Source organism: Thrips palmi, unplaced genomic scaffold (genome assembly GCF_012932325.1).
Source record: "Thrips palmi isolate BJ-2018 unplaced genomic scaffold, TpBJ-2018v1 HiC_scaffold_17, whole genome shotgun sequence".
Taxonomy (NCBI): Eukaryota; Metazoa; Arthropoda; class Insecta; order Thysanoptera; family Thripidae; genus Thrips; species Thrips palmi.
Genome location: NW_023144626.1, coordinates 7,176,108 through 7,283,050, shown reverse-complemented (window position 1 = coordinate 7,283,050; position 106,943 = coordinate 7,176,108). Strand labels below are relative to the sequence as shown.

General features: G+C 60.0%; 1 protein-coding gene across 1 annotated transcript; it reads right to left on the bottom strand.

Moving 5' to 3' along the window:
- Nucleotides 1–6,117: 6,117 nt before the first annotated feature.
- LOC117643982 (nephrin-like) lies at nt 6,118–75,115 on the bottom strand. Its single transcript, XM_034383168.1, has 13 exons — nt 75,106–75,115; nt 74,499–74,631; nt 73,369–73,631; nt 63,085–63,198; nt 61,756–61,959; nt 44,244–44,395; nt 35,141–35,285; nt 34,619–34,749; nt 29,999–30,158; nt 16,748–17,041; nt 15,160–15,459; nt 6,523–6,677; nt 6,118–6,141 (listed from the first exon to the last, which is right to left on the bottom strand). Exons 1-13 carry the CDS (start codon nt 75,113–75,115, stop codon nt 6,118–6,120), a joined length of 2,085 nt encoding a protein of 694 aa, XP_034239059.1.
- Nucleotides 75,116–106,943: the final 31,828 nt, after the last annotated feature.

The following is a 106,943-nucleotide window of genomic DNA, read 5'->3' as shown; positions in this document are numbered from 1 at the left end:
TGAATCTAAATGAAGCCGCCCAGGCCTGGGCCAGGGGCCAGGCCGCGGTCCCAGCCAGTGGGAATGCCGTTACATTCTGCCGGCGCAGCTCGCGTAGCGGCACACTGGTATAATAAATTTGAATGGAATTACTAGGAGTCGTATGTGGGCGACTGAACTTTATCACCGGATAGTTTCATGGGAGTTCCATTGTGGGGGTCAAGCACACGTCCCAACGAACAGTCTTGCGAAAAACTAGAGCTGTATGAGCATGCGCCAGAAAGTTAGGCAACCCATCCAGGCTCTTTACCGCACCAGAGCTCAACTCGCATCGCTGGCGACTGACTCTACTAGACTCGGAGTACGTACTACGTAATGAAATTATCCTGCCAAAAATAATTATCAAAACTCATCAATTTTTTTTTAAGTGTGCATTGAAATTCTAAGTCATTTTATTCCTCTTGGTCGTGGCAGTTCTAGGGCCGGGATTCACTTAGCGATCGCAGCCAAGTGCGCCCGGCCCGCCATAGTTTTTAATTAAATTAAGGTTTCCTTTTATGGGGCATCGTGCTCGGCCGTGCCGTGGCGTGCCGTGGCCGTGCCGGGGCCGTGCCCTGCCCTGCCGCTCCACCAGTCCCTACGGTCCCTACGGTATCCAGGGCGGTGCGGCAGGGCAGACTGCCCCACAAAGACCGGAAGTGGAGCTTTAGTCTTCAGTGTCGCGGTGAGGGAAAGGCAGTGACAAAAAATCAACACTCCACATATGCAAAAAACAATCAAGATTTCTGTATTTTTTCAAAGTAGAAAGTAGTGTACCGGTAGTAGACGCTGCCCCGTTCATACAGATACAAACAAACGAGGTGGTTGAGGAAAATGTAAACAAGCAAGGATGATATTAAGGTTTCAAACGGAAAATATTGGATTACTAACTAATACTAACAGTCACGCTCATGATAAAGATCACGCTAGAATGGTTTCAATCAGGATGAACGGGGTAATTAGAAAGCTCACATTTAGCCACAAGTCTGTAATCTCTTGTGCAGTCAACGACGTACGAACATTTACACAATACATACAGCGTATATAAAATAGAACAAACACACAGCTCCATTAACATTTAAAGGAAAAGAAAACAATCAGGTAATAAATAGAGAAATGAAACACGAAACACATGAATTTTGAGCATTTACACCATTCAGAGCGACATCAAAACGTACGTAGATTAATTAGACAAAAAATATTTGAATGATATTCAAACACGCTAGAATGAAATAATTCATGTTTTCGCATATCTGGATGGACAATTTCTTTTCAGTTTGAGAAAAGTTCAAAACGCATATTTAACATCACGCACTGCTTTTCAAAACACCTAAGGTCACTTTATTCTTTCTCTCATCACTTTAGTCACTTCTTCCACAAAATATCGTCACACACTTTTAGTCCGCATCGGAGAGACGCCCTGCTCCACACACTTGGCTCTGGGCGAGGGGGAGGGGGGCAAAGGGGAAGGGGGGCACTCGCTAGGTCGTGCTTCAGCAGGCCGAAGAAGTACGGCGCGGCGAAGGCGGCGTCTGCAGGAGTCGAGCCCCGTTTCGGTGTTTGGACCGCCGCTCAGCGCCGCTTAGCACCGCTTAGCGGCCCGCTTAGCCGCGCTCAGTGTCTGCTTACCCGCCGGAACCGCCAGCGCCGGCTAAAGCGGCGGCTAAAGCGGCAGCTCAAGCGCCAGCGCGTCCCCCGGCAACAAGTTTCGTCGGCGGCCATGTTTGCCAACAAGAGAAACTTGGGCCGGAGCGACTAGCGAGCACTGCCTGCCTCGCAGTACTGTCTGGCACGGCTCGGCGGCGGTGCTGGCGGCACCTTGAGACAACAACGGCCATCGGTCTGGCCGCCGACGGGGCGCGCGAGGCCGTGTCACCGCCAGCGAGGCGCTCACGCTCACAGGGCTTCGTCGCCCTCCTCCGCCACGTCGCAGAGGCCGTGTCCGTAGCCGAGGCTTTGGCTGAAAGTCCTGAGCGGCAGCGTGCTCGGGGCCAGGCCGGTCGGCGGCGGCGGCGGTGGCGGCAGCGAGCCGCCCTCGTGGTCCGACTCGTACTCGGGCGGCGGCGGCAGCAGCGGCGTGGCGCCGGCGGAGCCGCCCACGTCGAGCGGCGGGCTGAGGTCCAGCTGCAGGTGCAGGCGGTCGTCGGGGAGGGTGTGCTGTCAGAACCGCGTGGCCGTGACGGCGGGCAGGGGCTGCAGCGGCTTGCCGTGCATGCCGCCAGACATGCCCGACATGGCCGACAAGGCCGCCAGCCCCTTGCCGTGTCCGCCAATCGTGTTGCAGCGCGTCTCCAGCAGCGGCTGCAGCGACGATATCTGCAACAGGGGTCACGCTTTGCAAACGCGCTGGAGGCACACTGGAAGTCCACCGTGGACAGAGCGAGAGCGCACAGTGGGCCGGAAGACCGGCGCCGGCGGAGAAACTCTAGACGCGTTTAGAGCTCCTGAGTCGCTGAACAGAACTCGAGCCGAGCGTGTGACCCCACCAATGGATTCCTCGTTCAGAGAGCAACCCATTTGTGGGGATCACACGTTTGGTCCGAGTCGCATTTAGCGACTCTGAAGCTCAAAACGCGTCCGGCATTTTGACCGCCTCCTCCGACGGCGAGCGCGGAGGAAGCGGAGCCCCTGCAATCGGGAGGGTAGGCAACGCCAAGGCAGGCGTGCGCGCCGCGCCAGTGCGCTGCCTACCCTGCAGGCTGATGTCTTCGCTCGGTCTCCCTCGCACTCGTGGGGCGTTCCGCCATTGCGTTGCGAGGGTGCGAGAGAGACGGAGCTTCTGGACTCCAGGCGTCGACCTCGCGTTCGGCTCGCTGCGCCGCGGGCTTGGCTTGGACAGGCGGGGTGCGGCGGTGCGGTGCTAGAGTCTCCACGTGCTCGTGACTTTCAAACACACACACACACACATATACACTCTCTGGGCTGGAGCACGTGTCCGACCTATCGGCCCGTGGCGGAGCTTTATTCTCCATAATCGCCGTACACTGTACACAGCGATGCGTTTGATCCGCGTGTCGTGGGGGCGGCCTTCTCAGCGGGGCGGCGTAGCTTGTGATTCGTGTACAGTAGACTGCTCACTGCGTGTGTAAGTGCGCGCGCGTGTGTGTGTGTGTGTGTGTGTGTATTGTGTCGGGATCGGCCGGAGTGATGTTATGCAAAGCACGAGTGCGGGGCGGTGCGGGGCTGCGGGACAAACAGGTGGAAAGGGCGCATCAGGCGGCGAGGGAGCCGGGGGGGGGGGGGAAGCGGGTTATCTCTTGTTCACAAGGTAAGCAACTGACTCCGCCGTGCCCGTGTGTACACTACACGACAAAACGACGACGCGGCGGTTAGTTCATCACTTTTCTTGCGAATCGGAATTACGGCAGAGGGGAGGGGGAAAGGGGGGGGGGGGCTAGTACGCGAGCAGGCAGCAGCTGCTGCAGACTGGAGTCGTTTTCGTCGCTCTGTCTCTCTCGCACTCACGGGGGCGTCCCGCGCAGGTGCGAGCGAGACACGGCGGCACAGCGACGAGGTGTCGCTGCCGCGGACGGCTGCGACGGGCGGCTCTCCTTCGCGGCCGCCAACTTTTTCAAGAGCACAGCGACGCTAAGCACGCGGCTGAGGCTGGAGCGATAATTATCCCGCACTCATCCTCGGCGCGCCGCCTGTCCGCCTGTCTGTCCGTCCGTCCGGGGATCAAACTGGAGCAAAGCCCCGCCAAACGAAGCTGAAGCACCGCGAGCGGCGGCGGAGCGATTCGGGAGATCGGTTTTTCGCAGTCTCTCTCCTTCTCCCATATTTAAGAAATGAGGGATTCACTTGAATGGAAAAAGAAAAAGGTGATCGATTAAACCACGCGATTCGACTCCATATCACTGTAAAACTCATCGACTCGCCGTTCGAGTCGAAGTAGCCCCCCTCCCCTCCGCGGCTCCACCAAACACTCATTAGCGGGCTGCCTGGTCCAGTCCTCTCCGCGCCGCCGCCGCTCCGTTGGGGCGCGTGGCCCTCGGCGTGGCCGCCCCGCCCGGGCTGTCATCAAGATAAAGAAGGCCTGCTTTGTCAAGTATCGATTGACCGAGGGGACGGGACGAGTTCCGAGGAATTCTGCGCGCCACTCCGCGCGAGCGGCGGGGCAGCGGGGCAGCGCCAGCCGGGAGTTGGGCTCCGCGATCAACTAGTTGAGGAAGAGTTGACCCTCCTGGCCCGGCTCGGCCCGGCTCGGCTCGGCTCGGCGCGATAGGCCCACACAGTCTCGCTCGCCCGCATCCATCCAGGCCATCCAGACCAAGCCGTCCACCCAGCCTGCCGGCAGCCGGGCTTTAAGGGTCTCGCTACTGAATCTGCTTTCTGCCTCATTCCCTGGCCCCGCCTGGCCCCTAGTCCAGGGCTGCGTGGGCCTCCACTGGACACGACTCAGTCCGGCCGGGCCAGATGGACCCTGTTTGTACGGGGGTAATGGCGCAGCCCAATTTGCGGGCTTTGCTTGCCTATCCGCTCTCCCGCCCCACCCCGCCCCGCCCCGCCCCGCCCCACCCCGCCCCGCCCCACCCCGCCCCGCCCCGCCCCGCCCCGCCCCGCCCCACCCCGCCCCGCCCCGCCCGCGCTCGCCCGTCCGTCCTCCTACCTGCTTCGCACTATATATATAGGGGAGCATAGCAAACGACGGGAAACTTTTGGTGCAGTCGGTCCGCACTTTTCCGCGAAGAACAAGAAGGCCAAGTTCTGATTGGCCGAGAAAGAGAGAAAGAGAGATTGGGAGAGGGGGGTGGGGCATCCGTTGAATATAGACTCCGTCAGACTGGGACGCGACGCGATTCGTATCCAGGGCCGAAAGGCAGCTCGTGCCGTCTGCGGGACGTGTTATGACGTCGTTTTCCACCATTTTGCCTTTCCATTCACCGTTGTTTCGTAGGAAATTGAAATTCTGATGTCGATTTTTGAACAGACGGCCGCCTGAAGAAGGTGGTGGTGGGGAGGTGCGTGTGTCCAACAAATATGTACAGTTTGATTTGTGAACAAAATAACTGTGCGTAGTGATTGGGGGTGCGGACAACCGGTGTGGTGTTTCCAAACAACGTGTTTCTCAGCCGGTGCGCAAAAAAGGGTGTTTCCCTCTCTGTCCTCGTCAGAGAGTCAGTTGGCTTACATGGAGCTCGCGTTCGAAGGTCAGTGCTTTTAGACCGCATATCTCGCCTGGAAACAACAATCGATTAATTGCTTTGCACCGTGTCTGAGTCGACACAAGGATGCGGTGCCGCTCCTCTCCAGCCCTCGCCGAGTGCAGTGTAGTAGTCAGACACACCGCCGCACCGCATTCACCTGGTCCGAGGCCAAGCCGCTGTAGAGGTGGTACAGGTGGCTTGGCTGCCTCCGCCCGCTGGGCCAGGGCTGCGTCCGAGGCCGTGGCCAAGGCTGCGCCCAGACACTCACTGAACTCTCCCGGTGCTCCGACGCCATGACGGGGGCCTCCGCGGCCTCGCCGACGACGTCCTCCACCAGACTGTTGTCCCGGCCTCGGCCTGGGCCCCCGGACGGCCCGCCGCGGCACATGGCGATCTGGGCGTACATGGTGGGCTCGTGGCCGAGGCCCTGGCCGTGGTGGGGGCCCGGAGGCCGCCGCAGACACGACACCAGGCCTCCGCGCTGGCCCGGGTGGGGCAGCGTCATGGACGATCCCGGGCCGCCGTACGGGCCTCGGCCCGGACCCATGGCGCCGTACATGGGGCCGCCCATGGGCCCCCCCATGGGACTGCCGAGAGGGCCCCCCAGAGGGCCCCCCATGGGGCCCCCCATGGGGCCGCCCAAGGACAGGGGCTGCGGCGAAGGCGACAGGCTGGCCCGCTGAAGGCAGGGGTCTCCGTGGGGGCGCTGCAGGGCGAGCTCGGCGTACGTCACTTCCCCGTCCTGGAACAAGCAGAACATTGATACAGCGCGGAAAATGAAAACAATCCGAAGCAATGTCGGCGCGGACAATACGCGCGTGATTCAACGTGAAGCTGACGCGACGCCTCCGCCTCGCGCACCATCCCCGCGGACACTACACTCGCTCAGTCTCAGTCCAAACAGAACCACCGCGCGCGCATTCAAAAGCAAACTTTTTTTTTTTGCTCGCACTCAGCATAGCAGAACAGTGCTGAGCTAGCCAACACACAACAGCGCAGTAAATCCCCCCGAACAAATGAAAAACGAAATAAATATACATAACAAGGCGAGCAAGGCCGCGCCGCGCCCCGCCACGCCATGGCGCCGTCCTCACGTAATTTAAAAGTGCGCCGCTTGATGTAAAGGAAACAACAACTGCGTTATCAGGCCAGTGTTCGTGTCCGCGTGTATTTGTGAGTGTGAGTGTGTGTGTGTGAGTGAGTGTGTGTGCGTGCGTCCCGAACCTCATCAAGCAGCGACAATGGCAGCGTGACCTGGCCGACCTCGCAGAGACAATCCCCGCGCAGAGCCACGAGATAGCTCCCTTCCTGGTTTGGGTTTGTTTCGTCCCATTCTCCGCGATCCGGTTGTGCTCACCATCTTCGGTCCGCCGGCCATGCTGCCCATGCTGGGACCCACGTGGTCGATGGTGGTGGGCGAGTAGAGTCCGAGGCGCGGGTTGAGCGTCGAGTAGAGCCGCCGGTCGTTGAGGTACTCGAAGGCCTTCTCCTCCGGGTCCACGAAGTCGTCCGCTGGGGGCAAAGACAGAGGCGGGTGAGGGAGTGTAGAGACATTGGCAATTTCCAGGGACTTCCTGGTAAAACCAGGAACCGATTTAACGGTGCAGCCAGGACAGGCCAGCACCAGGCAGGCAGGATCATGCAGGACGAGAAAGGACAAGGTAGAACAAGCCAGGACCATCCAGGACCAGCTAGGACAATCCAGGTCCGTCCAGGACCAGCGAGGACCAGCCAGGACAAGCCTTAACAAAAAGACCGCGCCGGCAATCCCAATACAGTGGCGTCGCATTGTCCGGCAAGCGGCGCAATCAATTTTACACGTTTTTATGATCGCGCCTGCACAATGAGAGCCACCGCACTGGAAGCCGAGCGATTCCTGCGTTTTTTTTGGTCCCTCTGTTCGATTTTATTTTTATTATTTTGCCAGCAGCGAGTGCGCACGTGTTGCATTCATGTGCGTGGGCAATGCAAAGGAAACTGTCAAACATGCGCTAACCATATATTATTCATTGGGGTCGGATCAGCGCTGCCCTACTCAGTATTCAAAAAAGGGGGCCGCGGGTCTCGGATTGCCTCATCACTACACTTTCGAGCCAATCAGCTCGGGGGCAAATTTGACAGGCGAGCGTGTGCGTGTGTGTAGAGCTAATCATTCCGCTCCCATGCAGGTAATTACTGAGGATACAGGGGGGCAGGCACACGCACCCACCCACTAGCGAGTAATTGAAAACGAAAGGAAAAAAAACAAACGAAACGCACATAAAACAAGAAAAACGGCAACTTATCACTGGTTTGATGAGATCCATGGCCCCAGTGGTGTTGCGTGCCCGGAATGGGATAGGGGATGAGGAGTGGGGTGTCGCTACCAAAAATTAATTATAGGCCTCAGAGGGAAAATAGCTTCCCGTAGAGAGAGAGAGAGAGAGAGAGAGAGAGAGAGAGACAGAGAGAGAGACAGAGAGAGAGAGAGAGAGAGAGAGAGAGAGAGAGAGAGTGACGGGGACGCAGACACCGCAGCAGAGGCGCATCGCCGCCGCAGCAGGGGAGGCTGCGTGGCCTCGATGTGGTCAAGCAGCACGCGACAGCCTATCCAAAGAGTCGTCTGTCTCTCTCGCACTCCTACGGGGCGCGCCGTGGGTGCGACAGAGACAGGCAGCCTGCGGGGTCGCGAATCGCAGAAGCGCACGTGGGCACGGGGCGCAAGGACGGCCTGGATCGCCTGGCACCCCGGACAGCAGCTTCCTCTCTCTCTCTCTCTCTCTCTCTCTCTCTCTCTCTCTCTCTCTCTCTCTCTCTCTCTCTCTCTCTCTCTCGCACCACTACGGAACGCGGAACGCCCCATCAGTGCGGGAAAGAGAGAGAAAAGAGCGCCTGCAGGGGAGGCCAGCGTGACGTATATTCACACACAGGCTGCGTCCGAGCGGTCCGAGTGGGGCAGGCGGGCAGGCGGCCGCGTGACGAGGTCACTTTGTGTGCGCCGCCTCGCCTCCTCGCCCCCGGACACAGCCCCCCTCCCCAGACCCTCCCCCCGCCGCGGCTCTGCGCGTCGAACCGTCATCAAACGAGAGCAATCGAGATAATCGCTCGAGTTGTGGGTCCCCTGGCAGCGAGGCAGCGCGTCAAAGGCGAGGGGGAGGGGGAGGGGGCAACGGCACGCACGAGTGCTCTCCGGGGTCAAACATGTCGTGTGGGCCCTGCAGCCCGTGCCGCAGTGCGCCTCGCAGTGTGCCCGGCCCTGTAGGCTCATTTTCAAACAGCGTTCCTGTCTCGGTCTCTCTCGCACCCTTGCGGGACGCCCCACGGGTGCGAGAGAGACAGAGAGACTGCACCGACGTGAGGAATCGCTCGGGTGGCGCGGCCAGGAAGCTTCCCTTCGGCGTCCAACAAGAGCGCGTACTGGATGGACGCGAGGTGGGCCAGCAGACTGATTCCGAGAGTCGTTTTGGAAGCTCTGTCTCTCTCTCACCCATGCGCAACGCCCAGTGAGTACCAGAGAGAGGCAGAGCGACGAAGACGACTCTCGGAATCAGTCTTGAGGCTCAGGTGGACAGTGCGCGATGGACGGCCACGCGTCCCCCGTTCCTCCGCGACACCGCCGCCAGGCTGCTGACCAGCAGCTTGCTTCCCAGTGCCGTCGCTCTGTCTCTCTCGCACTCACGCGAGAGCCGTGAGGGTGCGAGAGAGACAGAGCGACGAGGGACGGTCAGCCTGCAGGACGGCGCCCCCCGCAGACGTGCGTACAGGAGGGGTCCCCAGTTTACGATCGACTCCGTGTGATACATTGTCCGGGCGAAAGGCCGCCGCCGTCCCCTCCGAGCGAGCAGAGCGAGCAGAGCAAAGCCCGGCCGGGCGGCGCGGGGCGGGGCGGAGTGGGGTGAGGCGAGGCGGCGTGGACCTGAGGTTCTGGGAGGAGGAGTGTTTGATGGAACACTTAGGCTGCGGGGGGCAGTGCCGGCAGTGTCGGAGCGCGGACCTAGAGGGACCCTGGACAGTGCCTCCAACTTTGGGGCATTAAGGAAACTATGTATGGGCTGTCCCGCGCGCCACTCCAGTAGGCGGCGACCCCCTTTCCACTCTCTGGAGGCGTCCTCCACTGGACGGAAAGATCTCCAGCACCTCAGGAGGCCCGAGACGCCCATCGACCCATCGAGGAATTTCGACCCCAGGGAGGGACAACATTTCGGTGAGACATGCAAGGACACTGTGGACCTATCGCGGAGTTTGACCAGAGACAACATTTCGTTATGGAACTATGCAACGCTGCAGCCCTCTGGGAGGTAGCATCTTAACTCGTGCACCGGTACCGACCGCAGCGTCAAGTTTCGGACAAGACGCAGACAGCCCCCCCCCCTCCCTTTTCCCTCCCCGGGTCGCTCTTTCAGGCTTTTGCTAAGGCCAGGGACCTATTTGAGAAGTTGGGTGCTTTATCACGCCGGCCGTGCCGGCACTTCACCTGCCTCTCTCGCACTCACATTAACTCACGTAGCGGCGGCCCGCGCCGGTACTTCACCTGTCTCTCTCGCACTCCACCGCGCGCTCCCGCCGAAAAAAAGCACCGATAGCATCAAGAACAAACCACTGCAACAAGCTGGAGCCAACTAACAACAACAAGGAAAATCGGTGCGTTTGAACCGCGGGCCGCGGCGCGCTCCTCTCCGGCGCCGCGAGCAAAGGCAGCCGTTTGATTCAATCCGGAGCGCTGTCGTCGCTCTGTCTCTCTCGCACTCACGAGGCGCGCCGGATGGGTGCGAGAGAGACAGAGCGAGGGAGGTGCTTCCCGGAACCAGCGCCTTCGGAGCCACGCGCGCACTTATGCGTGCCTCACGCGGAGCAACGCGGAGGGGTCCTTTGAGGCGCCGGGATCCAAAGAGCGCTCCCTCAGACGCAGGAGGCACACTCGTGGCGGGCGGAACCTGGCGGCCGGAGCCTTGGCGGGGGGCCCTGTCGCCTGTTTCTCTCTCTCTCGCACTCGTGGAGCGTCCTGTATGGGCGCGAGAGAGACAGCCTGCCGGCGGCTGCGACGGCCTTCTCGGCGTCGCGGTACCAGTTTGTTGAGGTAAACGACCCGGCCGCACAACCGCCAAGGACCCCCCGGGGACGGCCCCTACACTGCTTGCCTGCCTTGCGTGCCTGTCGGTGCGCCTTTCGGTACGCCTTTCGGTACGCCTTTCGGTACGCCTTTCGGTACGCCTTTCGGTACGCCTTTCGGTACGCCTTTCGGTACGTCTCTCGGTACGCCTTTCGGTACGCCTCTAGGTACGCCTTTCGGTACGCCTCTAGGTACGCCTTTCGGTACGCCTCTAGGTACGCCATGGGGAGCGCAATCCCCACGTCATCAGGCCCAAGCAGATGACGACCAAACACGTGCCTGGCTGTTGGGGACGGGCAGAGAGAAGGAGAGAGAAAGAGACAGAGAGGGGGAGAGGGAGACTGTGCAAACGCGCGCGCTGCTCGGCGTGGTCCAACTCAAAGAGAACTCGAGGAAGAGGGGATTGTTTTGCTCCTACGCGGCGTGGCGCGGCGTGGCGCGGCGCGGCGTGGCGTGGCGTGGCGGCGTAGTAGCTGGCACGGCGTTGCTGGTGAATAGTAGTTTAGTGGGGTTGAAAAGGGAGCCGAAGGGGTGGGGTGCGAGGGGGTGGGGGTGGGGGTGGGGTAGGGGCTGAGGGGCGGTGAAACAGTGTACCAAAGTCGGGCTCCAAGAGTGCCGCGGGCAACGACACATTGTGCACAGGCTGGAGCCTCACAGACCCACAGGCAGACGGCCGGGTACGTGCACCTCTCTGGCTCGCTTCGAATTCATCGCGCTTGTCTACCCGCGAGGGGAAACAAAAACGCAAAAAGAGAGACACAACGGCGAAATCGTTTAGCCGGGTACGTCGTTGGCGTTTGGCGCGCCCCGCGGCCGGTCTGCGCCGGCCCGGTCTGCGCACTGCAGCAGACTAGAGCGAGATGAACTCGATGAGCGAGAGCACCATTAAAAAAGCTGCCGCTGACGAAGCTCATTAAGGCCGTTAGCCTGGCATGCTGCATTGGCCTGCAGCGCGCCGCGCCCCGCCGCGCCCCGCCGCGCCCCGCCGCGCCCCGCCGCGCCCCGCCGCGCCCCGCCGCCCCGCCTTGCCGCGCAACAGCTTGCGCACATTATGGCCATGCTCGATACCCATTCGCGCGCCAATTTGGGGTGTCCGGAGCTTCGATTTAATTTTGCCGTCGCCGTTGGCCGGCTCGGCCCGCGCTCGGCCCGCGCTCGCCCAGCCGGGCGCTTTATGGTCGGCATAAATAACCGAAAATAGGGCGGCGAGTGCAGCGCGCACCGCGGCGCATTAAAGAAGTCTCTCTCGCACCCTGACGGAGCGGCCCGTGAGTGCGACAGAGACGGCGTGACCGAACGACGCGGTGGGTCAGCCGGGAACGAAACTGAACCCTCGGACCCGACCCCTCTTGAGCCGCGTAGCCGCGTTTGGCGCGTGTGGCCCATTCAGCCCCAGGGAACCGGGACCGCCTCCTCCACAATCACTTGTGACAGGCTGTTATACGGTATGGCCCTACGCAGGAAACGCCCACGCACCTTACATGAAAAGTTACCCCGTGTGTGTGTGCGTGTGTGTGTGTGCGTGTGAGTGTGCGTGTCCGTGTGGCTGTGCCAAACTTGGCCGTAGTCGCACTTCTCCGGGTGCCGGATCTTCACGACGCTCTGAATGGGGCGGCCCGGGTCCACGTCGGCCCGGGGCCTTGCAGCGTGGCGGGGCGTGGCGGGGCGTGGCGGGGCAGGCCACGGCGTACATGAACACCGAGGGGTTACAAACTCGGTCGGGGTGAAACTCGCCGGAGAAAGTCCCCGCGGCCGATGGCCCCGATGGCTCATGGCGGTCGCATGGCGGTGGCCCCCCGCTGCTGGTACCCGCGGCGGTCGCCCCGCTGCGCGTCGCCGGGCTGCCTCCGAAAGCAGTCGCTCCGTCTCTCTCGCACCCGCACGGCACGCCCCCACGAGTGCGAGAGGGACGGAGCAGCGCCGTGCGGCATCAGCCTACGCCGTCCTCGCCGCGGATCAACACAAATGCTCGTTTAATCACGGCACGGCGATGGCCCGCCTTGGCCTGACTGCCTGCGGAGAGGGAGAAGGGGGGGGAGGGGGGGAGGGGAGGGGGGGGGGGCGGGTCGGGCCGGGGATCCCCTTGCCTCGCTTCCGAGCGAGAAACTTTCCGCGGAGGTGGAGTTGTTTCATCAGAATGACATTAAGGGGATACAAGATGGAAAAAAAAGTGTCACCGGCGGCCTGCGGGAGGGAGCGAGAGGGAGCGAGAGGGAGGAGAGAGAGATAGAGGGTCGCGTTGATGGAGTGACGATCCAGCAAAGGGCCCTACCCGGCCGGCCCTCTCTGCAAAGTCCTGCCCCTCCCGCGGCTGCTCAGGCTGGCCTAAAGGCAGGCCTGGAGGCAGGCCCCCATGCCCCTGCCTGATTGAGTCACCTCTCTCGGCCAGCTCCAAGGCGCGGGCTCGCGCGGGCTGCGGGTTCGAGTCCCCCTCGCGGCGACACTTCTTGTTAATTCCCACCGGTACACTGTATTCGGGGCGTGGTTGGCGCCAGCCGCGACAGCCCGAAACGCTCCCCGTTTTCCGCGCGTTCCGTCGCCGCAAATGTGCACCGCACACACAGCCGCCTCCAGCTCCGTCCGTCTCTGTCGCACTCGCAGGGCGCCGCGCAGGGCAGCGAGAGAGACAGAGCGACGGAAGGGGGCCTCGGACGCAGGCGGCTGAACCAGAACGCACAGGGCACCTAATACGCCTGGCTCGCCTCCAAAGGGGTGGCAGCGGCCGAGCCGCCGAGCTGGCACGGCGGCAGCACGGTGCTGTGGCCGACAGGGCAGGAAGGCAGGAAGCGTGCCGCCCGGCGCAGCCCGGCGTCCCTGGAGCAGCCAGCACACTGAGAGTCGCTTTCCTCGCCCTGTCTCTCTCGCACCCACTCGGAACGCCCCGTGAGTGCGAGAGAGACAGAGCGACGAAGACGACTCTCGGAATCAGTCTGCTGCTCCCCTTCGTACAAGTGGCTGTCCCCGTCTCGCTGCGCTGTGTACGGTGTACAGTGTACAGTGCACTGAGCGCGGCTCAGCCACGGCGTCCACGGCGTCACGGCGGCAGGCCGATTCCGAACAAGTGTCTATCTCTCTCTCACTCGCTCTCGCAAGTCGAAGGGCCTCGCGTGGGGGTGCGAGAGAGAGAGAGAGAGACAGCGGCGGAGCGCTGCCCGCGGCGCGGCCCCCGTTATGGCGGGAATGGCGGATTGAATCGCAGCTTTACGAGGCGGCGTTTAAAACACCGCGATGGTGGCGGGACGGCCCGCGGGATGGAACCGCGGCCCTGGCACGGGGACACAAAGTCCCGCCGGATTATACGGCCGTGCCCCGAGTTAAAATTACAAAATAAAGTGATATAACGGACCAAGCACGCGTGCGCGCACTTTCGGGCACTGCACACTGATTCCGAGAGTCGTTTTCGTCGCTCTGTCTCTCTCGCACTCATGAGGGCGCTCCGTACAGGTGCGAGAGAGACAGAGCGACGACTCTCGGAATCAGTCTACTGCCGCAGATGTGACTAGAGTGCGCACGCAGCACGGCGGCGGCGGCCGTGCGCGCTGCAGAACGAACCAAACGAATTTGTGACGGTGACAAATCTGTCAATCTCGACGAGATTCGCCGCGCGAGCGCCATTAGAGAGAGAGAGAGAGAGAGAGAGAGAGAGAGAGAGAGAGAGAGAGAGAGAGAGAGAGAGAGAGAGAGGGGGGGGGGGAAGGGTAGGGGGAAAGCAAAGGGGCGAAACCATGACTCGACCAGTTCCCGCTAGCTCGGCTGCGGATCGCTGGCGGGCCAACATCACATCGCCAATCTGGCGTTGGATTGGGGCGATTTAAAGCGGCCTTGACGCCACGACCAGTGCCTCACCCCGCCCCGTCCCGCCCTGCCCCGCCCCGCCCCGCCCCGCCCCGCTCAGTGACAGTCGTTATGAAAGCGCGATAGTGTCTCGCGGGACGACCGGGACGGCACTGCGCGGGGAGTGGCCGCTGTGATCTGGGTGTGCAGGCCCTGTAATTGTGGGATCACCTGTCGAGGGGGGAGGGGAGAGGGGAAGGGGTTGAGCACCCAGGGGAAATTACTGCCAATAATTATCCGCATGTTTTTCCCATCGGCTGCGTTTTGCTTACCGTTCTCGTTTTGGGGGGCGGCCGTCGCACAGTGTAGTCTCGTGGTTCGTGGGAAGAAGCAAACTAGGCGTGCAATATGGCTAAATAAGGCTCGACTCCGATATCACGGAGTACGAGTCGTAAACTACGAAAACAAAAACAATAAGGGAGAAATAATAAAGAGAAAAAAACGACAACAAACGAAAAATAAAGGGGGCGAGCTCTCACCACTCTTGTCCGGGATGAGGTCCGGGTTGTTCTCGTCGCCGAGGCCGGCGCCCGGGCCGCCCTGCTCGGCGTCCGCCTTGGCGGTGGAGATGGTGGCGTTCTTGTCTCTGCGCGAGCCCTCCTCCGACTTCTCGTCGTTGGACTCGCCGCGGCCGCGCATCCGCAGCACCACCACGATGAGCACGGCGGCCAGCACCAGGGACGCCACCACGCCCACCAGCAGCCCCACCAGCGGCGTGATCTGCAGGGTGGCCTGGGTGGCGGCTGCAGAAACAAACAACGAAAACAATGGAATGAAATTGCACTTTTCGGCAGTTTCAGGTGGAAATGAACCCGGCGCACAGTGGGCCAGAAGACCGGCGGAGGCGGCTAACACCCTAGACGCGTTTTGAGCTCCAGAGCTAAATGAGACTCGAATCGCACGTGTGACCCCACCAGTGGATTGCCCTCCGAACCATTGGTGGGGTCACACGTTCGTGTCGAGTCCTATTTAGCGACTGGAGCTCAAAACGCGTCTAGAATTTTGGCCGCCCCCGCCGCCTTTCTGGCCCACTGAGCGGCGGCCGAGAGTTTTCGATGCCGGCCAACTCACCCAGCCGGCGTTCGGCGCCCTTGAGCGTGAAGGCGTGCATCTGCACGGCCTCGCTGCGGCCCTTGGTGTTGTAGGCGTACAGCTCGACGCGGAAGTCCAGGCCCGACTCCAGCCCGCCCAGGTTGAAGACGGGCGAGCGCGCCGTCACGTTGGACACCAGGGCCTGGGACGTCTCGTCGTACAGCTCCAGGACGAACTCCTGGCGGGGCACGCCGCCGTCGAAGCCCTCGGAGCAGGCCACGGAGAGCGACTCGGTGGTCTGGTTGGTCAGCGTGCAGTTGATCGGCGAGTTGGGTTTCCCTGCAACGGCCACCAAGAACGTCAACTGGCTGTACCAGGCGCAGATACGGTGAAGGTGGGGGAGAATAAGGGGTTTTTGCCCCTCATGCACTGCGCTGCACGCCGCGGGACAACAAGCTCGTTGCGACGCTTTGACAGTCCGTTCCCGTTTCACAGTGCGGCGTGCGCGGCGCGGCGCGGCATGGCGCGGCACGAGGCTAGATAATCCGGGCTGACTTACGACACCAGGCACCACGCGTCACGCGTTGGCGGCGGCGGAGGCACGCCACGGCCATGCCGAGCCGCGAGGAGCGCCGCAACAGCCGGCAGCCCGGCCCGCCCCGCCCCGCCACACCATAAAGCAGCTGGCGTGTGCGCACTCATTTACCAACCGCCATTACCGAGCGAGTTAGTTCCAGCTGCAGCCACGCGCGCATCGCGCCGAGCCGAGCCGTGCCGAGCCGAGCCGAGCCGAGCCGAGCCGAGCCGAGCCGAGCCGAGCCGAGCCGAGCCGAGCCGAGCCGAGCCGAGCCGAGCCGAGCCGAGCCGAGCCGAGCCGAGCCGTGCCGAGCCGAGCCGAGCCGAGCCGAGCCGAGCCGGGTCCGGGTCGCGCGACGGAGAGACTCATGATGGAGATGCAACGGTGCCTTTATTGAAAAAGTTGGCGCGTGGAATCCACCTTGCCGCGCTTGCATCCAACTTGAGCCCTGCCCGCGGCCCCGCGGCCCCGCGGCGCGGAGTTTTTTTTTTCTCCTTCCTCGCGGGGAGGGAATTGAATTCAATCACCCAGCCGGCCGGGCGGCTGCCGCTGCCTGCCGGCGACGCCGAATAAAAGCTCTGCACACGAGAACGGGGATCGGAACGCGAGACGCGGAACGGGGGCGGAACTGTCAGAACCTGTGCGCCGCCGCGCCGCCGCCCCGCGCTCGCAAAATGCAAATACAAAACACTCGCACACGACCGCACTGCACTGCACCGGGCCCTCCCCTCCTCCGTCACGGCGGCGTCCGCGTCCGTCAGCCTGTCATGCAGGCCTAGGCCGCCCGCCGTGCGCGCCGGTGCAACGGGCTTGCCTACCCGCCGGGCGCCCGTTACCATTACCATTACGGGCTAGACCACACATGATCGTATGCCACGGCCGCGCTCCGGGCGTGCCCACCGGGGGCCGCGAGCCCCAGTAGGGATGTAAAACTAAGGTGGCTAATCGCACTCCGTAACAAAGGTGTTCTAAGGGAAGGCCCAAAGACCACCCACCCGTTGGCGTGCACGTGCACGCTGACGCTGTTTCACGCTGCTTCGCGCTGCTTACCTGCGGGGATGACGAGGAAGGCGCAGGGCTGCTTCTGCTGGCCCAGGAAGTTGGTGCCCCAGCACAGCAGCGTGCCGTAGTCGCGCTCGCTCTGCGGCGTGTGCGTCAGCAGCGACTGCGCGCGGTCCGCCTTGTGGCGCGAGGCGGGCAACTCCACGCTGTCCGACGTCGTGTTGAGGCGCCACGTGAAGGTCACCTCGTCCGGGTTCGAGTCCACGTCGCAGGGGATGGTGATGGTCTCGCCGCGGCCCACGCCCCACACGGCCTGCTGCCCCGGCTTGCACACGGGCCGGTCTGCAACAACGAGAAGGACGATGGTGTCACTGCGTGCCCGGCGTCGCTCTGTCTCTCTCGCACCCCCAAGCAACGACGGTCGAGTGCGAGAGAGACAGAGCGGCAGGGCAGCCGGCTGCCGCCTCTACAGCAGAGCTGCCGGTGGCAAAGAGGAAATCGCGGCGCAATCAGCCAGTGGTGGCAGGCGCACAGATTCCGAGAGCCTGATGGCGTCCCTGGCGTCACTGCGACACGCTGCCCGGCCCTTTGAGCGCGTCGCGTCGATTCCATCAACCGCGATCAACCGGCGATCACTCCGGACGGCGGCAAGGCTGCCGTGATCGCCGGTTGATGCAAGGTTGATGGCCCACGAGGAAAAGTACACGCTGTAATGCGGGCAAATGATAGTCCTAAAAATAGATCGCTGTTTTTGATGCGTCGTTTTTGGTGTCGTTGTTTTTCGGACGCGCCACTGCGGTTCGACCGGACCGGGGCGCGTCCGTCCCGTCCGTCCGTCCGTCCCCGCGGGCCGTTCCGAGCGCGGCGTGTGTGTCGTGCTGGGCGCGCTGGATGACTCGTTCCAGAGATATGGATCGCTGACCGCGGACAACCCCGCCCCGCCCCGCCCCATCGGGTCTCGGCCTGCCATCATTACCGGCCAAAAGTGGGCCCCGGCCGGGGTCGTGGCAGGGTGGGGCGGGGCGGGGCGGCTTAGAGGCGGTCCCATTACCAATTGTAGTTCCGGCCTTCCGGCGTGGCCCACGCGTGGCGACCGCACCACGCGTGCCCCGTGCAGGCCGTGCAGGCCGTGCAGGCCGTGCAGGCCAACCGAGCAGCGGTCTGCCGGCACGCTGCGGGCCGCTCTCGAACACGGTCCTTTCGTCGCTCTGTCTCTCTCGCACGCATACGACGCGCACCACGAGTGCGAGAGAGACAGAGAGTGACCATCCGTCCACTGCTGCGACGAGCCCGCCGCGACGTACCCGTCAATGTGGGAGATTTACCGCGGCGGCCCTAAGCCGACTTGGAAGGGCTTAAGGGTCACGATGAAGTTGGAGTAGCTTTCACCATCGAGTTTGACTTTATCGACGGCTAGACCGGGAGGAGGGGGGCGGTCCGCGGAGGGCAGGGGGCCCGCAGTGCGGGGCCCACTAAATAGAATGCACCCCCTCCGCCCTCACCACCCCACGGCCTTGCCGGCCCCGCCGCAAGATGGACAAACAGAATGATGAAGACCGGAAACCGGCCGGCGGAAGCGGTTTAATTTCGGTCCGGAAGTACCGCCAAACAAAAACAAGCCTCGGAAGCGGAGCCGGAGCCGCGGGATGAAGGCCGTGAAGACGCTGCAGCAGCCGACCGATTCCGAGAGTTGTTTTCGTCGATCTCTCTCGCACCCACACGGGAGGCCACAGGAGTGCGAGGGGGACTGAGCGACGAAGACGACTCTCGCGGAATCAGTCTGCAGGTCTCGGCCCGGCCTGGAGGCAGCCTCGGCCGGCCTGCTCGGTGCCCTTGTTCGTCTTATTGCCGAGGGCAGCCGCCCTGGCTAGCCCTGGCTGCACAACCCATCGGCATATTCACCCCGCGGGGCCATGCATAAACCATGACTTGCTTGCTCCTGTCCTGGCGAGGCTATGGCGACAGTGCCGCGGACCGTCTTCGCCCCGCCCCGCCCCGCCCCGCGCTGCGGCTACGGACCCGTCCATGCGTATATTGGTGTCGGCGACACTATTTCGCTTGGCCGCAACGTCAAGGTCGACTTTTCTCATCTCTCTTCGTCCTTGTTCGGGCGCGCGCGTGGATCGCCCCCACCCCACCCCACCCCGCCCCGCCCCGCCCCGCCCCGCGTGGAGGCTGCAGGTACTCCCTGCGTCGGCACGCCCTCCGGGCTGGTCCGGACCGGCACGGCCCGCACGCACACCAGGGCACCGGGAGGCCGCGACGAGATGAAAGACACCACAACAAAGACGTGGCGATGGGCCGCACTTGAGAGCACTTATTGAGAAAGCTCCACACACGATCCGGTTACTTGGGTCGGCCACTTCACGAGGCGCGCCTCCGCCCCGCTCCGCCCCGCCACCGCCAGCCCCTTCGCACACATTTTGACTCACGCAGTTGTAAGTCTTCAGGAAATGGAAAATTCATATGACTCTCTCCCCTTCCACACACACACACACACAAACACATCCCGCTTTAACAGCAAGCTCTTAGGAGAAATCAGTTCCGAAAATTATTATTGACTGGTGAAATGTATGGCCGTTATATTATTCAGCCCACTATAAATCTTCCCCCGTTGTCGCTTCGCTTCGGAAAATAATTATCGTGTCGAAAATAATTCGTCCCCGGGTGTCATTTCAGGCGAGGCAGCGCGATTCTTTTTTTTTTTTACTTTTTTTTTGTCAGTGTAGGCCGAGGCGGCAGCACTTTGCTGCCCTCTCCACTCGATCTATCATTCCCTTATCACCTCTTTGCCGCCCCTCGTTCACGCCTTTCCCCCTCTCGCCGCTCTCGCCCCTCCCCCCTCCCCTCCACCCCCGCCAGCCAAATTGCGTCTACGAGTAATTATTGCTACCTTGTTGCGCCGCGTGCTCCCCGCACTGGGCCACGCCACGCCACGCCACGCCACGCCACGCCACGCCACGCCCACCGCGACAAAGGGCCTAATGCATTGGGCTTCAGTCAAAAGCAACCACAAACCCCTGCCACTTAACTTAACAACAAAATTTTTAATCTTTATTATTTTTTTTTCGCGTTTACACTGATACGTATTGCGAAGGCGGGAGGTCGCCGGCGGCGGGGCCACGGAGTTAGTGTTACTTGGAAATTGCACCGGGATAAACTATATTTCCAGACGGACTGCACGAAGAGCCATAAGTTTTCATTCCACTCCGTCTAATGCTCGCTGGCGGCGCTGGCGGGGCTGGCCTCGGCCTGGCCTCGGCCTGGCCGGCCGGGCCCTTGGTCCTTGGTCCGCCACAATTCAGCATCGCGCCGCCGCCGCTGCGTCCTCTCTCTGCTCGCCGGCGTCGCTCCGTCTCTCTCGCACTCGCGGCGCGTCGCGTGGCCGAGAGAGACGGAGCGACGTTGTTCGGAATCGGGCCGCGCTATGCCGCCCCAGCCGACCAGTTTCCGACGCCCGGGGGCTGGAGGGCGCGCGAGGCCGCGCCGCCCTGGACGCCCCGTCCTGGACGCCCCGCCCTGGACGCCCCGCCCTGGACGCCCCGCCCTGGACGCCCCGCCCTGGACGCCCCGCCCTGGACGCCCCGCCCTGGACGCCCCGCCCTGGACGCCCCGCCCTGGACGCCCCGCCCTGGACGCCCCGCCCTGGACGCCCCGCCCTGACGCCCCGCCCTGGACGCCCCGCCCTGGACGCCCGCCCTGGACGCCCGCCCTGGACGCCCCGCCCTGGACGCCCCGCCCTGGACGCCCCGCCCTGGACGCCCCGCCCTGGACGCCCCGCCCTGGACGCCCCGCCCTGGACGCCCCGCCCTGGACGCCCCGCCCTGGACGCCCCGCCCTGGACGCCCCGCCCTGGACGCCCCGCCCTGGACGCCCCGCCCTGGACGCCCCGCCCTGGACGCCCCGCCCTGGACGCCCCGCCCTGGACGCCCCGCCCTGGACGCCCCGTCCTGGACGCCCAGCCACAGGGCCGGCCCGCTAGGCCAGACAGCGCCAGCACAACAGACGTATAAAACGAATATGAGCTCGCACCAAAATATTGCTTTCATCAGGAAATTGGGCACGCTTTGCGGGGCTTTGCAGTGCAGGGGCAGGGCCCGCAGCGCGTCCTCGGGCACTCAGCCAGCCCCGCGCTTCACAACTCGTCCCTCGGCGTCCTTGTCAAATCCACCACCGCGGGGGCCCCTGGTCCCTGGTTCAAATACCGGCAAATGCGCCACAACGCTTGAATGTAGCCCCCCCCCCCTCTCTCTCTCCAATGTCAAGCAATTTCAATTTCTCTCTCACCCCGTCTCTCTCTCATCTTCCCTCTCCCTCCCCCCTCTCCCTCTCCCTCCCCCCTCTCCCTCCCCCCTCTCCCCCTCTCTCCCTCCCCTCCCCGCACGTGGTTGCTAGTGTATTGGATAGGCAGGCGGCCACCACTTTCGGCCACGTGGCGGTGAGGACGGCGAGGACGCGGGAAACTTGGGCGTAGCTCCGCGTAGCGCGGCGTAGCGCGGCCTGGACCGCCCGGGCAGCGGGGGGTGGGGATACGCACTGTTGTACGCACTGCAGGCCTCACCGACTTTCACTTGGGTGTGCGACTTGGCGTGCCCAGAGGGGCGGATAAAGAAAGAGAGAGAGAGAAGGGGGGAGAAAGAGAGAGAGGAGAGGAGAGGGGGAGGGTAAATAATAAGAGAAAGGGGCTCTGGGTTTAGCGGCCTGACGAAGACGGATGACGGCCGTTATGTTCACCGTTTGCTCATGTAAAGGTCAGCCCAAAGTTCCAAGGTCTGGGCTCGCCAAAGCGCGCGCGGCCGTTCGGATCGGCCCCAAGGGCCTTAAACACCCCAGTCGTGGAAGTCCACCGACACGGCCAAAGGTCGCGGCCCGGACTGCGTGGCTCGTTACCAGTGTGGGCCACAAGCGTGGGGTCACTTTACAAGCGTTTGGTACTTTACAAGTGTGGGACACTTTAAGTGTGCGAAGCTTTACAGGCCTGAGGCACTTTACAAGAGTGTGGTGAGTGGTACTTTAAGAGTCCGGAGCTTTACAGGCATGCGGTACTTCACAAGTACGTTGCGTATTACAAGTGTGTGGCACTCCATGTGTGGCATTCATTCACAAGCGTGCGGCACAAGTGTGTAATGTTACACGTGAGTGACTATACAAGTGAGCTTTAAAAGTGTCTTTTGAAAAGTGTGTAACGGCTTATGTCCCACTGCCGAGTGCACCCCCCTCCCCCCTCCCCCTCCCCGCCCGCTCCTCTCTCCGGGCCAACAAGTTTGTTTGATCGACACTGCGGGTGGCAGCAGCCCGAACGAGGGAGACGGAAAAAAAAGACAAGAATAAAATGGGAGCAGAAGGAAAAGGCAGGCAATCATCGTGAGACGGGGCCAAAGTAAAAGGAAGGAATGAATCGTGTAATAAAATCAGCCCCCAGTGCGGCCACCCCTTCGCCCCCTTCGGACGCTACATGCTCGACGTTTCCTCCGCGTCGCTCCGTCGTCACTCCGTCCCTCTCGCACACCGACGCGGCGCCCCGCGGGCGAGAGAGAGACAGAGCGGCGATTACACGGTCCAGAAGCAGCCTGCAGTGCCACACTCCCTGCCAAATTTGTCTGTCAGTCGCCCTCATCCGCGCAGCTGGCCGAACAACGCACTGCAATAAACTTGCCCGGGGAATTCACCAATTTTCGCGCGCGGGGAGTTCCGGTCCGCCTTAACTAGCCCGCCTCGCCGCGAGCGTCTCTCTCGCACTCATGGGGCGTCCCGTGTGCGTGCGAGAGAGACGGAGCGACGAGAGCAGCCAGCGTCGCCAGCGAGGCCCAGAGGCGAGGCCCCGGCCCCACAGGGCGTGGCGGCGCTGCATCTGATACGCTGCAGTTTTTCACGGCCGCTTGACGGCGTGGCGGGGCGGGGCGGGGCGGCAGGCCAGTCAACAGCGCAAAGACATAGTTTCACGTCGTTAAAGGGTAATGGGGTCGCACGGCGGGGGCGGCCGCACTGCCGCTGGAATCTCCTTACCAGAAATAAAGAAAAGTCTGCGCGCAAAAATAAAACAAAAATAAAAATAGCGGCGTAAACACAGAGAGAGGGAGAGAGAGAGAGAGGACACGCAGAGGATGAGGCAAAACATTGCAGATATTTTTCTCTCTCTGATGCTTTTACTTGACCTGGCTGGCGGGCGCGCGGGGATGGAAAATTCGGTCAGAAGGAGGAGAAGGTCATGGGCGCAGTGAGGGCTGAAGGGGGTTGAGGGGGGGGGAGGACTCCGGACGAGGAAGCCGGGCGGCGGAAGCTCGCGTCGTCCGCGATGTTTGATAAGAGACTCCAGACACTGATAAGTGGTTTGTACACGTTCTCCAGGGAGCGGTCCCACTGTACTCTCGCAGGGCCCCACCACTATGCATGAGGCGGGAGGTGTGTGTGTGTGTTGGTATGTGAGTGTGTGCAACCTCCCAAGGTGCAACTGTGTGTGTCAGAGAGGGAGAGCGAATGGAAGGGTGTGTTCGTGCACGTGTGTGTGTGTGTGTGTGTGTGTGTGTGTGTGTGAGAGAGAGAGAGAGAGAGAGAGAGAGAGAGAGAGAGAGAGAGAGAGAGAGAGAGAGGGAGGGAGGGAGAGTCGGCGCATGAATTAATCGCGGAGCCTTGAACTGGATACGAATGCACTTTCCGCCTCGCGTGCTTCCTCGCCCTGAAAGCCCTGAAAGCCCTGAAAGCCTGGCAAGCAGGCGGCCGGTGCATGGCTGCATCCATTTTTTATTTTGTTTTGCCCCCTTTGCCTGGGGAGGCAAAAGCTCGGGCAAAAGGCGGGGCGTTTCCCCGCGTCGCCGTCCCACTTAACGACCTGTTGGGCCGAGTTGGGCTCGGTTCGGCTGCCGGCGTAGCGGGCCGACGGGCCGACAGTGGAGTGGGCGTGGCCGCGCGCCGTTCCGTCGACTCGAGTAGTGTAGTGACGCAGGGAGCCGCGACTCGCCCGCGAATAAAGTTGGGGCCATCATTATCGACGCGCGGCAGCGAGACTGATTCCGAGAGTCGTCGCTCTGTCTCTCTCGCACGCGTGCGGCAGGCCCCGGGAGTGCGAGAGAGACAGAGCGACGACTCTGGGAATCGGTCTGCAGCGCAGCCCGGAGGGGGATGATGAGAGGGACTGGCATCGGTCGAGTGGCGGCCTGGAGGGCCGGAAGGGGCGCCCGAGGGGGCCAGTCGAAAACGGGGAGGGGGGGGGGAGGGGGGCACGTACCGCAGAGGCCAGACAGAAGTCGTGGCGCGGCCAGCACGATTGCGGGTGTACTCATTACGGGCCGGGAGGGTTAATGCGAAAAGTTTGGGTGGCGGCCTGGCGAGGAGGAAGGCGGCAAGAGGAACGTCTAGAGGAGCGGAGCACAGCGGAGCACAGCGGAGCACAGCGGAGCACAGCGGAGCACAGCGGAGCACAGCGGAGCACAGCGGAGCACAGCGGAGCACAGCGGAGCACAGCGGAGCACAGCGGAGCACAGCGGAGCACAGCGGAGCACAGCGGAGCACAGCGGAGCACAGCGGAGCACAGCGGAGCACAGCGGAGCACGCGGAGCACAGCGGAGCACAGCGGAGCACAGCGGAGCACAGCGGAGCACAGCGGAGCACAGCGGAGCGGCAAGACGGACGGACGGCCGAGCGAGGCGGCGCGAGGCGAGCCGACTAACGCCCAGGGAGAAAACTTATACGTGTCACTGGGCACGGTGGCGGGGCGGGGCGGGGCGGGGCGGGGCGGGGCGGGGCGGGGCGGGGCGGGGCCGCCTGCCGCGCGGCGGACCGGCGCGCGGAAAAATTGAAATGGATGGCACTGCGAGAGTGGCCGAGCGCGCCGCGTTCAAGATCATGCGTAAAACGAGGGGAGCGACAAAATCCTAAGCAGGGCGGAAACAAGATCTGGAAACTCCCGCGCGCGTCCCCGCTCACCCGCCCGCCCGGCACGCCGACACGCTAAACAAAAAGAAAATGTTTTTGAAAAGTTACCGGTGGCGTGCCGGGCGGGGGACGCCGCCGCGGGCACCGGACGACGGCCCGCGCCGCGGCGCGCCGCTCGCGGGGCTGACAGAAAGACGGAGTTGTTGTTTACCAAGGCAGGCCGGGGCAGGCCGAGGCAGGCCGCACCGCCGGGGAGAGTCCAAAAAGAAGCCGCCGGGATTTGTCAACGTCAGGCGTCGAAGCCTGCCCGGGAATTAGCCTCGGTCGAAAGCGCGAAAAAAAAGAAAAGAAAAAGACACGTACTTATCGCAAAAAAAAATCTCATTCAACGAACGTTAATGAAAGCAGATGATCCAACGCGTTTCACAACTGCTGTGACAGCCGAGAGGTTAGAGACGTGGGATCGAGTTACCGCAGGCCGGCGTTCGAATACCAGCGTCACAAAAGTTTTTTCGACTTGCTATCCTAAGGGTGGTGGTTCGAGGCCATCCGAGCGGAGCCGTGTGCAACAGGCCCACATGCCGGAGGTTCGACTCCTAACAAATATTTCCATTTAATTTTACTGCCTCACCCAGTGCGGTTCAAACCCGTAAACGTGAGCCCGCTCCGAGCATGGGACGTGGTGGTCCAGGGAGTAGAGGCGTCGGTTCCCAATGCAAGGGTCGGCGGTTCGACTCCCCCAACTTCTTGCGAAATTTTGACCGGGTCGGTCGAGTCCTGTTGCGTCAAGAACCTACCTCACGCCGATCCCCTCATCATGGGCCGTGGTGGCCGAGAGCGTTAAGTCGTGTGATCCCGGTGGCGGGGTCCGGGGATCGAATCCTATCATTTCATTTGGCTGAGCGTTAGCGAAGCCCTTGCCGTGTTTGGGCGCGCTGAAAAGTGACTGGTCGTGCGTCTGTCTGTCTGTCTGTGAGTCTGTTTGTACTCACCAACGATTCTCAGCAACTACAGTGGCTATAGTTTCAAGATTTCGTATTTAACGTCGCCTTAGTACCCCCCAACACGAGTTTGTTTCAAATCGTTGTTTAGTATCGTTTGAAATATTCAAAACATATTTTTGAATCAGGTCATTAGCGTGGTTAGGTTGGCAGCGCGGCAGCGCTTACCAATTTCTCATACCTGCGGGTCCGCGGCTCTCAAATACGGGACTTAAGCAAATAAGCAAATAAAACGAAATAAAGAGCAGAAGGGTTTAGAAATGAGATCGGCCTTAGTTTTTCAACATTCTAGAATGATTAAAACCATTTTGGAACACCAACACAGCGAAATATGGAAAAGGGATTCGAAAATGATTTACGTGTTTCGTTCCCCTCTCCCCCCTCCCCTGTCAGAGGGGAATCATCTTCAGGTCAGTGCACTTTGACAAAGCTTTGTAAAAAGGATGTTTTTATTTTGACCTTTTGTATTGTGTGCATCTTCTTATTTCATTCTAGTGTCATCCTCTTTTTAAAATTTTCAAACTAGAGGAAATTAGGGAAATGCATAAATAACTTGTGTTGAAATTGGCAGGCATACTTAGTTTGGACTCGAGAAATTCATTCTATTGCAATGCTGCAAGCTGACAAGAGTCCAAAAGTACTAACATGAGTTTATTAATAGAATCAATATATGGTTGTGTATATTTAATCCTAATGGAGTTTGAATTGATGTTGGTTTCAAAGAGACGACTCAGGTTTTGAGCGGTGAGTGAATTGGTGATTGGATTTAGTGAGACGATTCCTTTAACTTCACCGAAGTTAATGTAACTGGTACTACTCAGTAATGTTTACATGAGTAAGATAAATTATGTCGGTTCATTAAGCCTTGGGTAGCCTTGGCATTGGACTCTATGTGACGAATCACTGGATTTGACAATAATTTGTCCCCGTTAACTGGTTTAGATCAGCCTACCCTAAACTGACTCTCTTAATATTTACTGTGATAACATGTTCCAACCAATATTGTTTTATTCACTGGTTCACAATGAAAGAATAACAAAATGTTTCATAAATATAACTTATACAATTGTGAGTTCATTAGTTAAGGAAAAAGAGTTATCGAATAGTGACCCAAGCATACGAGTAGCCAATTAAGCGATTCCATGTTGGCAATTGAATTTTACTCGACTGAGGGATTTGCTTTGGTGTGGCATCAGGGAATTGGTGACGACAGAGTGTGCTTCATGAAGACAAATAGGAACAATATACAGAAATTGAGTTTTAAGTATTGTATGTAGTTTGCAGTGTACTGGTCACAAAAACTACATTTATTTCAATGCCAATCCTACATTTTCATCTAGAGCTACGCAATTTGGGGCAAAACTTTCCAAGTTGAGATTTATGTATTTCCCTGTAGTTTTCAGTGCGCTGACCTCAATATTGACATCTTAATTGTCCCCTAACCCAAAATTTAACCGATTTTTGGTTAAATTTTTTGAAATGAATTGTACAGTGATTCTTGCAGTTTTTTGAGTGCTGATAACGAAAATAACTCCCATTTTAACACCAGACCTTTATTTTCATCCCATATTAGATCATTTTGGACCAAAAATTTCAAGTCAAGTTTTATATTGTTTCCTGCAGTTTTTTGTGTGCTGAACTCGAAAATGACTTCCAAAATTTTTCCCAGACTCACACTTACCCGAATTTTGACCAATTTTGGACCAAAATTTTTAAATCGAGTTTGACATTGATTCCAGCAGTTTTTGGTGTGCTGATAACGAAAATCACTTTCATTTCGACTCCAGACTTATATTCTCATCGCAAATTAGATCATTTTGGACCAAAATTTTCATGTTGAGTTTTACATTGTTTTCTGCAGTTTTTGGTGTGCTGAGCTCAAAAATGACCTTCAAACTTTTCCCAGACTCATATTTAACCGAATTTTGACCAATTTTGGACCAAAATTTTTAAATCGAGTTTGACATTGATTCCAGCAGTTTTTGGTGTTCTGATGACGAAAATCACTTCCATTTGTACCCCTGGTCTAAAGTTCACTGAATATGAGCCCATAAGATGGACACTTCGTCTAATCAAGCAAAGTCCAAAGTGCACAAAAATGTCAATTCGCATCGCTCAGCCACACTACGCGCCCAGACTGAACGGCGCGTACCCCTAGTTACATTTTTCGAACGCATTCCTCCCAGTGCAACTCAAACCCGTCGTCCAACACGCTGCCAGACGTACAAGCGTGATAGCGTAGTGGTCAGAGTCACATTCACCTGGCCACTCCGCTGTGGGTGTCTAAAAAGCAATCCGCTTCGGCGGGTTGGCCTCGGCACTGGAGCGATGGAGTATTTGATCCATCAATCCAGACCATCCGGTGTGTGGTTGCGGGTGGTGCCTCCTTGACTCGTCGGGGAGGCGATGATAAGTCCTTTGAAGCTGGCCTAAAACGCTGTATGTTCGGTACGGGAGCGCCGGACAGTGGGGGTACCATGGGGTACACAACCAACCCTACGAAAACAAGAAGCTCCCACCAAACCTCTTCTCTGTCTGAGTCTCTCTCTGTCTCTCTGTCGTCTCACTCTACGTCCCGCCCCTCAAAGAGCTTCGTACTGGGTGCTCTCACCCAGCTGCCTGAGCTTTGGGGTCCTACTGGGTCCCCCGGCGAACGCTTGGGTCGCTGACGGGATTAACCCCAGGTACCTGATAGCACCGGTTCCCATCCCGAACACAAGTAAAGCAGGAGGCCTCCCCATTAAGACTGGGGAGGGGGTGTAGAGTTCAATTTTTTTTCTTTTCCCTTTCAAATTTCTCAGTCAATACTCGTTCGGTTTCCTTATACGGGGTAGTATGCGGGCTCATTCCAAAGATAGTAATTAAAATTGTGTATGAAAAAAAATATATAGACCCGAGCGAGGTGGCCGGTGTTGGTACTAGCCGTGCCGAGCTGTGGCCTGCACCGCCCGCCGCCGAGCCCGACTTGAAGCCTGACTTGAAGTTTTGTCAGGTTTAACCTGACGGTCACTATGCGGCTGGACAACTAAAAAGGCATTTCAATCTAACTCGAAAATGAGCTCAAAGGGTTCAAACCACGCCTCAAACCTCAAAGTGAAAAAAATTCACATGGCATCCAAACAACTTAAAATTTTGAAAATGTAATTTTTTTTTAAATGTGAAGTTTTTTTTTCTCAGATCCACCAACCACAATCCGAGCCGCGGCCAGATGCTGGATAAAAAAATGGCGGCGCAACGTTATTTCGAATGGTCGACTGAACATTGCGAGGGGGCGGTAAGCGGGGGAAATGGTTCCGGTTGACTTAGGACGGCGCAGGGCGGCGCAGGGCGGCGCAGCAGTCACCCTTTCCGGCCGCGTGGGCCCCGCCAATCAGATCCACCACTGTGGACAGTCCGTGCGAGTGAGAGTGAGAGAGAAGAGGAAATTGAGAAGAGGAAAAAAAATAAAGCCCTGGAAGTGTCCGGCCTTGAGATGGAAGCCGCGGGCGGGGAGAGGGGGGGAGAAGGCGGGCGGCGAACCACGCCGCAGCGCCGCGCGCTCTCGCCATGATACAGTTTTCTTCGTTACCTGCTAAGCCTCTGGGAATAGATATTTTCGGCGCCACTATATAAGATGGAAACCGTCCCCAGCCCCACCCCTCGCCCTAAAGTTGGTATTCCCTGCGGACCGGACTACTCCGCTACCCTGCGGCCCCGTCTCCCCCCCCCCCCCCCTCCCGCCCCGGCCCTGCTCTGTCCGCGCTGATTGGTCGGAAGTGCACCCGGGAAGCACACGAAACAAGAATGCCGTTCCGGGCCAACCTTCAGGAACCGGTCGACCGGCGGCCCATGTATACTTAAGGAGGGATGCCCTGAAACAGGGCAATTTCTCTTTTCCGTTCTTTTTCCTGTTTTGTTTGTTTGTGTTCGTCGGAAACAACGGCGGAGTGAAGGAGCAGGTGAAGCGTGGACTGCTCAATGAAACATAACGACCCTGGCGCCGCCCACACCACCCCGCCCCGCCCCGCCCCGCCCCGCCCCGCCCCGCCTGCCACGCGTAGCCCGAAAAAGGACAAAACTTGAGAATGGTTAAGAGGGCAGTGCAGGGAGCGAAGTTGGTAATGAGCTCCGCTCGGTTGCTGCGCGAGTAACGCCGAGACGCCACGTTGACCATTTGTCTCTCCAAAGGGCGAGGCGAGGCCTGGCCCGGCCTGGCGGAGCGAGCGCCATTTTCGAATGCCACCGGCCTGGCCCTCTTAACGCGCCACAGCGGCGCAACGGCGAAAACGAGGCAACGGCCACCGAAGCACGAGGAGGGTCGCCGCAGTCTCACTCGCACCCCTACAGCGAGTGCGACAGAGACGGAGCGACTCTCGTTCGGACTCCACCTGTACTGCAGAGTGGCACACTGTGAAACCAAGAGGGGAGAACTCTGCCTGGTACTCACACTTGACGTCCAGCCGCACGGGGTTGCTCTCGCCGTCGCCCTCCTGGTTGTACGCCACGCACGTGTACATGCCGGCGCGCGCGCGGCTCACGGACTGCAGCACCAGCGACTGGTTGCTGATGATGGTGCCCGCGGACGCGTTCTGGATCAGCGGCTGCCGCTGCAAAAGAGGAAAGCAACAAAAATCCGTCAGCAAACACAAATCAGGGCCGAGCAGGCGGAGTTTGTGCACACAGTCCGCGCGGCACCCAAATGGAGGCAAAAAGGTGCCACTGTTGATCCACGTCGCATGCGCTCGCCGTGACGTCATTTCATGTCAATATGACTTCTTTCCGGCGGAATTCCGAGTTTTTGTTGTACTTTTGTTGCACTATTCACACTTTTTCTTGCAGTGTACCCTCAACGGGCAGGGCGCAAAATAAGGCGCTTGGCCGCCGTGAAAGCCGCCGGAAACGTGCCCACTTTGTGGCCACTTATGCCCGACGAGGCGCTCAAGTGTCGGTCTCGTTCTGGCCGCGGCCTGGCCCGGGGCGGCCGCGGTGACAGGGGTCATCCATTAGCCATCGCCTTGCCTCAGCCTTGGCTCAGCCAGCCCAGCCCTGAGGTTTCAATTAAAACTGATGGCCGGGCCTGGCCGGTCCGTCCCGGTCCGTCCCGGTCCGTCCCGGCCCGTCGGCCGCGAGGACTGCTTTTCGGAGGAGCGGCGCGCTCTGCCACCTGGTAATTAATGGATGATCCTGGCCGCGCTCGGCGGCTGCGCGGCATCCGTCTTCACTCCGCAGCGCGGCCGCGTTGTCATCCTTGGCCGGGAATCAAAAGCGGGGAAAGACGGTGGCGGCCCGCTGCGGCGACCTGCCCTGCGGTGGCCCGGCCCCGTGGAGTTATCCCCTGATCCGGCTGAGCCCGCCGGGCCCGGCCGTGCCCGACCACATCTCAATACTCCCCCGGCACACCGGCCTCGTTTGGGCCTCCGCCCGCTGCCTGCACACTGAGAGTCGTTTCCGTCGCTCTGTCTCTCTCGCACTCACGGGCCTAAGTGCGAGGGAGACAGAGAGAACGGAAAGGACTCTCGGAATCAGTCTGCTGGTTTCGTCCGGGCCGGCTGCTCGTGTATTTCCCAGTGCCGTCGTCGCGGGCTGCGACGTCGTCCGTGTCAACAAGGAGCTCGGGTAGCGCCGCGCCGGCCTCGGCCACGGAGCCCCGGGGGGCAAAGGGACGACGCCACGGCCTCGCACAGTGGGCCAGAAGACCGGTGGAGGCGGCCAAAACTCTAGACCCGTTTTGAGCTGCAAAGTCGCTAAACAGGGCTCGAACCGAACGTGTGACCCCACCAATGGATTCCTCGTTCGGAGAGCAGTCCATTGGTGGGGTCACACGTTCGGTTCGAGTCCTGTTTACCGACTCTGGAGCTCAAAACGCGTCTAGAGTTTTGGCCGCCTCCACTGGTCTTCTGGCCCACTGTGCGGCGGCCCCTCTCGGAACAAGGGCCGCCTCATTTCACAGTACATAGCCTCTATGTCTCGGCCTCGGCCGTCCCTGCCTGGGCGCGCTCGCCGCGCTCGGCGCAGTGGACCGCCGCCGACATGAGCATGGCGCCGCGTCGCGCTATCCCGCGTTATCCCGGATCGGACCCGCACCCTTTGAAAACCAACGCCCCCGGTGCCTTGGTGTGCTGCTTGGCTGCAGCGGGGGGCCGTGGGGGCCGTGGGGGCCGTGGGGGGCGGAGGGGGGCGGCGGGGGGCGGCGGGGGCGAGCCAACCACGCGGACATCTGATCCCTTCCTTTGGACGAGGAAAAGCGGTGATCGGCACGCACGCCCGGAGTCGCGCTGTCTCTCTCGACTCTGGAGCGACTCTGGAGCTCGAGACGCGTCCAGAGGTTTTGCCGCCGCCACCGGTCTTCTGGCCCACTGTGCGTTGGTGCGGTCACCGCCCTAGACAGCGGAGTTTTCCGCCTCGTGAAAGGCTGGGGACTCGATTAGCTGAACCGCCATGGCGGCGCGGAGTGGAACGACCACACCATTTAACACGGTCTCTCAGCGTCGGTGCGCTCTAAGGGTTGCGAGAGAATGCTAGAGCGTTAGAACCTGTCGGTTTGACAGTGAGCTGGAAACAGACGACGAGCGTAGCCGCGCCACCGCGGTGCATCCTACTCCAAGGACCAAGGTGCTTCCGTGCGGACATGTGCGCCCTCGTGTGCGCCAATGTCTTCCAGTGGGCCAGCACCGAGGCCAGCACCGAGGGCAGCACGCCGACGGGCGGCTCATCGTGTAAGCACGCAGCCACGGCAGACGTCAACGGGGTTACGGGGCCTCAGACTCGAATGATAAATTCGCGTCACGAGCGCGGCCAGCCCCCCCTCCCCTCCCCTCCCCTCCCCCTCCCCTTGCCCTCCTTGCAGCGCAGCGAGCCTGGAGCGAGCTCTATACATTGTCGCCGGGCCTCACTGTGGTGAGCCACCCCCAGCCAGAAGTCCACTAACATTCCACCAGGGCGATGTATGGCCGAGCCTGACCTCCTTGTCTGTCGCCGCACCGCCGCACCGCCGCCACCCGCAGGGCCCGGAGGATCGTGATGGTGTCCGAGGCCGGGGACGCACAGTGGGCCAGAAGACCGGCGCAGCCGGCCAAAACTCTAGACGCGTTTTGAGCTCCAGAGTTGCCAAATGGGACTCGAACCGAACGTGTGACCCCACCAATGGATTGCTCTCCGAACGAGGAATTCATTGGTGCGGTCACACGTTCGGTTCGAGTCCCACTTAGCAACTCTGGAGCTCAAAACGCGTCTAGAGTTTTGGCCGCCTGCGCCGCTCTTCTGGCCCACTGTGCGCCGGCGTGGTACAGTCGCCTGCAAAAGTGGCGCGCATCACCGCCGCGCCGGCGACAGGGACAGACAGGGACTCATTGGGCTGCGTGCGGCACTGCGTGGCACTGCGCGGCACTGCGTGGGGGCCGCGGCTGGCTTGGCGCCGCGCGTCTGCCGGCACATCCATCGTGGCGGCGGCGCCTCGGCAAACGACGTCATATTCGCGCGGCGGGGACGGGGCGACGCCGACGACGGCGACGACGGGGAGCCGCAGCACCGCGCCCGACCGCGCAGCACCGCGCAGCACCGCGCAGCACGCCAAAGCGCCTCATCTGGACGGCGATGGCCGGGAAATCGTCCGACCGACCCTGTGCGCCGTGGGGACGTAAAAAGAACGCGACGCGTTGGGGCGGGCCTTGGGGCAGGCCGGGTTGCATCGAGGGAGCGAGTTCGGTTCTCGAAAGGCTCGTGCAGGTAATACGTGACGTCATTTAGGGGTGGGGGAGACCGTCAGGGGTACGGAACGGAGGCCTACGCAGTGATTGCAGGGAAGCTCCACACAAAACTCTATATTTAGCAATCTTCAAACAGTGAAGCTTCCAGGATAAAGCAACGTGAAAGAGTATCCAGTGTACCACACGTGTTCCTGCCATTGCACCACACATAACACGTCCGCGTGGGCAATGGTCCCGCCGGGGCTTCGTTTACCGTTGACCCGCGCGTTTTGGCGGGGCTCCAATGACAAAGGGCCTCGCTGCCTCCACTGCGAGTGAACGCAGGCAGTAAGGCAAGGCCCGCCTCACCTGAGCGCCTCGAGCGCCGTGAGCGTGGGGCGACTGCCGGAAGCTCGCTTACTTTGGCAAGGACACTGGAAGTGAGTGACACTCGAAGGGGAACGGGAATGAGGCGAAGACGGCGGTGCGAGAGAGCGCGCGACAGAGGGCGTGCGTGGGTGCGCCCTGCGCCCCCACTCTGCGCGCCAACCCGCGCCAGGCCGCCACTTCCCCGCGCGGTCCCCTGCGGAACTTAGGCCCGGTCTACCACGACATAACAATTTAACCCCGGCGCCTGCTTTGCTTGGGAACGGCCACCCAGGGGCCAATGCTTGCAATCCCGATACTGCGCGGGGAGGGGGCGGCCGAGGGCGGCACGGCGAGCACTGCCAGCGCCGCGGCAGACAGAGGGAGGTGTGGCGACGGCGCCACCCTCCTCGACGCCGTCCTCGGCGTAATCTCGGGTGGCCGCCGAAGTGGTCGCGGTGGTGGCGGCCGGGGACAGGACGCGGGCCCCTAAGGACCTCGATAACAACTTGAGCGCGGCGCGGACGAGAGCACTGAGCCTATCGGCCGCATGCAAAGTGCGCCTGATGGAACCAGCCGCCTGCACAGTGGGCCAGAAGACCGGCGCAGGCGGCCAAAACTCTAGACGCGTTTTGAGCTCCGAAGTCGCGAGTCGCTGCAGGGTGCCGGGCCGCCGGGCCGCCACCCCCGGCGACCTCGAGCAGCACCGAGCCAGGGCCAAGCCAGCGCCCCGCTGCCCCAGTCGCGCTGATGTGGCCGCTGTTATAAAAAGAGCTGTAAAACAACTGGAGCGGAGACGGTAAAGGCAAGGCGGTGCAGCAGCTGCAGCTCTGCGCCCCGCCCCGCCCCGCCCCGCCCCCCCCGCCCCGCCGCGCCTTGGCCCGCGACGCGGCGACCTGGAAGATGATCGCGGACGTCTTCACCCGGAGAATATGGAGTCGGCGCGCGGCGGAACGCCGAGCGCGGAATCGGGAACCGGAACTTTTGGGAAAGGTGACCGCACGCCGGTGACTTACCTCGTGCCGCCAGCCGACGCGGAAGATCCTGGGGTTGGCCTTGATGTGGCACTCGAAGAACACGTCCACGCCCTCCGTCATGGCGCTGGCGTTGAGCGGCCGGCCGAGCTGCAGCGTCACCACTGGCACGTCTGGGGCAGGCAATGGACGCCGTTACCGTCGTTGTCCTTCTGCGGGATGCCTCCCTCACAGTGGGCCAGATCGGCGCAGGCGGCCAAAACTCTAGACGCGTTTTGAGCGCCAGAGTCGCTAAACAGGCCTCGAACCGAACGTGTGACCCCACCAATGGATTTCTCAGTCGGAGAGCTATCCATTGGTGGGGTCACACGTTCGGTTCGAGTCACATTTAGCGACTCCAGAGCTCGAAAGCCGTCCGGGACTTTCACCGCCTGCACCGGTCTCTGGCACACTGTGCGGTGCTTACGTCGCTTGTCTCTCTCGCACTCACGGGGCGTCCCCTGGCCGTGCGAGAGAGACAGAGCGACGGAACCGGCTTGCTCAGATACAGCAGGTAGTACTCACGGTAGATGTCGAGCGTCCAGCTGTCCACGAGGGCCGAGTTGGGCAGCCGGGGGTTCTCGGCGCGGCAGCTCAGCACCATGCCGGAGTCGTCGACCTTGGGCGAGTACAGAAGCGTGCTGATGGTGGAGTTCTGGTCCTGCGACGTCTGCAACAGAGCCACAGTGGCGCCTTAACACGACGTGTGTATCGACAGGCTTATCTCCGGCGGCGCTATTCGGAGCGCCAGGGCTGCCTGCTGGGCCTGGCCCGGCCTGCTGCAGACTGATTCGTCGCTCTGTCTCTCTCGTACTCACGGGGTGTCCCGTATAGGGGCGAGAGAGACGGAGCGACGAAAACGGCTCTCGGAATCAGTCTGCTGGCGGGGCTGGCGGGTAGATGGAGCGTTTTCCACAGACGCCGCGAGGCGGCCTTACAGTGGGCCACACAGGCCGATTCCAAACAATGCCCCGCCTCTCTCGCACTCACGGCGCGGTCCCTAGGGGCGCGAGAAAGACAGAGCGACCACAGCACTGTTCGGGATCGGCCTGGGGGACGGATCGCGAGTCCTTGAATAGGTCACGAATCAAACACATGTGATGTAGATCGATGTAGATTTTTCCTCAAAGGGCGGCCTGTCCCCATTACCACACGGCCGCCTCGGCGTCGGGTCGGGCCTCGAAACGTGCCCAGTGCGGGTCCCTTGGCGCCGCCTCGGCGAGACCCACTAGCGCTGCCCCAAGGACACGCAAGGACACCGGCAGCAACACTCCAAACTTGTTAGCGCTGCGTTTCACGGAGTACACGGAGTGGCCAATCCACGAGCCGACAATTACGGACCCATATTCCCGGAAACGACGAAAGGAGTACGGCGCCTTATGAAAACCGTTTCTCTGGCAGCGCACAGTGGGCCAGAAGACCGGTGGAGGCGGCCAAAATTCTCGACGCGTTTCGAGCTCCAGAGTCACTAAATGAGACTCGAACCGGACTGTGACACCACCAATGGATTCCTCGTTCGGAGAGCAAACCATTGGTGGGGTCACACGTTCGGTTCGAGTCCCATTTAACGAATCTGCAGCTCAAAACGCGTCTGGAGTTTTGGCCGCCTCCGCCGGTCTTCTGGCCCACTGTGCAGCGTGCTGCTTTTACCTCCGTCTCGGCCTTGCCTTGCCTTGCCTCGGCTGCAGCGGCCAGGGACGAGGCCCGGGCAGAGGCCCGCCGCCCGCCCGCAGGGGCCAGTCCGGAAATGGAAATTTCTTGACACGACGGACAAAGCCGGGGCTTTGAGCAGCCCTGATGGCCATAAATGCATTACTTCAAACAGAAGGCGAAGATTGGATTCGGAGAATGAGTCCCCTCAGGGCCACCAGGGCCACCAGGGCCACTCCGGCCGGCCCCTTTGGCCGACGAAGGCCTGGCCTGGCGGGGTGAGCAAGGGCTTGACAAATAATAATTCTCCTTGAGTAGATTGTTTTGTCGCGTTCGGCCGGCCGGAGCAACGGGAGATAAAAGAACAAGTTGAGGGGATTTCGAACGCAAAGTGTGAATAAAAATAAAGAGAGTCCACTGTCGGGTCGGCGCCCTGCAGGCCCGAGAAGGCGAGGCCGAGCGAGGCGCAGCCTGAATGGAGTTTTGTTGCGGAACTGCAGGGACAGATTCAGGGCCGGAGGGAAGGGCTCCGGGCAGGCGGACGGAAGAGCAGAGAGGGTGAAGGGCGTGGCAGGGCGTGGCAGGGCGTGGCAGGGCGTGGCAGGGCGTGGCAGGGCGTGGCAGGGCGTGGCAGGGCGTGGCAGGGCGTGGCAGGGCGTGGCACGGCCTCACAGGGCATGCCTTAGCATAATTGGGGGCAATGAGTGACGCCCGCGTGTGGCTCGGGCCGGCACGAGAGACGAGAGGGACGAGAGGGGTCGAGGTTTCAGACTTTGACACTTACTTCTCAATGAGGATTTGGGGGCTTTGCAAAGGCGAGGTGCTCACGACGAGACACGGTTTATTGAACCGTCCCGAGCCTCCTCGCCTCAGGCCGCGCCGCCGCGCCCGAGCCGCGCCCCAACGGGGACCAGCAGTGATTCCGAGCAGTGCTTTCGTCGCTCTGTCTCTCTCGCACCCTAACCGAAGCGTGCGGGTCGCTCGAGCTGACCTGGCCGACCGTCTCAAAAAGTCGCATCGTAGGGTGCGAGAGAGACAGAGCGACTGTGCCGAACCGTACTGCATGGATATTGCAAACGGAGCGCGCGCGGACGAGTGCACGCGGCACTTCTGTGGACAGATCGAGAGGCTTCCGTGATGGGAGCCTTGTTGGAAACTTTGCATAGAAGGCAATCTCGCAAGTTTTGTGTTGTTCGAGGGCCCGGGCCTCTACGCCGCGTGTGGCGGAGGGAGAGAGAGAAGCGAAAGAGCAAGTCACTGGCGCGCAGCCCGCGTCGAGGCGACGCGCTGAATAACCCGCCGAAAACATAAACAAACAGGAAAACAGAACGTCTAATCGTTTTTCAGTGAAAGTCATCTCGGGATATTAAACCATAATTAGCCCGCCATTATGGAAACGACGGCGCGCTTCCGGTTTGGGGTTGGACGGGTTAGACGCGGCGAGCCAATCACACCCTGGCCTGTTGCTTTACACAGCCGATCGGTTCGAATATTTAAAATGCCCCTTCCCCCGCCTCCCCATCCCCCTGCCTGCCGCTGGATTGTTTTTGTCAGATATTCAATAACGCCCTGCCGTGCCAGCCTTCGGTGTCGCCTTCGCCACGGTCTTCGCCGCCGTCCCCGGGGTCGCTTTCCCGCCGCATTGATTGATTGTTGACTTATTCAGGGGTCAACGCCCCGGGCGACCTGCAAGGCCTGCAAGCTCTGCCAGGCCCAGAGGCCACGCCAAGCCAGGCGCGGGGAGGAGCCGCGGAGGTGCAGACGCCCACCGCCCAGGGTCGGCCGCCAAGTCGGCGGCAAGGGTCGACGGCAAGGGTCGACGGCAAGGGTCGACGGCAAGGGTCGCGGCAAGGGTCGACGGCAAGGGTCGACGGCAAGGGTCGACGGCAAGATTCGAAAGCAAGGGTCGACGGCAAGTCGACGGCAAGGGTCGACGGCAAGGGTCGACGACAAGGGTCGACGGCAAGGGTCGACGACAAGGGTCGCCGCAAGGGACGGCGGCCACACACCGCGGCTGCCACAATCGAGTCCAACTAATTTCACGTGTCGAGAAAGGGTCGACACGTCAACGACGCGAACCCCCGTCGAAACCAACAACGACTGCGGCTTGCGCCCTTTCGCGTCCGCCGCTCGGCCAGCTCGGCTGCGACGGGTGCCGAAGTGTTGAGGGTGGCGGCCCTGTGGGGTGACGTGCAGAGGCGCCGCGCACTGGCGGCGTATCGGCGGATCTCCCAGCGACAGGCAAGCGCGCGAGTTTGGCAGCGCACCGCTCTCAGCGGGCTGATGGCGAACAGCGGTCTCGTCGCTTGTCTCTCCAGTGGCGTGCCGTTAGGGCCGCAAGGGGAGAGAGAGAGAGAGAGAGAGAGAGAGAGAGAGAGAGAGAGAGAGAGAGAGAGAGAGAGAGAGAGAAGACGCTGCGGGGAGTCCACCCCCTCCCTCGCTTCCATTAGCACACGCGCCCCCTGGCGTCATCGCGGGAACCTTGTGAGGCAAAGTCCCTCGCTCCTTCTTCCAGATTGAAACGCAACTGTCTAATTCCATCCCGGCAGTGGCTGCTCAACCAATGCACTCGCATATTGCTCTTTCGTCTGTTTCCGTCTGTTGCCGGGCCGGGGGGGGGGGGGGTGACAGGCGCGGCGGACAGCCATGCCGCCCAGTGCCGTCCCGAGACGCGGAAAAACAAGAGCATCCCGAGAATACGAGCGGCAGAAAGCAGAAATCAGCGATCCGGCGAAATTGCAACAAAAACGGGAAAACGGGGGCAAGCGAAAGAATCACCGTGGAGCGCTTACCTTATTAGCGCCGAGTAATTCAATGAGTGGATCTTGCCGGCGGTGCAGTGGCTCGCGAAAGAAGAGGAAGGGGGCGGGGGCAGAATGAAAGTTAAATTTGTTGTGCACTTTTTTACTTTTCTCGTACCTTTTTCCACTACTGCCTCTCCCTGACGAGAATCGGCTTATTAATGGTCAAAGTGCGTCGTCATTTTCCTCCCTCCTGTAGCGGGAAAGTCTTTGACAACGAACCACACTAGTACGTTGCTTATAAGAAAAGGAAAAGAAAAGTACCGAGGCACTTGGCAGCAAAATGCTATGGTTTTTGTTTTCAACAAATTTCTGCAAGCCTGAGGAGATTTCAACTAAGAAAGTCCGGCTTGCTGAAAAATAGCTAAGATGCCTCTGTTTCGTGTGCTGCCATTAATTTTCTTAGGCTCGCGTTCGATCGTCTCGACGAATCGCCGCCGCCAGAACCTCTTTTCGAGTGGCGAAACATAACAACGGCGACCACACTCGCGTCCATCAGTGCAGCAATTACTGCAAATCCTTGTGAGGAATAATAGCGGAATCACGAGGCCGTTATTTCTTACGACTCCCCCCCCTTTCCCCCTTCCCCCTCCCCTTTTGCCCTTTTCCGCCAGGCAGAACTACCCCCGACCAATATCCCCGCGCCGCCCCACCCCGCCGTCCCGCGGGACCACCCGGCGGTGTGCTTGACTGCGCTGAGCTCCTCCAACACCGCCGCGCACCGCTACGTCACGAGGAGGTCGGTACCTTTCGGGGAACCGAACTCGATAGCTCAGGAGATTAATTAACGGCGCGGCTGCGGGGCGCCGAGGACGTGGAGGGCGCCGCGGGGCACCGAGGACGCCGATGAGGACTACGCCAATACAGCGAGGACGCCGTCGAGGACTACGCCGACCAGGAGGACGCCACCGAGGACGCCGTCGAGGACGCCGCCGAGGAAGCCGACGAAGACGCCGACGAGGACGCCTTCAAGGACGCCGCCGCCGTCGTCCCCGGAAGCCTGCTCACCTCTTCGACGTCAAGGAAAGCGCGCGTTCCACCCCGCGGCCTGCTCCACGGCCTTGGCCCATTCCGCTGATGGCATTCCCGTTCAACACCTTGTCTTCGACTTGTCTTTTTCTGGCTGGCTGCTTGTTTGCGACGTGTCGGCGGGGCGGCGCCGCGTCACAATGCCTTACAATGAGGACATGAAAAATACAGCAGCAAGCGGCAAGGCGTGGGGGCGTGGGGCGGGGCGAGGCGAGGCGGGGCGAGGCGGGGCGAGGCGGGGCGAGGCGGGGCGGAGCGGGGCGAGGCGGGGCGGGCACATTGTGCCTTTATGTCCCCTCGGCGCTCCCGTGCAAAGACGTTCAAACGGCGCGGTTCGTGGAACACAGGGCAGTCGCAGTCCACTACGAGAAACAACCGCAGCGTGGCGCATTTTGTTTTTCCGGTGGAGTGGAAGGTGAACGGGGGCGACGAAGCCGATAGGACGGCGGCGGTGTCGTCCGCTGCTTAGGACTCGTCAACTAATCATGGCGACTCCTCGCCTGCTTCCCGTTCCCCTCAGCACGCCACATCCGGCGAGTAATCCCGGGGGATCCCCGGCGGGGCGGTCCTTCGGAGCGGTCCTTCGGAGCGGTCCTTCGGAGCGATCCGAGAGGACTCGTTCCCGCTTTAATCACCGGGCATGAAATTAACAGTGAAGGTGAAAAGGACGCGCTTCCCGTCCTCCACCCACCCCTCCCCTCGTGCTCGGCCGCCAAGCAGCCATCTTCCCGGCCTCGGCGGCCTCGGCGGCCTCTCGACGCGGAGCGGCAGAGCGGCAGCGTGCTGAAAAGTCAAAAGCCCGCGTCGGGGAGAGCTTTTGAAGCACCCCTCGATGGCGAGGACCGCTGGCAAACTCTCTCCCCTGCGACCGCGGTGATGCGCCGCACCTCGCCACACACACACACACACACACACACACACACACACACACACACACACACACACACACACACGAGCCAATTTAGGACAAAATGAAAGGGACGCGGCCGACGCGGTTGCGGCTCTTTCGAGGGGGAAACGAATAGTAAATTTCATGTCGGCTGGATTCCGGATTATACCGCCGAAGTGCCCGCCGATTACCTCCGGGTTAAATAGCCTTTATTTTCCAGTATGATCCTTATTTCGCTGGATGACCACCGGATTACCCCAGATTACCAACGGATTACCTCAAAATTTCTGGTAATCCGGATCGTGGACAACTCGAGGTGGAAAAGCACTGACCAGGCATGCACCTACGCTATATCTCGCCCCGAAAATATCGGGATTTGGCTAAGGAAACCCAAAATTAGATAGAATTCGTCCACCGGCACGCGTACTGTTGTGTATGGAGCGACCCGACCGCGACGCGAGTGCACCAATTTGCGGGCAACTGGATTACCCAAGTCGCTACCCCCGCGGACACTTCGCTTTGATCAGGCGCGGCGCGACCGCGTCGGAAAATGATGTCGGCATGGGGCCGGCGCGGCTGGGCGGTGGCAATGTAGTCCTTTTTCGTGGCGGCGCCATGACTCCGGCGTGGCGCCGTGGTCAGCGGCCGTGGCTTGCGGTGGCGGGGACCAGACCGGCAGATCCACTGCAGACTGAATCCGAGAGTCGTTTTCGTCGCTCCGTCTCTCCCGCACCGACACGGGACGCCTCACGAGTGCGAGAGAGACAGAGCGACGAAAACGACTCTCGGAATCAGTCTGCAGGACTAGGAAAGCGCAGCAGCAGCACTGCAAACCAGGGCAGGGCGGGGTGGCCAATCAGCGCGGTTCGTCAATATTTAGCTGCTCGAGGTTGGGCGGGGCGGGGCGGGGCGGGGCGCCACTGGTTTCAACGCGGGGCCAAAGGGACTCTAATGAGTGAACCCCGCTGCGCCGCACCGCGCCGCGCGTTGACCGGGGAAGATGACCGAGCCGCGTTGGCGTTTGCGTCGGCCAGGCCCGGCCAGGCCGCAGGTCGCGCCACGCAGCGCCAGCTGGCACCGGCCCCGACGCTCTGTCTCTCTCGCACTCGAACGCCCCATGAGTGCGACAGAGACGGACCGACACTCAGAGGAATCAGTCTGCGACCGCAGCGCAGAGAGCGAGCCAGGACCACTTTTCTGGCGGACACATGCCCATGGACGCCCCACGGTCCCAAACAGAGCGCAAAGGATGGTACTAATAGATTCCTCGTACTGTACCAAGAGCAACCCGTTGGAACCATCACGCGTTCGATCGAGGCCCTCCTTTCTCAGAGCTGCAGAGCCCAAAAGGTACTTCTTTTCGCTCAGTTTGAAACCCACCTGGAGGACGCAAGTTTGGCCGTCGACGAGGTCACGACGTTGTTGTGGATTGAACAGTGCGCCTCGCGACCAAGCAAGCGTGGCCTACGCGCTGCTCAGGAAACCAGCAACACCACGCCGGAGTGTTGACTGACGAGACAACCGGCGCGCCACCCGGAGCGTGAATCCGACGGTGTGGTATACCTGCGCGCCCCGCCCCGCCCCGCCCCGCCCCGCCCCGCCCCCCCCCCCCCCGCCCCGCCCCGCCCCGCCCTTCTTGGTGACTGCAGGCGGAGCTGCAGCAGCTTCGGTTTCAAGGCGGCATGAAGTACATGAAAGTGGCCGGCAGCAGCGCCGGCTGGGCGGGGCGGGGCGGGGCGGGGCGGAGCTCATTCTGCGGCGCAGATAAATATTTGAACAGTCTTTTCCTTGAGGACGGCGAGGGGAGCGAGGGCCGCGGCGACCGGGAATGGGTCCCGTTCAAGAGGGCGGCAAAGTGCCCCCGAGGCCCTGCCAGGCCCTGCCAGGCCCTGCCAACACTCTCACTGCTGTCACACCCCACCGTGCGCGGCCGTGTGTGTGTGTGTGTGTGTGTGTTGTGTGTGTGTGTGTGTGTGTAGGTGTGTGTGTGTGTGTCTGTGTCTGTCTGTCTGTGTGTGGCTGTGTGGGTGCTTGTGTGTGTTTCCAGTGCCTTTCTTCCCAGCACACTTTCCTTATTCCATTTAGAAGGGGTGGACAGCTGGGCTCTTTAGCTAGTTGCTCCTGACCGTCTATAGGCGCACTGAAGTCTCATTGTATACGAGGAGCCCCCTCGGGGCACCGGCAAACATTTCTGTATTTAAAAGTTCAATCAGCTCCACGCGAAAAAAAAAACGCGCCCTTTTTGTTTGAGTGGGAGGGGGGAACGCTGCGCTCATTCGCAATATCCGATGCCGTCAGGTAGTTTTTCGGTAACGGAACGGCGGGGGAAAATATTCCGCCGTTCTCTCAAAGAACGAGACAACACTGGGGGCAAGCCGTGGCCGCGCAAATAAGAATTGGTCGGGAAATACGATTTGAATGTCATGTTTCTCAACCACCCCGATGTAATACACTCTGGAGCGCGCGCGCTGGGCGACTTCAAGGGCAGCGAGGCACACCATCGCCGGGCGGGCCGCTTCAAATTACCTTCCACACCCGCATTGGCTTACTTTGTTTAAGTCCGACTTAAACGCGCTTAACGGCCGGCTTAAGGTGCTTACGACTAGTGCCGTCCCGGGGAGGGGGGGGGGGCGCCCCGATTCGGCCGGGCCGTTCAGGTGCCATCATCGTTTCGCATGCCGTTTGCCTGTCGTGTGTCCCCGTCTCTCTCGCACCCCTCCGGCACGTCCCATGGGTGCGAGAGAGACAAAGCGCTCTGCGCGCAGAATCAGCCTGTTCTATCTAAGCGCTCGCGCACCTCGAGTAATTTAGCAGCGGCCGCTTCCGAAGACTCGTCGCTGTCTCTGTCGCGCGCGTGGAGCGTCTCGCCGGGGCGCGAGAGAGACAGAGCGACTCTTCGCCTGACAGTGGCCACGCCGTTTCGGCTGGAGTGCTGGAAAAGAGGCTCCACTCCTCGCTCTGACTGGACGGGCAGTCGGGAGAAGGTCACACGCACGGAAAGCACTCTTGGCGAGTAACGAAGTAGGATGGAGACGCGTCTAAAAGACTTCACCAGGCAGACCGTGATTCGAAGTAAAACTCGACGTACGCGTAAAACGTTTAGAGATAGAGAAAAAAAGTGCAGAAAAAGTACGGAACATGCAGGTCAACTTTTCACCTGGATATGTATTTCAGTTTACAACCAGGGGAGGTACGTACTTTTTTCGTACCCCACGTTTTGTGCATTGCCCGTACTGATCCTTCTTCGCAGTGTACTCACCACTTCCTTGTTGTTCTTGAGCTGCGTGTTGCCCTTCCACCAGGAGATCTGCGGCGAGGGCCGCGCCCCCACCACCTCACAGGACACCTCGTAGCTCTTCTCGGCGCTAAACGGCCTGTTTTCCCCGAGCAGCCGGACGGACAGCGGTCGCACTGCAACAGGGAGAGAGAGCGACGACGTTAGCAACTCGGCGACACAAACGCCACACAGTGGGCCAGCAGACCGGTGGAGGCGGTCCGACGGAGAATATTGACAAGGGGGCTACGGAGAATAACCACAAGCTGCTTTCAGAATTTTCCGTGGCTTTTTGCCACAGTGAAATGCAATCCAGTAGAACCATCATGCGTTCAATTCGGGCCCGTTCTAAGGACCGCAGAGCTCAAAACGCGTCCGGACCTCCATTTTTTTTCCCCTTCGCGAATCGTCGCTCGTTTGACGGGCTGGGGGCAGCCTCTGGGGCAGCCTCTGGGGCAGTCGGACGGCCGTCCGCTAATTTACGAGAGCGCTTTGCATTACGAGGAGGAACTGGAACAATGGCCCGCTGATTCGTAAACGCCTGAGGTATGCAAATGCGCGGACGGGCTGCCTGCCTGGTGGTTCGATGATTCCTTTAAGACGAAAGAGGACAAGGTGGCTCTGCAATTTAAATGGCGCGCTCCGGGGTGAGGCGGGGCGGGGCGGGGCGGGGCGGGGTGGACCTTGGCGTGGCGCGAGGGTCACTTCCGTGGATAATAGAAAGAACAGCAGCATTATCCGCGCTCCCCTCTCCGCCGGCCATTTTGTTTAGACTTGCAAGAACCCAAGGGGATTTTTTTTTCGCAGCGAAAAGCTCGGTCTACCTAACAGAGACCGCACCACTATTTGCGTCGGAAGGGACGAGTTGGGGGAAAAAAGCTGTGGTTTTGGTCAAAGATATATTTAAAAACACGCAAAAAAACAAAACACCTCAACTAAATTTAACAGGAAGCGGGTTACGAATTATGCGTGGCAACTTTACAACGATTCAAATGATATGAGGGGCAGCGGCTCGGTGGTGGTGGTGGTTAGGGGGCTACTGCTTTGCATCGCCCAGCAAATGGCGAGCAGCGCCGTCCATGGCGTGAAACACAGCCACCTCAAATTCACACACATATGTTCACGCTGCTAACCCCCATCTTCTTCTCCCCCCCACCAACTCTTTTTGCATTTTTAAATTTTTTCTTTTCCTGCTTTTACCCCAGTTTTTTCATTATTTTTTTCTCTCTTTTTACATCAAGACCTCACCTCGTGCACCGCCTCGGCGCGCTCAGCAGCCGGCATACGGAGTCACGCACGATATCGCTCCGCACTCACACACGTGCACACGTGGCAAGCGTGCGAACACACATACACGCCCAGAGTAATATTTCTCTGTCTACATTTTTTCACGAGCGATAGAAAAGAGCGCCACGCTTGGCTCAGCTCTCCCCTAACCCCTTCCCCCACACACAGACACACGCACACACACACACGCACACGCTTACTCACTCACACATACTCACACAATCACACCTATACACACAAACGTGTACCCACGTAAGCGCGCGCGTGGTCACAAATACGCGTGTCTGCGTGTGCATGTGACACGGGTGGCAATAACACATTCCAACGGGAGGCGAGAAATCCGCGGACCCAAACAAAATACTTATAATAAATACGTATCTGATACCCGTTATTCGGGCATGAAAAATAAAATACTGTAAAATAATGAGCGGATGAGTCGTGACGGGAACCACACCGTCGCCGCTTCCGCTTTGATGCAGTCGAAGCGCGGAGTGTTGCACAGACGCCACCGCACTGTGGCGCACGGCCACCACGCCACTGTCGAAAGCAACTTTCTCATCAAAACTTGGATTTCAATAACGCAAGCGAATGGGGGAGGAGGAGGGGGAAGGAAGGAGGGGAGGCGCCAGGTGGAGGTGTGTCGCGCCGCTGCCTCGCTTCAGTGTTCCCTTCGAGGGGACACTCACAATGAGATCCACCGGGGGGGGGGGGGGGGGGGGTAGGGAGTGGGAATGTTCACATGACGTAGCGCGCCCTGCGATGGGTTTTCCATCCCCCTCCCCCTCCCCCTTCCAGTGCTGCCACTAATGGCTGTTCCGGGAAGCCGAGTGCGCCGGCGCGGGGCCCAACATTGAATGAAAAGTCGTCCCGACACTATCAGGCCCCCGCTAACTTCACTTTGCTGAATTAATTACTGAATTAATTAATCCGACTACAATGATCTGCGGGGCGGCGCGGCGGAGGCGGCGGCGGCGCGGTGCCGCTCAAGGTGTTACAGTGCGTCGTCTTGCTTGGATCTGAGACCCGGGCTCTCCTCTCCCTCCGCCGTCGGCCGCCCGCGTCCTCCCGCCCGCCGACCTTGTTAAATCGCGCCGTCCCTCGCTGCACGAGTGTACGACGTACGACATTCAATTCTTGCTCAAGACTCGGAATGGAAATCAACAGTATGCATGGCGGGCCTCGTCGACGCCGTCCTCCTCCCCCCCCCTCCCTCCCTCCCTCCCTCCCTCCCTCCCTCCCTCCCTCCCCCCCACCCTCTCCCCTTCTGCTTTTCCCCTCAGCCGCCCCGCCCCGCCATCCAAAATGCGCATACCTATGGGACGCACAGCTCGGCGTCAAGGAGCATAAAGAAATTGGGCCAAGGCGAGCCGAGGGCAGAAAATCTCTGCGACACAGCGCGGTTGGTGGCAAGGGCAGAAAGTCCACATCTTGGCGGAAAGTAGAAATTTTGATTGACACTTTTGATGACAATTTGAAGGCCAAGTTTCCACCAAATCAGTTGATGACATTGCTGTCGCCCTTGACCTTTCATGAAAATGCCATCCACTGTATGGCTGCGAGAGAGACAGGGCGACGAAAGCGACTCTGGGAATCAGTCTGCAGCGCGACGCGACTTCAACAAATCCCAGTCGTTCCGAATGCACTTGGGCTGCCATCCCCAAACTGTCCACCCTGCAATCCTGTGCAGAGGACTCTCTAACTCGACGATCACGGCGATCCAAGAAAATGAGAAGACGGGGAGGGGGAAGGCGCGGCGCACGCATGGGGAGAACAAGTAAAAAAAAAATATTCAGATGACAGCGCGGCTAGGCGAAAGAGAGGGCTGCCGAGAGAAGAAGAAAAAAAACGACATGCAGAAAAAAAATCTGCGAAGGGCTCGGCGGGGAATGCAAAGCAGAATGGGAGGAGCTGCTTCGCTCCAGCGCGAAACGCGGCGTGTGAACAAGACGAGGCGGGGCGGGGCGGGGCGGCGCTGGCACGCCAGAGTGCCTGGCTTGCCCTCGCCATGATGTATGGCGCGCATTGACTATTATGTGGGTCAACGCATGCACGCACACGCAGGCACGCAACAAAAGGGGCTCAAAGTAACTCAATCCGCGCTCCATTTCGCTCGGTCGCCGCCGCGTGCTTGTGTGCGTGTGTGTGTGTGTGTGTGCGCGTGAGTGTGTGTGTGTGTGCGTGTGTGTGTGTGTGTGTGTGTGTGCAGCCGCGTGTCGCTGCGCGTGCGTGCGGACGAACACCGGCTGAGCCGTGTTATCTGTGATTCCACCTGAAACATCCCCCGGACGAGGCCGACGCCGACGAGGACGTGGCGTGCAAGGCCCCGCCGCCCCCCGCCACGGCGGCGTTCATGCAGCACGCACGGGGCAGTTTGAATTAAAAACAGGGAAAAGACAAATACACGCACGCACACTCACCCACACCTACACATTGGAGCGCTCTCTCTCTCTCTCTCTCTCTCTCTCTCTCTCTCTCTCTCTCCCACAAGGAAGCGCGCGCATAAAAAGGAGAGTGTTGCGTGGGAGCGCCTGGCGAGGCTGCAGTCCGCGCGCTTGGCCGTTCGGCGGGCGTGCCTACCCCGCATCTCGCAGGCGCTCTTTGAGTGAGTGAGCGACGCGCTATTTTCTCTCCGTTCGTTTCGTTTCTGGCGTCTGATTCCGCGAAGAAAGAATTCCTCGTCTCTCTCGCGCCGATACGGAACGCCCCATGAGTGCGAGGGAGGCAGAGCGACGAAAAGGACTGTCGGAATCAGTCTGCAGGGGCACTGCCGCGTGCATCGCCGCCGTCTAATCGTTCGTCTCGGCTTCCTCCGCGACAACGGAGTCCGATGCATCAGGCGGCCGGTCAGTCAGTGCTGGCAGCCGGCTGCTGCGCCTCGCCGCCCCGCCGGGGCTGGCAGCCAGGTGCGGCCTCCCGTCCAGGTGCACCCCTGCCAGGGCCTTCCAGGGCCTTCCGGGCCATCCAGGCTCCGGCCTTCCACACGCGCCGGGCAAAGTTTGCAAACTAATAATGGGTGTTTGGGATGAATAATGGAGCAGCATAAGGCCGGCAAGGGCGGCGCGGCGCAGCGCAACCGAATTATCATTATTGTCTCGAAAGCCTCATTGAAATTTTCACGCAGTCACGCTTGCCGAGGGATTAGTTTGCAGTGGCCGGCGGAGGAGCAGGGCCGCGTCATCGGAGCCATCACGCCGCGCAGCGGGCTGCCTTCGAACGCTGTCTCTCTCGCACGCACGGAACGCGCCATTGGTGCGAGGGAGACAGAGCGAGGAAAGCGACTTTCGCCGCATCAGCCTGCGGGGTGCTTCTCTCTCTCTCTCTCTCTCTCTCTCTCTCTCTCTCTCTCTCTCTCTCTCTCTCTCTCTCTCTCTCTCTCCGTCGGGAAGTGAGGCTGTTGACCCGACGATGCAGCAATGCACGGCTAATGAACAAGTCGGCGAACGATAAAGCAGCGGAAACGGCTTCCGAGTTGCGTCCTGACAAGCAAAATATGAGGTGCACGCAAATGTCGCAATAATGGAAAAAGAGGGGAGGAAGGCGAGGACAAGGAAATCAGAGGGAATGGGAGCAGGCCTGACGGAAGGAGGGCCAGAGGCGGCCAGGGCCGCGGCCCCGCCACGGCAGTGTAGTGCGGACGTGTGCCAATAATGCCTGGCAGCCGCCTGAGTGCCAAGAAGCGCCAGGCCCGCCCGGCCCTCAGGGTGCGGAGCGCAGCAGTCTGCCAGCCTGCCTGCCTGCCCGCCTGCCCGCCCCCGTGGCTTTGGAAATGAGAGCACTGGCCCCGGGCGCCCCACGGCCACCCCATCCCGAGGCGAAGTGCGACCACAACATCCTCAACAACACGGTGCCGGCCTGCCCGGCCTGCCCGGCCTGCCCGGCGCAGCATCGCCCAGGCAGCACCCTGCATCCTCTTAAAGTGGCGTGCAGGTAGCGCATCCGCCCTCAGCAGCCTTCAGCGCGGGGCTTAATTATCGCTTTTGGCTTCGATATATCGAAGTATACAGCTAAGCGCGCCCCGCCCTGCCCACCCCACCCCTCCCCTACCCGTCGCCCTCGGCCAGTGCGTGGCAGAGTCTACCCGGAGTCTAACGAGCTCCTCGGCTTCGGACGACCCCGCCTCCAAAGGCTTATATTGGCAGCAGCGCGCTCCTAACCTACTCACCAGCACGCCCCGCACAACGCCAAGCGCACAGCGAGGGCCCCCAGTAGATGACAGAGAGGGACAGGCAACCGCGAAAATACTTCTGTCTCGATTTTTTGACCAGCGGCACAGTGAGGTCAGGCAGGTGAACTATACGCGAGGCTGCTTACAGATTCAACACCTCCCGTTAAACTGCGTGCTTGGCGATGCCGCTTTTGCCTGTGGATCTCGAACGAGATCTCGAAAGACAAAGTGGGCCTACGTTTCGGTTCGCGCCTCACCTCGCAGTCTTCTCTCCGGCCACATTTTATCACTCCTTAGCGGCCTCTGGCCGCATCGCGTTCGAAGAAAATGGATTAAACATTCCACAGGCATTGGCGCCCCGCCCCGCCCCGCGCGCGCTGACGAGAAGAATTATAAAGCACTTAAGGGCAATCCACAGTGCCTCGCACGGAGGCTGGCAAGGCGGCCGAGCGATTCCGAAGAGCGGTTCGTCGCTCTGTCTCTCTCGCACCCTTACGGAGGGCCCCATGAGTGCGACAGAGACAGAGCGACGAAGGTGCCGGCCGGCAAGGCCCAAGGCGGGCCAGGCCAGGCCAGGCGCGGCAAGGGCAGGCCCTTCAAATAGATGCATTAGCACCTGCAGGTAATAACACGGCCTTAATGAGGATTTGTAAGGGCGCGGCTCGGGCGATTAAAGTTGGAATAAATGTTAATTATTTCGGTCATTTAGGAAGAGCTATGCGGGCGCTACGCGGAGCTACGGGTGTAACGCTCCACCGGCCGGTCCAGTTCAGGTCGACGTGGAGGTGCGAGGGCTGGGGGCAGGCCGGGGGCAGGCCGGGGCGGCCGGGGCAGGCCGGGGCAGGCCGGGGGCAGGCCGGGGGCGGCCGGGGCGGCCGGGGGCGGGCCGGGGGCAGGCCGGGGGCGGGCCGGGGGCAGGCCGGGGGCAGGCCGGGGGCGGGCCGGGGGCAGGCCGGGGGCGGCCGGGGGCAGGCCGGGGGCAGGCCGGGGGCAAAGGCTGGGGCTAGGCTGGAAGCAGGCCGGGGCAGGCCGGGACCGCGCCGCCCTCAGTGTTCCTTCGCTGATGCTGACGCGAGCAGACATCAAGCGATGAAATTATTGACGGCTTGGCTCTGGCAGCCATCCCCCACCCCTCCCACCGCCCGCAGCCAAACAGGCGCGCCATGTCGCGTATTGGCAGCAGCAGCAAACCGAGCTGCCAGCTTCTAGTGTACACAGCCCCCCGCCGTGCCCGCTGTGCCCGCCGGCCCCGCCGTGGCCGCGCCACTGCATACTCGCATACGCAAATCGCCATCTTTTCCCTGCGACACTGCATTACTCCACTTGCTCTGCGGACAGCTGATTTTCAGAGTCCGTTTGCTTTCGTTGCTCTCTCTCTCTCTCTCTCTCTCTCTCTCTCTCTCTCTCTCTCTCTCTCTCTCTCTCTCTCTCTCTCCCTCTCGCTTCTTGGTGTGCGTGCAGTGCGGCCAGCCAACGCCGTGCTCTCATTACGAGCCCCGGGGGCCTCTCATCGCTCTGTCTCTCTCGCACTCGCGGGGCGTTGCGTGAGAGAGAGAGAGAGAGAGAGAGAGAGAGAGAGAGAGAGAGAGAGAGAGAGAGAGAGAGAGAGGGGCGCTGTTCGAGCTGCAGCGCAGGGCGGACGAATCAGGACAAACATTTGGCCTGGCAGAGCAGCTCGTAGAGCAGTAGACTGATTCCGAGAGTCGTTTACGTCGCTGTGTCTATCTCTCTCTCTCTCTCTCTCGCGCGCGCACTGATGGGGCGTCCTATAGGTGCGAGAGAGACAGAGAGAAGAAACCGACTCACTGAGGGAAGGTCAGGGCATCGATTGGGAGCGCAAAGCTCGTCATGGAGCTGGTCCAACTGCATGGCGCCGTGTTCGTCTGTCTGTCTCTCTCTCCCTACAGTGTGCCACACACCGCGCCGCAATCAAAGCGCTTCAAACTGTTCCAATCTCCTCATTTCAAACTGCAAGCCGCGCGCGTCGGCCCTCTGCGGGCTGCCTCCGAGCGGCGCTTCGTCGCGGTCTCTCTCGCCCCCGTACGGGACGCCCCACGAGTGCGAGAGAGACAGCGCGACGCGAGCGCTGTTCGGAAGCAGCCCCCCTGGATAGACCGAAGCCCTCGCGGTGCCGCCCTCGGCGAAGCCCACCCGCAGCCAAACGGTCCCCTCGTCGCTCTGTCTCTCTCGCACCCGCACGGGACGCCCCACGAGTGCGAGAGAGACAGAGCGACGCCGCGGGCCGCCCGCACCCCTCTGGCAGCCCCTCCCCGCCCCTGCAGTGCGTGCGATTGCAGAGCAGCGGGGAGCGGCCCGGCCCACCGGCATTTTGATTGACGCGTGCAACCCGCCACGCTCTGTCTCTCTCGCACTCACGGCGCGTTGCGCACGGGTGCGAGAGAGACAGGCGCCTCGTTCGGAATCAGCTGCCGACGCGGCCAGGCCAAGTAGTAATTGCTGCGCGTGGAGTCGTTTGTTGTTTCTCCTTCTTTCTCGCAGAGAGGAAGGACAAATGAAATTAACCAGTGGCTGGGCTGGGCTGGGCGGTCTCCTAGGGCTGCGGCACGGCGCGCCGCCGCGCTTAAAAGCGCCCCTTTATCTAGCCCTTGTTTACCTGGAGCCTATCTCGCACCGCCGAGGCTACCGCGATCCGCGCGGCGGTCGCACCCTTTTGTCTCCCTCGGGCCCTTTTCGGCCGTCGCTCTGTCTCTCTCGCTCTCGCAGCGCATCCACTGGGGTGCGAGAGAGACAGCGCGACGAAAACGACTCTCGGAATCAGTCTGCAGGGCGCAGTGGGGCTCTGCGTCGGCCCGAGGGAGTGGGGCTAGCGGGGCCAGCGGGGCTCGAGCAGAGCGAAGGGCCGAAAGGGCGCACCGACGCAACAAAACAGACTTCTTTTTGCGCGTCGCCGCGACGTATATGGGACAGGAAGGGCGGTGCTGTGGAGAGTTCGGCATTCGTGGTGGCGAGTGGGGGAGGAGAGGAAGGAGGGGGACGGTTTGCTAACGTCTCGGAAATAGTCCAGGCAACCAGACGAAAAGGGTTGGCGCAGGAAATGGAGGCAGGGACAAGGACGTGGGGTAAAGAGGAGCGGAGAAATATTTGGGAATCCGTTTGCAGCATCTGGAGGAAAGCAATTACAAAATGTCTGCTGCCGGAGACCCCCCCGGACCCGAACCCCCTCTCCCCACCCCGCGCCCAAAATAGGTTCGGTAGTGTTTCGTTTACGCAACCGAATGGAGTGGTGTTTACGGGTGTAGTGCGCCCAAAGCAGCGTCAATTATGCGGGGCACTGGTACTGGGAATATGCAATGCGGCAAGGCCGGCCAAGGCTGGGTTATGCAAGCCACCAACTACCATCAATTTTTTTGGCCAATTCTTATGGGCTTAGGCAGTTTGGGGTCCAAAAAACATTATTTTTGTGCTATCCCATCGTGATTGGCATCTCTTGGAACGACTTTTTAACATGGTGTCCAAAAACATTTTTCGGCGAAATCAACTTTTTTTTTTTTCTTTGCTTTTGTCCCCTTTTTTGAGGTGTGCGAGTGTGTTTGACCTTGGCCCTCTTATCAGCCTCCACGACCCCCTCTCCAAGATGGAGGACTGCAAGGCGAGCACGGCGGCCAAGAGGCTCAGGGGCCGGTCCGGCCCACCTGGCCTCCTGGAGGCAATCCAAAGGACTCCCCTGCGCATGCGACAAGCCAAAACCCGAGGACCCGCCCGGAACTCCCTGATCCCCGGCATGCCCCGGCACACAGTCCATCACCCCGGACGACGCTCTGCGGACACTGCCCGGGACGGACTCGACCACGCTCGCAGCGGAAAATCCGGGCGCAAAAACGGGGAAAACACGCCGCACACATTGTACCGGGAAGCTGGAAACCGTAATGGGTAGGGTGAGGCCGAGGAGGATGGGGGCTTGGATGGAGTCCAATGGGGCCGCTACCCGCGCGGCGTGGCCCGGCGTAGCCCAGCGTAGCCAGCCCGGCCTGCACCCGCGGGACTGGCTCGGTTAGACAAACCCGCCACCCCGAACCACCATTCCTTACGTGCCACGGGCGTGGGCCGTGCGCAGCCGAGGCGGCAGAGACACGCTGTAAGGACTAAGGACCCCACTAATCCTTAATCCCGGCGCGTAATCACAGGTGGACGTCACGTGGAGCCGAGGCAGCCCTTAAATCGAACAATGGCCGGGAAAGGAAGGGCAAAGGGCCTCGTTACTTCGCGAGCTGCGCCGGGGAACGACTGCCAAGACTCGTCTGGAACGACCGTGCCGGCTGTAACGACGGTAACGACTGTGACTCCAGCGACTGTAACGACTGAAACAACGACGGCAACGAATGCAACGACGGTCACGAATGTACAACGAATGTAACGACAGTAACGACGTTAACGACGGTAACGCCTGCAATCGATGTAACGAATGTAACGAATGTAACGACGGTAACGCCTGCAATTGATGTAACGAATGTAACGAATGTTACGACGGTAATGCCTGTAACGAATGTAACGAATGTAACGACGGTAACGAACGACTGCAGCGGAACGATGCCCACTTGGGCCGGCGAATCAGAGTGGATTGAACGCAGGTGGGGCGGGGGGTGGGGGTGAAATGGAAATAAAGGACGGATGGGCCGGCGGTCAATAAACCGGACACGGATGATTGAGGAGGCGGATTCGAGGAGAGGGGGGCGGGGAGGGGGCTGTTCGAAGAGGTCGGACAAGGATAGGCCCCGCTGCCAGATGGAAATTTACTGTGCGTGCACCTAGGCCGTGGCGTGGCGGGGCCCGGCCGAGGGCGGCGGAGCGCGGCTGGCTTGAAAGATATTGGTTTCCGCGGCCCAGGTCCCTGGTGGCAGCGCCGGCAACGCCCCCGACGCCCCCCAGTGCCGGCAGCCCCGGCACCAGGAGGCAGGTTGGTTTGGTTCCCGTTGGTTCGGTCCCTAAGAAGAGGGCATTACCTCAGCGCCACTTCGGCGGCCGAGTCGGCGGCGAACCCTCAAATGGGATTGGATGGGAGGGAAGGAAGACTAAATGTAAAATCTGGAAATTTCCATGCGGCCCCCGCCCCGCCCCGCCCCGCCACACCAAGGCAGCAAGCTCCACGTCGTGGGAGGAGCCATTATTCCGAGAACGGAATCCGGGCAACACATTAGAATCCCCCGCCAGGCCACGGCTGGCTGGTCGCCGCTCGTCCGGGTTCGCGGCCCGCTTGCCTACCTCGCGAAACGAGCACGCGCGGAATGAAAATCGGTTATTTATCCAGAGTCTGCCGTCGACGGCCGCCGCGGTCAACCCCTTCCCTGCAGGGCCCTGCGAGCTTCCCGGAGGTTCGTGGAGGTTTCCGAAGGCTGCTGCAGGATAATTTATACCCGGGGCTCGTGCGGCGCGCGCGCCACACACACACACACACACACACACACACACACACACACACACACACACACACACACTGACCGGCCGGGGGTCGCGTCAGGACGCTGTGCAATTTCGCCGGCTTGCTGCTGCTGCCATTGTTGTTGCTGCTGCTTTCCATTTTACGATGTATCGCCGTCCACGTGGTCGTTGTTTTTGTTGTTGTTGAGGCCCGGCCGGGCGATTCGTCTCGAGAGCGGACGCCGAGCCAGGTAACTATGCTATAATGAGATACCTGAACAGCCCCCCCGCCCCTCCTGGAGGAGGCTAACCCGACCCTCTTGAGCAGCAAACGCCTCACCAGCCGCGCGGCGTGGCATGGCGTGGTGTGGCGTGGCGTGGTGCGGTGCGGCGTGCCACGCCCTGCCCCGTAGTGCTCTACCCCCAGCAACACCTTCCCGAGCGCCGCATCCGTTCCCGGCCACTTCCGGTGCAGAATCATAGTGCCACGGGTTATTGTTTCCGGGAAGGAAAAAAAAGGATGAAAACAACAACATGGATGGGACCACGCGATACCGGTGGCCCGGCCCGGCCCGGCTCGGCCCGGCTGCCTCCGGCCTGCCGCGGCCCGCGCCGCGGGGTGGGGTGAGATTGAAAGAAAGAATCGTTCCGGGCTGCAATATTCCACCGCGGCATCGCGGCAGCGCGGAACAGAGTGGGGGCGCACAGTGGGCCAGAAGACAGGTAGAGGCGGACAAAACTCTAGACGCGTTTTGAGCTGCAGAGTCGCTTTTAGAGGACACGACTGCAGCTCAAAGCGCGCCTAGAGTTTCATCCACCTCCACCGGTCTTCTGGCCCACTGTGCGGAGTGCCGTGCCGCCCGACCGCGCCAACTTGGGACTTGATGAACGGGCCGCACAATTAGGAGACGCAAAACTTGGCGATTAGACTTGTTTCAGGTGCAGCCCCCTCCCCCTCCCCCGACTAGGCACAACAGGCAAGAAGGCGCGCACCTTGCGCGAAACACCAGTAAATCATGGGGCGCCTGATAGGCCAGGCTCGCCGGGCTCGCCAAGGCTTGCCGGCTCAAGTTTTGTTTTCGCCAAGCTGTCGGGTCGCGCCAAGCGCGGGCCTGCTGCCAGTTAGGCGGTCGCGGCCTCGGCCAGGACCAGTAGGGCTAGGACCAGCAGGACCAGGACCAGCAGGACCAGGGCAGGCAGGCTGATTCTCATGGTTGCCTCGTCGCTATGCCTCTGTCACACTCGTGGGTCCCCCAAAAGGGTGTGAAAGAGACAAGGCAAGGAAGCAACCACTCTCCGAAATCGCTCGAAAGAGCACCAGGCTGGCCAAGAGACTCGCGGGACATGCTTGTTTCCGTGAGGAGCCCGAGCCGCGCCGTGCCGGGCCGTGGGGTGCGGCACGTCCCAAACACCTGCGTCTGGTTACAGAGACACACGTCGAATCGAGAAGTCTTCGGCACGCTCGCGCCAGCAGGCTACACTGCCATTGCCAACATGATGCAGTGTCTGCCTTACTTCCTACTACACTCTAAATGTTCTACAGTGAAGATTCTCCATTTTATGGTGGTGCAGCATCGGAGCGTGGCGCGGAGCGTGGCGCGGAGCGTGGCGTGGAGTGTCTCGCTGGTGCCCCGCCTGCTCGCACACGTCCTAAAAGTTCTCATCAAACTTTGGGCATCAAGCTCCACTCGCTTCGGGTCTGCTTGTCTTGGATGCTAGCACCACCCTCATGTCCCTTGCTGATCCGTTCTCCCTCCCCCCCCCCTTCCCCTCTCGCATCCCGTCCGAAAGAACTCAGGCGCACGTCACTGGAACAGAGCGGCTTCAAAGCAGCAGCTCGCAACGCGCACCTTTACAGCGGCATGGGGATGCTGCTGGGACGTAGGCAGCTGTGGCTTATTTGCGTGAAAACAACAACTACACCGTCTCGCTTTAAAAAGTAGGAACGCTTGTTCGCTCGCGTAGACAGACCGGGAAAGGCACGGAGACACTCTTACATCTCACTACTCTCTCTCTCTCTCTCTGAACAGCTATTACTCTGCCGGGCACGTACTTGCTGACCTGCTAATGTCGCTTCAAAGAGCTTAGCTCAGAACAATCGCTTAGCACATTTGCAGACGAGCAGGGAAGCTAAAAACTTAGCAGACTTGCTTTAATTTGCGTGTGTAATAAATTAAGCGCGCTGCTAACGCTCTTACTGATCACGACCCAGCTAGGATCATCCTCCCTAATTCCTCGCAGTAGGACGCAGACCGGGGGAAAGGAACATCGGCATAAAAGTCTGGGTCGATCCGATTCTACTCGTCTTGCTCTCTCCTGCTCCTAGCTTGGCCTGCTCTCTGCACTGGCTAAGGTTCTTCCATTCGCTAAGAACAGGGCGTTGATTAGCACCATCCTGCACCTGAGAGAGCAGAGCGACAAGGACAATAAAGTCACTCTTCTTTTTTCATTGCGACCTTTGTTATTTTTTAAGTGCGCTCTCTCCACGCGCGCGCGCGTGAGTTGGCCTGCCAATGACAGGCCCGTGACAACGAGTGCACAAAACGGAAAAGAAAAAGAAATGCAGTAAAAAAATATACAGAGACAAGAAAAAAAAAACGCACACACAGGCTTTACACGCACGCGGCCATACATCACGGCGAAACAATCCTTCCGAATGAATCGTTTTGCTGGTCGTCAATTATTTTTTTTACGTCTGTGTATTGTGCGAGAGAGAGAGAGAGAGAGAGAGAGAGAGAGAGAGAGAGAGAGAGAGAGAGAGAGAGAGAGAGAGAGAGACAGACAGAGAGGGGGGAGGTGACTGCCCCGACGTGTGACGAGGCAGACAGGATGTGGCTGGTGGAGGAATTCCCTCCAACTTCGGTCGGAACGCGCGGTTCAAACCCACCGCCGCCTCGGCCGCCCCACTGCCAAATGAAGTCCTAAACGCCCGGTCTCCAATTGCGTCTTTGATGAGACGGCGCGGGGGGGGGGGGGGGGGGAGGCGCAGTGCGGCAGCTGCGACACTCAGTGAAAGTTGTCGGGAAGTAGAAGGGGCGGGGAATCAATGGCTTAGCGAAGACAGTGGCCGCTGCTGCGGACCCGCCGCGCCGCCCAGTCCAGCCGCGGTCATTGCCACTTCTCGACGCCCCGCGACGCCCCGCGACGCCCCGCGACGCCCCGCCACAACGCGGAGACCGGCAGGACAGTGGTACTCGGGGCACGCGCGGCTCTGCGCTGCCGCGTGGCGTGCCGGGGCTTGTGTCTGGGCGCCGTGGACAGCGGAGCACTGGTGCCCTCCTCCATATTCAAGCCACACACCCTGTCGCGGGGCGGGAGGGGCCGGCGAGGGTGTCGAGGGGCAACGGATCATCGCGGCCACACCTGCTGCCTCGGAGTCAAGCGGGCCGAAGGGTCGCCGAGGGTCTGGTCACACGGGTCGGATGACGGGTCGGGCGAGCGGCCAGAGGGTCGCGCGGGTCGCGTTTTTGAAATGCTGGCGACTAGGGGGCGATTCAGGTCGTCCAACGCATGCGTGAAAGGTTGAATCGTTGAAAGTTCGAAGCAGGGTCGAAGAGTCGAAGGGTTCAAGGGTCAAAGCGTTAAAGGGTCGAAGAGTCGAACTGGTGCTGTGGGTATCGGTATAGGATTGCCTCCACTGGTAATGGCGGGTTGCCGGCTCCAGTGTCGTTTTGAATTTGCCCTGGGCCCGGCTAGGCACGGCCTCCCCGATCTACCGCAACGCTGGCGCGCGCTGGCGCCGCGTGAGGCCGCTGTGGGGCACAGTGCCACCGCCACGGCGCGCCACGGGCTCAGTCGGCCGGCCGCGCTAGCTACGCGCTGGCGGCGCAATCTCAAATGAGATCGGACCTACTCGTAAGCCGCGCTGGACGAGGAGATGCACCCTGCCACGCCACGCCCCGCCCCGCCCCGCCCCGCCCCGCCCACGCCACGCCACGGCACGCCACGCAGCCGGTACGCTGTGACTAGACTCGCATTAACTGCGAGGCGGCGCCGCGGACGGGCAAGCAGGCCGGGCGGGCGAAGGCGTCGCCAAACGAAAGTGAAAGGAGGGGGGTTTTTTAATTAAAGGGATGATCGCGCCGGAGACGCGCGCGACCTTCCAGATAAGGCGGCGCGGCGGTGGCCGAGTCGGTAGGGGCGATGCTGCCGGAGCCGAGCGTCGCGGGTTCGATTCCACTCAGCCGCGGCCGTTCGAGTTGGAACGACAGTGCCGCCCGGTGGCCGAGTGGGTTGGGGCGTGGCCTCCGGAGGCCGAGGTCGCGAGTTCGACACCACTTAGCGGCGGCCGTCTTCGCCCTTGTCGGCGCGCGTGTCGGCGACGTGTCGGCGACGTGTCGCCGGAGTTTGGCTGCGGCGGCGCTGCGGGTCGCAGTGCCACCCGAGTCGGCCATTCATGTGGATTGCCATCTTCACCTCCCTTTGAGCCGCAAAGTTTGCCAAGGGCTGGCGGGGCTGGCGGGGCTGGAGGGCGGCCGGGCGCTTTCGTCCCTTTGGTGGCACATCAATGGCCGGGCCCCGTCTTTTCTGCTCTACTTCTATCAGTAATCTCCTCCGAGTTCCATCACTTTAAACGCAGCGACGCGACGCTCGACGCTCACGTAAGTCGTACAACTTAGATTGAGTCGCGTTCGAGACGTCGAGCAAATGACAAAGGGAATACTCAGCCAAGTTTCTTTTGACTCGTTGGCCTTAGGCAGCCTTTGGGGCCCTAGGCAGGCCGAGCCGCGCGCCCTCTATCGCCCGTCGATCGCCGCCTTTTTGACACAAGTTTAATGGCAATGACAGTCGCCGAGTGCAGACCGAGAGTCGTTACCATCGCTCTGACTCTCTCGCACTCATGGGGCGTTCGGCATAGGTGCGAGAGAGACAGAGCGATGAAGATACTCTCAGAATCGGTCGGCTCAGGGTCTTCATCAGAGCCTCCAGCAGCCTGGAAGCCTTCCCAGTGGGGCGACCGGGCACCGTGAACGGCTTTGCTTAGCTAACTCGCATCGCGTTGGAGCGCCGCCTTCTTTTGCGATCCCAAGCCGCGCGGAACCCCGCGGCCAAGGCGGAAACAACTGCCACTAGCGCGGGGGCCGACGCGGGCGTAAATTAGTTCGAAAAAGAGCGCGAATTACGACAGATAAATTTCCCTCGACGTAAATGAGTGCGGACGAAGCGAGGGCTCTCCCCCTCTCCGTTTCCGTTTGCCACTATCACCCCCGCCCCGCCTTGCTGGAGCGTCGGCACCTTGCCCGTGTTGGTTCACTTCGACTGACCCACCATTTCGTTCCCGCCAAACACGCGAGGCTGGTCAGCGCAGCGCACGCATAATTTCAAAACGTTCTCAGCAGACTGATTCAGTAGCTGTCTCTCTCGCACCGTGGGAGCGAGAGAGACAGAGCGAGGAAAACGACTCTCGGAGTCAGTCTAGCGTTTTTGGCAGTGTTTTTGCCGGGGCAAAGGGTGTGCCGGCCGGACTGGACTGAGTGGCCGGGGCTCCATGGCACGGCAGAGCGCGGCACGGCACGGCACGGCACGGCACGGCGCGGCGACCTTCAGATTCCACGTCCTGCTCGTAATTCGGGGCTGGGATCCGAGGGCCCATCCCTCCGCTAGGGTCTGCGGCGTCCGCCCCCTCCCCCTTTTTCCTCTCCCACGTCACTCCTCTCTCTCTCTCTCTCTCTCTCTCTCTCTCTCTCTCTCTCTCTCTCTCTCTCTCTCTCTCTCTCTCTCTCTCTCTTCCTCGGAGCCCCACCGGCAGTGCGGAACATTAGTTCCATCATCTGTCGAGAGGGACGATCGGTCGGCACCATCTCTCCTCTCCCCCCTCCCCCTCCCCCCATCCTGTCCACCGCCCGTCCTCACACCGCGTCGAACCGCACAACAACCTTGCCGCCCCCCTCCCTTCCACACCCACAAACTTTGCCAATAAATAAACTGTTTCTCAAATCAAGCCGAGAGGTTTCCCCCGCGCGCCAACCGACTGAGGGCGGTAAGACGTGGCGAAGGGCTCGAAAGGGGGGGGGGGTGCGTTCCGAGTGAAGGACGCACGCAGTCACTGCGCGGCCGGACGGGACACTAAGCAGACAGGCGCGAACGGCAAGCCGAGGGGTTCTTTGAGGGCGGTGGCGCGCAAGACGCTGACTGCTGTCCCGGCTGCAGGCTGATTCCGAGAGTCGTTTCCGTCGCTCTGTCTCTCTCCCACTCACGGGGCGTCCCCTGTAGGTGCGAGAGAGACAGCGCGACGAAACCGACTCTCGAAATCAGTGTGCCGGTCCACTCGCACGGTAACGTCGGCCGAGACACGGCGGGCCGCCCATCAGGGAGTCCTGAATGAGGCCCTTGTTGACAAGGGCCCCGGCCGGACACCGCCGGTTTGATCTAATTTCAACTGATCCGGCCGCTGCGGGAGTTGGCCGCAGCCCCCTGCCCGTGCCACAGTGGGCCAGAAGACCAGTGCAGGCGGCCGAAACTCCAGACGCGCTTTGAGCTCGAGGGTCGCTAAACAGCACCCGAATCTAACGTGTGACCCCACCAATGGATTCCTCATTCGGAGAGCAATCCATTGGTGGGGTCACACGTTCGCTTTGAGTCCTATTCAGCGACTCTGGAGCTCAAAACGCGTCCGGCGTTTCCTTCTGGCCCACTGTGCGCTCCGCGGTGCGCCCCCTTTGTACTCACGGTTCATGTCGAGGCGCACGGAGGACGTGACGGGCGCGGCCAGCATGTTGTTGGAGGCCTTGCAGGTGTACTGCCGGTTGAGCTGCTTGCGCTGCAGGTGCTCCAGGCGCAGGACGTTCTGGACGCGCCGCTCCGAGCGCCGCTCGTAGGAGTCGTCCAGCATCACGTTGTCCGTCCACCACGTGACGCGCGGCTGCGGCCGGCCTGCGGGAGGAAATTAGACGACACTGTAGGGAAACACTGCAGAGTCAAAAAAAGAAAAAAAAAAAAGGATGAAATTTGGGCTTGTTTTCGCCTCTCCACGGCCCGGCCGGTCCGAAACCCCCCGCTTCCAAATGAGTCGGCGACTTCTTTGTGTGGCACGCTGCAAGCGCGCCAAAACTCCGGCCACATAAAGCAGGAGATGAAGGAGGAGAAACCAAAGGGGCGGCTTTCAGCGGCCATATACCCCCCCCCCCTCTCCCTCACCCCCACCCGCTTGCGCCCACCCCCGAGTGTTCATCGGGAAAGTCAAAGAACGCTCCGTCCGCGCGTGTTTGTGAGTCGGCCCGCAAGATTTCTGCTCGTTCCCCCGGCAAGTAGGCAATTTGTGTGTCACCGCCTCCCACCGCGTCGAGCCCAGCGCGCCCAGCGCGCCCGGCCGCACGTCATGCATGTTGCATATTGTGCGGTCCTCTCTCTCTCTCTCTCTCTCTCTCTCTCTCTCTCTCTCTCTCTCTCTCTCTCTCTCTCTCTCTCTCTCTCTCTCTCACGTCATCGGCGCTGTCCTCCCCTGAATCGAGGGAATCCTGCCGAGCCGACGGCGTGTCAGGGGTGTTTGACGCTCGAGCGACGCTCAAGAAAAAGAAAAAAAAGAAAAACCCGCAAAATTTGCATTTTGTATCGGAATTGCGGCGGTGCACTGTAAACTCGTGATGGAAAACGCGGCGCAACAACGTGTTCCACTTAACGTTGCAACTGTGTCATGCATTTCGCCCAGCGCACATATAACACAAGGAGCTGCAATAGCGCAGTGCGGGTCTGCATGCAGTAAATTGTAAAGTTGGCGGACCTGCTGCAGCGCCGTGGTGGCCTGGCGTGGTGTGGCCTGGCCTGGCGCCGGCCGGGCCCTCAACGCATCCTATGCAGCCTAGGCCCTAAGCCCCTCGCCGCAGTTTACACAAGCACACACACGCACACACACACACACACACACACACAAGGGCCGGCACTAGAAAAGTTTAAAATTATCACCCCGCCTAACCTGCTTTGCGGTTTTGGCCCGCAGGCCGCTCATTTCCCCTACTACGCCAAATGGCCGGACACAAAAGGACCCCCGTCATCGCTTACCTCCGGACGCCTCGCAGGTGATCTCCACGGTGTCGCCCTCGTTGTAGGGGCCCAGGATGTGGTGCCGGATGTGCTCCCCTCGGTTGTCCATGATGAGGAGCTGCTCAGGGGGCACTGTGAACACAGACAACAAAAACACCCGTTAGACTCTTTCGTTTTGCTGTTGCTGGCTTGCTTTTGCGCTGGATAGGGGTGGCGGCCAGCGCTCAGCGGCCCAGAAGACCGGCGGAGGCGGCAAATATTCTGGACGCGTTTTGAGCTCTAGAGTCGCTAAACAGGACTCGAAAAAGTGTGACCCCACCAATGGATTCCTCGTTCGGAGAGCAATCCATCGGTGGGGTCACAGGTTTGGTTCGAGACCCATTTAGTGACTCTGGAGCTCAAAACGCGTCAAAACGCGTCTCGAATTTTTGCCGCCTCCACCGGTCTTCTGGCCCACTGTGCTCCTCTATTCTCCAACTCCACCACGGCTCGGCGCCTCACACCGAGGAGTGCTTATTAAAATGATTAGCCACGGAGCATGCGGATCTTTGATAATTCAAAAGGGCCAAGGCCAAAGACACCAGCGAGGGCCGCACCAAAAGACCCTTGAGTGCTCCGCACTGAAAAAAGGGAAAAAAGGCAAGGAAAGGGAATGTTCATTTAAAGATGCTAAATGCCGGGCGAAGGGTGATTTTTTGAAAGAAAACGGGAAAGAAAGAGGGGCAATATTCTCATGCCGAACACAGGAAGTTAGTTGGCTGTAACGGTCAGCTAACGGCAGCATAGCCAGGACATAACCTGTTGATCTTCATATTACCAGACCAAGAGGCACGAGATCGCTCCAAAGGTCATTTTTCGAACAGCTAGAGACGCGGAGCTGATAAGCAAGTGAGGCTTTGTTGGCAATCTTTTTTTTTTCAGGAGATCGAATTTTTTTTCTCATGCAGCACACTTTCTTTGCCTGCGATGAGGCTATCGCACGTTATTAGCATAGGACCCCGCTCACATTGTTGGGCAACGCAAAAAACAAGGCCGCAGCGGGGAGGGACGGAGAGGAGAAGGGGTATAAACAAAGCACCCGCTAAGGTGTTTTGGTGCTCCTTCTCTGCTGTTATACAGGTTCCAGGCCTCACAGGTGGCTACAGACTGGAGCGCGAAATTCCCTCGAAAGGTGCGAGACCCGTGTGTCGGCAGCAGCGACGACAAGACTGGCCCACCTCGCTGGCGACAGCTCCCAAGATTGAAAGCAGGACCCTGCCGAACTTGTCACGGGGCCAAATTGAAAACACAACACAACAACGGCCGGCGACACACGCGCGGCTCGTCACGGCCCGGCTGCCGCACCCATTTGAGAAACGCGAATTGTGAACTTGGTTCCCGCCCAAAAGTTTGGAGTGGTGGATCCGAAGGGTGGATCCGCCGTTAATTCGGGCCGCTGTCGGACGGCTCTGTTGTCGGACGGATTTGTTTGCGTCCCACTGACTGTTGACACGGCGATTCGCATTGCTGTGCACATTGGCCGCCGATAATGCTCCGTTCAGCGATACGAGTCAGTGGCGCAGCAGCGGTGAAAATGTTCCATATTATGGTGGTGCAGCTGACCTCGTAACATACCATTGAGAATTCACTGTACCTTATAGATATTTTGACGAATTTTGTTGGTATTATGGAGAAAATCCTCACCACATATTAATGTTGGACGCTTTTCCAATCTGGCAACCTGGCACGGAAGAGGTGAAATAACAGCCCCCCCCCCTTCCCGGCCTTCTCGCCACCGAATTTGTTTTAATTCTGTGCCCCGACGGCGTCTGATGACGACAACCCAATTTTCTGCCAACAGGTCAGGCTGGCGGGTGAGCTGCGTCAAAACTTTGATCACAACGAAGGGAAACTCTTTGCTTTTGTTGGCCCGCTTTGCGGCGTTCTCGCTGCCGTTGAACGTTTTAACAGATTCTGCGCTGTCGCCCCCCCCCCCCCCCCCCCCGTTCGTTGGCCGGCCCGGCCCGCCCTCAGGCCCGCCTAGGACCGGGCGAACGGGCAAGTGGGTTGTATTTCATATTCTGGCAACTGCCCAAACAACGCCACAGGGAATTCCCGAATCCATGAATTTAAGTTTTGCCATCAATTGGGCCCGGACCCCACCCGGCCAACTTCATGCACTTCGCACACACCTTTCAGAGCCAGGTCTTTCGCCCCAGGCCCTTTGGCGCGGCTGGCATGGCTCCTTGTCACCCTTTTTTCCGCTACGAGGAAAGCGTGCGTGTGGAGCCGGGGAAGTGGGTCAAGGGAGGCGGGAGGCATGGAATGCCGGAGTCGCTCAGTCACCTGGGAAGCGTGCGGTTAGCCAGGCGGCATGTCTGAGCCACTGCAGACTTCTCCAGCCATCTTCCATCATCTTTCTCAAAACGATTTTAGCCCTTACAAACACACGTAGCTTGTCATAACAAAGTATTTTGAGCATACACATGCTTACAAAGAAAATACCTTGTAATTTATGAAACTAAATTCTTCGTAAAACAAACTTGTTCGTTCTTATGCTCTAAATTCTTCGTAAGGTTTCAAGCGTGATGATTTTCATTGACACCGTGCTTTTTAAACGATGGAGGTGGAGTCAGACAGTGGGCAAAACCAGCAAATTTCCAAAGAAAACGTCAAATAAAAATGCGATTTGTGGCATGCTCTCCTCCGAGATGATTGAGCCGTGTCCAACCCTAACCTCACTTCACGACGTCTCCGACCGGATTCTCTCTCCCGCTGAGAAGTCTGCGACGGCAGTCTGCTCAGGCGCTGTCAAGGGGGTCAAGCGAGACACTCTGCGAGGACCGGCCTGCATTAAACATGGGCTGCTGAGTGAATATTTGAAATTACCAGCACCTGGGAATAAAGCGACATCGCGGATGGCGGGACCGCGAGGCACCGCGAGGCACCGCGAGGCGGACACGGAAAGCGACTTAGGTAGTGCCAGGCCTGGGCCAGGCCTGGGCCGAGGAGGGTTGCCAACCTCACCCACCTTGCCACCCCAGAATTCAAAACAAAGAGGGAAACTTTGGGGCGATGTCATCGCAGTGACAAATGCGGCCCTTAATGGAATTGTGAAAACAAGGTGGCGGAGCCGCGCCGCTCTTTTATTTACTAAAGCGAGATCCTTCTGGCATCCTAACCTCATGCCGCCAGGCCGCGCCGGGCCGCGCCGGGCCACGCCGGCCACCCGGGCCACGCCGGGCCACCTCGGCCACGCCGGGCACGCCGGCCACGCCGGCCACGCCGGCCACGCCGGCCAGCCGGCCACGCCGGGCCACGCCGGCCGCCCGGGCCACGCCGGGCCACGCCGGGCCACGCCGGCCACGCCGGGCCACGCCGGGCCACGCCGGGCCGGCGGCGGGACTGATCAAGCAGATGGATAACGAATAAAAAAGGCAAAAAAAGGCATCAACGATAAAATAAAGACGGGAACCCCGAAGAGGCAGAAGGGAGGTTAAACCAGGAGGATAAATAAAAGGGGACTGGAAAGCACACACTCAATCGTCGGCGGCTGGAGAAGGCTGGAGCAGCAGGCTGGAGCAGCAGGCTGGATCGGGGTGGCGCCCGTTCCTCCCTCATAGATCCGCAGTAATCCGTTTCGTTGCGACGCGAGGTTCTCGCGAGCGCCGCCAGAGGGCGGGCCGGCGGGCCGGCGGAGTGGAGTCTTGTTGGCCGGGGTCAGCCTTTCTGGGTCAGCATTGTCATGGCCGGCAGCAAACACCGTCCCCGGGACGCGCATGCAGCACTGCTACACCGCAAGACACTGCCGCATAAAATTGGCGACTTATCGACTCTGCGGCGCTGCGGTCTGGCCGCCCCGACTTCTGGCCGAGCGCGCGGCACAGCCGAGGCACAGCCCAGGCACAGCCCAGGCACAGCCCGCGCGGATTAAGGCGCCTTTTATACTTATTTATATCGCTGATCGGTAAAGGGAAAGTTCCTTTATAAGCCGCTGCCTCCAGCCCGTGCTTTATGACCAAAAGTTGCGCCCGTGAAATCGGCGCAGTGGGACCGGCCCCCAAAAAAAGCGTCATCAATATGGGAAAAAATAATAACAACAAAAACAAGACTCGGCCATTTTCATTTTCCCGCCCATGCCACCCAAAGTGTGGGTGTTTCGGAAGGGGCAATCCCGCTGAAGGGGGGAAGGAAAAAAAAACACACTGGAGAAATTTCGCCAGAGAAGGCTATTCCACTCTCTCTGTCTTTCGTTCCGGACGGAACCAACAGCTCTAAAAAGAATCACAGCATAGGAAGCGAAAAAAAAAAAGTGAAGGTTGAAAAAAAGGCGGGGCACCCCGGCACCGCCACCGCGCCCTCTCATCCCTTTAGATTCCGTATCTCGACTTCGCAGCGCCTCGCCGCTCCGCCTCGCCGCCCCGCGGGCCGTGGGCCGAGACCGTGGGCCGAGACCGTGGGCCGAGACCGTGGGCCGAGACCGTGGGCCGAGACCGTGGGCCGAGACCGTGGGCCGAGACCGTGGGCCGAGACCGTGGGCCGAGACCGTGGGCCGAGACCGTGGGCCGGAGGGCTGGCTGTCACACGGCCAACCGGCACCATAATTCGCCTTCTCGCGCCCCGCCCCGCCCAATTATTCCACACTGTATAGACAGCCACCTGCAGGCCTACCGTCTCCCTCGCACTCACGCGCGGCGTCCCGTGCGAGGAAGACTGTTCTTCTGGGCCGGCTCGTTGTTTGGGCCACGCGGCGCCACGCCCGCAGCGATTTGGACGCGTTTCAACTTTATCCATCCTCGCTTAGCGACGACGACGGAAGGCCCGAAGGGCCCAAAGGGCCTCAGCCTTAAATTTATGGCTCATTTTTATTACCGTGAGCACATGCGCGGACATGGGACGTGCATGGCAGGCCCCGTTCTGGGCCAAATTCGGTGAAAACGAGCAAGTGTTGAAAGAGAAAGAATTTGTGAGTATGTACTTAATGTTTATGTACTTTCATTGTCCATAACTAGTGTTATATTTGAGCACATGTAAGCTATGTACAAATCAAATACATCAATCAGACACAATATCTCGAAAAGAGAGAGAGAGAGATGGAGAAAACGGAGAATAAAACGCACGAAATGCAGCCGCCGGATTCGATTGTTGTAGCCCGTCTCGCGTGTCGCAGAGGCAGTGCCTTGCAGTGCCTTTGCTGCGCCCGCCCGCCCGTCTCTCTCTCTCTCTCTCTCTCTCTCTCTCTCTCCTCTCTCTCTCTCTCTCTCTCTCTCTCTCTCTCTCTCACTCTCTCTCTCTCTCTCTCTCTCACCGTCTGACGAATGAGCGTCTGCTTGAAAACAATCCCGCTGCATCTGCGCTGCCGGAATGGCCCCACTCCACTGCCTTCACCTCCAGCGTGGCTCTCCAGCAGGCAGATTCAGAACAGCGCGCCTCTGTCTCTCTCGCACCCCGGCGGAGCGCCCCGTGAGTGCGAGAGAGACAGAATGCACTTTTCGGAATGAGGCTGCAGTGTGCTAGCCATCCGTCGGCTGCCGATAGCGAGTCGAAGCGAGCCGAAGCGTGAGGCGCCCGTTCCTCCGGTTCCTTTCCATTCACACAGACGTTCCGCCTCCGCCGCGTTCCTCCGGGAACTGGGGCACAACTTGTGGGATTGAGCTCGTGTCGCAGACCGTCCCAGGCCGTCCCAGACCGTCGCAGACCGTCGCAGACAGGGTGGCAAAGCTTGCAGCCAAAATGTGAGCCTGCATCTCGAAGTGTGCGCGAAACCGCACTGTGCTGCCCCCCCCCCCCCCCCCCCCCGCCTGCTCACCAAAACTGTTTCCGAAATTTCCACCCCGAACAGTTATGTGAGTTCCTCCATGCTGAGTTTCCACCAAGCCACAGCTAACAACGGGACATTTTCGTTATTTGAGTTCTCGACCATTTTGGGGCAGCGCTAAAAACAGTTAGCAAATCCAACTATTATTTTAACAGACTTTAATTTGCTGTCCTGATAAACACTCTGTGGTTTCAATTCGCTCCACACTCCTAGATAAACGGTGAAAGGCTGCACATCATGGTGAAGATTTTCTTCACAAAAGAGACGAAATTCGTCAAATTATCTGTGAGGTACAGTGAATTCTCATACGTTATAAAGTCAGCTGCACCTCTATGATACATACAACTTTAAGAGTGCATAAAGATGTGGTTCATCGAAACAGCACGATTCCTGTGTTATGGCGAACGATCCGTCCCGGAGAGCAACAATCTCTTCCATGGCACCAAATCATCGACCGTGCTTCGCCTTCTCCGCGTTGCGCGAGGCCACCGTGGAGGTCGTTCTCTGAAACAAAGCCCGCGGCCAATAGCAAAGTCCAGCCACATTACCATCCCATACCTGCCCTACGGGTCCACCTTCTATGACGCTCCAACTTCGGGCCGCCTTCTTTCCGAACTCCAGCTGATATATTATTGCAAGTTAGGATGGGCTCCCCTCCCCGTCCTGCTCCTCCTGTGTCTCGCTCTCGCTCCTACACTGCGAACGACGTGGCCCCGGCCGGGGCCGCTCTGCCTCGGCTCTGCCTTCGCCGTGCCCGACAAGGACAGGTTCGACGGGAGGGCGCCCTGGGGACGGGGCGGGGGACGGGGTGGCGGCGGGGTGGGTGGCTGGGCGGCGAGGTCTTTGGACTCGGCTGGCTTGGCCTCTACGCGGCGTCGCAGGTACGACTCTCGCCGGCGGCGGCTCCTCGGGCCTCGAGCCGCCCTGGACCTACACGCTAATTGGTCTTGGCCACCGAGCACCCTGCAGCACCCATGCGGCGCGCCGAAAGGCAAGTGGACCGCCAACCGGTGCTGTAGACACTGACTCCGCAGGCATCGCTTCGTCGCTCTGGCTCTGTCGCACGCAGGGGGCGCTCTATCTCGCGGCAGGCGATTCCTCGAAACCAGGCGGCTGCAGCCTCCTCCCTGCAGACTGACTCCGAGAGTCGTTTCCGTCGCTCTGTCTCTCTCGCACTCATTGGCGTCCCGTCTGGGCGCGAGAGAGACCGAGCGACGAAAACAACGCTCAGCAGCAGTCTGCTATGCGTGCCCACCGCACCGCCTTCGCCAGGATGTGGCGTGGCCCGGCGCAGCCGGTACACTAGAAGCAGACAAAGACGCCCGAGGGCTGAGCTTCCGCAGCGTCTAATGACGTGACGCAACCCGGGGCGGCGGCCGCGGCGGCCGTGGCGTAAGCAGGGCGTTTGTTACATAACTAACGCGGCCTTGACGCCGTCACCGCGTTTTTGTTTACATTTTTCCATATTTTTTTTGTCGGCGTTGGGCCGCCGTCGCACAGTGGGCCAGAAGACCGGTGGAGACGGTCAAAATTCCGGACGCGTTTTGAGCTCCAGAGTCGCTAAATGGGACTCGAGGGGAATGTGTGACCCCACCAATGGACTGCTCTCCGAACAAGGAATCTATGGGCGGGGTCACACGATCGATTCGAGTCACATTTAGCGACTGTGGAGCTCAAGCCGTCCGGGGTTTTGACCGCCTCCACCGGTCTTCTGGCCCACTGTGCGCCGCGCAGAAAGCATGCCACCACCCCCTCCACCCCTTTTTCCGAATGCAAATTCTTGTCCGCTTCTTCTCCGCTCTTTACGCGGCCCGTCGATGCGCGGTCCTGGTTTAGTGTGTGATCAGGCTGTAATCCGGTTTCAACGCCGCCACGCCGCGCCACACCCTGAATATGCATGAGCGCCGCGAGCGCCACTCACCTGAATTAAAGGCCAACATTATTGACTTATACATGAACGGTGGCTCATCACTGTGGCAATCGGGGAAAGGGGGGAGGGTAATCCTTGAGGCATTTTACACGGCAGCGGGGTAAATCACCACCGCATCATGCCGCCGTCACCTCTCTGTCTCTCTCGCACCGTACCGCAAGTGCGAGAGAGACAGAGTGACGACACGACACTGAAAGCGCACGTGCCCGCGGAGGTCACGGCGGTGCGAACGGCCGCGCGGATGAGCCGCGACTTTATGAAGTCAGTTTTACCGGCTTTATTATTACCGCAGCAGCTACACCACCGCCACGCGGCAACGCCACTGTAGGGACTGTGGCAACCGCCAGCGCCTCATTAGCACGTACGTGATCACCCATACAGGGCACTACTACCCGCACTACACGTGCGTGTGTGCGTGCGTGTTGTGTGTGCGCGTGTGTGTGTGGGTGAGTCTGTTTCCGAATCTTAATTAGAGGGTCGGGGAACTCACCATCATGCTTCGATTGGGGACTCAATCAATAGCAGATTGCCGCGACCCGGATGGCGACGAGTCCTGCCTGACAAACAGCTGTGCCCCGCTCTCGACACGGGGTTGTCCCCCCTCCCCCCTCCCCGCCTCCTCGTGACACGAGCACTCAGCGTTCTTAGTGGTGTCGCTGCAGGCAGCACACTGTGGGCCGCCGCCACCGCCTTTACCGACACGCTATGTTCTTTCGTCCTCGACTCGAGGCGGGAGGGGGGGGGGTGTAATACACAAATCAGAAATCGACTTCCGGACACAAGAGTCCTCGGCTGTCTCCGCTCTTTCCCCCCAGTGCTGTCATTACTTCGGGCCGCTGGAAGGGGAGAGCCAAGCGGCGCGAGGACGTTGAAAAGCTTGGACTTTAAAAACAAACAAAAATATCTGGAAATACAGAAAAATCTAAAGAAAGCAACGCAAACTTCAAAACTAATTTCCCCTGAAGGTGCCCAGCTATTTAAAGGAAGATGCAGCGCAGCGGTGTGTCCAGGCCGCAGACTGACTCCGAGTCGTTTTCGTCGCTCTGTCTCTCTCGCACTAGAGGGGTGTTCCATGTAGGTGCGAGACACAGAGCGACGAAAACGACTCTCGGAATCAGTCTGCTGCGACGCTGGCTTGTCCGCTCGGGATGTGGCTCACGCTCGGCTCACGCCCTCGGGAGGGCCGCGTGGAGGGCGAAGGCGAGTCCGAAGGTCCGAAGGTCCGAAGGTCCGAAGGTCCCCGCCGTCCTTTCGAGTGGGTCCTCTCCACTGAAAGCTTCCGGGCCGACACCGGGGAGAGGGAGACCAGACAAGCCGAGGGTCGCTTTCGTCGCTCTGTCTCTCTCGCACTCATGGGGCGTCCCGTATGAGTGCGAGAGAGACAGCGACGAAAGCGACTCTCGGAGCCAGTCTGCAGGGAGACCGCACCGGACCGGAATGGAGCCGAGTGTGGCCCGACTGCCCGACTGCCAGTGCAGGCGCAGGCGGCCCACTCCCAGATTGACTGAGTCAAAAGCTCTTTCAGCCGCCGGTCGCAAAATAGCTCACGAGTGGCGGGTGGTGCGGTTGACCGGTAATTTGCGGTGACTGGGCAGGAAAGGGGTCCTGGAGGAAGGGGGTCTGTATTCGTTAATGTCCCTTCTTCAATCCCGCAGAGGAGAAGGCAAAGGCGAGAAGACGCAAAAGGCTTGTGTTTCGTGCAGTTGGCGGCGAAGGCGGCAGACTCGGTCCGTTTCGCGCACGCCATCCGAAAGCATCCTAATTCCAAGAAATGTGGCAAACTTAGTTGGCGGTATGCGCGCGCTGCGCGCACTGCCACGCCCCGCCACGCCCCGCCACGCCCCACCACGCCACGCCACGCCACGCCCCGCGCCACAGTCCTCAAGCCACGCTGGCTGGGGGAGCAAGGGAGTGTGTACTGCAAAACAAGCCAGGGGCTGTTTATGCTGTTTGAAACTCTACACCAGGGCCCTGCCGCCACCCCACCCCGCCCCGCCCCGCCCCGCCCCGCCCCGCTGCGCCACGCCGTCGCGTACATCTGGTTCGGCTGGCTGGCGCTGGTTCGGCGGGCGCTGTACATTCAAACTGGTGTCGGCCCGCTGGCGTGTCAACTCCCATCGCGTCACGGCGAGCGCATTTCCACGCCGTAACGAAGAGTGACCCGGACACGGTAACGCGACGCGAAGTGCGAGGCGCGCGCAGCGTCGCATTCCCGCAGCCGTTGCCATGGCGACGCGGACAAGTACGCCACCATAAAAATGATCAACGGGGACGCCACCGCGTAATTGTTGTCCAGCACACTGATTCCGAGAGTCGTTTTCGTCGCTCTGTCTCTCTCGCACCTATACCCTATACGCGGGCGGCACCAAGGCGGCACGTCTCGAGAGGTCCACTCCACTGATATGACCGCGAGCCCCAAATTGTGCGCTCCGAGCGAACAAAGGCTGACTTTGCAGGCGCGTGCCGTGACATGGCTAGGGTCGCCGACGTCGGGGGTGGGGTAATGGTAGGTGCCAGCTGGGGGTGGGGGCTGCAACCCGCACGTCGTGGCGTCCAAGGGGTTGCAACAGGTAACTGCCACTGACGGTGTAGTTCTTGCTGTACTCCTTCGCGTACTCCTCGGTGTACTCACGGATGACGGTGAGGTTGACGCGCGCGTTCCTGGTGGGCGAGCGTCCGAAGTCCACGCGGCAGCGGTACATGCCGGCGTCCAGGTCGCGGGCGCTCTCCACCGTGAGCTGGGCCGGGTTGTCCGCCGTCCTGAAGAAGGCCCTGCCGCCGAACGTGTCGTCGGCCCAGTGCTTGGCCTGCGACAGGGCGCCGCCCCGCGCGTCGTAGCTGCAAAACGACAAGGCGGTGAGAGAGGCGTCGCCTGCACTGCAAGTCTATTACTTTACCATCCCACTGAAAATTTGGCCTTCTGACTCTGGATTTCTCTCCAAGAATGCCAAAAGTTTGCACTCTGGCGGCCAGGGACCCCAAATTTGGGCAATCTGAGAGGGCAACGCGGCCAATTCGAATCGGAGCTTGGAGTGGCAAGAAAATTATCTAATGGATTTGTAGTGTGGCGGTTGAGCCGGGTCGCTAGGTTCAAACCTCCGTTTTCTGCACTGTTTAATTCGCTTTTGAGGCCCGCCCGCTACGCCTTGCTACGCGCGGCTGGCCCGGGTCATCTCCGTTTGCGGCCCGCCAGTGGCGCTGCACGCTGCGGGCTGGTTCCAAACGGCGCCTCGCGGCTCTGTCTCTCTCGCGCCGACACGGCACGCCGCTCGAGTGCGAGAGAGACGGAGCGACGCGTTCGGGAGCAGCCCGCGCTGGCCTGCGTGAAATGGGCCAAGTTTTCGAGATGCTCTTCGTTCCCTTCTTAATTCACACCAACTTACTAGCATCTACGCCCGCCCTGCCGCCCTGCCCTAGCCCGCTGCCCTGGGGCGCGCAGGGCGGAGACCGTTCCGCGGGGAGGTCTCGGTGTCTCATCCCCAGAACACCGATGACCCCGCCCAGCGTAGTGCCTCGCCCTAAACACCTGCCGCTCGTCAAAACGGAGCTACTTCTTGCACCCGGGTGAAAATGGGTGAAAATGCATCGGTGTTTCTGAAAGTTTATTAAGGAACCTAACAAACTCTTTGAAGTGAAGAGCTGCACACTACAAACTTAACTGTATAGCCTAGTGGACAGTTAGGTTTGTAGTGACGTGATGCTTACCTGTAGATGGGCTTGGGCGTGCCCTCCTTGAACCAGATGACGAGGGTCGCCTTGTCACCCACGATGGGCGGCGTGATGTCGCACGCCAGCTTGGCCACGCCGCCCGCCACGGCCTCCGAGTGCAGGGTCACGACTGCAACAGAAAACAACCAACAAAACCGTAAATAATTGCGCACTTCACCACGCGCAGTCCCTTTGTGTCTGCCGGGCCGCAGTCGCCGCGGTCCCAGTGCCCACTAAATGAGCCAGCACGCCACAAAGGAGCCCCCCTCCCCCCTCTCCAGCCACGACCCGCGGGCCCCGGAGCGTCCCCCAAGGAGGCAACCCCATCGGCCTGCCTGCCTTTGACACCGCCAGCGCGCGCCCTTTCCACTGCCTTGGGAACAAACTCTCGACTTTCCAGCGCACGCACACGCACACACACGCACACACACGCACACACACACCACACACACACACACACACACACACACACACGCGCGTGCTGGCACGCGCCTAATGTAAACAGGACGTCATCTCATTATTAAAATTGTTCTAGCAAGGTCCAAGCAGCAAAGCCCGGCAGAAACACGACGTAGGCGTTTTTTCGTCGACTTGTTTTTTTTACACAAGTACATGGTGTATTGGGCAGCAGGGTAATGAAGAAGAGAGAGAGAGAGGGAGAGCGTGAGAAGAAGAAGAAGAAAAAAGGAGGAAAGTGAGAGAGAAGGCAAAAAAGAGGAGAGGCAACGAGGAAAACTGTGAAATGAGAGTCCCTCCACTCCAAGAGGAGGCCGGGCCGGGCCTTGCTGGCCGTGTGGGAAGCGCCTGCAACAACGGCAGTCGGCAACCCCAGGGCAGGCCTGTCCGCCGGGCTGCCTACCTCCCAGGCGCTCCAGGGACCGCGCTCAATACCAAGATTGTGCTGGAGGGTCCAGCCCAGCCCGGGCCAGCCCCGCAGACCGATTCCGGGAGTCGTTCTCGTCGCTCTGTCTCTCTCGCACCAGGGCGGGCGCCTCGTGAGTGCGAGAGAGACAGAGCGACGAGAACGACTCTCGGAATCAGTCTGCCTGGCGGTGCTGGGCCGACGGCCCTCGCGCGCTCCGCGGCTCCGCGGTGGAGGGCGTGTGAGTGTATGTGTGCGCTGTTTACAGTCCGACTTGCCCGGCAACGAGCCCCACACAAACATCGGGCGTTTAGGGCCGGCCCCAGTACTCGGTGCGATTGCTCCCTTACGGACAGTTGCGGGTCCTGCCGAGGTCCTTGCTGGCGGCCCAGGAGAGCGGTCAGAACAAGGCCCACGCGCACAAGACCCTCTTAGTCTAAGCAGGCCGGACTTAAAGAATGAGACAGTGCCCCCCACCCCCTACAGTGCCCCGGCCCGCCTGACCCGCGCGTCGGGTCGTCAGACGATGGGGATAAAGATAAAAATAAACAGCAGCGGGACTGACGGCAGCGTCAGATAACAGCGGTAATTTCCGAAGTGGCCGTTTAGCTGTCTGATGAGCTGAAAAGGTGACGGTTTTCCGGCGGCATGGCCGCCAGCTGCCCGACTCCGAGAGTCGTTCTCGTCGCTCTGTCCTCCCGCACCTATGCGGGACGCCCTACGAGTGCGAGAGAGACAGAGCGGCGAAAACGACTCTCGGAATCGGTCTGCAGGGCGTGGCCGGCTGTCCGGCAGGGACGCGGCTGGCTGACCGCCCCCGCTCACCCGCCTCACCGACCACGGCCCGGCCTGCTGCCTGTCGCCCGTCAAAATCCGCCTGCCACGCCGCGTGGCCACGTGATTAACGACGGAAGCGGCGCCGGGCGCGGCGGCGGCGGAAAATCTTGAGAGCTTTCCCCGCTTTCCCGCGGGAGGGAAACAAGGTCGTGTTTGCGCGCGGCAAACTCAGTAACCCGGGCGCGGCACGGCGGAGCGGCCGGGTCGGGCTGACATATCCGGACCCTGGCAAAGTCCAAGTCAATAATCGCAAGGTGGGTTCACGGCGCGGAGCGCTGTCTCTCTCGCATCCGCACAGTGCGAGTGCGAGGGAGACAGAGCGACGGAAGCGGCGCTCAGCCTGCAGCACCTTCCCGACCTTGCCAACACCTCGGCGGCCCGTCGCGGTCCCGGCGGCCGGGTCCTCAGCGTCTACAGCGCCGAGTGCAGCCCAGCGGGGGCCGACCGTCCGACACTTTTATGAATATTTGATGGTGTCGGGGCCGCAGGGCCGCGGGGCCGCGGGGCTGGCCGGACGGGGCCTGCAGGTAGGAGAAGGGGTGCCGGAGTGCTTTACGGCGACGGGATCGCTTTATGAGTCATAACGTGAAAGCGGTTATTAGAGCTGCAGGCTGGAGGGAGATAAGTTAATGCGGATTATTGTGGCCGGCTTGCCCGGGGTCTGGCCCGGGGCCTGGGGGGAGGGGCGGTGTGTGCAAGCAGCCTGAGCCTCTTACCGCTGCCTTTGCAGTGGCGCGGAAAAAAGGACACGGTTTTCGCGAAACCGGACGCCGGTATAAAGGACGCGTCACCTGCAGGGAATAATTGCAACGAGCAATCAAAGTCCAACGATCGACTGTTTATCGGTTCGGCTGCAGTGGCACTAAAGTGCGCGCAGCGACCGTCGGACCGACGAGGTAACGTTCGCCGTGCTTCGGCAACTCCCTTTCGCGATAAAGTCGGAAATATTTGATCTGGTCCCTGCCGCCTCCGCGCGCATCTTCCTCGCGAAAATGTTGTTCGCATCTCCGCCCGCCCTACGGCCGCCCGCGCGCCGCCGGAGCGAGAGCAAATATCCACTAATGGACGCAGGGCGATGCCGAACGGGGCGCTCTCCGTCCTCGCTCGCACTCGGGGGCTTCCCGCAGCGGTGCGAGAGAGAAGGCGCTCCGGTCAGAAGCAGCCCGCAGAGGCGAGGCGATGGGAGCCGGCAGGTACGTTGTTTCCTGGGAAGGCGAGGCAGGCCAACGGCAGGCCGCGCGCACAAGCAAGCCCTCCACATCGTGCCCGTCAACACAGTCGCGGAATCCATCTGCCGCTTTCCGGCAGGACGGAATTTTCAATCTGTGGCGTGTGCCGGCCGCCAGCGGCCCGTTTCCGTGGATCGCGGAAAAAAAATGGGAACGGGTGGCAGCGACCACAAACAATCCAAGCAACTGCCGGCAGCTGCGTGACGCCGCTGGCCGAGCGACCCTGGCGAGGCGACCGCCCTGGCGAGCGGCAAGCAGCCGGACGGAAGGCGCAGGCTTTGCAGGTGACAGCCCGGTGATATACGGATGAAAAATTCAGCGGCCAAGACGTACTGCTCGGGCCGTTTGTCGACAACGGCAGGCCGGGCCGGGCCAGGCCGGGCCAGCCGGCGTGTCCGCCCCACCCCGACCGGCAGCTAATATTTCGACCCTGTCCGGACCGAACCGAACCCGGGGCCGGTATACGACGGCACACGGGGTGGCGGGATTCCAGGCGGCACACTGATTCCGAGAGTCGCTTTCGGGGCCCCTGTCTCTCTCGCACCTATACGGGACGCCCCGTGAGCGCGAGGGAGACGAGGCGACGAAAACGACTCTCGGAGTCAGTCTGCAGGGCACGGCGCGGGGCACGGCGCGGGGCGCGGAGCATCAGCGATTCCGGGGGCATATTTTGCGTCCGGCGAGACCCGGCATCCAATCCCCCTACTTGAGAACCGCCCCCCCCCCCACACACACACCCCTACACGGATACGGGGGAACGTGCATCAGCACCATGATACACTTGTCACACGACTGCTCGACGCCTCTTGACGCTCTCCGCTTACTTTGACACAATGACACAGACGCCTTGGCCGCGGCACGCATTCAAGGCGAGGGCCCCAGCACGCCAACCGGCAGGGGGCCTCGGGAAGGCGGAAGCGGGCCAAGGGCGCAAGCTCCGCAAACCGTACCAAAAAGCGGGTACACCCATAGCGAAAAAAAAGGGTGGCAATAAAAACCTTGGCCTGCTGAAACAGAGGTTGTAAGAACTAAGCAACACGAAAATAAAGAAGTGACTATAGAAAGGGCAGCGGGTAAGGAGGTGGGGGGAGGGGGGGTGTAACGCTGGGCCCAAAGCAGGCAGGAATGCGCAATATCCGTGGGGCAGGCAGTGATGAAGTGCCCCCTGGTCCACGAAGACCACGCCGCGCTCGGTGGCTCGGTGGGCGGGGATCTCGGAGCCTCACCCTCGATCCCCCAAAGCCCCTGCTGCCAGGCCCGCCAGGTAGGCAGGCAGCCTCTCGGCATCCCTCGGCCCCACGCCGCGTCTCTTCGCCTTTCAGTGTTTCGACAACAGTAACTGGCGTGGCCGGCGGGAAAGTGCGTGAACCGGGGCAACGAGGCCGACGAGGCAGTCCGACTAACTTCAGCCCGCCAAAGTGGTAAAGTTAAGCGGAAGGGGTTAATACACAGCGCAAGGTAAAGGGGCCGCTTGATTCTCGGCGATAGCAGGCCATTAAAATTATGCAAATTAGATTAAGTTTGCGCAGGCCATTGGAAAATATTCAAACATATTCGAGGGAAGCTGTTCCTTATCTGGGCCAAGACCGTGCCTCCACCTGGGGTGTCTTCCACTTCGCCGGGACCCTTAAAAATTGAATGAAATATTATGACCGCAGTTCACCCCTTGTTGACCTTTCTCAAGGTGGAAAAGGTGATGGTATCGTGGGTGTGTCTTAGTTATTTATGAGCGCTCTTAGAATAATCTGAAAGATTTCCAGAAAAAAATTACGAGATTACCTCGTGGATTGCCTGTTATTACATGGTAGCCGTGCCACACGCTCCTTACGCGTAGAGGGGGACTGAAGAGAAAAATAAGGCTAACGCTAAACAAGAAAGGCTAACCCAAACAAGAAATAAATTAGACTTGTTTTCAATATCGCAGATTTGCTAAGGGAAGGCGCGTCATCTTTCTCCGTGACACTGTTACCCCGCAGAAGGACGACCAGTACACAAGGGGCCTATATAACTGAGACGTATTCCCGGCAAGGAAAAAAATGTTGGTTCCGAAAACACGGCTGTCAGCCGAGCTCCGGCCCAGACGTGAAAAGAAACTCATAAATATGGATAAATATCGATGCCATAAATCGGAGCCATCACCCGCCGCGGTAAAAAGATCACGGCATCATCACACGGCCTGCCAGGGCCCCTCTTCCCTCCGGAGCCAAATTCGCGCCCAGATAGAGGCCCAGGAAAAAAATGTTATCAGGAGTAACGGCTCACACTATCGGCGTGAAGCCGCAAGTGGTATATCATCAGCTAGGCAGAAAAAAATGACGCATTACTACTAGATTGTGGTTGAACGACCGAAAACTGCACGTGAGGCAGGATGGTGAAATCAACTACACGTTCCAGCCCGACCAGCCACTTGTCACCCCGAATCCCCAAACAGAGGCCCCCATTTGCACGGCCGCCTGATTTGCGGCTTGTTTGAATTCGCCGCCGGAATGGGCGCCGCGCTGCACGGCCGTGCGTCTCGAGGAGGCCGTGCTTTAGTTACCGCGCAAGGTGGCCCAGGGGATAAGGCGCTGGGGCCGTGGGGCCGTGGGGGCCGTGGGGGCCGTGGGGGCCGTGAGGGCTTGGCCGGAGAATAAACAGGCCCGAGTTGTTACCCATCGCTTACGGAGGCCTGAGCTATTTGTGGCGACCCAGCCTTCCTGCCTCCATAGTCAGGCCAGGCGCAGGCCGTGGTGAGCCAGGCTACCAGGAAGGCAGCAGGAAAAACCCGGTTGGAGGTTTCTGCGGAGTTTGAGGACTTCCGAGAGATCCCGTTGGACACGCACAAAGGTACCCATCGATAGCTCTCTGAACGAGAAATCCGTCAGGGTCGTGTCTAACACAGTGGAGGACAGCGGTCGATGCATGGTCACGACCACCACCCAGCCGGGTCATTGCCACGACCACGGCTCCGGCGTGGCTTTTAATTTATCGAATGATCGGGCAGCGCCACGGCCATGGTGGCTGTGCTCACTCTGCTGCTCGGCTGGCTGTGCTCGGATGCGGTACAAAGGGAATCAAAGTGGCGACGCCAGCTGGGCTGCACCGCTAGCGCCGCTAGCGCGCTCTGGCGGCGTTGCGGCGCAGCGGCACCGCCATTCCACTGCGCGCCAAATTAATATGTGGACACCACCGTGGGGCGGGGGAGGGGGCACTCCAAGTTCTAATCATGGCTGCAGTGCCGGGGGGTGGGGGCATGCCGTACTCCTCTTGGCAAAAACAGCACGCACCTGGGAAGCGACCGACAAAGGGCGACGTGTCAAGGGGTGGCGGCCGTGCTCGTGGTGGTGGTGATCGTCGTGACGTAAAAAGTCGTTACCGTTGTCGAAGAATACACTACAAACCTAACTGTCTACTACTAAGTACTCACTTACTTGTAAATGCATGCTTGCACGGCCAATGTGGACCACGGGGAACTCAATGACAAACTCATCTCTCCGTTAATGTTTTGCATCTCTCTCCGTCGCACGCTGCGCACGCTGCCTGTCTGCTTCTTCTTTATGCTGCCGAGGCTGCCTTTTTGGTGGAACCGAGGGCTGGTTTAATATCGACGCTCCGTACCTGCCGCGAGTCTTATATCGTCTTATATTCAGAATACCCAGGCCTCGCCAGCAGGGCTGGTTTATACACTCACACATATAAACCTCCGCCATGTGATTGAGCGAAGTGGAAAAACTGGGCATAGCGGGCCGGCCGCCATTTTATTTCCAAGTCAACATGGAGGCGGACTATTCAAATGCCTCTGACTTTATTACTTTGCTTGGCGGCAGCAGCGTTATTCTCATGACTTGGCGGACCGGTCCAGCTGTGCACTCAATATAGAGCACAACGACGAGCACACACGCACACACACATAAACGGGCACACACACACCCACTTTTGATTGCGCTATTGCAGTATTTGTTGGAGGAGGCTTATTTATATGCGTCAAAAACAATGGCGGAAAAAGAACAGTGCGAAAGGTTCGTGCATGACACCGTTAAAAAAGGAAAACCGCTGAACTCCCCTTGGAATTAGATCTTCCAATGAGGAAAGTGGGAGAAAATATTGTTTGACGATAGTTTCATACACAGGCACTAATTTTAAAGGTAACTCATTCTAAGGAAAGACGGGTACCCCGCAGACAAGAGTAGTGCACTCTCGCCGCGTGTTTCAAATGTTTAACGCCGGGTTGGTTTGTCTTAGTGGAAGCAGACCCCAGTTATCTATTTATTAGTTTTCACTACTAAGCACCCATCAAAATATTCGATCATCTGTCAGCGCTGTGTCGCGTCACTAAGAATCCCACCGGAGCTGACCTCAATTGGCGATGTGGTAGTCGTTGACTTGTTGGTCGTTGGTGCTACGCGCTTCGATCCTGCGCGAGCGTTGCAGTAAGTATGCGACCCTGGCCGCCGACATGTGGGTCGCTAGGGCGGAGCCTTGCATAAGCCACGGACCAAAGCCGAGGCCCGCAGGCCGGCAGCGCTAAGGCCAGGTGTGGCGTGGCAGCGCGTAGCGGCGGCAAAGGGTTCCATGATTAATGCGCTCGGGTGGACGCCTTCGTTTTGAAAACACAGCGTGTGTAGGGAGGGGCCACTCGGGGCGAGCACGCACGCAGCCCTGCGGCGGCTCCGCTGACGAGCACCTCGACCCGGGCCTCAAAGTCTCGTGTTGCGGCGCGACGCGTGGTGGGGTCCCTCCTAACTTACGGCCGCCCCCTCCGCAACCTCCTTGAGATCGCATAAGCACCCCCACCCCGCGCCGTCTCACTCTCGGAAGGCCCCTAGACCCTGATAAAACCACTTAGAGTCAAAGTTAATGCGGTGTGACGCACCCCCGCCCCTTCGGCGGAATCCTAGCAGGTGGGGAGGAGGGGTGACAACGTCGAGTAGTGTTACTCTAAGTGGTTTCAGTCACCGCGCGGCCCCGATGGTAGCTCATTCGGTAAAGAGGCTGTTGACGTGTGCGCTGAGGTTCAGCGGTTCGATACCCGCGCTTTGGCGCGTTTCGCGTAGGGAACTTGCGCCCCTCCGGTGCGGTTCGAACCCATGGTCATCGACCTCGATAACAAGCGATGACGTTGGGCATCCAATCAGGCAGGCGATCAGGGCGGCAAAAGTAGGGCAGCACGGCGTGGCCTGGCCCTGGCCTGACCTGCCTCACTGCCGCTCGTCCCAGGACGTCCTTCCTTCCGGGGCGCACGAGGCGTGTCCTGGGAGAGAGGGACGTGAACAGCAAGCTCAGCGAGCGCCACGTAGGTGGCCCTTAAAGTCACTACAATGTCCGCTTTGGCCAGGTGGCCTGCACCTTGCTGGCACTAACAGTCCCTTCCTGCTCTCATTCAAGGAGCGGGACGGAAAAAAAGATCCAACCAGCTCACTCGTGTCTATTGTAAAGCCTTCTTTTTCCAGCTCGCTACGCCAAGATTTCAGTGCGCTGAGGAAATTTCAGGCGTCTTTTAAGTGCAACAGTTCTCCGGTCCGCTTTTAGTTGCGCGGAGGGTGTTCACCCCGGTCCGAACCAGTGGCCACCTCGGCCATGGTGTTGGCTGCATCTTGTGCCGGCCACAGCGTCCACCCTGCCTTGCCCCGCACTGCCGGGTCGGCGGGCCGCCGTGCCGAACACTGCGGAGCTACAGCGAATAACAAAACACGGCCTTTCTCGTCCCAACCCGTCCGACCCATCCCATCGCAGTGCCGCGTCCCCTTTCAGTCAGACCAGGGGATGTTTTGCCCTGATGAGTTCAATTTGAGCCCCCGCCCCCTTTCCCCATGCCCGGACCACTGCAACGCCACGGCCACAGTGCCATCCTGCCCCCTCCACCGGGCCAACCCCGACCCCACCGCCCCGGCAAACTACCCCTGCAGCTTTGCGAAACGCCTGGTATGGGTTTAGGGGGGCTGGGGAAGAATACGAAAAAAGAGTAAAGACTCGGGGTCTCTTTTTCCTGTAGCAATTAAAGGACCTCAAAGGGCCACTTGGCTCTATTGGCGTAACTATAGACGCCGCTGACGCCTCTCCTCCATTGTCGAAAATAAATTGGCGGTGGCGGCGCGAACGGCTTGGAATGCTTTGAAATGAAGATGAGGCCGTGCTGCCTCGGCCCGGTGGAGGTGGAGGTGTCTCCCTGACTCCGAGGCGCCGCCGGCTGTTTGCCTGACCGGAGAGGGGCTTTTAAAACAAGCTGAATTAGAAAGCCGTCGGAGGGCGACGCGACACCAGCAGTTAAAATGCAAAGAGTCGGTCAATTCAGTGGCGAAAGGGAGAAAGGGAGGAGAAACAGGATGGGGAATTTTGTGTTCCAAGTTGTTCCCGAACCAGCGGTTATTTGTTTCCGAGTCCCAGACAGCCCGAAGGAGGCCCAGTTTTAAGAGGGGCACACGAACGGGTAGGGAGGGGGCATCGCTCTGGTGCAAAGACTGGGAGAGGGGGCGGGCGTGGCGCTCCGATAGTCTTTCGCCCCAATAATCCGAGTCGGGTCCGGCCGAGCTGGCAGCCACTGGCAGCCACGGGCAGCCTCTGGCCTACCACAGCACAACTAGCGCAGCTGGCCGAATAAACCAGCAACCCCTCGGCCTAGTAATGATGAGCCCTTCCCAGGGCGGGGCAAACAACGAAACCAAGTGCGAAAGGCTGCCTGTTTCACTTCGGCCAGGCACGTCTGAATCGATATTGGACGAACAGTCAAGAATCGCCAGACGTTTTTTGCAGGTTGCTCAAGAGCATATTGGATGACACTATTCCAAGAATGAAGTCCTCTCCACTTCCTGTTGCAGAGTGATTCTTTTATAATTTCCAATTTCCACACTTCTATATACTAGCCCAGGGTGCCGCCATCTCTTGACATACCGTAAACGTGGAGAGCTGCATGCAATGTAGAGACTGAAACTTCCACACCTCCATCGACACTCGTTTTTACAGTGTGGTGCCTGCTGAGCCGGATGGCAGCTCTAGCCTTGGGGGGTTGCGTTGCCAACCCCCGGAAATCGCCCAAGACGCTTGACGGTCGCTCAAAAATTGATAGTAATCACTGTGGATCGGTGGTCGAGCGCCACGCCGGAGGACACCATGTATGATGAAGGGCCTCATATATTCAAAGCGGGCTCACCTCCACCGTGGCCGGCCTCGACCAGGCCTCGGCACGTAAGGCGGGACGGTGGAGTGGAGGGTCCGATGAAATATTCGTCCCGCGGACGTAATTCAGAGACATTGTCGATCGTAATGAGTTTCGCCTTCTCTTTTTCAGACCAAGCACCACTTCCTGCGGATTCCCTTTTGGGCTGAAATAGTGCAGCCCTGGCATGCACCGCAGCGGCCCTGCCGGGGCCCAGCGCCCCCACGTCACTGCTTCGACGTATCTCCTTTCAGGAGCGCCCTGATAGCATCTGATAAATAGCCTATTGGCGCTAGGTCGCGCTAGCCGAGCGGGGAGGGGGATGTGAGTGCAGGGCCCGGCGAGCGGGACGGAAGGAGAGCTCGGGTGAAGGCTGGAGTGAGCGAACAAGGCCGGAGAAGTCTACGTCGCTCTTACCCACTGCCTTGCACTGCACTGCTAAGGGTAGCAAAGCCAAAACAAATCGTCTTCTGTTTAACTGTTCACTATTTTCCAAAAATTACTGGTCCATGATAGTTTTCGTGTCATTAAAAACTTCAAAACGAGCTTTTGTTTTGTTTTTAAATTTAAAAGGAAAGAACTAGCAAGGGTTACATTATTCTTTAAATACTAAATGACCTCGTCCACTTCCGTTCCACTCGGGGCAGTTTAAATTGATCCGTCCTTTCCGATGGGGCGGCGTCGCGGAACACTTTGAAATAATCTGTAACCCAATCCGTCACCGCGGCCCCGCCCCCACCCCCTGCCGACCCCGACGTCCACCCTCCGGGCATCCGTAATTGCCTGCCCACTAATTATACCGTGTTTTTCCCCGGAACTTGGCCGCTTTTTGCGGTGCCGTCACGCCGCGCCACGCCGCCCCGCGCAGCCCCGCGCCCTGACAAGCAGAGTGACCAATAGCAGCGGCCTACAGCAGCCCCGCCGCCACGCCACCCTGTGTCCGGCGGACGAAAAAACACTTCCCGAATCTCTGTGAGTGCACCATCCCCATACAGCGGCGTTGTAAAAGGGGTCAAGGAAGAAGAAGTGGACATGGCACTGCGCGGGTCGGGGCCGGGCCGGGGGGCCGGGCGCGGAGCGGGAAAAAGGGAGGACAAGCAGTGCACTGCCTGGAGGAGGGCAGCACGGCACTGCGCGGCACAGCGTGGATGCAGCATGTCCGATATCGATGACTTCAAAGTTGCAAGTAGAAACACCAAACGTTGGCAAACATGCCGGTTACCCTTAAATTGCAAATAGCATGCGAACGATGCTCAAAGTTGCAACTGTGAACATGACACTCTAAAGTTGCTGCATCATTGACGAACCATGACCGGCTGACGTCCTAGAAAGTTGCAAATACATCATTGACGAACCATGACCGGCTGACCTCCTTGAAAGTTGCCAATTGCAAATTTTGTGAACCGAGACCGGCCGACCTCAGGATCCCCGACAGTGTAGTAATGCGACGCGGGGTTGTTTCTATTAGCCTTCCACGCCGCGAGGCGCGAGGCGCGAGGCTGCAGTCCGCCCAGGTCACGCAACGCCATGTCGCCATCCCGCGAGTCTCGGGGGGATGCCAGAACTGAACCCGGGACTTCATTTGCAGTTATTGTTGCTTTCTCGGCGCGCGAAAATTCAAATAAGGAACGCTGGGGAAGGGGGCTCTGTGGAGCTACACTGCAGAGAACTTGCGTGGGCTATCGACGGCGGGCAAAGCGTTGCGGGCCTGGCGGCGCGGCAGCCCTGCGCGACAAGGAGTTTGCGCGGGTCAGGGCCGGGCAAAGGGCGGGGCGCGGCGGCAGGCCTCGTCTCTCTCACCGTCGCCAGGCTTCCCGTCAGGAGCGAGAGGCAAAAGCCTGCAGCGGGGCCGCGCCGCCCCAGTGATAAATCACGAACGGGCGTTTGACACATTCAACCCTATAAACTGGAACCTGACGTGGATAAAGTGACGCGAGCGCCCCCTCCCCCTTCGTACTCCCTACCCAGCCTCCTTCCAACCCCTCTGGCACTCCCCGTTTCACGTCTGAAGCAAGGGAAACACTTATTCCTCATGCTGCATCGTTTTCGGCAAATGACACTCGGGGGTAAGGGGTAGTCGTGGTGGTGGTGGGAAGCCACGCAGTTACCCCCACCCCCTCCCCTGTTGCTTTTCAATTGTGACATTATCTCCTTCCATTTGAATTCCGCGCGTCGCGCTGCGAGCGAGGCTGCGCCACCGCGGTACACGTCGCAGCTGTAATACTGAACACCGCGCGCTTTAATGCGTCCGAGGCCCGGAGGCGAAGGACAACCCCCAAGTGCGGCCAGCGGCGGCAGGTACTTGTCGGCGGCGGTAGGGGATCGGGCGGGGCGGGCACCGCCGCGAGCTCCAAGCCGGCGGGATGAAGTCCGGCACTGCAGCACTCCGCTCCATTGACCACCAAGACCCCCGAGCCCAGCTTGGCTGCCCCGAGCCTCCGAGGACAACACGCCGCAGAAAAAAAAAGAGAAAGGCAAAGTGGAAAGAAACAAACAGCTACGAATAAACAGAAATTTGAAATGAATACGAGACTTCAGCAAGTAAGTTGTCTGTTAAAAAGGGCCCGGAAAAATTTCACAAACACTGAAAAAGCACTTGTGTGCTCTGTGTGTATGTACTCTGGCACACAAGTTCCTGAGTGTTCTCAGTACACACTTAAATGTTTCTCTGAGTGAACTCAGTACACACTTAAGTGCTCTATAAGTGCATACTCAGCAATCTAAGTGCTCTATGAGTGCACTCAGCTCACATTTAAGTGCTCGATGAGTGTACTCAGTTCAGTAAAAACTTAAGTTTCCAGTGAAATTCAAAGTGCTAAAAGAAGCTGTAGGCAAAAATTTTCAAAGTTTTTTTTTTTTTTTTACTTTTTTGCTCGTCGCCGTCAGGGCCAGGGCCTTGGCGGGGGAAGAAAGACCGTAGAGCTGTGGGGCTGTGGGGCTGTGGGGCCGCACGCAGTACCACACAGCGACGCCGGCCCGTCGCGGCCACACTGGCAGTGGGGCTCGATGCCTAATTCCGTTTCGCGGAAACTAAATTCCCGCCTCGGGTGGCCAATACGTCTCTGTCCCTCCCGCTGCTCATCCGGCGGCGAAAATTAGTTAGGCCCATTGTCAGCACGTTCGCAGGGAGGGGAGGGGGGAGGAGGAGGAAGAGAGGGAAAGGGAGGGGGAAGAGGGGAAGGGCCAATACGCACCGCCCCGTCTGGTCTTTTAGTTCCGGGCAGCCACCTCCGCCGTAGGGGTGCGAGAGAGTCGGAGCGACGAAAGCACTGTTGAGAATCGCTCCTGCCGTTTGCCGAAGCGTCGATAGGGTCTCAAGTGCGCGTTTGACCCTTTCTTGCATCGCGTCTCGCAGTGGCGGCGGCGGCGGTCCTCTCCAGGCGGAGAAGTGGGCCAAGCTGTGCTAGCGCCGCGCCGAGCCGAGCCGTGCCGAGCCGAGCCGTGCCGCGGTACACATTTCAATAGCACGACGCATATTGCTGCGGTTCCCAGCAGTCTGCAATCAAAGGGGCGCTTCGTCGGCCAAGAGTTGGAGCCCATAACAACGCGGGCGAGAGAGAGAGAAAAGCAGAGAGGAGGGGGAGAGAGAGGGGAGAGAGAGGGAAGCGAAGGAGAGGGGGGGGGGGTATGTGGGGAGGGAACAGCGTCAAAACCGGCGTCTGCTGATTGCGCCGGACCTAGGGCTGGGAAGACAGAGAGCAGGTGCCAGGTGCGCCGCAGGGGGAGTCGAGGAGGACAAACCCCGGCAGACTGATTCCCCAGAGGGGTCGTTGGGGGCGCCGCTCTGTCTCTCTCGGGGGACCCCCATAACGGGACCCCCCCCCACCCCTAGGGCGAGAGGGCAGAAAACGGCGAAGACGACTCTCGGCATCAGCCTGCAGGCAAGCCTCTTGCAAGCCTCGGGCAGGCCCCCGGCAGGGTGAACAGGTGAGTCCTGGTATCGGCACTCCATCAAGCTGGCCGCTTTCCTGATGAGGCACTCACGGCTGCAAGGAAAAAGCAGGAGAGAGAGAGAGAGAGAGAGAGAGAGAGAGAGAGAGAGAGAGAGAGAGAGAGAGAGAGAGAGAGAGAGAGAGAGAGAAAGAGAGAGGGAGGGAGGGTGGGAGACGAGGAAAACACGGGACGGCGAAAAAATGGTGCCGGGTCTGAGAGGGTAGTCGGTGGGTAGGTGTTCGCAGTGAGAGGCGGAGACAAATTACCCTAAAGTGGAGGCGAGGTGGCGAGACATAAGTAGATCGGGAGCTTTTTTTTTGCCGTTGCCTCCTGTTTCTTCCCTTTTTGACGAATCGGCCCACGCACCGCACCGCACAGCACCGCGCATGGACCCGTTTTGTACCATCGTTTCGGGAAGAAGACAAATCGAGTAAGACTCGCATTCGTCAATGCCCCGGCACGCTGCAGCCCGGCCCGGCCGCACCAAGGAACAAGGAAGGCAACCCAACCAGCCGGCTGCTCGCAAGACACCCCCTCCCCCGGCCGCTCGTCTGTTTTTACGTGCCTGGAATTTGTCTCTACATTACATCTAGCCGCGCCCCACCCGCCAAGCTGGGAGCGAATGCTTAAATCGAGGTATGAAAAATCGACGCAGCCGCGTCATGCACGTGGGACCAGTTGCCAAGCAGGCAGTGTGGGAGAGAGAAAAAAATCACGAGCGCGTCTGCGCGTGTTTGGGTGTGAGTCTACGTGCGCCAGTATATGTGTATGTGTGTGTGTGGCAGCAAGGGGGCTGTGCCCTCGTCATAAACACGCGTGGACAGGAACTGTAAAATATTTATGTTTCGTCCCGTAAAGTATATATTTGCCATCACGCTATGTGCATCTATTTTTACTGCCGTTGCCACTGTGCTGCTGGCTCGCACCTATACACACACTACGAACACACGGACGGACACACACACACACACACTCACGCGCACACCCGTACCGCGACACCCGGTTTGAGCCAACGGGCACCCCCGCGGAGGTATACCCGGTGTGAAATGGACTGTATACAGCTGCGAGCGTGCGAGTGAGAAGGCGGGCATATCGCTGTCGCGATTCGGGTCCACATTCCGTACACCGTGTCGTAGCAGCCCAGGCCGTGTCCGAAACTCAGATAGGCTGATCTCGGCTCCACGTACACGGAGAGAGAGAGAGAGAGAGGGGGGGGGGCAGCACGGCCAGATAGGCCGCGGTACACGCGATGCGAATGTGTTGCATACCTCGCAGGGCCACGCCACGCCACCAGCGGGCGTGGCGGCTGGCGCGGCTGTCGGGCCAGTGGCGGCTCCGCCCCGGCCAGACCCGGCGTGCAAACGGCTACACAGATAGCCCAACATTTATGGCCCCCTACATTTCCAGCGATTTTATTTTCTTACTTTTCCTTCCTTCCGTCTCCGGGCCGCTCCGGGCACGCGGGGCCGCGGCGGTATGCCCCGCCATAAACCATTGCAGGCCGCCCTTTTCGCCCCCTTAAGTACTGGGTAGTGCCGCCGGGGGGACACGGCGCGCGGTGGGGCGGGGCGGGGCGGGGCGGGGCGGGGCGGGGCGGCAAGCGCATCACCGCGGCTTTGAGGCACGCGTGGAAGACGAGTACCCCGTCAAGCTCACCGTCGTCGCAGAGTCAGCCTTCCCCCACGCCACTGTCAAACCACCAAAAGTCAACTAACCGATTTTCCGTTCAAGAAACGTATAAAAATAGGGGGGAGATGTGCGGTTGAACACGACAAAACACCCAACTACGCCGAGTTGAACAAAGTGGCAACCATTTCCGGTCAGCCACTCCCCGCTTTCCGCGTGTGTTTTTAGCGAGGGGGTGTTCGGGGCGGGCTCCCAGAACTATCCCACCCCCGCGGCAGCGTGGCCGAGTGTGGTCCCCCAGTGTGGGCCCGCGGAGGGTCGCGGAGTGGCCGCGGGCGCGAGGCGGGACGGGCGGGGCGGGGCGGTGCAGCCGTCCGTCTCTACGAGACCGACCTCATTTGCACCTTTAACGAACAGAATCACGGGGGCGTCCGTGTGGTTTTGGTTTGGTTTGGCTCGCACATCCCAACCCTTGCTCGCTCCCTTGCACTCGCCTCGCGCGCACACCACGCCACGCCATGGAACGCCCCGCCCCGCCCCGCCAGGCCGGGGAACGGAACGGAACGGCACCGCAGCCCCGCCCAGCACCGCCCCTCTATTTACCCACGGCTTCTGCTCACTGACCTTTCCAGCGGGCCGAGAAAGTAGCGGGAATTGGGCTGAAATTCAAACCGGGACACACACACACACATTTGCAAGCGCGCGGGCCGAGTTTGCACTACGGTTTATGGCGCTACACTCTACGTCCCAACGTAACCATGAACGTAAGCAAACCTTGAGGACAATTTGCGGGTCAGCTTAATATGGACTACATTTCAAGCCAAGTCAACAAAAATTTTAAACAAAGCTATTTACAGACAACGCACAGTCTTCAAACTATCCCATGCTAATAGCGAAATTTCAGTGGAATGAATTTTCCGCTCCGGTGACTTTGGGCCAGCACGAGCACTGCTAGCAGACGGTCGGCACCGCTGGCAAACTTGTCTCTGACCGACCTGCAGAGCTGTCTCCCCAGAACTCGCGCGCACGCCGAAATATAATAACCATTCGGGAACAACCACTGCCAGCTTGCCGCTGCTCCTCCGTTCCCTGGCCGCCCCTTGCAAGGGCCTCAAGTTGCCGATAATGATTGCCACACCGCAGTGCACACAACACGGCGACGACAACGCCTCGCAGTCCAGCTGACTGATTCCGAGAGAGAGACAGGGCGACGAAAACGACTCTCGGAATCATTCTGCAGCACCCTTGCATAAGACCGATGAAAAAAAAGTTTTTGCGCGAAAGTGGCGCGGCGTTTGCACGGAAGGCGGAGAGGCGAGGCGATACGCCAGCCAGGGCCGAGGGCAGGGCACTGGGACCCTGCTGGCCTGTGCAAAGAACGCTTCAAAAGCCCCCTCACAGCGTGTCCCACCTCCCACTTAACGGGAACGGGTTAACCTTGCCGGAGAGAAGGAGTGCTCCCAGCAGGATGCATGTATTCGTTCGTTGGTGCATTTGTGTGTGTGTGCACTGTTATTCAACGAATGTGACGTCACGTTCGTTTGAATGTGAATTTTGTCACATTCGTTTGAATGTGATGTCACATTCCTTTGAATGTTGATCCACGCTTTAACGAATGTGACACCCGCATCAGACGGCCGCATGATGGCCGTGTCACGTTCAAACGAATGTGACATTACATTAAAACGAACGTGACAAAATTCACATTCTAACGAATGTGACGTCACATTCGTTGAATAACAGTGTGTGTGTGTGTGTGAGTCCATGTGAGTGTGAGTGAGAAGTGCGCCTTCCAGAGTGTGGTCGTCACGACACCTTGGGCCGAGACATCGATCCCCCACGACAAGAAGAAGGGTCCCGCCCTCAAGATCCCCAGCGCGCGCTGCCCGCCCTGTCCATCTCCTCCACACACACACACACACACACACACACACACACACACACACACACACACACACACACACACACACACACACACACACACACACACACACACACACACACACACACACGCACACACACACACACACACACACACACACACACACAGGGTCGTATCTTCGACAAGCCGCCTCACGAGATAGGGCCCCGGCTGCTGTGTCTGTTGTCGGTCGCGCCACTCCTTGTTAGTGTCACGTGACCTGTACCTGCGCGGGACGAGCGCAGCAGGAGTAGGAAGCTCCCTGGCGCGGCGGCAGCGGGTCCCTCCGGGTCCCTCCGGCCGGCCGAGTGATATAGGACGGCTGGGCGGCCCTGGCGGGACGGGACAGTTGGTAGGCCACTTGACCCAGACACTCGCGGCCCTCGTCAACCCAAGATGGTCGCGGACACGGAAGGCTGCCTTCGCACACACAGACAGACAGACAGACCGACAGACAGACAGACACACAAAACACACACACAGTATGAATGTTTCATGAAATGCAAGCTTCGCGCGGTGCACGGAGCCGCGACGTGACGCCGAGACAAGGGAAGAACAACACGGACGTCGCGCTGCGCTAGTTCCGGGCAGAGACAAAAGCGCTCGCCTCTTCGGCACCGCCTCTTCGTCGCTCTGTCTCTCTCGCACTCACGGGGCGCCTCGTGAAGGTGCGAGAGAGACAGAGCGACGAAGGTGACTTACAGAGGGCCAGAAGACCGGCGCAGGTGGCCAAAACTCTAGACCCGTTTTGAGCTCCAGGGTCGGTAAACAGGACGCGAACTGAACGTGTGACCCCACCAATGGATTCCTCGTTCGGAGAACAATCCATTGGTGGGGTCACACGTTCGGTTCGAGTCCCATTTAGCGTCTCTGGAGCTCAAAACGCGTCTAGAGTTTCGGCCGCCTCCACCGGCCTTCTGGCCCACTGTGCGACTCTCAGTCTGGCGCGAAAATGCTCGGCGCGTCCGCCGGCGTGCTGGCCTGGTCGCCGATGTCCCGGATGGCGCGTCATGGCGGTGGGAGAGGTGTCGGCCTCGCCGTTAATGCAGACGAATGGCACGGCGACGACGTGGCTCGATGAATAATCTCGGCGGCGTCTTGCCAGTGCCTCGGCTTCGGCATGGCCTCCAAGGCATGGCCTTCACAGTGCAGTGGCTGCCTCGGCTGCAGACTGATGCCGAGAGTCGTTTTCGTCGCCCTGTCCCTCTCACACTCGCGGGGCGTGCCGCAAGGGTGCGAGCGCGACGGAGCGACGAAAACGGCTCTCGGAATCAGTCCGCTGCCTCGCTGCCGTCACCGTCACCGCCAGCGCCCCGCCGTGTTCAGCGGGCATCAGTCACCCCGACCCGCGCGCCGGAACAGGAAGTAGCTTAAATGCGTGTCGCTGGCGTCGTTTATATTCGTTTGCGATATGCCTCCGCGTCAAGTGTCGTGTCAGCCGAAGCGATCCCGGAGAAGCGTCGTTGCCCGTCGCTCCGTCTTCCTCGCACCCCGTGCGGGACGGAGGCCCGTGAGTGCGACAGAGACAGAGCGACGCAACTGTCTTGCGGGTCGCCGCTGGCGTGGCGGTGCATATCGGCAGGCGCCACCGCGTGCTCGCGTGAAGCCGAGACCTCGATTCGCCACCCACGACACTGGAAGCTGAAGTTGGAGCCGAGGAGCGACGAGATAGACATGACAAGGTGGGCGAGTGAGGCCCAACAACGGCCCCGTTCTGAAGCAGTGGGGGGGGGGGGGCTGCCCCGCTCTGGCGGTCTGGCCGACGACGGCTGCGGCCCTGCCATGGCCCTGCCCCGCCCTGCTGCCCCCGAGGGAGAAAACGACTCATTACGGTCCGGGTTGACGGTGCAGGGCTCGCAGGCCCGCTGGCTGCTTCCCCGGAGCGTCGCTCTGTCTCTCTCGCACTCGTGGGGCGCGCCGTGGGGGTGCGAGAGAGACGGAGCGACGCCGCTCGGAATGAGACCACCACAGGCCTGCCCTCGACGCCGAGGCGGCCGGGGCTCCACGCCCACCCCCTCTCACCGCGGGCGCTGTGCACCTCTGGGGAGCCGGCCCGACCTGGCCCGGCCCGGCCCGGCCCGGCGCGGCCGGCAGAAGAAGCAGGCGAAGTAGTACGCGAACGAGAATAAACCGCCAGAGAGCCACGTCCGTGGACGCCGAGGCCCAAGGACCGATATCGGAGCCACCACTGCGAAACAAGTGTCGACGACCACGTGAAAAACGGGGGCTGGTGTGACGCTTCACGCGGCGGGTGTCCAGTTTCGACCCTCTCTGCAACTTGCCGCGCGTTTGTTTGGATGGAAGAGTTTGGATTCTGAATATCGCTTTTTTTCCCGCCCGTGCGCGCGGGGGTGTGAGGTCGCACAGGTACGCTTGTTCCTATGCGTGCCAGGACAGCTGCTGATTGTGTTGTTGCGACGGTCGGCAACACTTTCGTTTTGATTCATGGCCTCCAAATCCCCCTCCCCGCCCTCCGGTAACCCCCCCCCCTCCCCACCCAGGCAGGTTGCTCACGTACGGCAGGGTGTCCCTTAGTAATACCCAACTCGTTGATATATGTGCCTGGAGGTGTGTGTGGGAAATACTTCCACCCCACAGGACATGCATGGCGAACGGATGCACGGAAGGGGCGGGAAGGGGGCGGGGGGGGGGGGGGGGGGGGTGCGAGAAGAATTGGCCAGTCCAGCGGTCCGCGTGCGTTTCTCCGACGCCCGGCGACGAGACCGACGCGACAGTGCATTTAAACGGTGTTTCTCACCAACTACCCTGTGGTCGATTCTCGAGTCGATCACCTGAAGACGGTTTCAGCAGCCCCGACAGGAGGGATGATTGATACCTATTGATACCTGATTCCGAGGGACGTTTGTGTCGCTCGCTGTCTCGCACTCATCGGTGCGAGGTGTGGGAGAGACAGCGCGACGAAGACGACTCCCGGAATCACTCTGCTGCGATAAGTCGAAAGCACGAGGCGGCCGATGAGGCTGCAGGACGGAAACGCGAGTAAAGAAGAAACGTTCTCGTGGCGAATTGCACCGAAGCCACCCTATCCACATTATACTGCATGGCGATTACAGCCCGCCTCTTCATGATAGGCCGAAAAGGGGAGGGGGAAGGGGGTCATGAAGATGGCTGGCGCTGTGGCTAGCATGCGCTGCGGAATTGGAGGGATAAAATAAGAACACACTAGCGCATGAATTATGGAAGCCGCGCGGGGCCCCCGGCCCGCCACCACGCCCCGCCCGGCCCCGCCACACCGTAACGCTATACAGTGTGCGCTGCGTGTATAAAGGGCCAGTTAGCGAGGACCTCTATATCGGTATGAGAGGGGGGGGGGAGGCTGAGCCCGCCGCCCGGCCCTGCCCGTGAAAGGAAAATGATGCACTTGAGTGGTGCGCGGGGGAGGCGAGCTAGTTTGGGAGGCTGCCCCTCCAGAGCACGGCAGCCGACAGCAGCGGCAGGCGGCACGGCAATGCTGGGGCCTCGGCCACTGTTATCGTAACCCAGTGGCGATGGGGTACTAGGTGTGTGGGGCCCTGCCGCGAGACTACACTGCCAACCGGCTCGCATTTTAGATCGGCACGGGAAATATTCAACAGTAGCGCGTGCGTGCGTGCCTGTGTATGCGCGTGTGTGAATGTGTGTGTGTGTGTGTGCGTGCGTGTGCGTGAGTTCGAGCCGCGTATGGAATATGATTAGCCGTCCCAAACGGCCTATAATTCTCGCTTCTTCTCCCCGGCGCGCGGCTCCGCCATGGCTCCGCCGTCTCCAGACAATGTGGGCCACCGCGACGTCATACATTTATAATCTTCGCCGCGTCCCACCCCGCCGCCGTCGCGCGTGCGGCACGCGAAACTATCGTAATGCACACCTGTGGCGGCGTGGCCCGCGCGGCCGGCCCCCGAAGCTCCCCGCCGCCGCTTCCTCTCGGTTCCCATTCATTCTGTACGTTTTCTTTGTTGTTTTTGATGTTTTTTCCGAAGCGAAGAACCAAAGACTGCCGCTCGGCGGCATCCGCGCGCTCCGCGTGTGTGGCACACTGTGTGGCGCTGAGGTCGCGAGGCCTCCGGGCTCCTCTCTTTTTCCCTCCGTAATTGAGCCCCTGCACGCATATTGCCAACGTCGAGTACACCACTTTTGCTCCCTCGCGCCGCCGGTCGGTCGGCCGGTCTGTCTGCGTGTCTGGCCGTCCGCTCGTCCCGCGTCGGACAAAGAGTAACGTGTCGTTCAAGCGGCGCAGAAAGGGAGTCGGTATGAATTAATCGGCGAAGCGGGACTCGAAGGGGGGAAGCGGACGCGCCGCGCCAAACATCGCTTTCGTCCGTCTCTCTCGCACTCGCGGCGCGGAATCAGTCTCCGCACAGTGGGCCAGAAGACCAGTGGAGGCGGCCAAAACTCTAGACGCGTTTTGAGCTCCAGAGTCGCTAAATGGGACTCGAACCGAGCGTGTGACCCCACCAATGGATTGCTCTCCGAACGAGGAATCCATTGGCAGGGTCACACGATCGGTTCGAGGCCTGTTTAGTGACTCTGGAGGTCAAAACGCGTCTAGAGTTTTGGCCGCCTCCACTAGTCTTCTGGCCCACTGTGCTCCGGCGCCAAGCACCTTAGCGTCGCAGGCCCTTTGACTCGGGATTCCGCCAAAAATGCCCGCCCTGCCTCCATGCCGTCGCGCCAGCGCCGCTGCTCGCTCTTTGCCGCGCCATGTCGCGCACCAAAACTCCCAAAGTAAGCTTTGGCTCCTCGGGCCACGAGGCCACGCTACACCGTCGACAGTATTTTTCCTGGTTCAAAGAAAACAAACATAATGGTTTGATTTTTTTCCACGAAAAATATGTTTTTAAGTGCATGGACTCTAAACGTCGTGAAGATTCTCCATCAAAGTTCTCTAAGTTTAGGGTGGTGCAGCTGACTTTGTTAACTTATCTCTGTAACTACAGTAAATTGCAAATTTATTTTGTCAAATTTCGTTAGTTTAATGGTGAAAATCTCCACTATGATGGCGCAGCTTTTTCCCGGAAGACGTTAAGAGTGTCGATCCTCACTTTATTTTCTTGCATGAAGAAAACAACAAGATATAGATCTTTTTCTTCTTCTTCTTGCAAAAACCAAGAAACTTAAAAAATACGAAAACCTCTTGTACTGGGGTTGGGCACGCTGGCCAGGTGCGACTCACGCCCACCGGTCCACCGCGTTGCTGCTCACCTGCAACACAAACAACAAGTCTCGTAAGAGGGGCGCGGCACAATGCTTTGACGACTATGAATCCCTGCACTCGGCCAGCGACGCTCCGACAGCGGAATTCCTGTGACGAGGGCACAAAGTCGGGTCCAACGCGGCTGCCATGGTGCTGTCCCAGTGCCCCGGCAGCCCCCGGCCCAGCCCGGACTGCAGAAACCGCGCCGTACACCGTCGGTAATTAGCCCAAACTTCGTCGCGAATGTTCGGCTGTTGGAAATAAATTCGAACATATTTCGAAATTTCTGTAAATTCTGATCCGAAGCAGACCGGAATGCCTAAAGGCTCCGATTTTCAAACAGATTGTTTTCGGTAACCCTGCTGGAAACTTGTAGCAACATTGGATTTTTTTTGCATTTGGATCAGAGGCAATTATTTCTCCCAACAAAATTCCCCGTTGTTTCCAATACTCTCGTCCTAGTTCCACGGCACCGCGCTCCGCAGAGTGCAATCACGTCAGCGTCAGCTAATCCACGGGACGGCGCGCCGCGGCGGGGCGGGCGGGGCAGTGCGGCCCTGGAACCTCGATACCGGGAAAGAGACGCGAATCATTTTCCAGGGAGAAGAGAGCGACCTCGTTTTCTGCCCCGACGGGTGCCGCTCTGTAAACATCGCAGGGGAAGCCCGCGTGGCCCGCGTGGGGTCGACGGCCCCTATCCGGCCGGCGGCCCATGCTTCGCTTATTCTCGCTTTCGCGTCTCGGAGCCTAGTTACTGCTGCGCGCCGCTGTATCAGACACTGCTTGTTGCGAAATAACGGTTGCACAGCTACACATTCAACCAAAATTTTTTAGCAGACGATACCTTTACTACTTCAAAACATTCCTAGAACCAGTACCAGCAGTGCAGAGCGTTAAGCTTTGTACTGGTCGACTCTGGTACATTGGCCGGAGGCGCACGCAGTTTATTGCAGTGTGGGGCTGACCGCGGGATCAACCGGCATCGCCTGGGGCGGCGCGGGGCGAGGCGGGGTCCATCCAGGAGATTGCAGCTAATTGATTGTGTGCTGGCCAGTGGTGGCCGCCGCCGCTCTGGATTAGTGTTCTGGCCATTCTCTGGGCGCAGTCCGCGCAGCACAGCAAGCCGACGACTTGTCCGCTGCCGCTGCGGCGCGCCGGGCCTTGACTGCCATCATGCCACCGGCTAAATGGGGGCATCACGGCGCGCCGCAGCCAGCCACAAAGGCCGTGGACTCCCAGAACCAAGCGGACAGAGCGCCGCGAGCCGAACTCCGAACCGCGAACCCAGAGCCTCAAACCGCGAACCCAGAAACGAGAAACTCAACGTGAACCACCCAGCCGGCTGGCATCCCCCTGCCTTGAAACCTCGGCGGGAAATCGCACTCCGGATCAAAGACGTGCTAAAGAAAGCTTCAAAGGACACTGCCCCGTAGAGGAAGGGAGTGCTTGGATTAGCTGCCAAAAGTTGACCCAATACACGATTTCTGCACACGGTCGCGTCCGTCACCGTTTTGAGCAACTTTCCGCCCAGGCTACTCCCAATTCAAGGCGTTCAAGCCGCGTTGTGCGTTCACGCTAGCTGATCCTTGGCAAGCAATTCACAGTGTGGTTATCGCGTTTTAAACTTGGCGGCTTCGGTTAGAGTTGGGATTATCGAGCACGGCCATTTTTGCGCGGCGGAAGCGGCAGTAGTCGCGAACCGCCAATTATCGGCACAGCGAACAAGTGGGCGTTTCATCCCCGTCTCTCCAACCCGTTCCAAGGGCGCGCCCCGCCCCGCCCCGCCCCGCCCCGCCCCGCCCCGCCCCGCCCCGCCACGCTCCGAGGGAGCCAAGTGCGCGGCTGTTCTCTGCTTCGGGTCCCACTAATGGGCTAACTATTGCAACAGCGGGCCGCCCGCGCTGCAGACTGATTCCGAGAGTCCTTTTCGTCGCTCTGCCTCTCTCGCACCTCTACGGCGCGCCGCCCATGAGTGCGAGAGAGACAGAGCGACGAAAAGGACTCTCGGGATCAGTCAGCTGCCGCGCTGCCGGGCCACAGCAGCTGACCCGGGTGGGGCCGCGCTGTGTGGGCGGTGTAGGCCTGAAGAACCTTTCTCCGTCTCTCTCGCACCCCAACGGGACGCCCCGAGAGCGCGAGAGAGACGGAAACGATCCTCCGGAGTCAGTCGCCAGGCGGAAAGAGGTCCAGGAAAACACTGAGCAGCACCACGGTGGAAGTGAGAGCGATGGCGTCGTCGCCCGAGGCCGCTCATATCCCCGCCAATTGGCTCGCCGCGCACATCGCCCGCCTTTTGTTCCTCGCTTTTTTCGCCGCCACTTCTCCGGGCAATTGAGAGAAATAATCCAGCAAAAGACAATAACATTGTATCTCCACTCACTCGGGCGAGCGAGCACGGAGTCGGGGCTTAATATCAGGCGTCAAGGGGGCCGGGCCGCTGGCTCAACCCCGCCGCGGGCCTGTGCTCACAAAACATCCTGCCGGGTCGCTCTGTCTCTCTCCCTCCTGCCGAGACAGCCGGAGCCTCCTTCACCACTCCGTCATCGTCAGTCAGCTAATAACCCCACGATGGCCCTTGCCGCCTGGCCGGGCCGGGCCGGGCTGTGCCGGGCTGTGCCGGGCTGTCCGCCCGCCATTGATTTGCCAAAGAGCTTCCACATTCCGGGCGCCTCGGCCTGTGCCTTGGGGCCCTGCGCCTCGGCCAGCAGAGTCCATTTTGTCGCGCTGTCTCTCTCGCCCTCATGGGGCGTCCCCGATAGGCCCGAGAGAGACGGAGCGACGAAACGACTCTCGGAATCAGTCCGCTGTGCCGGCCGCCGGCCTCCGCCTGGCCTAGCCACTGTGCGGAGGAGGACCCTCTAAGTAATCGGCTTGCCATGCCATTCAGCAACTCCATCCGGCCGTGATAATTAAGCAGCCAGAGGTTATTGGACGGGCCGTGAGGTTGCTACCGGCACCGCTTGGTTACAGCACTGCTCTCTCTCTCTCTCTCTCTCTCTCTCTCTCTCTCTCTCTCTCTCTCTCTCTCTCTCTCTCTCTCTCTCTCTCTCTCTCAAAGACCCAGTTGTGCCGACGCGTTGTAGTGACCCGTTCCAGAAAGACTCAGATGGTAATCCAGCAGCAACCGGCAGCAACTGAGTCTTTCTCGACCGAGCGGCTGCACTCCAAAAGTTCAGATAAATGTTAAATGAAGATTCTCTATATGATGACGTAATCAAACGTGAATGGAAATTTGTGACAGTTTTATGCACTGACCAGGAGCCTGCACCCCGCGATCCGCATTCAACCTTCCCCGCCGTGCGCGCCACGCCACGCCACGCCGCGCCACGCCACGCCACGCTCCGCCGCCCGCGGCCAGCGGTGCCTGCAGGGCCTGCAGGGCCCAGGGGCCGTCCTTCAAGGAGCCGTATAACACGGAGCGGTCCTCGGAGAGCAGTGTCGTGGTCCTCTCGCATGCAAGATTGATAAAACCCTGAGGCACGCTCGTTTGCCGCCGTCTCGTCCCCCTCGCTGCAGCGCGCTGTGGAGCCCTGCAGACTGATTCCGAGAGTCTCGCTCTGTCTCCCTCGCACCTGTGCGGCACGCCCCGCGAGTGCGGGAGGGACACGGCGACGGAAACGACTCTCGGAGTCAGTCTGCTGGGTGTCCTGGCGCGGCTGGCGGCTGCGGCGACAGGGACTACGCCGCACGCCGCCTGGGAGGTAGGCTTCGGCGTGGCTCGCAGCGCGCCGGAGTGCTCGTATTGCCTACCCTCCAGGCGCTCCTCGCTGGAGGCAAAGCGTGTCCTAGTGCTGGCAAGGCCACGCGCGCGTGTGTGTTTGTGTGTGTGTGTGTGGCGTAATTAAGAGTGGCCATGATTTACGGCGGTCGATATCTGGATTGCTTGTCACAGTCCGGCTCCACCCCCAGTCGGGATCGCGTCGTCCAGGGCGTGGCGGGGCGTGGCGGGGCGTGGCGGGGCGTGGCGGGGCGTGGCGGGGGGGCGTGGCGGGGCGTGGCGGGGCGTGGTGGGGCGTGGCGGGGCGTGGCGGGGCGGCAAAGGGCGCCGATTGCAAGCTCGGCGCTGTATGTCGACGGAGTGGACGTCGTCCCGCGTCGTCCTTCTGAGCACGTGACGAGGCGACGACGCATAGGGCGTGCTCAACGGACTGGACGTGACCAGTGGAACGTGATCGGAAGAGCGTGGCCGAGGCGAGCGAGACGAAGAAGGAGAAGAAGGAGGAGGAGGAGTGGCCCCTGTTCGCGCGCACACAACCTTCCATATCTGAGGCAATATTTAAAACGAATGGGGAGCGCGGCGTTCCGCTCCGGGGCCCACTCCATTCCGAACGAGCACACCATTGCCACCTTTTCAGCGGCCGGACCCCCTCCCAGTTCGTAGCCTATTAATCATTTTCTGTATACGTGTATCGCCGTGGCCCATGCATATTAACATTGCAGTTCGATACCCCCCCTCTTCCCCCTCTCTACCCGGGTGTCCGCCCCTGCGAAGCGATTACAACCTGGCGCCCCGCTGGACCCCATTCCAGGGCGGCCCTGGAGTGACCGCGCCGCGATGGGTCCCCGACGGGCTGTGACTCACCGAAAGCATCAAACCAGGCGGGCCGGGGACTGCCTGGGGCAAGGCCGGGCAAGGCCGGGCAAGGCCGGGCAGCGGGGCAAGTTCCGTGCGAATCTGTCCCTGCAGGGAACTTGGCCCCAACTATATATTCTATACGCAAAACACACGCAGCCGCGAGAAACACTTTTCCCGCTGGAAGAAGGGGCGGGGGAAGGAGGGGGACGGGCCTAAGTCCACGATACAAGTTGTAATGGACGACCCGCGTCACAATCAGGGCAAGGAGCTGCGGGCCAGCAGACTGATTCCGAGAGTCGCTTTCGCCGCCGTGTCTCTCTCGCACTCGTACGGGATGCCCCATGAGTGGGAGAGAGACAGAGCGACGAAGGTTCCTTCGGAACGGCAGGCCACGTGGCGACCAGGGGACAGTCGCACCTTATCTGGCCGGGGAAACTCCGTCACCTCAGCGCGGCCCGGCGCGGCGCTCGGAACCAAATTTCGGACAAGGTTGGGGCAGGCGGCCCGGCCGCGCAAGTTGGCGGAGGGCTTTGGGATTCGGCGCACACGCTGCGCTGGACTGGAGAGTCTCCGAGACTCGGGGGGTCTTGACGTCCACGGGGACGCGTGGCCTCCGCTATCTCCCGCGTCCCCGGGACTGACACCGCATTTAGATGGTGTCTGATACGCCGGCTTCCTTTCGGGTTTGTCTGACTTTGCCGGACTGGAACGCCGGCGCATTCCCGCGGCCAACTTCACCACGCTTCGCCGGCAGCAGACTGATTCCGAGAGTCGTTTCCGTCGCTGTCTCTCTCGCACTCACGGGGCGTCCCGTATCGGTGCGAGAGAGTCAGAGCGACGAAAACGACTCTCGGAATCAGTCTGCAGAAGCCCTAATTAGAACCAACTCACTTACTGTAAATTCCGTTTGGGCGTTTCGGCCCGGCGTGCCTCGACGCGGCCGACAAGCCACCCCTTTTGTTTCATAACCCGCCCTCGAACTCCGTCCGCCGCCGACCTCAAGGAAACATGAGTTTACGTAAGGCTGAAATGGGTCTTAAATATTAATGCCCCCACCTATCCTCTTTGAAATAATACACCGACAGCGGAAACGGGAGACTAACTGTTTTGCCTAGCCTCGGAACGGAAGTCATGGGCGGAGCCGGCACTGGAAAATAGAAAAGCCTGCGGCGTTAACGGTTGCCTGGGAAATTGGGGGTCCAAGATGGTGGCCCATGAAGATAGGTTATTCCTATACTACTCCCTGCCACAAAATTTGAAAACCTAAAAGCTCGTGAAAGAAGGTTACCTAGACTACACCCTGTCACAAAATTTGATAAACTAGAAACTATTACTGTGCACGCATTTCGTAACGTGAGGTTCAATCAAAAGTAACCACCGTAAGAAATGTGACAGCGAAATCCAGCTCCCGCTGGAACGGGATGCCATTACCATCCAAAATCCGGCAGCGATTGAGGCGGGCCTCAGGACGACGACGCGAGGGAACGCCGCGCTGGACCCCGGATAAAAATTGAGATATTGTCGTAAGCCCGAGCGGACGACGGTCAGGACGGCGGCGGAGGGCGGCGAGATGATCAAAGGAGTCACGAGGTAGACCCCGCCCCGCCCCGCCCCGCCCCTTGCTCGCACGCCGGGGGCGCGGCGGGAAGCCCTTGTCGTCTTAATCCGCTCCCGCGAAATATATTGCGGCTGTCTCGCTTAGAAGGACAAGCAGTGTGTGTTCACAGAGAAGTGTGTGCGCACGAGGCCGTGCGCCCTGAGTGTGCGTGGGCGTGAGAGTGTGTGAGGCCGTGTGTCCGTGTGAGGTCGCACGCGCGCTTCGTCCGTGTGTGTGTGTGTGTGTGTGTTATGGAGCCCGCGCGCGTCCCCCTCGAACGTCATACGCCACCATAAACCAAAGAGGGAGAAGGAATAAAATGGAGGCCGGCCCGGCACATTTCTCAGAATTAAGGATGTATAAGTTGCGTCGCCCCGCCGCCACGCGGCCGCTCAAGGTCGGAGCAGCAGACTGATGCCGAGAGTCGTTTTCGTCGCTCTGTCTCTCTCGCACTCGTGGGCGTTCCCTACAGGTGCGAGAGAGACAGAGGGACGAAAACGACTCTCGGGATTAGTCTGCTGGCTGAACAGTGTAGTCATCACCGTCTCTCTCGCACACATGATGCGAGAGAGTCAGAACGGGAGCGCTCTGCCGTGCCGCTGAGGGATCTGTTCCAGCCGTTCAGTCTGCGGCAACCCGTCATCGACTTATAGTGGCGGCGCGTCCGGTCAAGGTCAAACCCAAGGTCACACTGTCACGCTTTGAAGGGCGCCGACTCGCCCCGCTCCAGCACATTGCGTAATTGACTCAACATCGCCGTGCTCATGCCGTGCTCGTGTCCACACGCGGAGCGGCGACGACACTGGAGCCGCCCACCTCGCCGGACGGGGGGAGGGGGAGAGGAGGGGGGAGGCCGCGGCCTTGAGAAGTTGGAAGGCGCGTCGGGGCAACTAATTGGGACCTAAATGCCGAACGGGGTTCGGGGCGGAGTACTCCTGGTTCGGCGGCCTTCTGGCTAGTGTCGCCTCCATCGCCACTCCTGCCGCCCTGCCGCCCTGCCGCCCTCTAGCGACTACTTGGCGGTCGCGGCGGCCGGGCGGGCCGCAGGGCCGAAGGGCAGACGGACGGACAGACAGACAGACAGACAGACAGACAGACAGACAGACAGACAGACAGACAGACAGACAGACAGACAGACAGACACACAACAGACAGACAGACAGACAGACAGACAGACAGACAGACAGACAGACAGACAGACAGACGGACGGACGGACTGGCAGGCAGATGAACGACATGCCGGGCGCCGCTACGCTGCCCATCCCATTAGCAGGCATACCCGACTGGCGGCCCTTGCGCTGGCCAGCAGTCCGCACCGCGTCGCTCCGTCTCTCTCGCACTCACGGGCCGCCCCTGGGGGTGCGAGAGAGACGGAGCGAGCGCAGGCCACGCAGCCGGACGGCGGCGCCGCCCTGCCACGCCTACGCCGCTGCTTTGGAGTAAAGGACCGACCCACCCACCGCGGTACATTCAAGCCGTTAATTTTGTAGCGCAGGCGTGCATTGGCAGTGTAGCTGCACTATGGGCAGCATGCAGCGAGATGAGGGCGCGCGGGCCGGCAATGAGATAGACAGTGCCAATGGCACTACTGGGAGGCGAGGACCCTGGAATTATTCACCAACAAGACGAAGAAGGGGGGAAGGAGAGAAAGGAGTGCGCAATGAGAGGCGACAGAGATAGAAAGAGGCGGTAAAAGGAAGATAAAAAGAGAAGGGCATATAGCGAAGGAAACAAAGAGCGGTATAGCGTATAGCGATTGCAGTGAGGCCCTGCAGGACATCGCACCCGCATGTGTGTCTGTGTGAGCGTGTGTGCGCGCGTGTGTGTGAGTGAGCATGGCGGTCCTATTCGTATCCCTATCCCAGCCCAGCCATGCCAACTCAGCCATTATTTTCAAGCTCTCGCCTCCAACTGCCAACACAACGGTCAACCCCCCACGACTAAAACGGCTAACTGCCCGTGCCGTGCGTCCGGGTGCCACGCAGTGCCACGCCGCCCCGGCAACGAGGTCGAGCGAGTGTGTGTGTGTGTGGGGGGGGGGGGGGAGAAGAGGCAAATAGACAGACCGAGAATGTGTCAGTGTGTTTTTTATGTGGGTCAGGATACAAGTTGGGATTTATTATGAACAAAAGATTTGTAGTGCTTTCTTAAAATTTAGTCCCCGGCATTGAAGCTTTTGGCCAAACTGCGTGGCTAGCGTGGGAAGGACAACGCCCCTCCCCCCTCCCCTTTCGCGCGTTTCCGTCCGAGAGTGAGTGGGCATAAAAATTAAATGTAGAGGAAAAAGATGAACCAGGAGCCGTTACAAGCATAGTCCATTGCACGCCACCGCACCGCGGGTATTAAAAAAGTAGTAAAAAAGCGCAAAAAGAAAGCAAACTTTGGACTTTGGAACGTTCCTGCGACAGAGAGAGAGAGAGAGAGAAAAAAAGAGGCAGCTCGCGTATCTGCCGCTGAATAGTATCAGGGAGGCGGGGCAAACAGCAAACAGACGTCGTTAGTTTCGGCACCCGAAAAGTTAGCGAGCGAAAAGCTGAATTCATTCCCCAGCGGTACGTGATCCACGCGGACGTAAAAATTCAAAACACTTTGGAATTTTTTTTTTTCTTCTTCTCTCCGCAGCGCGCGCCATCGCCACCCTGCTGTCCTAATGAAATCATAACTGAATGGCGAAACTTTGAAAGCGCCATGTGAAAAATACATGCCGTCTGAGGAGGAAGTGAGAAAGATGACTCTCGAAGGGCGTCGCGGAGCGCGTGGAGCAAGGAGCCGGCGCGGGCAGGCGTGAGAAGACGCTGCCGGAGAGAGAGCTTCGCGAGCAGAAAGATTTCGCACAGAAACGAATTACCGTTGCCAGCCGCAGCGGCTTGCGACAGTACTTGAAGGCGGAGAGGAGGTTACCGAGCAATATTTTTTTTTTTCGTTCCGCCTTTCTCTTTAAACATCATCCAGCACGACTGCCGAGTGCCGCTCCACGGTAAAAACGGAGGCGGCGGAGGAAGTAAAAAACGGCGTTTATACGCGCCGCTGACGGCGAGGTACTTGATCGAGCGGATGAGCCGAGCGCAGAGCGCGGCGGTTCCGGGAAGCGGTGGCGGCAGCGCGTCCACGCGGGGCGAGGAGCACGCGACAGCACGGGAAAGCGCGAAGCAGGCGAAGCAGGCGAAGCAGGCGTCGCGCGGCGGACCCGCGGGGAACCCGCTTAGCCCTTTCCCAGCAGATTCATCGAATTTTCCCCGAGGACGAGGACAGCGCCAGCGCCCGCAACTGCCAGCAGGCTGAAGCGGCGCTCCGTCTCTCTCGCACTCACGGGGCGGCGCGACGCGGTGCGAGAGAGACAGAGCGGCGGAGCGCCGTTCCGGGAGCGGCCGGGCTTGCCGCCAGGTCACCGCCTGTCAGTTTAGGGCGCGCCGCTCTAAAGGGCTTGACGTCGCCAGATGTAATGAGTTCCCTAACGAAAATACAAGGCGCTGGAAAGAGGGGAGTTGAGAGACGTCTGACACAATATGAACATTGCGGCGGCGGCGGCGTCCCG

Coding starts and splice junctions, on each gene's coding strand:
- LOC117643982 (XM_034383168.1), bottom strand. Junction 73,632..74,498: donor ACGCCCAAGCCCATCTACAG/GTAAGCATCACG, acceptor GTCGTTTTGCAG/CTACGACGCGCGGGGCGGCG. Junction 34,750..35,140: donor CTGGACGCTCGACATCTACC/GTGAGTACTACC, acceptor TGCCTGCCCCAG/ACGTGCCAGTGGTGACGCTG.